The 144,179-nt window shown below is 36.7% G+C and overlaps 5 protein-coding genes across 5 annotated transcripts; 3 read left to right on the top strand and 2 right to left on the bottom strand.

The window, feature by feature from the left end:
* Window positions 1-50,120: 50,120 nt before the first annotated feature.
* On the top strand, window positions 50,121-72,852 carry PolE1 (DNA polymerase epsilon catalytic subunit 1). Its single transcript, XM_089641250.1, has 36 exons — window positions 50,121-50,335; window positions 50,419-50,542; window positions 50,634-50,852; window positions 50,931-51,160; window positions 51,239-51,565; window positions 51,669-51,769; window positions 53,051-53,192; window positions 53,283-53,415; window positions 53,484-53,597; window positions 53,715-53,889; window positions 55,243-55,620; window positions 55,706-55,824; window positions 55,917-56,056; window positions 56,146-56,328; window positions 56,407-56,644; window positions 56,729-57,484; window positions 57,560-57,724; window positions 57,833-58,003; window positions 58,919-59,006; window positions 61,098-61,243; window positions 61,327-61,559; window positions 61,643-61,768; window positions 61,856-61,949; window positions 62,039-62,220; window positions 62,316-62,512; window positions 62,637-62,787; window positions 68,113-68,268; window positions 68,372-68,580; window positions 68,666-68,810; window positions 68,891-69,075; window positions 69,155-69,279; window positions 69,373-69,617; window positions 69,700-69,865; window positions 70,068-70,246; window positions 71,830-71,962; window positions 72,670-72,852. The coding sequence occupies exons 1-36, from the start codon at window positions 50,253-50,255 to the stop codon at window positions 72,835-72,837; spliced, it is 6,726 nt and encodes a 2,241-aa protein (XP_089497376.1). The 5' UTR covers window positions 50,121-50,252; the 3' UTR covers window positions 72,838-72,852.
* Window positions 72,853-72,889: 37 nt separating this feature from the next.
* On the bottom strand, window positions 72,890-76,964 carry Sec13 (nuclear pore and COPII coat complex component secretory 13). Its single transcript, XM_089641252.1, has 2 exons — window positions 76,314-76,964; window positions 72,890-74,970 (listed from the first exon to the last, which is right to left on the bottom strand). Exons 1-2 carry the CDS (start codon window positions 76,881-76,883, stop codon window positions 74,608-74,610), a joined length of 933 nt encoding a protein of 310 aa, XP_089497378.1. The 5' UTR covers window positions 76,884-76,964; the 3' UTR covers window positions 72,890-74,607.
* Window positions 76,965-78,901: 1,937 nt separating this feature from the next.
* On the top strand, window positions 78,902-83,602 carry LOC149417138 (uncharacterized). Its single transcript, XM_089641380.1, has 8 exons — window positions 78,902-79,318; window positions 79,639-79,943; window positions 80,044-80,216; window positions 82,063-82,154; window positions 82,331-82,496; window positions 82,585-82,720; window positions 83,183-83,276; window positions 83,483-83,602. Exons 1-8 carry the CDS (start codon window positions 79,163-79,165, stop codon window positions 83,600-83,602), a joined length of 1,242 nt encoding a protein of 413 aa, XP_089497506.1. The 5' UTR covers window positions 78,902-79,162.
* A 43-nt stretch (window positions 83,603-83,645) lies between these two features.
* On the bottom strand, window positions 83,646-105,512 carry Klp3A (kinesin-like protein 3A). The gene is made up of 15 exons (XM_089640785.1): window positions 105,324-105,512; window positions 103,911-104,148; window positions 103,538-103,828; window positions 103,293-103,452; window positions 101,557-101,771; window positions 99,839-100,001; window positions 98,827-99,748; window positions 98,264-98,467; window positions 96,020-96,329; window positions 91,568-91,839; window positions 91,340-91,453; window positions 90,104-90,283; window positions 88,890-89,114; window positions 87,720-87,799; window positions 83,646-85,166 (listed from the first exon to the last, which is right to left on the bottom strand). Exons 2-15 carry the CDS (start codon window positions 104,146-104,148, stop codon window positions 85,067-85,069), a joined length of 3,474 nt encoding a protein of 1,157 aa, XP_089496911.1. The 5' UTR covers window positions 105,324-105,512; the 3' UTR covers window positions 83,646-85,066.
* A 3,539-nt stretch (window positions 105,513-109,051) lies between these two features.
* Window positions 109,052-129,321, top strand: LOC149417136 (uncharacterized). Its single transcript, XM_089640784.1, has 6 exons — window positions 109,052-109,275; window positions 111,197-111,220; window positions 119,976-120,184; window positions 122,400-122,511; window positions 124,299-124,454; window positions 127,371-129,321. Exons 1-6 carry the CDS (start codon window positions 109,218-109,220, stop codon window positions 127,751-127,753), a joined length of 942 nt encoding a protein of 313 aa, XP_089496910.1. The 5' UTR covers window positions 109,052-109,217; the 3' UTR covers window positions 127,754-129,321.
* The last annotated feature ends 14,858 nt before the right edge of the window (window positions 129,322-144,179 follow it).

Raw genomic sequence — 144,179 nt, 5'->3', positions numbered from 1 at the left:
TGTTTGAATTCGATATGGACTACAAATTTCATTTTCACAATTCCAAAATTTCAGCCCGTTTGGTCCCACAGAGCCTGAAAAAACTGCTGCCAAAGTTCGAACCCAAGTCTGAATTAAGCGTACATAAAAATCATGATTTTTCTAAAAATACAACTTTTTGGAGTTTTTGTGACTGAATTTTATTTAGACAACGACTCTTATCACTATTCCATATTTTCAGCCCGTTTAGTCCCATAGAGCCTGAAAAAACTGCTTCCAAAGTTCGAACCCAAGTCTGAAATTAGCGTCCATAAAAATCATGATTTTTCTAAAAATAAGACTTTATGGAGATTTTGTGACTGCATTCGATATGGTCTACAAATTTCATCTCAATTCCATAATTTCAGCCCGTTTGGTCCCAAAGAGCCTAAAAAAACTGCTTCCAAAGTTCGAACCCAAGTCTGAAATTAGCGTCCATAAAAATCATGATTTTTCTAAAAATACATTTTTATGAAGATTTTGTGAATGAATTCGATTAGGACTACAAATTTTATCACAATTCCGAAATTTCAGCCCGTTTGGTCCCATAGGGCCTGAAAAAACTGCTTCCAAAGTTCGAACCCAAGTCTGAAATTAGCGTCCATAAAAATCATGATTTTTCTAAAAATAAGACTTTATGGAGATTTTGTGACTGCATTCGATATGGTCTACAAATTTCATCTCAATTCCATAATTTCAGCCCGTTTGGTCCCAAAGAGCCTAAAAAAACTGCTTCCAAAGTTCGAACCCAAGTCTGAAATTAGCGTCCATAAAAATCATGATTTTTCTAAAAATAAGACTTAATGGAGGTATTGTTACTGAATTCGATATGGAAGACAATTTTCATCACAACTCCAAAATTTCAGCCCGTTTGGTCCCATGGAGCCTGAAAAAACTGCTTCCAAATTTCAAACCCAAGTCTGAAATTAGTGTCCATAAAAATCATGATTTTTCTAAAAATACATTTTTAAGAAGATTTTGTTTATGAATTCGATTAGGACTTCAAATTTTATCACAATTCCAAAATTTCAGCCCGTTTGGTCCCATAGGGCCTGAAAAAACTGCTTCCAAAGTTCGAACCCAAGTCTGAAATTAGCGTCCATAAAAATCATGATTTTTCTAAAAATAAGACTTAATGGAGGTATTGTTACTGAATTCGATATGGAAGACAATTTTCATCACAACTCCATAATTTCGGCCCGTTTGGTCCCATAGATCCTGAAAAAACTGCTTCTAAAGTTCGAACCCAAGTCTGAAATTAGCGTCCATAAAAATCATGATTTTTCTAAAAATACATTTTTATGAAGATTTTTTGATTGAATTCGATGTGGACTACAAATTTTATCACAATTCCGAAATTTCAGCTCGTTTGGTCCCATAGGGCCTGAAAAAACTGCTTCCAAAGTTCGAACCCAAGTCTGAAATTAGCGTCCATAAAAATCATGATTTTTCTAAAAATACAGTTTTATGGAGATTTTGTGACTGAATTCGATTAGGACTACAAATTTTATCACAATTCCAACGTTTCAGCCCGTTTGGTCCCATAGGGCCTGAAAAAACTGCTTCCAAAGTTCGAACCCAAGTCTGAAATTAGCGTCCATAAAAATCATGATTTTTCTAAAAATACATTTTTATGAAGATTTTGTGAATGAATTCGATAAGGACTACAAATTTTATCACAATTCCGAAATTTCAGCCCGTTTGGTCCCATAGGGCCTGAAAAAACTGCTTCCAAAGTTCGAACCCAAGTCTGAAATTAGCGTCCATAAAAATCATGATTTTTCTCAAAATAAGACTTAATGGAGGTATTGTTACTGAATTCGATATGGAAGACAATTTTCAACACAACTCCATAATTTCAGCCCGTTTGGTCCCATAGATCCTGAAAAAACTGCTTCTAAAGTTCGAACCCATGTCTGAAATTAGCGTCCATAAAAATCATGATTTTTCTAAAAATACATTTTTATGAAGATTTTGTGATTGAATTCGATGTGGACTACAAATTTTATCAGAAATATAGGGCCTGAAAAAACTGCTTCCAAAGTTCGAACCCAAGTCTGAAATTAGCGTCCATAAAAATCATGATTTTTCTAAAAATACAGTTTTATGGAGATTTTGTGACTGAATTCGATTAGGACTACAAATTTTATCACAATTCCAACATTTCAGCCCGTTTGGTCCCATAGGGCCTGAAAAAACTGCTTCCAAAGTTCGAACCCAAGTCTGAAATTAGCGTCCATAAAAATCGTGATTTTTCTAAAAATACAACTTTATGGAGATTTTGTGACTGCATTCGATATGGTCTACAAATTTCGTGTCAATTCCAAAATTTCACCCGTTTGGTGACATAGAGCCTGATAAAACTGCTTCCAAAGTTCGAACCCAAATCTGAAATTTACGTACATAAAAATCATGAGAATTCTTAAAATACAAATTTATGGAGATTTTGTGACTGAATTTTATTGAGACAACGACTCTTATCACTATTCCATATTTTCAGCCCGTTTAGTCCCATAGAGCCTGAAAAAACTGCTTCCAAAGTTCGAACCCAAGTCTGAAATTAGCGTCCATAATCATGATTTTTCTAAAAATAAGACTTTATGGAGATTTTGTGACTGCATTCGATATGGTCTACAAATATCATCTCAATTCCATAATTTCAGCCCGTTTGGTCCCAAAGAGCCTAAAAAAACTGCTTCCAAAGTTCGAACCCAAGTCTGAAATTAGCGTCCATAAAAATCATGATTTTTCTAAAAATACATTTTTATGAAGATTTTGTGAATGAATTCGATAAGGACTACAAATTTTATCACAATTCCAAAATTTCAGCCCGTTTGGTCCCATAGGGCCTGAAAAAAACTGCTTCCAAAGTTCGAACCCAAGTCTGAAATTAGCGTCCATAAAAATCATGATTTTTCTAAAAATAAGACTTTATGGAGATTTTGTGACTGCATTCGATATGGTCTACAAATTTCATCTCAATTCCATAATTTCAGCCCGTTTGGTCCCATAGATCCTGAAAAAACTGCTTCTAAAGTTCGAACCCAAGTCTGAAATTAGCGTCCATAAAAATCATGATTTTTCTAAAAATACATTTTTATGAAGATTTTGTGAATGAATTCGATTAGGACTACAAATTTTATCACAATTCCAAAATTTCAGCCCGTTTGGTCCCACAGAGCCTGAAAAAACTGCTGCCAAAGTTCGAACCCAAGTCTGAATTAAGCGTACATAAAAATCATGATTTTTCTAAAAATACAACTTTTGGAGTTTTTGTGACTGAATTTTATTTAGACAACGACTCTTATCACCATTCCATATTTTCAGCCCGTTTAGTCCCATAGAGCCTAAAAAAACTGCTTCCAAAGTTCGAACCCAAGTCTGAAATTAGCGTCCATAAAAATCATGATTTTTCTAAAAATACATTTTTATGAAGATTTTGTGAATGAATTCGATTAGGACTACAAATTTTATCACAATTCCAAAATTTCAGCCCGTTTGGTCCCATAGGGCCTGAAAAAACTGCTTCCAAAGTTCGAACCCAAGACTGAAATTAGCGTCCATAAAAATCATGTTTTTTTTTAAATACAACTTTTAGGAGATTTTGTGACTGAATTCGATTTGGACTACAAATTAAATCACAACTCCAAAATTTCAGCCCGTTTGGTCTCATAGAGCCTGAAAAAACTGCTTCCAAAGTTCGAACCCAAGTCTGAAATTAGCGTCCATAAAAATCATGATTTTTCTAAAAATACAACTTAATGGAGATTGTATGACTGCATTCGATATGGTCTACAAATTTCATCTCAATTCCATAATTTCAGCCCGTTTGGTCCCAAAGAGCCTAAAAAAACTGCTTCCAAAGTTCGAACCCAAGTCTGAAATTAGCGTCCATTAAAATCATGTTTTTTTTTAAATACAACTTTTAGGAGATTTTGTGACTGAATTCGATATGGACTACAAATTTCATCCCAATTCCAAAATTTCAGCCCGTTTGGTCCAAAGAGCCTGAAAAAACTGCTTCTAAAGTTCGAACCCAAGTCTGAAATTAGCGTCCATAAAAATCATGATTTTTCTAAAAATACAACTTTATGGAGATTTTGTGACTGAATTCGATATAGACTGCAAATTTAATCACAACTCCAAAATTTCAGCCCGTTTGGTCCCATAGAGCCTGAAAAAACTGCTTCCAAAGTTCGAACCCAAGTCTGAAATTAGCGTTCATAAAAATCATGATTTTTCTAAAAATACAATTTTATGGAGATTGTGTGACTGCATTCGATATGGTCTACAAATTTCATCTCAATTCCAAAATTTCACCCCGTTTGGTCACATAGAGCCTGATAAAACTGCTTCCAAAGTTCGAACCCAAGTCTGAAATAAGCGTCCATAAAAATCATGATTTTTCTAAAAATAAGACTTTATGGAGATTTTGTGACTTTATTCGATATGGTCTACAAATTTCATCTCAATTCCATAATTTCAGCCCGTTTGGTCCCAAAGAGCCTAAAAAAACTGCTTCCAAAGTTCGAACCCAAATCTGAAATTAGCGAACATAAAAATCATGAGATTTCTTAAAATACAACTTTCTTCAGATTTTGTGTTTGAATTCGATATGGACTACAAATTTCATTTTCACAATTCCAAAATTTCAGCCCGTTTGGTCCCACAGAGCCTGAAAAAACTGCTGCCAAAGTTCGAACCCAAGTCTGAATTAAGCGTACATAAAAATCATGATTTTTCTAAAAATACAACTTTTTGGAGTTTTTGTGACTGAATTTTATTTAGACAACGACTCTTATCACTATTCCATATTTTCAGCCCGTTTAGTCCCATAGAGCCTGAAAAAACTGCTTCCAAAGTTCGAACCCAAGTCTGAAATTAGCGTCCATAATCATGATTTTTCTAAAAATAAGACTTTATGGAGATTTTGTGACTGCATTCGATATGGTCTACAAATTTCATCTCAATTCCATAATTTCAGCCCGTTTGGTCCCATCGATCCTGAAAAAACTGCTTCTAAAGTTCGAACCCAAGTCTGAAATTAGCGTCCATAAAAATCATGATTTTTCTAAAAATACATTTTTATGAAGATTTTGTGATATAATTCGATGTGGACTACAAATTTTATCACAAAAATAGGGCCTGAAAAAAATGCTTCCAAAGTTCGAACCCAAGTCTGAAATTAGCGTCCATAAAAATCATGATTTTTCTAAAAATACAGTTTTATTGAGATTTTGTGTCTGAATTCGATTAGGACTACAAATTTTATCACAATTCCAACATTTCAGCCCGTTTGGTCCCATAGGGCCTGAAAAAACTGCTTCCAAAGTTCGAACCCAAGTCTGAAATTAGCGTCCATAAAAATCATGATTTTTCTAAAAATACAGTTTTATGGAGATTTTGTGACTGAATTCGATTAGGACTACAAATTTTATCACAATTCCGAAATTTCAGCCCGTTTGGTCCCATAGGGCCTGAAAAAACTGCTTCCAAAGTTCGAACCCAAGTCTGAAATTAGCGTCCATAAAAATCATGATTTTTCTCAAAATAAGACTTAATGGAGGTATTGTTACTGAATTCGATATGGAAGACAATTTTCATCACAACTCCATAATTTCAGCCCGTTTGGTCCCATAGATCCTGAAAAAACTGCTTCTAAAGTTCGAACCCAAGTCTGAAATTAGCGTCCATAAAAATCATGATTTTTCTAAAAATACATTTTTATGAAGATTTTTGGATTGAATTCGATGTGGACTACAAATTTTATCAGAAATATAGGGCCTGAAAAAACTGCTTCCAAAGTTCGAACCCAAGTCTGAAATTAGCGTCCATAAAAATCATGATTTTTCTAAAAATACAGTTTTATGGAGATTTTGTGACTGAATTCGATTAGGACTACAAATTTTATCACAATTCCAACATTTCAGCCCGTTTGGTCCCATAGGGCCTGAAAAAACTGCTTCCAAAGTTCGAACCCAAGTCTGAAATTAGCGTCCATAAAAATCGTGATTTTTCTAAAAATACAACTTTATGGAGATTTTGTGACTGCATTCGATATGGTCTACAAATTTCGTGTCAATTCCAAAATTTCACCCGTTTGGTGACATAGAGCCTGATAAAACTGCTTCCAAAGTTCGAACCCAAATCTGAAATTTGCGTACATAAAAATCATGAGATTTCTTAAAATACAAATTTATGGAGATTTTGTGACTGAATTTTATTTAGACAACGACTCTTATCACTATTCCATATTTTCAGCCCGTTTAGTCCCATAGAGCCTGAAAAAACTGCTTCCAAAGTTCGAACCCAAGTCTGAAATTAGCGTCCATAATCATGATTTTTCTAAAAATAAGACTTTATGGAGATTTTGTGACTGCATTCGATATGGTCTACAAATATCATCTCAATTCCATAATTTCAGCCCGTTTGGTCCCAAAGAGCCTAAAAAAACTGCTTCCAAAGTTCGAACCCAAGTCTGAAATTAGCGTCCATAAAAATCATGATTTTTCTAAAAATACATTTTTATGAAGATTTTGTGAATGAATTCGATAAGGACTACAAATTTTATCACAATTCCAAAATTTCAGCCCGTTTGGTCTCATAGGGCCTGAAAAAAACTGCTTCCAAAGTTCGAACCCAAGTCTGAAATTAGCGTCCATAAAAATCATGATTTTTCTAAAAATACATTTTTATGAAGATTTTGTGAATGAATTCGATTAGGACTACAAATTTTATCACAATTCCAAAATTTCAGCCCGTTTGGTCCCACAGAGCCTGAAAAAACTGCTGCCAAAGTTCGAACCCAAGTCTGAAATAAGCGTACATAAAAATCATGATTTTTCTAAAAATACAACTTTTTGGAGTTTTTGTGACTGAATTTTATTTAGACAACGACTCTTATCACCATTCCATATTTTTAGCCCGTTTAGTCCCATAGAGCCTAAAAAAACTGCTTCCAAAGTTCGAACCCAAGTCTGAAATTAGCGTCCATAAAAATCATGATTTTTCTAAAAATACATTTTTATGAAGATTTTGTGAATGAATTCGATTAGGACTACAAATTTTATCACAATTCCAAAATTTCAGCCCGTTTGGTCCCATAGGGCCTGAAAAAACTGCTTCCAAAGTTCGAACCCAAGACTGAAATTAGCGTCCATAAAAATCATGTTTTTTTTTTAAATACAACTTTTAGGAGATTTTGTGACTGAATTCGATTTGGACTACAAATTAAATCACAACTCCAAAATTTCAGCCCGTTTGGTCTCATAGAGCCTGAAAAAACTGCTTCCAAAGTTCGAACCCAAGTCTGAAATTAGCGTCCATAAAAATCATGATTTTTCTAAAAATACAACTTAATGGAGATTGTATGACTGCATTCGATATGGTCTACAAATTTCATCTCAATTCCATAATTTCAGCCCGTTTGGTCCCAAAGAGCCTAAAAAAACTGCTTCCAAAGTTCGAACCCAAGTCTGAAATTAGCGTCCATTAAAATCATGTTTTTTTTTAAATACAACTTTTAGGAGATTTTGTGACTGAATTCGATATGGACTACAAATTTCATCCCAATTCCAAAATTTCAGCCCGTTTGGTCCAAAGAGCCTGAAAAAACTGCTTCTAAAGTTCGAACCCAAGTCTGAAATTAGCGTCCATAAAAATCATGATTTTTCTAAAAATACAACTTTATGGAGATTTTGTGACTGAATTCGATATGGACTGCAAATTTAATCACAACTCCAAAATTTCAGCCCGTTTGGTCCCATAGAGCCTGAAAAAACTGCTTCCAAAGTTCGAACCCAAGTCTGAAATTAGCGTCCATAAAAATCATGATTTTTCTAAAAATACAATTTTATGGAGATTGTGTGACTGCATTCGATATGGTCTACAAATTTCATCTCAATTCCAAAATTTCACCCCGTTTGGTCACATAGAGCCTGATAAAACTGCTTCCAAAGTTCGAACCCAAGTCTGAAATAAGCGTCCATAAAAATCATGATATTTCTAAAAATAAGACTTTATGGAGATTTTGTGACTTTATTCGATATGGTCTACAAATTTCATCTCAATTCCATAATTTCAGCCCGTTTGGTCCCAAAGAGCCTAAAAAAACTGCTTCCAAAGTTCGAACCCAAATCTGAAATTAGCGAACATAAAAATCATGAGATTTCTTAAAATACAACTTTCTTCAGATTTTGTGTTTGAATTCGATATGGACTACAAATTTCATTTTCACAATTCCAAAATTTCAGCCCGTTTGGTCCCACAGAGCCTGAAAAAACTGCTGCAAAAGTTCGAACCCAAGTCTGAATTAAGCGTACATAAAAATCATGATTTTTCTAAAAATACAACTTTTTGGAGTTTCTGTGACTGAATTTTATTTAGACAACGACTCTTATCACTATTCCATATTTTCAGCCCGTTTAGTCCCATAGAGCCTGAAAAAACTGCTTCCAAAGTTCGAACCCAAGTCTGAAATTAGCGTCCATAATAATCATGATTTTTCTCAAAATAAGACTTTATGGAGATTTTGTGACTGCATTCGATATGGTCTACAAATTTCATCTCAATTCCATAATTTCAGCCCGTTTGGTCCCAAAGAGCCTAAAAAAACTGCTTCCAAAGTTCGAACCCAAGTCTGAAATTAGCGTCCATAAAAATCATGATTTTTCTAAAAATACATTTTTATGAAGATTTTGTGAATGAATTCGATTAGGACTACAAATTTTATCACAATTCCAAAATTTCAGCCCGTTTGGTCCCATCGATCCTGAAAACACTGCTTCTAAAGTTCGAACCCAAGTCTGAAATTAGCGTCCATAAAAATCATGATTTTTCTAAAAATACATTTTTATGAAGATTTTGTGATATAATTCGATGTGGACTACAAATTTTATCACAAATATAGGGCCTGAAAAAAATGCTTCCAAAGTTCGAACCCAAGTCTGAAATTAGCGTCCATAAAAATCATAATTTTTCTAAAAATACAGTTTTATGGAGATTTTGTGACTGAATTCGATTAGGACTTCAAATTTTATCACAATTCCAACATTTCAGCCCGTTTGGTCCCATAGGGCCTGAAAAAACTGCTTCCAAAGTTCGAACCCAAGTCTGAAATTAGCGTCCATAAAAATCATGATTTTTCTCAAAATAAGACTTAATGGAGGTATTGTTACTGAATTCGATATGGAAGACAATTTTCATCACAACTCCATAATTTCAGCCCGTTTGGTCCCATAGATCCTGAAAAAACTGCTTCTAAAGTTCGAACCCAAGTCTGAAATTAGCGTCCATAAAAATCATGATTTTTCTAAAAATACATTTTTATGAAGATTTTGTGATTGAATTCGATGTGGACTACAAATTTTATCAGAAATATAGGGCCTGAAAAAACTGCTTCCAAAGTTCGAACCCAAGTCTGAAATTAGCGTCCATAAAAATCATGATTTTTCTAAAAATACAGTTTTATGGAGATTTTGGGACTACAAATTTTATCACAATTCCAACATTTCAGCCCGTTTGGTCCCATAGGGCCTGTAAAAACTGCTTCCAAAGTTCGAACCCAAGTCTGAAATTAGCGTCCATAAAAATCGTGATTTTTCTAAAAATACAACTTTATGGAGATTTTGTGACTGCATTCGATATGGTCTACAAATTTCGTGTCAATTCCAAAATTTCACCCGTTTGGTGACATAGAGCCTGATAAAACTGCTTCCAAAGTTCGAACCCAAATCTGAAATTTGCGTACATAAAAATCATGAGATTTCTTAAAATACAAATTTATGGAGATTTTGTGACTGAATTTTATTTAGACAACGACTCTTATCACTATTCCATATTTTCAGCCCGTTTAGTCCCATAGAGCCTGAAAAAACTGCTTCCAAAGTTCGAACCCAAGTCTGAAATTAGCGTCCATAATCATGATTTTTCTAAAAATAAGACTTTATGGAGATTTTGTGACTGCATTCGATATGGTCTACAAATATCATCTCAATTCCATAATTTCAGCCCGTTTGGTCCCAAAGAGCCTAAAAAACTGCTTCCAAAGTTCGAACCCAAGTCTGAAATTAGCGTCCATAAAAATCATGATTTTTCTAAAAATACATTTTTATGAAGATTTTGTGAATGAATTCGATAAGGACTACAAATTTCATCTCAATTCCATAATTTCAGCCCGTTTGGTCCCACAGAGCCTGAAAAAACTGCTGCCAAAGTTCGAACCCAAGTCTGAATTAAGCGTACATAAAAATCATGATTTTTCTAAAAATACATTTTTATGAAGATTTTGTGAATGAATTCGATTAGGACTACAAATTTTATCACAATTCCAAAATTTCAGCCCGTTTGGTCCCACAGAGCCTGAAAAAACTGCTGCCAAAGTTCGAACCCAAGTCTGAATTAAGCGTACATAAAAATCATGATTTTTCTAAAAATACAACTTTTTGGAGTTTTTGTGACTGAATTTTATTTAGACAACGACTCTTATCACCATTCCATATTTTCAGCCCGTTTAGTCCCATAGAGCCTAAAAAAACTGCTTCCAAAGTTCGAACCCAAGTCTGAAATTAGCGTCCATAAAAATCATGATTTTTCTAAAAATACATTTTTATGAAGATTTTGTGAATGAATTCGATTAGGACTACAAATTTTATCACAATTCCAAAATTTCAGCCCGTTTGGTCCCAAAGAGCCTAAAAAAACTGCTTCCAAAGTTCGAACCCAAGTCTGAAATTAGCGTCCATTAAAATCATGTTTTTTTTTTAAATACAACTTTTAGGAGATTTTGTGACTAAATTCGATATGGACTACAAATTTCATCCCAATTTCAAAATTTCAGCCCGTTTGGTCCAAAGAGCCTGAAAAAACTGCTTCTAAAGTTCGAACCCAAGTCTGAAATTAGCGTCCATAAAAATCATGATTTTTCTAAAAATACAACTTTATGGAGATTTTGTGACTGAATTCGATATGGACTGCAAATTTAATCACAACTCCAAAATTTCAGCCCGTTTGGTCCCATAGAGCCTGAAAAAACTGCTTCCAAAGTTCGAACCCAAGTCTGAAATTAGCGTCCATAAAAATCATGATTTTTCTAAAAATACAATTTTATGGAGATTGTGTGACTGCATTCGATATGGTCTACAAATTTCATCCCAATTCCAAAATTTCACCCCGTTTGGTCACATAGAGCCTGATAAAACTGCTTCCAAAGTTCGAACCCAAGTCTGAAATAAGCGTCCATAAAAATCATGATTTTTCTAAAAATAAGACTTTATGGAGATTTTGTGACTTTATTCGATATGGTCTACAAATTTCATCTCAATTCCATAATTTCAGCCCGTTTGGTCCCAAAGAGCCTAAAAAAACTGCTTCCAAAGTTCGAACCCAAATCTGAAATTAGCGAACATAAAAATCATGAGATTTCTTAAAATACAACTTTCTTCAGATTTTGTGTTTGAATTCGATATGGACTACAAATTTCATTTTCACAATTCCAAAATTTCAGCCCGTTTGGTCCCACAGAGCCTGAAAAAACTGCTGCCGAAGTTCGAACCCAAGTCTGAATTAAGCGTACATAAAAATCATGATTTTTCTAAAAATACAACTTTTTGGAGTTTTTGTGACTGAATTTTATTTAGACAACGACTCTTATCACTATTCCATATTTTCAGCCCGTTTAGTCCCATAGAGCCTGAAAAAACTGCTTCCAAAGTTCGAACCCAAGTCTGAAATTAGCGTCCATAATAATCATGATTTTTCTCAAAATAAGACTTTATGGAGATTTTGTGACTGCATTCGATATGGTCTACAAATTTCATCTCAATTCCATAATTTCAGCCCGTTTGGTCCCAAAGAGCCTAAAAAAACTGCTTCCAAAGTTCGAACCCAAGTCTGAAATTAGCGTCCATAAAAATCATGATTTTTCTAAAAATACATTTTTATGATGATTTTGTGAATGAATTCGATTAGGACTACAAATTTTATCACAATTCCAAAATTTCAGCCCGTTTGGTCCCATAGGGCCTGAAAAAAACTGCTTCCAAAGTTCGAACCCAAGTCTGAAATTAGCGTCCATAAATATCATGATTTTTCTAAAAATAAGACTTTATGGAGATTTTGTGACTGCATTCGATATGGTCTACAAATTTCATCTCAATTCCATAATTTCAGCCCGTTTGGTCCCATCGATCCTGAAAAAACTGCTTCTAAAGTTCGAACCCAAGTCTGAAATTAGCGTCCATAAAAATCATGATTTTTCTAAAAATACATTTTTATGAAGATTTTGTGATATAATTCGATGTGGACTACAAATTTTATCACAAATATAGGGCCTGAAAAAAATGCTTCCAAAGTTCGAACCCAAGTCTGAAATTAGCGTCCATAAAAATCATGATTTTTCTAAAAATACAGTTTTATGGAGATTTTGTGACTGAATTCGATTAGGAATACAAATTTTATCACAATTCCAACATTTCAGCCCGTTTGGTCCCATAGGGCCTGAAAAAACTGCTTCCAAAGTTCGAACCCAAGTCTGAAATTAGCGTCCATAAAAATCATGATTTTTCTAAAAATACAACTTTATGGAGATTTTGTGACTGCATTCGATATGGTCTACAAATTTCGTGTCAATTCGAAAAATTTCACCCGTTTGGTGACATAGAGCCTGATAAAACTGCTTCCAAAGTTCGAACCCAAATCTGAAATTTGCGTACATAAAAATCATGAGATTTCTTAAAATACAAATTTATGCAGATTTTGTGACTGAATTTTATTTAGACAACGACTCTTATCACTATTCCATATTTTCAGCCCGTTTAGTCCCATAGAGCCTGAAAAAACTGCTTCCAAAGTTCGAACCCAAGTCTGAAATTAGCGTCCATAATCATGATTTTTCTAAAAATAAGACTTTATGGAGATTTTGTGACTGCATTCGATATGGTCTACAAATTTCATCTCAATTCCATAATTTCAGCCCGTTTGGTCCCATAGATCCTGAAAAAACTGCTTCTAAAGTTCGAACCCAAGTCTGAAATTAGCGTCCATAAAAATCATGATTTTTCAAAAAATACATTTTTATGAAGATTTTGTGATTGAATTCGATGTGGACTACAAATTTTATCAGAAATATAGGGCCTGAAAAAACTGCTTCCAAAGTTCGAACCCAAGTCTGAAATTAGCGTCCATAAAAATCATGATTTTTCTAAAAATACAGTTTTATGGAGATTTTGGGACTACAAATTTTATCACAATTCCAACATTTCAGCCCGTTTGGTCCCATAGGGCCTGAAAAAACTGCTTCCAAAGTTCGAACCCAAGTCTGAAATTAGCGTCCATAAAAATCATGATTTTTCTAAAAATACAACTTTATGGAGATTTTGTGACTGCATTCGATATGGTCTACAAATTTCGTGTCAATTCGAAAAATTTCACCCGTTTGGTGACATAGAGCCTGATAAAACTGCTTCCAAAGTTCGAACCCAAATCTGAAATTTGCGTACATAAAAATCATGAGATTTCTTAAAATACAAATTTATGCAGATTTTGTGACTGAATTTTATTTAGACAACGACTCTTATCACTATTCCATATTTTCAGCCCGTTTAGTCCCATAGAGCCTGAAAAAACTGCTTCCAAAGTTCGAACCCAAGTCTGAAATTAGCGTCCATAATCATGATTTTTCTAAAAATAAGACTTTATGGAGATTTTGTGACTGCATTCGATATGGTCTACAAATATCATCTCAATTCCATAATTTCAGCCCGTTTGGTCCTAAAGAGCCTAAAAAACTGCTTCCAAAGTTCGAACCCAAGTCTGAAATTAGCGTCCATAAAAATCATGATTTTTCTAAAAATACATTTTTATGAAGATTTTGTGAATGAATTCGATAAGGACTACAAATTTCATCTCAATTCCATAATTTCAGCCCGTTTGGTCCCATAGATCCTGAAAAAACTGCTTCTAAAGTTCGAACCCAAGTCTGAAATTAGCGTCCATAAAAATCATGATTTTTCTAAAAATACATTTTTATGAAGATTTTGTGAATGAATTCGATTAGGACTACAAATTTTATCACAATTCCAAAATTTCAGCCCGTTTGGTCCCACAGAGCCTGAAAAAACTGCTGCCAAAGTTCGAACCCAAGTCTGAATTAAGCGTACATAAAAATCATGATTTTTCTAAAAATACAACTTTTTGGAGTTTTTGTGACTGAATTTTATTTAGACAACGACTCTTATCACCATTCCATATTTTCAGCCCGTTTAGTCCCATAGAGCCTAAAAAAACTGCTTCCAAAGTTCGAACCCAAGTCTGAAATTAGCGTCCATAAAAATCATGATTTTTCTAAAAATACATTTTTATGAAGATTTTGTGAATGAATTCGATTAGGACTACAAATTTTATCACAATTCCAAAATTTCAGCCCGTTTGGTCCCAAAGAGCCTAAAAAAACTGCTTCCAAAGTTCGAACCCAAGTCTGAAATTAGCGTCCATTAAAATCATGTTTTTTTTTTAAATACAACTTTTAGGAGATTTTGTGACTGAATTCGATATGGACTACAAATTTCATCCCAATTTCAAAATTTCAGCCCGTTTGGTCCAAAGAGCCTGAAAAAACTGCTTCTAAAGTTCGAACCCAAGTCTGAAATTAGCGTCCATAAAAATCATGATTTTTCTAAAAATACAACTTTATGGAGATTTTGTGACTGAATTCGATATGGACTGCAAATTTAATCACAACTCCAAAATTTCAGCCCGTTTGGTCCCATAGAGCCTGAAAAAACTGCTTCCAAAGTTCGAACCCAAGTCTGAAATTAGCGTCCATAAAAATCATGATTTTTCTAAAAATACAATTTTATGGAGATTGTGTGACTGCATTCGATATGGTCTACAAATTTCATCCCAATTCCAAAATTTCACCCCGTTTGGTCACATAGAGCCTGATAAAACTGCTTCCAAAGTTCGAACCCAAGTCTGAAATAAGCGTCCATAAAAATCATGATTTTTCTAAAAATAAGACTTTATGGAGATTTTGTGACTTTATTCGATATGGTCTACAAATTTCATCTCAATTCCATAATTTCAGCCCGTTTGGTCCCAAAGAGCCTAAAAAAACTGCTTCCAAAGTTCGAACCCAAATCTGAAATTAGCGAACATAAAAATCATGAGATTTCTTAAAATACAACTTTCTTCAGATTTTGTGTTTGAATTCGATATGGACTACAAATTTCATTTTCACAATTCCAAAATTTCAGCCCGTTTGGTCCCACAGAGCCTGAAAAAACTGCTGCCGAAGTTCGAACCCAAGTCTGAATTAAGCGTACATAAAAATCATGATTTTTCTAAAAATACAACTTTTTGGAGTTTTTGTGACTGAATTTTATTTAGACAACGACTCTTATCACTATTCCATATTTTCAGCCCGTTTAGTCCCATAGAGCCTGAAAAAACTGCTTCCAAAGTTCGAACCCAAGTCTGAAATTAGCGTCCATAATAATCATGATTTTTCTCAAAATAAGACTTTATGGAGATTTTGTGACTGCATTCGATATGGTCTACAAATTTCATCTCAATTCCATAATTTCAGCCCGTTTGGTCCCAAAGAGCCTAAAAAAACTGTTTCCAAAGTTCGAACCCAAGTCTGAAATTAGCGTCCATAAAAATCATGATTTTTCTAAAAATACATTTTTATGATGATTTTGTGAATGAATTCGATTAGGACTACAAATTTTATCACAATTCCAAAATTTCAGCCCGTTTGGTCCCATAGGGCCTGAAAAAAACTGCTTCCAAAGTTCGAACCCAAGTCTGAAATTAGCGTCCATAAATATCATGATTTTTCTAAAAATAAGACTTTATGGAGATTTTGTGACTGCATTCGATATGGTCTACAAATTTCATCTCAATTCCATAATTTCAGCCCGTTTGGTCCCATCGATCCTGAAAAAACTGCTTCTAAAGTTCGAACCCAAGTCTGAAATTAGCGTCCATAAAAATCATGATTTTTCTAAAAATACATTTTTATGAAGATTTTGTGATATAATTCGATGTGGACTACAAATTTTATCACAAATATAGGGCCTGAAAAAAATGCTTCCAAAGTTCGAACCCAAGTCTGAAATTAGCGTCCATAAAAATCATGATTTTTCTAAAAATACAGTTTTATGGAGATTTTGTGACTGAATTCGATTAGGAATACAAATTTTATCACAATTCCAACATTTCAGCCCGTTTGGTCCCATAGGGCCTGAAAAAACTGCTTCCAAAGTTCGAACCCAAGTCTGAAATTAGCGTCCATAAAAATCATGATTTTTCTAAAAATACAACTTTATGGAGATTTTGTGACTGCATTCGATATGGTCTACAAATTTCGTGTCAATTCGAAAAATTTCACCCGTTTGGTGACATAGAGCCTGAAAAAACTGCTTCCAAAGTTCGAACCCAAGACTGAAATTAGCGTCCATAAAAATCATGTTTTTTTTTTAAATACAACTTTTAGGAGATTTTGTGACTGAATTCGATTTGGACTACAAATTAAATCACAACTCCAAAATTTCAGCCCGTTTGGTCTCATAGAGCCTGAAAAAACTGCTTCCAAAGTTCGAACCCAAGTCTGAAATTAGCGTCCATAAAAATCATGATTTTTCTAAAAATACAACTTAATGGAGATTGTATGACTGCATTCGATATGGTCTACAAATTTCATCTCAATTCCATAATTTCAGCCCGTTTGGTCCCAAAGAGCCTAAAAAAACTGCTTCCAAAGTTCGAACCCAAGTCTGAAATTAGCGTCCATTAAAATCATGTTTTTTTTTAAATACAACTTTTAGGAGATTTTGTGACTGAATTCGATATGGACTACAAATTTCATCCCAATTCCAAAATTTCAGCCCGTTTGGTCCAAAGAGCCTGAAAAAACTGCTTCTAAAGTTCGAACCCAAGTCTGAAATTAGCGTCCATAAAAATCATGATTTTTCTAAAAATACAACTTTATGAAGATTTTGTGACTGAATTCGATATGGACTGCAAATTTAATCACAACTCCAAAATTTCAGCCCGTTTGGTCCCATAGAGCCTGAAAAAACTGCTTCCAAAGTTCGAACCCAAGTCTGAAATTAGCGTCCATAAAAATCATGATTTTTCTAAAAATACAATTTTATGGAGATTGTGTGACTGCATTCGATATGGTCTACAAATTTCATCTCAATTCCAAAATTTCACCCCGTTTGGTCACATAGAGCCTGATAAAACTGCTTCCAAAGTTCGAACCCAAGTCTGAAATAAGCGTCCATAAAAATCATGATATTTCTAAAAATAAGACTTTATGGAGATTTTGTGACTTTATTCGATATGGTCTACAAATTTCATCTCAATTCCATAATTTCAGCCCGTTTGGTCCCAAAGAGCCTAAAAAAACTGCTTCCAAAGTTCGAACCCAAATCTGAAATTAGCGAACATAAAAATCATGAGATTTCTTAAAATACAACTTTCTTCAGATTTTGTGTTTGAATTCGATATGGACTACAAATTTCATTTTCACAATTCCAAAATTTCAGCCCGTTTGGTCCCACAGAGCCTGAAAAAACTGCTGCAAAAGTTCGAACCCAAGTCTGAATTAAGCGTACATAAAAATCATGATTTTTCTAAAAATACAACTTTTTGGAGTTTCTGTGACTGAATTTTATTTAGACAACGACTCTTATCACTATTCCATATTTTCAGCCCGTTTAGTCCCATAGAGCCTGAAAAAACTGCTTCCAAAGTTCGAACCCAAGTCTGAAATTAGCGTCCATAATAATCATGATTTTTCTCAAAATAAGACTTTATGGAGATTTTGTGACTGCATTCGATATGGTCTACAAATTTCATCTCAATTCCATAATTTCAGCCCGTTTGGTCCCAAAGAGCCTAAAAAAACTGCTTCCAAAGTTCGAACCCAAGTCTGAAATTAGCGTCCATAAAAATCATGATTTTTCTAAAAATACATTTTTATGAAGATTTTGTGAATGAATTCGATTAGGACTACAAATTTTATCACAATTCCAAAATTTCAGCCCGTTTGGTCCCATCGATCCTGAAAACACTGCTTCTAAAGTTCGAACCCAAGTCTGAAATTAGCGTCCATAAAAATCATGATTTTTCTAAAAATACATTTTTATGAAGATTTTGTGATATAATTCGATGTGGACTACAAATTTTATCACAAATATAGGGCCTGAAAAAAATGCTTCCAAAGTTCGAACCCAAGTCTGAAATTAGCGTCCATAAAAATCATAATTTTTCTAAAAATACAGTTTTATGGAGATTTTGTGACTGAATTCGATTAGGACTTCAAATTTTATCACAATTCCAACATTTCAGCCCGTTTGGTCCCATAGGGCCTGAAAAAACTGCTTCCAAAGTTCGAACCCAAGTCTGAAATTAGCGTCCATAAAAATCATGATTTTTCTCAAAATAAGACTTAATGGAGGTATTGTTACTGAATTCGATATGGAAGACAATTTTCATCACAACTCCATAATTTCAGCCCGTTTGGTCCCATAGATCCTGAAAAAACTGCTTCTAAAGTTCGAACCCAAGTCTGAAATTAGCGTCCATAAAAATCATGATTTTTCTAAAAATACATTTTTATGAAGATTTTGTGATTGAATTCGATGTGGACTACAAATTTTATCAGAAATATAGGGCCTGAAAAAACTGCTTCCAAAGTTCGAACCCAAGTCTGAAATTAGCGTCCATAAAAATCATGATTTTTCTAAAAATACAGTTTTATGGAGATTTTGGGACTACAAATTTTATCACAATTCCAACATTTCAGCCCGTTTGGTCCCATAGGGCCTGTAGTCCCAAGTCTGAAATTCCAAGTCCCCCCAAGTCTGAAACCCAAGTCTGAAATTAGCGTCCATAAAAATCGTGATTTTTCTAAAAATACAACTTTATGGAGATTTTGTGACTGCATTCGATATGGTCTACAAATTTCGTGTCAATTCCAAAATTTCACCCGTTTGGTGACATAGAGCCTGATAAAACTGCTTCCAAAGTTCGAACCCAAATCTGAAATTTGCGTACATAAAAATCATGAGATTTCTTAAAATACAAATTTATGGAGATTTTGTGACTGAATTTTATTTAGACAACGACTCTTATCACTATTCCATATTTTCAGCCCGTTTAGTCCCATAGAGCCTGAAAAAACTGCTTCCAAAGTTCGAACCCAAGTCTGAAATTAGCGTCCATAATCATGATTTTTCTAAAAATAAGACTTTATGGAGATTTTGTGACTGCATTCGATATGGTCTACAAATATCATCTCAATTCCATAATTTCAGCCCGTTTGGTCCCAAAGAGCCTAAAAAACTGCTTCCAAAGTTCGAACCCAAGTCTGAAATTAGCGTCCATAAAAATCATGATTTTTCTAAAAATACATTTTTATGAAGATTTTGTGAATGAATTCGATAAGGACTACAAATTTCATCTCAATTCCATAATTTCAGCCCGTTTGGTCCCACAGAGCCTGAAAAAACTGCTGCCAAAGTTCGAACCCAAGTCTGAATTAAGCGTACATAAAAATCATGATTTTTCTAAAAATACATTTTTATGAAGATTTTGTGAATGAATTCGATTAGGACTACAAATTTTATCACAATTCCAAAATTTCAGCCCGTTTGGTCCCACAGAGCCTGAAAAAACTGCTGCCAAAGTTCGAACCCAAGTCTGAATTAAGCGTACATAAAAATCATGATTTTTCTAAAAATACAACTTTTTGGAGTTTTTGTGACTGAATTTTATTTAGACAACGACTCTTATCACCATTCCATATTTTCAGCCCGTTTAGTCCCATAGAGCCTAAAAAAACTGCTTCCAAAGTTCGAACCCAAGTCTGAAATTAGCGTCCATAAAAATCATGATTTTTCTAAAAATACATTTTTATGAAGATTTTGTGAATGAATTCGATTAGGACTACAAATTTTATCACAATTCCAAAATTTCAGCCCGTTTGGTCCCAAAGAGCCTAAAAAAACTGCTTCCAAAGTTCGAACCCAAGTCTGAAATTAGCGTCCATTAAAATCATGTTTTTTTTTTAAATACAACTTTTAGGAGATTTTGTGACTGAATTCGATATGGACTACAAATTTCATCCCAATTTCAAAATTTCAGCCCGTTTGGTCCAAAGAGCCTGAAAAAACTGCTTCTAAAGTTCGAACCCAAGTCTGAAATTAGCGTCCATAAAAATCATGATTTTTCTAAAAATACAACTTTTTGGAGTTTTTGTGACTGAATTTTATTTAGACAACGACTCTTATCACTATTCCATATTTTCAGCCCGTTTAGTCCCATAGAGCCTGAAAAAACTGCTTCCAAAGTTCGAACCCAAGTCTGAAATTAGCGTCCATAATAATCATGATTTTTCTCAAAATAAGACTTTATGGAGATTTTGTGACTGCATTCGATATGGTCTACAAATTTCATCTCAATTCCATAATTTCAGCCCGTTTGGTCCCAAAGAGCCTAAAAAAACTGCTTCCAAAGTTCGAACCCAAGTCTGAAATTAGCGTCCATAAAAATCATGATTTTTCTAAAAATACATTTTTATGATGATTTTGTGAATGAATTCGATTAGGACTACAAATTTTATCACAATTCCAAAATTTCAGCCCGTTTGGTCCCATAGGGCCTGAAAAAAACTGCTTCCAAAGTTCGAACCCAAGTCTGAAATTAGCGTCCATAAATATCATGATTTTTCTAAAAATAAGACTTTATGGAGATTTTGTGACTGCATTCGATATGGTCTACAAATTTCATCTCAATTCCATAATTTCAGCCCGTTTGGTCCCATCGATCCTGAAAAAACTGCTTCTAAAGTTCGAACCCAAGTCTGAAATTAGCGTCCATAAAAATCATGATTTTTCTAAAAATACATTTTTATGAAGATTTTGTGATATAATTCGATGTGGACTACAAATTTTATCACAAATATAGGGCCTGAAAAAAATGCTTCCAAAGTTCGAACCCAAGTCTGAAATTAGCGTCCATAAAAATCATGATTTTTCTAAAAATACAGTTTTATGGAGATTTTGTGACTGAATTCGATTAGGAATACAAATTTTATCACAATTCCAACATTTCAGCCCGTTTGGTCCCATAGGGCCTGAAAAAACTGCTTCCAAAGTTCGAACCCAAGTCTGAAATTAGCGTCCATAAAAATCATGATTTTTCTAAAAATACAACTTTATGGAGATTTTGTGACTGCATTCGATATGGTCTACAAATTTCGTGTCAATTCGAAAAATTTCACCCGTTTGGTGACATAGAGCCTGATAAAACTGCTTCCAAAGTTCGAACCCAAATCTGAAATTTGCGTACATAAAAATCATGAGATTTCTTAAAATACAAATTTATGCAGATTTTGTGACTGAATTTTATTTAGACAACGACTCTTATCACTATTCCATATTTTCAGCCCGTTTAGTCCCATAGAGCCTGAAAAAACTGCTTCCAAAGTTCGAACCCAAGTCTGAAATTAGCGTCCATAATCATGATTTTTCTAAAAATAAGACTTTATGGAGATTTTGTGACTGCATTCGATATGGTCTACAAATTTCATCTCAATTCCATAATTTCAGCCCGTTTGGTCCCATAGATCCTGAAAAAACTGCTTCTAAAGTTCGAACCCAAGTCTGAAATTAGCGTCCATAAAAATCATGATTTTTCTAAAAATACATTTTTATGAAGATTTTGTGATTGAATTCGATGTGGACTACAAATTTTATCAGAAATATAGGGCCTGAAAAAACTGCTTCCAAAGTTCGAACCCAAGTCTGAAATTAGCGTCCATAAAAATCATGATTTTTCTAAAAATACAGTTTTATGGAGATTTTGGGACTACAAATTTTATCACAATTCCAACATTTCAGCCCGTTTGGTCCCATAGGGCCTGAAAAAACTGCTTCCAAAGTTCGAACCCAAGTCTGAAATTAGCGTCCATAAAAATCATGATTTTTCTAAAAATACAACTTTATGGAGATTTTGTGACTGCATTCGATATGGTCTACAAATTTCGTGTCAATTCGAAAAATTTCACCCGTTTGGTGACATAGAGCCTGATAAAACTGCTTCCAAAGTTCGAACCCAAATCTGAAATTTGCGTACATAAAAATCATGAGATTTCTTAAAATACAAATTTATGCAGATTTTGTGACTGAATTTTATTTAGACAACGACTCTTATCACTATTCCATATTTTCAGCCCGTTTAGTCCCATAGAGCCTGAAAAAACTGCTTCCAAAGTTCGAACCCAAGTCTGAAATTAGCGTCCATAATCATGATTTTTCTAAAAATAAGACTTTATGGAGATTTTGTGACTGCATTCGATATGGTCTACAAATATCATCTCAATTCCATAATTTCAGCCCGTTTGGTCCCAAAGAGCCTAAAAAACTGCTTCTAAAGTTCGAACCCAAGTCTGAAATTAGCGTCCATAAAAATCATGATTTTTCTAAAAATACATTTTTATGAAGATTTTGTGAATGAATTCGATAAGGACTACAAATTTCATCTCAATTCCATAATTTCAGCCCGTTTGGTCCCATAGATCCTGAAAAAACTGCTTCTAAAGTTCGAACCCAAGTCTGAAATTAGCGTCCATAAAAATCATGATTTTTCTAAAAATACATTTTTATGAAGATTTTGTGAATGAATTCGATTAGGACTACAAATTTTATCACAATTCCAAAATTTCAGCCCGTTTGGTCCCACAGAGCCTGAAAAAACTGCTGCCAAAGTTCGAACCCAAGTCTGAATTAAGCGTACATAAAAATCATGATTTTTCTAAAAATACAACTTTTTGGAGTTTTTGTGACTGAATTTTATTTAGACAACGACTCTTATCACCATTCCATATTTTCAGCCCGTTTAGTCCCATAGAGCCTAAAAAAACTGCTTCCAAAGTTCGAACCCAAGTCTGAAATTAGCGTCCATAAAAATCATGATTTTTCTAAAAATACATTTTTATGAAGATTTTGTGAATGAATTCGATTAGGACTACAAATTTTATCACAATTCCAAAATTTCAGCCCGTTTGGTCCCAAAGAGCCTAAAAAAACTGCTTCCAAAGTTCGAACCCAAGTCTGAAATTAGCGTCCATTAAAATCATGTTTTTTTTTTAAATACAACTTTTAGGAGATTTTGTGACTGAATTCGATATGGACTACAAATTTCATCCCAATTTCAAAATTTCAGCCCGTTTGGTCCAAAGAGCCTGAAAAAACTGCTTCTAAAGTTCGAACCCAAGTCTGAAATTAGCGTCCATAAAAATCATGATTTTTCTCAAAATACAACTTTATGGAGATTTTGTGACTGAATTCGATATGGACTGCAAATTTAATCACAACTCCAAAATTTCAGCCCGTTTGGTCCCATAGAGCCTGAAAAAACTGCTTCCAAAGTTCGAACCCAAGTCTGAAATTAGCGTCCATAAAAATCATGATTTTTCTAAAAATACAATTTTATGGAGATTGTGTGACTGCATTCGATATGGTCTACAAATTTCATCCCAATTCCAAAATTTCACCCCGTTTGGTCACATAGAGCCTGATAAAACTGCTTCCAAAGTTCGAACCCAAGTCTGAAATAAGCGTCCATAAAAATCATGATTTTTCTAAAAATAAGACTTTATGGAGATTTTGTGACTTTATTCGATATGGTCTACAAATTTCATCTCAATTCCATAATTTCAGCCCGTTTGGTCCCAAAGAGCCTAAAAAAACTGCTTCCAAAGTTCGAACCCAAATCTGAAATTAGCGAACATAAAAATCATGAGATTTCTTAAAATACAACTTTCTTCAGATTTTGTGTTTGAATTCGATATGGACTACAAATTTCATTTTCACAATTCCAAAATTTCAGCCCGTTTGGTCCCACAGAGCCTGAAAAAACTGCTGCCGAAGTTCGAACCCAAGTCTGAATTAAGCGTACATAAAAATCATGATTTTTCTAAAAATACAACTTTTTGGAGTTTTTGTGACTGAATTTTATTTAGACAACGACTCTTATCACTATTCCATATTTTCAGCCCGTTTAGTCCCATAGAGCCTGAAAAAACTGCTTCCAAAGTTCGAACCCAAGTCTGAAATTAGCGTCCATAATAATCATGATTTTTCTCAAAATAAGACTTTATGGAGATTTTGTGACTGCATTCGATATGGTCTACAAATTTCATCTCAATTCCATAATTTCAGCCCGTTTGGTCCCAAAGAGCCTAAAAAAACTGTTTCCAAAGTTCGAACCCAAGTCTGAAATTAGCGTCCATAAAAATCATGATTTTTCTAAAAATACATTTTTATGATGATTTTGTGAATGAATTCGATTAGGACTACAAATTTTATCACAATTCCAAAATTTCAGCCCGTTTGGTCCCATAGGGCCTGAAAAAAACTGCTTCCAAAGTTCGAACCCAAGTCTGAAATTAGCGTCCATAAATATCATGATTTTTCTAAAAATAAGACTTTATGGAGATTTTGTGACTGCATTCGATATGGTCTACAAATTTCATCTCAATTCCATAATTTCAGCCCGTTTGGTCCCATCGATCCTGAAAAAACTGCTTCTAAAGTTCGAACCCAAGTCTGAAATTAGCGTCCATAAAAATCATGATTTTTCTAAAAATACATTTTTATGAAGATTTTGTGATATAATTCGATGTGGACTACAAATTTTATCACAAATATAGGGCCTGAAAAAAATGCTTCCAAAGTTCGAACCCAAGTCTGAAATTAGCGTCCATAAAAATCATGATTTTTCTAAAAATACAGTTTTATGGAGATTTTGTGACTGAATTCGATTAGGAATACAAATTTTATCACAATTCCAACATTTCAGCCCGTTTGGTCCCATAGGGCCTGAAAAAACTGCTTCCAAAGTTCGAACCCAAGTCTGAAATTAGCGTCCATAAAAATCATGATTTTTCTAAAAATACAACTTTATGGAGATTTTGTGACTGCATTCGATATGGTCTACAAATTTCGTGTCAATTCGAAAAATTTCACCCGTTTGGTGACATAGAGCCTGATAAAACTGCTTCCAAAGTTCGAACCCAAATCTGAAATTTGCGTACATAAAAATCATGAGATTTCTTAAAATACAAATTTATGCAGATTTTGTGACTGAATTTTATTTAGACAACGACTCTTATCACTATTCCATATTTTCAGCCCGTTTAGTCCCATAGAGCCTGAAAAAACTGCTTCCAAAGTTCGAACCCAAGTCTGAAATTAGCGTCCATAATCATGATTTTTCTAAAAATAAGACTTTATGGAGATTTTGTGACTGCATTCGATATGGTCTACAAATTTCATCTCAATTCCATAATTTCAGCCCGTTTGGTCCCATAGATCCTGAAAAAACTGCTTCTAAAGTTCGAACCCAAGTCTGAAATTAGCGTCCATAAAAATCATGATTTTTCTAAAAATACATTTTTATGAAGATTTTGTGATTGAATTCGATGTGGACTACAAATTTTATCAGAAATATAGGGCCTGAAAAAACTGCTTCCAAAGTTCGAACCCAAGTCTGAAATTAGCGTCCATAAAAATCATGATTTTTCTAAAAATACAGTTTTATGGAGATTTTGGGACAACAAATTTTATCACAATTCCAACATTTCAGCCCGTTTGGTCCCATAGGGCCTGAAAAAACTGCTTCCAAAGTTCGAACCCAAGTCTGAAATTAGCGTCCATAAAAATCGTGATTTTTCTAAAAATACAACTTTAAGGAGATTTTGTGACTGCATTCGATATGGTCTACAAATTTCGTGTCAATTCCAAAATTTCACCCGTTTGGTGACATAGAGCCTGATAAAACTGCTTCCAAAGTTCGAACCCAAATCTGAAATTTGCGTACATAAAAATCATGAGATTTCTTAAAATACAAATTTATGGAGATTTTGTGACTGAATTTTATTTAGACAACGACTCTTATCACTATTCCATATTTTCAGCCCGTTTAGTCCCATAGAGCCTGAAAAAACTGCTTCCAAAGTTCGAACCCAAGTCTGAAATTAGCGTCCATAATCATGATTTTTCTAAAAATAAGACTTTATGGAGATTTTGTGACTGCATTCGATATGGTCTACAAATATCATCTCAATTCCATAATTTCAGCCCGTTTGGTCCCAAAGAGCCTAAAAAACTGCTTCCAAAGTTCGAACCCAAGTCTGAAATTAGCGTCCATAAAAATCATGATTTTTCTAAAAATACATTTTTATGAAGATTTTGTGAATGAATTCGATAAGGACTACAAATTTTATCACAATTCCAAAATTTCAGCCCGTTTGGTCCCATAGGGCCTGAAAAAAACTGCTTCCAAAGTTCGAACCCAAGTCTGAAATTAGCGTCCATAAAAATCATGATTTTTCTAAAAATAAGACTTTATGGAGATTTTGTGACTGCATTCGATATGGTCTACAAATTTCATCTCAATTCCATAATTTCAGCCCGTTTGGTCCCATAGATCCTGAAAAAACTGCTTCTAAAGTTCGAACCCAAGTCTGAAATTAGCGTCCATAAAAATCATGATTTTTCTAAAAATACATTTTTATGAAGATTTTGTGAATGAATTCGATTAGGACTACAAATTTTATCACAATTCCAAAATTTCAGCCCGTTTGGTCCCACAGAGCCTGAAAAAACTGCTGCCAAAGTTCGAACCCAAGTCTGAATTAAGCGTACAGAAAAATCATGATTTTTCTAAAAATACAACTTTTTGGAGTTTTTGTGACTGAATTTTATTAAGACAACGACTCTTATCACCATTCCATATTTTCAGCCCGTTTAGTCCCATAGAGCCTAAAAAAACTGCTTCCAAAGTTCGAACCCAAGTCTGAAATTAGCGTCCATAAAAATCATGATTTTTCTAAAAATACATTTTTATGAAGATTTTGTGAATGAATTCGATTAGGACTACAAATTTTATCACAATTCCAAAATTTCAGCCCGTTTGGTCCCATAGGGCCTGAAAAAACTGCTTCCAAAGTTCGAACCCAAGACTGAAATTAGCGTCCATAAAAATCATGTTTTTTTTTTAAATACAACTTTTAGGAGATTTTGTGACTGAATTCGATTTGGACTACAAATTAAATCACAACTCCAAAATTTCAGCCCGTTTGGTCTCATAGAGCCTGAAAAAACTGCTTCCAAAGTTCGAACCCAAGTCTGAAATTAGCGTCCATAAAAATCATGATTTTTCTAAAAATACAACTTAATGGAGATTGTATGACTGCATTCGATATGGTCTACAAATTTCATCTCAATTCCATAATTTCAGCCCGTTTGGTCCCAAAGAGCCTAAAAAAACTGCTTCCAAAGTTCGAACCCAAGTCTGAAATTAGCGTCCATAATCATGATTTTTCTAAAAATAAGACTTTATGGAGATTTTGTGACTGCATTCGATATGGTCTACAAATTTCATCTCAATTCCATAATTTCAGCCCGTTTGGTCCCATAGATCCTGAAAAAACTGCTTCTAAAGTTCGAACCCAAGTCTGAAATTAGCGTCCATAAAAATCATGATTTTTCTATAAATACATTTTTATGAAGATTTTGTGATTGAATTCGATGTGGACTACAAATTTTATCAGAAATATAGGGCCTGAAAAAACTGCTTCCAAAGTTCGAACCCAAGTCTGAAATTAGCGTCCATAAAAATCATGATTTTTCTAAAAATACAGTTTTATGGAGATTTTGGGACTACAAATTTTATCACAATTCCAACATTTCAGCCCGTTTGGTCCCATAGGGCCTGAAAAAACTGCTTCCAAAGTTCGAACCCAAGTCTGAAATTAGCGTCCATAAAAATCGTGATTTTTCTAAAAATACAACTTTATGGAGATTTTGTGACTGCATTCGATATGGTCTACAAATTTCGTGTCAATTCCAAAATTTCACCCGTTTGGTGACATAGAGCCTGATAAAACTGCTTCCAAAGTTCGAACCCAAATCTGAAATTTGCGTACATAAAAATCATGAGATTTCTTAAAATACAAATTTATGGAGATTTTGTGACTGAATTTTATTTAGACAACGACTCTTATCACTATTCCATATTTTCAGCCCGTTTAGTCCCATAGAGCCTGAAAAAACTGCTTCCAAAGTTCGAACCCAAGTCTGAAATTAGCGTCCATAATCATGATTTTTCTAAAAATAAGACTTTATGGAGATTTTGTGACTGCATTCGATATGGTCTACAAATATCATCTCAATTCCATAATTTCAGCCCGTTTGGTCCCAAAGAGCCTAAAAAACTGCTTCCAAAGTTCGAACCCAAGTCTGAAATTAGCGTCCATAAAAATCATGATTTTTCTAAAAATACATTTTTATGAAGATTTTGTGAATGAATTCGATAAGAACTACAAATTTTATCACAATTCCAAAATTTCAGCCCGTTTGGTCCCATAGGGCCTGAAAAAAACTGCTTCCAAAGTTCGAACCCAAGTCTGAAATTAGCGTCCATAAAAATCATGATTTTTCTAAAAATAAGACTTTATGGAGATTTTGTGACTGCATTCGATATGGTCTACAAATTTCATCTCAATTCCATAATTTCAGCCCGTTTGGTCCCATAGATCCTGAAAAAACTGCTTCTAAAGTTCGAACCCAAGTCTGAAATTAGCGTCCATAAAAATCATGATTTTTCTAAAAATACATTTTTATGAAGATTTTGTGAATGAATTCGATTAGGACTACAAATTTTATCACAATTCCAAAATTTCAGCCCGTTTGGTCCCACAGAGCCTGAAAAAACTGCTGCCAAAGTTCGAACCCAAGTCTGAATTAAGCGTACAGAAAAATCATGATTTTTCTAAAAATACAACTTTTTGGAGTTTTTGTGACTGAATTTTATTAAGACAACGACTCTTATCACCATTCCATATTTTCAGCCCGTTTAGTCCCATAGAGCCTAAAAAAACTGCTTCCAAAGTTCGAACCCAAGTCTGAAATTAGCGTCCATAAAAATCATGATTTTTCTAAAAATACATTTTTATGAAGATTTTGTGAATGAATTCGATTAGGACTACAAATTTTATCACAATTCCAAAATTTCAGCCCGTTTGGTCCCATAGGGCCTGAAAAAACTGCTTCCAAAGTTCGAACCCAAGACTGAAATTAGCGTCCATAAAAATCATGTTTTTTTTAAAATACAACTTTTAGGAGATTTTGTGACTGAATTCGATTTGGACTACAAATTAAATCACAACTCCAAAATTTCAGCCCGTTTGGTCTCATAGAGCCTGAAAAAACTGCTTCCAAAGTTCGAACCCAAGTCTGAAATTAGCGTCCATAAAAATCATGATTTTTCTAAAAATACAACTTAATGGAGATTGTATGACTGCATTCGATATGGTCTACAAATTTCATCTCAATTCCATAATTTCAGCCCGTTTGGTCCCAAAGAGCCTAAAAAAACTGCTTCCAAAGTTCGAACCCAAGTCTGAAATTAGCGTCCCTTAAAATCATGTTTTTTTTTTTAAATACAACTTTTAGGAGATTTTGTGACTGAATTCGATATGGACTACAAATTTCATCCCAATTCCAAAATTTCAGCCCGTTTGGTCCAAAGAGCCTGAAAAAACTGCTTCTAAAGTTCGAACCCAAGTCTGAAATTAGCGTCCATAAAAATCATGATTTTTCTAAAAATACAACTTTATGGAGATTTTGTGACTGAATTCGATATGGACTGCAAATTTAATCACAACTCCAAAATTTCAGCCCGTTTGGTCCCATGGAGCCTGAAAAAACTGCTTCCAAAGTTCGAACCCAAGTCTGAAATTAGCGTCCATAAAAATCATGATTTTTCTAAAAATACAATTTTATGGAGATTGTGTGACTGCATTCGATATGGTCTACAAATTTCATCCCAATTCCAAAATTTCACCCCGTTTGGTCACATAGAGCCTGATAAAACTGTTTCCAAAGTTCGAACCCAAGTCTGAAATAAGCGTCCATAAAAATCATGATTTTTCTAAAAATAAGACTTTATGGAGATTTTGTGACTTTATTCGATATGGTCTACAAATTTCATCTCAATTCCATAATTTCAGCCCGTTTGGTCCCAAAGAGCCTAAAAAAACTGCTTCCAAAGTTCGAACCCAAATCTGAAATTAGCGAACATAAAAATCATGAGATTTCTTAAAATACAACTTTCTTCAGATTTTGTGTTTGAATTCGATATGGACTACAAATTTCATTTTCACAATTCCAAAATTTCAGCCCGTTTGGTCCCACAGAGCCTGAAAAAACTGCTGCCAAAGTTCGAACCCAAGTCTGAATTAAGCGTACATAAAAATCATGATTTTTCTAAAAATACAACTTTTTGGAGTTTTTGTGACTGAATTTTATTTAGACAACGACTCTTATCACTATTCCATATTTTCAGCCCGTTTAGTCCCATAGAGCCTGAAAAAACTGCTTCCAAAGTTCGAACCCAAGTCTGAAATTAGCGTCCATAATAATCATGATTTTTCTCAAAATAAGACTTTATGGAGATTTTGTGACTGCATTCGATATGGTCTACAAATTTCATCTCAATTCCATAATTTCAGCCCGTTTGGTCCCAAAGAGCCTAAAAAAACTGCTTCCAAAGTTCGAACCCAAGTCTGAAATTAGCGTCCATAAAAATCATGATTTTTCTAAAAATACATTTTTATGATGATTTTGTGAATGAATTCGATTAGGACTACAAATTTTATCACAATTCCAAAATTTCAGCCCGTTTGGTCCCATAGGGCCTGAAAAAAACTGCTTCCAAAGTTCGAACCCAAGTCTGAAATTAGCGTCCATAAATATCATGATTTTTCTAAAAATAAGACTTTATGGAGATTTTGTGACTGCATTCGATATGGTCTACAAATTTCATCTCAATTCCATAATTTCAGCCCGTTTGGTCCCATCGATCCTGAAAAAACTGCTTCTAAAGTTCGAACCCAAGTCTGAAATTAGCGTCCATAAAAATCATGATTTTTCTAAAAATACATTTTTATGAAGATTTTGTGATATAATTCGATGTGGACTACAAATTTTATCACAAATATAGGGCCTGAAAAAAATGCTTCCAAAGTTTGAACCCAAGTCTGAAATTAGCGTCCATAAAAATCATGATTTTTCTAAAAATACAGTTTTATGGAGATTTTGTGACTGAATTCGATTAGGACTACAAATTTTATCACAATTCCAACATTTCAGCCCGTTTGGTCCCATAGGGCCTGAAAAAACTGCTTCCAAAGTTCGAACCCAAGTCTGAAATTAGCGTCCATAAAAATCATGATTTTTCTAAAAATACAACTTTATGGAGATTTTGTGACTGCATTCGATATGGTCTACAAATTTCGTGTCAATTCGAAAAATTTCACCCGTTTGGTGACATAGAGCCTGATAAAACTGCTTCCAAAGTTCGAACCCAAATCTGAAATTTGCGTACATAAAAATCATGAGATTTCTTAAAATACAAATTTATGCAGATTTTGTGACTGAATTTTATTTAAACAACGACTCTTATCACTATTCCATATTTTCAGCCCGTTTAGTCCCATAGAGCCTGAAAAAACTGCTTCCAAAGTTCGAACCCAAGTCTGAAATTAGCGTCCATAAAAATCATGATTTTTCTAAAAATACATTTTTATGAAGATTGTGTGACTGCATTCGATATGGTCTACAAATTTCATCTCAATTCCAAAATTTCACCCCGTTTGGTCACATAGAGCCTGATAAAACTGCTTCCAAAGTTCGAACCCAAGTCTGAAATAAGCGTCCATAAAAATCATGATTTTTCTAAAAATAAGACTTTATGGAGATTTTGTGACTTTATTCGATATGGTCTACAAATTTCATCTCAATTCCATAATTTCAGCCCGTTTGGTCCCAAAGAGCCTAAAAAAACTGCTTCCAAAGTTCGAACCCAAATCTGAAATTAGCGAACATAAAAATCATGAGATTTCTTAAAATACAACTTTCTTCAGATTTTGTGTTTGAATTCGATATGGACTACAAATTTCATTTTCACAATTCCAAAATTTCAGCCCGTTTGGTCCCACAGAGCCTGAAAAAACTGCTGCCAAAGTTCGAACCCAAGTCTGAATTAAGCGTACATAAAAATCATGATTTTTCTAAAAATACAACTTTTTGGAGTTTTTGTGACTGAATTTTATTTAGACAACGACTCTTATCACTATTCCATATTTTCAGCCCGTTTAGTCCCATAGAGCCTGAAAAAACTGCTTCCAAAGTTCGAACCCAAGTCTGAAATTAGCGTCCATAATAATCATGATTTTTCTCAAAATAAGACTTTATGGAGATTTTGTGACTGCATTCGATATGGTCTACAAATTTCATCTCAATTCCATAATTTCAGCCCGTTTGGTCCCAAAGAGCCTAAAAAAACTGCTTCCAAAGTTCGAACCCAAATCTGAAATTAGCGAACATAAAAATCATGAGATTTCTTAAAATACAACTTTCTTCAGATTTTGTGTTTGAATTCGATATGGACTACAAATTTCATTTTCACAATTCCAAAATTTCAGCCCGTTTGGTCCCACAGAGCCTGAAAAAACTGCTGCCAAAGTTCGAACCCAAGTCTGAATTAAGCGTACATAAAAATCATGATTTTTCTAAAAATACAACTTTTTGGAGTTTTTGTGACTGAATTTTATTTAGACAACGACTCTTATCACTATTCCATATTTTCAGCCCGTTTAGTCCCATAGAGCCTGAAAAAACTGCTTCCAAAGTTCGAACCCAAGTCTGAAATTAGCGTCCATAATAATCATGATTTTTCTCAAAATAAGACTTAATGGAGATTTTGTGACTGCATCCGATATGGTCTACAAATTTCATCTCAATTCCATAATTTCAGCCCGTTTGGTCCCATCGATCCTGAAAAAACTGCTTCTAAAGTTCGAACCCAAGTCTGAAATTAGCGTCCATAAAAATCATGATTTTTCTCAAAATAAGACTTTATGGAGATTTTGTGACTGCATTCGATATGGTCTACAAATTTCATCTCAATTCCATAATTTCAGCCCGTTTGGTCCCATCGATCCTGAAAAAACTGCTTCTAAAGTTCGAACCCAAGTCTGAAATTAGCGTCCATAAAAATCATGATTTTTCTAAAAATACATTTTTATGAAGATTTTGTGATATAATTCGATGTGGACTACAAATTTTATCACAAATATAGGGCCTGAAAAAAATGCTTCCAAAGTTCGAACCCAAGTCTGAAATTAGCATCCATAAAAATCATGATTTTTCTAAAAATACAGTTTTATGGAGATTTTGTGACTGGATTCGATAAGGACTACAAATTTTATCACAATTCCAACATTTCAGCCCGTTTGGTCCCATAGGGCCTGAAAAAACTGCTTCCAAAGTTCGAACCCAAGTCTGAAATTAGCGTCCATAAAAATCATGATTTTTCTAAAAATACAACTTTATGGAGATTTTGTGACTGCATTCGATATGGTCTACAAATTTCATGTCAATTCGAAAAATTTCACCCGTTTGGTGACATAGAGCCTGATAAAACTGCTTCCAAAGTTCTAACCCAAATCTGAAATTTGCGTACATAAAAATCATGAGATTTCTTAAAATACAAATTTATGCAGATTTTGTGACTGAATTTTATTTAGACAACGACTCTTATCACTATTCCATATTTTCAGCCCGTTTAGTCCCATAGAGCCTGAAAAAACTGCTTCCAAAGTTCGAACCCAAGTCTGAAATTAGCGTCCATAATCATGATTTTTCTAAAAATAAAATTTTATGGAGATTTTGTGACTGCATTCGATATGGTCTACAAATTTCATCTTAATTCCATAATTTCAGCCCGTTTGGTCCCATAGATCCTGAAAAAACTGCTTCTAAAGTTCGAACCCAAGTCTGAAATTAGCGTCCATAAAAATCATGATTTTTCTAAAAATACATTTTTATGAAGATTATGTGAATGAATTCGATTAGGACTACAAATTTTATCACAATTCCAAAATTTCAGCCCGTTTGGTCCCATAGGGCCTGAAAAAACTGCTTCCAAAGTTCGAACCCAAGACTGAAATTAGCGTCCATAAAAATCATGTTTTTTTTTTAAATACAAATTTTAGGAGATTTTGTGACTGAATTCGATTTGGACTACAAATTAAATCACAACTCCAAAATTTCAGCCCGTTTGGTCTCATAGAGCCTGAAAAAACTGCTTCCAAAGTTCGAACCCAAGTCTGAAATTAGCGTCCATAAAAATCATGATTTTTCTAAAAATACAACTTTATGGAGATTGTGTGACTGCATTCGATATGGTCTACAAATTTCATCTCAATTCCATAATTTCAGCCCGTTTGGTCCCAAAGAGCCTAAAAAAACTGCTTCCAAAGTTCGAACCCAAGTCTGAAATTAGCGTCCATTAAAATCATGTTTTTTTTTAAATACAACTTTTAGGAGATTTTTTTACTGAATTCGATATGGACTACAAATTTCATCCCAATTCCAAAATTTCAGCCCGTTTGGTCCAAAGAGCCTGAAAAAACTGCTTCTAAAGTTCGAACCCAAGTCTGAAATTAGCGTCCATAAAAAACATGATTTTTCTAAAAATACAACTTTATGGAGATTGTGTGACTGCATTCGATATGGTCTACAAATTTCATCTCAATTCCAAAATTTCACCCCGTTTGGTCACATAGAGCCTGATAAAACTGCTTCCAAAGTTCGAACCCAAGTCTGAAATTAGCGTCCATAAAAATCATGATTTTTCTAAAAATAAGACTTTATGGAGATTTTGTGACTGCATTCGATATGGTCTACAAATTTCATCTCAATTCCATAATTTCAGCCCGTTTGGTCCCAAAGAGCCTAAAAAAACTGCTTCCAAAGTTCGAACCAAAATCTGAAATTAGCGTACATAAAAATCATGAGATTTCTTAAAATACAACTTTATTCAGATTTTGTGTTTGAATTCGATATGGACTACAAATTTCATTTTCACAATTCCAAAATTTCAGCCCGTTTGGTCCCACAGAGCCTGAAAAAACTGCTGCCAAAGTTCGAACCCAAGTCTGAATTAAGCGTACATAAAAATCATGATTTTTCTAAAAATACAACTTTTTGGAGTTTTTGTGACTGAATTTTATTTAGACAACGACTCTTATCACCATTCCATATTTTCAGCCCGTTTAGTCCCATAGAGCCTGAAAAAACTGCTTCCAAAGTTCGAACCCAAGTCTGAAATTAGCGTCCATAATAATCATGATTTTTCTAAAAATAAGATTTTATAGAGATTTTGTGACTGCATTCGATATGGTCTACAAATTTCATCTCAATTCCATAATTTCAGCCCGTTTGGTCCCAAAGAGCCTAAAAAAACTGCTTCCAAAGTTCGAACCCAAGTCTGAAATTAGCGTCCATAAAAATCATGATTTTTCTAAAAATACATTTTTATGAAGATTTTGTGAATGAATTCGATTAGGACTACAAATTTTATCACAATTCCAAAATGTAAGCCCGTTTGGTCCCATAGGGCCTGAAAAAACTGCTTCCAAAGTTCGAACCCAAGTCTGAAATTAGCGTCCATAAAAATCATGATTTTTCTAAAAATAAGACTTTATGGAGATTTTGTGACTGCATTCGATATGGTCTACAAATTTCGATATGGTCTACAAATTAAATCTCAATTCCAAAATTTCAGCCCGTTTGGTCCCATAGGGCCTGAAAAAACTGCTTCCAAAGTTCGAACCCAAGTCTGAAATTAGCGTCCATAAAAATCATTATTTTTCTAAAAATAAGACTTAATGGAGGTATTGTTACTGAATTCGATATGGAAGACAATTTTCATCACAACTCCATAATTTCAGCCCGTTTGGTCCCATAGATCCTGAAAAAACTGCTTCTAAAGTTCGAACCCAAGTCTGAAATTAGCGTCCATAAAAATCATGATTTTTCTAAAAATACATTTTTATGAAGATTTTGTGATTGAATTCGATGTGGACTACAAATTTTATCACAAATATAGGGCCTGAAAAAACTGCTTCCAAAGTTCGAACCCAAGTCTGAAATTAGCGTCCATAAAAATCATGATTTTTCTAAAAATACAGTTTTATGGAGATTTTGTGACTGAATTCGATTAGGACTACAAATTTTATCACAATTCCAACATTTCAGCCCGTTTGGTCCCATAGGGCCTGAAAAAACTGCTTCCAAAGTTCGAACCCAAGTCTGAAATTGGCGTCCATAAAAATCATGATTTTTCTAAAAATACAGTTTTATGGAGATTTTGTGACTGAATTCGATTAGGACTACAAATTTTATCACAATTCCAACATTTCAGCCCGTTTGGTGACATAGAGCCTGATAAAACTGCTTCCAAAGTTCGAACCCAAATCTGAAATTTGCGTACATAAAAATCATGAGATTTCTTAAAATACAAATTTATGGAGATTTTGTGACTGAATTTTATCTAGACAACGACTCTAATCACTATTCCATATTTTCAGCCCGTTTAGTCCCATAGAGCCTGAAAAAACTGCTTCCAAAGTTCGAACCCAAGTCTGAAATTAGCGTCCATAATCATGATTTTTCTAAAAATAAGACTTTATGGAGATTTTGTGACTGCATTCGATATGGTCTACAAATTTCATCTCAATTCCATAATTTCAGCCCGTTTGGTCCCAAAGAGCCTAAAAAAACTGCTTCCAAAGTTCGAACCCAAGTCTGAAATTAGCGTCCATAAAAATCATGATTTTTCTAAAAATACATTTTTATGAAGATTTTGTGAATGAATTCGATAAGGACTACAAATTTTATCACAATTCCAAAATTTCAGCCCGTTTGGTCCCATAGGGCCTGAAAAAAACTGCTTCCAAAGTTCGAACCCAAGTCTGAAATTAGCGTCCATAATCATGATTTTTCTAAAAATAAGACTTTATGGAGATTTTGTGACTGCATTCGATATGGTCTACAAATTTCATCTCAATTCCATAATTTCAGCCCGTTTGGTCCCAAAGAGCCTAAAAAAACTGCTTCCAAAGTTCGAACCCAAGTCTGAAATTAGCGTCCATAAAAATCATGATTTTTCTAAAAATACATTTTTATGAAGATTTTGTGAATGAATTCGATTAGGACTACAAATTTTATCACAATTCCAAAATTTCAGCCCGTTTGGTCCCATAGGGCCTGAAAAAAACTGCTTCCAAAGTTCGAACCCAAGTCTGAAATTAGCGTCCATAAATATCATAATTTTTCTAAAAATAAGACTTTATGGAGATTTTGTGACTGCATTCGATATGGTCTACAAATTTCATCTCAATTCCATAATTTCAGCCCGTTTGGTCCCTTCGATCCTGAAAAAACTGCTTCTAAAGTTCGAACCCAAGTCTGAAATTAGCGTCCATAAAAATCATGATTTTTCTAAAAATACATTTTTATGAAGATTTTGTGAATGAATTCGATTAGGACTACAAATTTTATCACAATTCCAAAATTTCAGCCCGTTTGGTCCCATAGGGCCTGAAAAAACTGCTTCCAAAGTTCGAACCCAAGACTGAAATTAGCGTCCATAAAAATCATGTTTTTTTTTAAATACAACTTTTAGGAGATTTTGTGACTGAATTCGATTTGGACTACAAATTAAATCACAACTCCAAAATTTCAGCCCGTTTGGTCTCATAGAGCCTGAAAAAACTGCTTCCAAAGTTCGAACCCAAGTCTGAAATTAGCGTCCATAAAAATCATGATTTTTCTAAAAATACAACTTAATGGAGATTGTATGACTGCATTCGATATGGTCTACAAATTTCATCTCAATTCCATAATTTCAGCCCGTTTGGTCCCAAAGAGCCTAAAAAAACTGCTTCCAAAGTTCGAACCCAAGTCTGAAATTAGCGTCCATTAAAATCATGTTTTTTTTTAAATACAACTTTTAGGAGATTTTGTGACTGAATTCGATATGGACTACAAATTTCATCCCAATTACAAAATTTCAGCCCGTTTGGTCCAAAGAGCCTGAAAAAACTGCTTCTAAAGTTCGAACCCAAGTCTGAAATTAGCGTCCATAAAAATCATGATTTTTCTAAAAATACAACTTTATGGAGATTTTGTGACTGAATTCGATATGGACTGCAAATTTAATCACAACTCCAAAATTTCAGCCCGTTTGGTCCCATAGAGCCTGAAAAAACTGCTTCCAAAGTTCGAACCCAAGTCTGAAATTAGCGTCCATAAAAATCATGATTTTTCTAAAAATACAATTTTATGGAGATTGTGTGACTGCATTCGATATGGTCTACAAATTTCATCTCAATTCCAAAATTTCACCCCGTTTGGTCACATAGAGCCTGATAAAACTGCTTCCAAAGTTCGAACCCAAGTCTGAAATAAGCGTCCATAAAAATCATGATTTTTCTAAAAATATGGAGATTTTGTGACTTTATTCGATATGGTCTACAAATTTCATCTCAATTCCATAATTTCAGCCCGTTTGGTCCCAAAGAGCCTAAAAAAACTGCTTCCAAAGTTCGAACCCAAATCTGAAATTAGCGTACATAAAAATCATGAGATTTCTTAAAATACAACTTTCTTCAGATTTTGTGTTTGAATTCGATATGGACTACAAATTTCATTTTCACAATTCCAAAATTTCAGCCCGTTTGGTCCCACAGAGCCTGAAAAAACTGCTGCCAAAGTTCGAACCCAAGTCTGAATTAAGCGTACATAAAAATCATGATTTTTCTAAAAATACAACTTTTTGGAGTTTTTGTGACTGAATTTTATTTAGACAACGACTCTTATCACTATTCCATATTCCATAGAAAAAACTGCTTCCAAAGTTCGAACCCAAGTCTGAAATTAGCGTCCATAAAAATCATGATTTTTCTTAAAATACAATTTTATGGAGATTGTGTGACTGCATTCGATATGGTCTACAAATTTCATCTCAATTCCAAAATTTCACCCCGTTTGGTCACATAGAGCCTGATAAAACTGCTTCCAAAGTTCGAACCCAAGTCTGAAATTAGCGTCCATAAAAATCATGATTTTTCTAAAAATAAGACTTTATGGAGATTTTGTGACTGCATTCGATATGGTCTACAAATTTCATCTCAATTCCATAATTTCAGCCCGTTTGGTCCCAAAGAGCCAAAAAAACTGCTTCCAAAGTTCGAACCCAAATCTGAAATTAGCGTACATAAAAATCATGAGATTTCTTAAAATACAACTTTATTCAGATTTTGTGTTTGAATTCGATATGGACTACAAATTTCATTTTCACAATTCCAAAATTTCAGCCCGTTTGGTCCCACAGAGCCTGAAAAAACTGCTGCCAAAGTTCGAACTCAAGTCTGAATTAAGCGTACATAAAAATCATGATTTTTCTCAAAATAAGACTTTATGGAGATTTTGTGACTGCATTCGATATGGTCTACAAATTTCATCTCAATTCCATAATTTCAGCCCGTTTGGTCCCAAAGAGCCTAAAAAAACTGCTTCCAAAGTTCGAACCCAAGTCTGAAATTAGCGTCCATAAAAATCATGATTTTTCTAAAAATACATTTTTATGAAGATTTTGTGATTGAATTCGATGTGGACTACAAATTTTATCACAAATATAGGGCCTGAAAAAACTGCTTCCAAAGTTCGAACCCAAGTCTGAAATTAGCGTCCATAAAAATCATGATTGTTCTAAAAATACAGTTTTATGGAGATTTTGTGACTGAATTCGATTAGGACTACAAATTTTATCACAATTCCAACATTTCAGCCCGTTTGGTCCCATAGGGCCTGAAAAAACTGCTTCCAAAGTTCGAACCCAAGTCTGAAATTAGCGTCCCTAAAAATCATGATTTTTCTAAAAATACAACTTTATGGAGATTTTGTGACTGCATTCGATCTGGTCTACAAATTTCGTGTCAATTCCAAAATTTCACCCGTTTGGTGACATAGAGCCTGATAAAACTGCTTCCAAAGTTCGAACCCAAATCTGAAATTTGCGTACATAAAAATCATGAGATTTCTTAAAATACAAATTTATGGAGATTTTGTGACTGAATTTTATTTAGACAACGACTCTTATCACTATTCCATATTTTCAGCCCGTTTAGTCCCATAGAGCCTGAAAAAACTGCTTCCAAAGTTCGAACCCAAGTCTGAAATTAGCGTCCATAATCATGATTTTTCTAAAAATAAGACTTTATGGAGATTTTGTGACTGCATTCGATATGGTCTACAAATTTCATCTCAATTCCATAATTTCAGCCCGTTTGGTCCCAAAGAGCCTAAAAAAACTGCTTCCAAAGTTCGAACCCAAAACTGAAATTAGCGTCCATAAAAATCATGATTTTTCTAAAAATACACTTTTATGAAGATTTTGTGAATGAATTCGATTAGGACTATCAATTTTATCACAATTCCAAAATTTCAGCCCGTTTGGTCCCATAGGGCCTGAAAAAACTGCTTCCAAAGTTCGAACCCAAGACTGAAATTAGCGTCCATAAAAATCATGTTTTTTTTTTTAAATACAACTTTTAGGAGATTTTATGACTGAATTCGATTCCGACTACAAATTAAATCACAACTCCAAAATTTCAGCCCGTTTGGTCTCATAGAGCCTGAAAAAACTGCTTCCAAAGTTCGAACCTTAGTCTGAAATTAGCGTCCATAAAAATCATGATTTTTCTAAAAATACAACTTTATGGAGATTGTGTGACTGCATTCGATATGGTCTACAAATTTCATCTCAATTCCATAATTTCAGCCCGTTTGGTCCCAAAGAGCCTATAAAAACTGCTTCCAAAGTTCGAACCCAAGTCTGAAATTAGCGTCCATTAAAATCATGTTTTTTTTTAAATACAACTTTTAGGAGATTTTGTGACTGAATTCGATATGGACTACAAATTTCATCCCAATTCCAAAATTTCAGCCCGTTTGGTCCAAAGAGCCTGAAAAAACTGCTTCTAAAGTTCGAACCCAAGTCTGAAATTAGCGTCCATAAAAATCATGATTTTTCTAAAAATACAACTTTATGGAGATTTTGTGATTGAATTCGATGTGGACTACAAATTTTATCACAAATATAGGGCCTGAAAAAACTGCTTCCAAAGTTCGAACCCAAGTCTGAAATTAGCGTCCATAAAAATCATGATTTTTCTAAAAATACAGTTTTATGGAGATTTTGTGACTGAATTCTATTAGGACTACAAATTTTATCACAATTCCAACATTTCAGCCCGTTTGGTCCCATAGGGCCTAAAAAAACTGCTTCCAAAGTTCGAACCCAAGTCTGAAATTAGCGTCCATAAAAATCATGATTTTTCTAAAAATACAACTTTATGGAGATTTTGTGACTGCATTCGATCTGGTCTACAAATTTCGTGTCAATTCCAAAATTTCACCCGTTCGGTGACATAGAGCCTGATAAAACTGCTTCCAAAGTTCGAACCCAAATCTGAAATTTGCGTACATAAAAATCATGAGATTTCTTAAAATACAAATTTATGGAGATTTTGTGACTGAATTTTATTTAGACAACGACTCTTATCACTATTCCATATTTTCAGCCCGTTTAGTCCCATAGAGCCTGAAAAAACTGCTTCCAAAGTTCGAACCCAAGTCTGAAATTAGCGTCCATAATCATGATTTTTCTAAAAATAAGACTTTATGGAGATTTTGTGACTGCATTCGATATGGTCTACAAATTTCATCTCAATTCCATAATTTCAGCCCGTTTGGTCCCAAAGAGCCTAAAAATACTGCTTCCAAAGTTCGAACCCAAGTCTGAAATTAGCGTCCATAAAAATCATGATTTTTCTAAAAATACATTTTTATGAAGATTTTGTGAATGAATTCGATTAGGACTACAAATTTTATCACAATTCCAAAATTTCAGCCCGTTTGGTCCCATAGGGCCTGAAAAAAACTGCTTCCAAAGTTCGAACCCAAGTCTGAAATTAGCGTCCATAAAAATCATGATTTTTCTAAAAATAAGACTTTATGGAGATTTTGTGACTGCATTCGATATGGTCTACAAATTTCATCTCAATTCCATAATTTCAGCCCGTTTGGTCCCATAGATCCTGAAAAAACTGCTTCTAAAGTTCGAACCCAAGTCTGAAATTAGCGTCCATAAAAATCATGATTTTTCTAAAAATACATTTTTATGAAGATTTTGTGAATGAATTCGATTAGGACTACAAATTTTATCACAATTCCAAAATTTCAGCCCGTTTGGTCCCATGGGGCCTGAAAAAACTGCTTCCAAAGTTCGAACCCAAGACTGAAATTAGCGTCCATAAAAATCATGTTTTTTTTTTAAATACAACTTTTAGGAGATTTTATGACTGAATTCGATTTGGACTACAAATTAAATCACAACTCCAAAATTTCAGCCCGTTTGGTCTCATAGAGCCTGAAAAAACTGCTTCCAAAGTTCGAACCCAAGTCTGAAATTAGCGTCCATAAAAATCATGATTTTTCTAAAAATACAACTTTATGGAGATTGTGTGACTGCATTCGATATGGTCTACAAATTTCATCTCAATTCCATAATTTCAGCCCGTTTGGTCCCAAAGAGCCTAAAAAAACTGCTTCCAAAGTTCGAACCCAAGTCTGAAATTAGCGTCCATTAAAATCGTGTTTTTTTTTAAATACAACTTTTAGGAGATTTTTTTACTGAATTCGATATGGACTACAAATTTCATCCCAATTCCAAAATTTCAGCCCGTTTGGTCCAAAGAGCCTGAAAAAACTGCTTCTAAAGTTCGAACCCAAGTCTGAAATTAGCGTCCATAAAAAACATGATTTTTCTAAAAATACAACTTTATGGAGATTTTGTGACTGCATTCGATCTGGTCTACAAATTTCGTGTCAATTCCAAAATTTCACCCGTTTGGTGACATAGAGCCTGATAAAACTGCTTCCAAAGTTCGAACCCAAATCTGAAATTTGCGTACATAAAAATCATGAGATTTCTTAAAATACAAATTAATGGAGATTTTGTGACTGAATTTTATTTAGACAACGACTCTTATCACTATTCCATATTTTCAGCCCGTTTAGTCCCATAGAGCCTGAAAAAACTGCTTCCAAAGTTCGAACCCAAGTCTGAAATTAGCGTCCATAAAAATCATGATTTTTCTAAAAATACAACTTTATGGAGATTGTGTGACTGCATTCGATATGGTCTACAAATTTCATCTCAATTCCATAATTTCAGCCCGTTTGGTCCCAAAGAGCCTATAAAAACTGCTTCCAAAGTTCGAACCCAAGTCTGAAATTAGCGTCCATTAAAATCATGTTTTTTTTTAAATACAACTTTTAGGAGATTTTGTGACTGAATTCGATATGGACTACAAATTTCATCCCAATTCCAAAATTTCAGCCCGTTTGGTCCAAAGAGCCTGAAAAAACTGCTTCTAAAGTTCGAACCCAAGTCTGAAATTAGCGTCCATAAAAATCATGATTTTTCTAAAAATACAATTTTATGGAGATTTTGTGACTGAATTCGATATGGACTGCAAATTTAATCACAACTCCAAAATTTCAGCCCGTTTGGTCCCATAGAGCCTGAAAAAACTGCTTCCAAAGTTCGAACCCAAGTCTGAAATTAGCGTCCATAAAAATCATGATTTTTCTAAAAATACAATTTTATGGAGATTGTGTGACTGCATTCGATATGGTCTACAAATTTCATCTCAATTCCAAAATTTCACCCCGTTTGGTCACATTAGAGCCTGATAAAACTGCTTCCAAAGTTCGAACCCAAGTCTGAAATTAGCGTCCATAAAAATCATGATTTTTCTAAAAATAAGACTTTATGGAAATTTTGTGACTGCATTCGATATGGTCTACAAATTTCATCTCAATTCCATAATTTCAGCCCGTTTGGTCCCAAAGAGCCTAAAAAAACTGCTTCCAAAGTTCGAACCCAAATCTGAAATTAGCGTACATAAAAATCATGAGATTTCTTAAAATACAACTTTATTCAGATTTTGTGTTTGAATTCGATATGGACTACAAATTTCATTTTCACAATTCCAAAATTTCAGCCCGTTTGGTCCCACAGAGCCTGAAAAAACTGCTGCCAAAGTTCGAACCCAAGTCTGAATTAAGCGTACATAAAAATCATGATTTTTCTAAAAATACAACTTTTTGGAGTTTTTGTGACTGAATTTTATTTAGACAACGACTCTTTTCACTATTCCATATTTTCAGCCCGTTTAGTCCAATAGAGCCTGAAAAAACTGCTTCCAAAATTCGAACCCAAGTCTTAAATTAGCGTCCATAAAAATCCTGATTTTTCTAAAAATAAGAATTTATGGAGATTTTGTGACTGCATTCGATATGGTCTACAAATTTCATCTCAATTCCATAATTTCAGCCCGTTTGGTCCCAAAGAGCCTAAAAAAACTGCTTCCAAAGTTCGAACCCAAGTCTAAAAATTAGCGCCCATAAAAATATGATTTTTCTATAAATTAAACTTTTTGCCGATTTTATGACTGATTTCGGTTTGGACCAAGATTCTGATCATGATTCTATCATTTCCGCCCATTTGGTACCATAGAGCCAGAAAAAATGGTTTTTAAAGGCCGAACCCAAGTCTCAAATAAGCGCTCATAAAAAGATGATTTTTTTAAAAATGCAACTTTTTGCCAATTTTGTGACTGATTTCGATTTGTACCAAGATTTTGATTATGATCCCAACATTTCAGCCCGTCTGTTACCTTAGAGCTTGAAAAAATGGCTTTTAAATTTCGAACCCAAGTCTTAAATTAGCGCCCATAAAAAAGATGATTTTTCCAGAAATGCAACTTTTTTCCGATTTTGTGACTGATTTTGGTTTTGTAGTTCTTTGATAAAATCGAATCAGCTTTGTAGTTCTTGAGAAAACGGTTTTAAAAGTTCGAACCCAAGTCGTACATTTAGGCCCGTAAGTATTGTGATGATATTTTCACAAATGATTTTTTCTGCAGAATTGTAAATGATTCTACTTTAGACCATGATTCTGAGTACGTATCCTAAATTCCAATCCGATCATTTTTGCAGTTCTTGAGGAAAAGGCTTTTAATGTTCGAACCCAAGTTGTACATTTAGGCCCGTAGGAGTGACGATTTTTTCTCAAATGCATTTTTCTTCAGATTTTAAAATTGATTCAACTTCAGACCATGATTCTGATTACGTATCAAAATTCCAATCCATTCAGCTTTGTAATTCTTGGAAAATGGCTTTTAATGTTCGAACCCAAGTCGTACGTTAGTGCTCGTAAGATAATGCCTTTTTCTGCAGATTTTAAAATTGATTTCAATTTAGACCATGATTCTGAGTACGTATACGTAAATCTAGTCCAATCAGTTTTGTAGTTATTTTGAAACGACTTTTAAAATTCGAACCCAAGTCTTACATTTGTGCCCGTAAGAGTGATGATATTTTCCCAAATGCTTTTTTCTGCAGATTTTAAAATTGATTCTACTTTAGACCGTGATTCTGAGTACGTATCAAAATTTCCATGCCATTCGCTTTGCAGTTCTTGAGAAAACGGTTTTTAAAGTTCGAACCTAAGTCTTACATTTGTGCCTGCAAGAGTGTTGATATTTTCACAAATGCTTTTTTGTGCCGATTTTAGAATATATTCTTATTTAGACCATGATTTTTTGTACGTATACGTAAATCTAGTCCAATCAGTTTTGTAGTTCTTTAGATAACAGCTTTCAAAGTTCGAAGCCAAGATTTGCTATTGTGCCCGTAAGACAGAATATTTTTTCAAAAATGCCTTTTTTCGGAGATATTATTTTTTAATCCATTTCAAACCACAATTCGTAGAACGTATGCAAAATTTCAGTCCTATCTTCATCATAGAGTTTGAGAAAATTGCATCCGAAATTCGAACCCAAGTCATTTGTGCCCCTATAACTGAACTTTTTTTACAAAATGCAACGTTACTGAGATATTGTTTTTGATTCTACTTCCAACCCAAATCACAGTACGTGTGCAAAACTTCGGTAGTTTATGCATCATATGTAGAGCCTGGTAAAATGGCATCGAAAGTTCGAACCCAAGTCATTTGGGCCCGGAAAACTGTTTTTTTTTTTCGAAAATGCTTTTTTTTTCAGATATATTGTTTTTGATTCTACTTCAGACCACAATTCATATAACGTGTATAAATTTCAGTCAGATCTTCATCATAGAGCCTGAGAAAATTGCATCCAAAGTTCGAACCCATGTGCACGTTAATGAATAATGAACACGGGCCAGCGGTTCTCAAACTTTTCTAAAAGAGTTTTTTTTTTTACTTGTAAAATAATTTCTTTTTCCAAATCATTTTTTCTAAATAAGCATTAAAGTTTATAAAAAATAAATACACATATTAGAAAAAACGATAAAATAACTAATTTTGGTCTATTCTATGTAATTGCAGTTTTGTTTTTTTTTTGTTACCGAATTTTAAAATATATATATTTTTTTTTGTGTATTGTCATTCCGGGCTACCTATTACAAATAATTTACTCTTAATATTTATTTTCTCACCATTTTTATTTTCCAGATTATCATAACATAATATGTTCCTCCCAATTATGCAAAAAAGGTCCAAAACCAAATAATATAATTTATCTTACAGCCTTGTATTTTTATAAACTATGTCATGAATTTTAGAAATAAGTGCTCATTGTAAATTTATGTTTAAGTGTTTAAGTTTCGTTCGCATTGACCAGTAAGCTTATCTATCTACGTACTGTCCGAAGCCCTTGGATATAATTGTTTGTGTTAAAATCTTCCAAAATCTATTGCATTCAGCTTTAAAAAAGAAAGTGTCCGACTTTAAAATAGAACCGCAGTATACTAATAATTCACGAGTATTGTTGTTTGAGAACAAGTTAGTGATTTATTTTTTAATCTTGAATCCAAGGCTCCCACAATCCTTTGAAAGAGATCTCGTTTTTATATCTACATACTACACTATAACACGCTACACTACAGGCAGGAAAACGGCAGTTAGTCAGTTTTATTTTTATAAAATATAAACACCAATATTACTAACTATCAACCGCAGCTGAAGCTTACTGGTAGGTACCAGATTAAGGGTCTAATTTCCCGTAATCAGTAGTGGTTTTCCACTTCCTACAACCTCTGACAGACGAACTTCACAGACTACTCTCAGAGCCTGAGTCTCACACACTCACCGTGCGAGACTCACTGTCACTGCAGCTGAAGCTTACTGGTAGGTACCAGATTAAGGGTCTAATTTCCCGTAATCAGTAGTGGTTTTCCACTTCCTACAACCTCTGACAGACGAACTTCACAGACTACTCTCAGAGCCTGAGTCTCACACACTCACCGTGCGAGACTCACTGTCACTGCAGCTGAAGCTTACTGGTAGGTACCAGATTAAGGGTCTAATTTCCCGTAATCAGTAGTGGTTTTCCACTTCCTACAACCTCTGACAGACGAACTTCACAGACTACTCTCAGAGCCTGAGTCTCACACACTCACCGTGCGAGACTCACTGTCACTGCAGCTGAAGCTTACTGGTAGGTACCAGATTACGGGTCTACCACTTCTGACTGTCCAAGACTGACTCTCAATACTGGGGGTATCTGCTCTTTTAAATTAAAACTACAAGTACACACCACATTCAAAAGTTGACCTTACTTAGGCTATTTTTACTTACTTCGCCAACCGATACATTTTTCTTAGCATTGTAAATATATTTACAGTATTTATCTTTACCTCTATTGTTCCTCATCTACATAAACGAACTATGTGACATTGAAATTGAATGTAAAATCGTGACCTTTGCTGACGACACAGTACTTCTCTGTCAAGCAGCCACATGGAAAGATGTATTTATAATTGCCGAAAAAAGTCTATCTGTTGTCAAAAAATGGCTAAACTGGAATACTCTTACCGTTAATACAATAAAAATAAAATTCATCACACATAGTATTACACAAAGAGGTCAACCTCCACCTTACATAAACCTGTTTCTACATGACTGTGAACAAACTTCACCCAATTGCCAATGCGAGCGTATAGAAAGGTTAAACCAAACAAAATACCTAGGGGTCATTATTGATTCACACTTACGCTGGACTGACCACATAACTTTCATTACTAATAAACTAAAAAGAGTCGTGCACCTAATAAAGTCAATTAAAAACATTTTCCCACATTCAATACTTAGATCAATATATTTCGCACTCTGTCAATCGATTGTTACATATGGCATATTGGCTTGGGGAAGCGCCACAAACACTGCAATCGACCCAATACAAAAAAATTCAAAAGGCAATAATTAAAATCATCTTGCAAGTACCATTCTACACAAATTCAAGCGAAATTTTCAAAACATTAGACGTCATGTCAATAAGACAACTTTATGCCAAATCTGCACTACTAAATTTCCTCCAACAGAAACTACACATTCCAATGCCACCTCAAACAACAATAAAAACAAGGTCGTGAACAAACAATACCCTGAACATACCGATAACATACACCACACACGGACAAAGACACTTCCAGTATTACGCTACACAACTTTTTAATTGTATGCCCAGCACTCTGAAACTACTACTAATGGGAAATACATACACAAACATTCACAAAAAACTGATCACAGCCTGGATCAAAAAACAAGATATCCACTTTATACAAAACATTATAACACCAAACCAAACATAATCATGGATGAATCGATGAATGTGAATGTATGTATGTATACATATTTTTATTTATATGTGTGTATGCATGCATATTTGTGTATATACGTATATATGTGTATACATGGGTGTATGTATATATGTGCATATAAATAAATATTTTTTTCCTTTTTCTTTAAAATAACATTGTACAATAACCATTAAAAAATATTTAAAATCCAAACTTACACTTATATAAGAAAATTTAACAAATACACATACACACATGTATCATTTAATCATAACCACGTAAACACCTCAGCACAGGTTCTCCCAGTGAGGTGTTCACGAAACATATAACACTACCCACCACAGTGTCACCTACTCAAACCTACCTCACACCCAGCATTAAAAAAATAATAAAAAAACACCATATTAACAACAGTTCTAAAATTATGTATTATATACAAATGTAAATATTTGGTAGACACTATAATGTATGTATAGAAATAAATAAAGTATCTTAGGAATGCATTTGCAATCTATTATTTTATTTTGGGTTTACAATAATAGTGTGAACTTGGTCAGAGGCACCTTTGCAATTATTACAACCCAGTAGGCAATAAAGTCGGACCTTCTCTTTGGAGCTGAGTGCAATAAAATTTGGGAGATTTTAAACTAAACAAACAATATTTCGCAAGTAACAATGCTTTGGAAAGTAAGTACTTAAAAGTATTGGTCAATGCACACGAAACGACACTTAAACATACATTTTATAGAGAGAAACGATTTTTATCCTAGAAGGACATAGCATACAAAATACAAGGCTGTTAAATTATTTTATTTGGGATTTTACATTGCAGATGTGGGAAAGAAATATTATGTTGTGATAAAGTTAATATTTAAAATGGTGGGAAAATTAATCATATGTCTAAATAATTTGCAATTTCATTCTGGAATGAACTTATAATAACTTAACTTATTATGACTTATAATAACTTAATAAAAATAAATTGATAATTTTTATGGCGCCGTTTTGTATTGTATTTTAAGGTTATGTATGTGGGTATGTAATTGTTTTGAAAAATCCAATGAGCCCGATATATTAATTTTATATTTGGTTTTCGTTTAATACGGGGTTACGTCCGTGGGGATGAAATATTGTAATATTTCTTCTATTAAAGAATGACTTCACGGAAGTATAAGCATTCAAATTCGTGGTCAAAGAAAATGGACGTAAAGAGTGGTAAAGAGTAAACAATAAACATTTCATTGCCAGTATGAAAGTGAAAATAATGCTAGCCTCTGTCCGCAGCTACTGTTTCCGCTGAATTCCGAGATATTAATCATAGATTCTTTTGATGTTTCGATCATGTAAATGTTTCGATCCTACCCATCACTAATCCTCTAGAGGAGTCAATGTAAACATATTTTTATCTGTGACATTCGAATTGGCGCTTAAATTTGACATTTGACGTTTTTTGGTTGTTAGTTTTTGTGTAAAGTCATAACGATCGTTCAAAATTTAAAGTTTCGCTCATCGAAAACTCAGGTCTGCAATTATTAGCGTGAATTTGTTTGCATAATAATGGTTTGGAAACAAAATACTGGGAAATATCGTTCCGATAAAGGTGAATCGTCCAAAGGTGATGGATTTTCTTCTGCGTATCGGTGAGTATATTTACAATTAGAAATGTCACTTTACTTATCCAACTTAACGATAATAACTTATAAAAAGGGAATTAAATTTACAGGGAGGATACTTCGGAATCAAGAATAAGAATATCAATTGAAAACGATAAAATAGATGCCAAATATGGCTTCGAGAGATTACGAGACCATCGCGAAAGGACTGGCTTTCTGCTCAACATGCACACGGTAAATCATTGTGAAGAGTTAAGTTAAATATAATGACGTATTGGTTGATGACTCGAATTGCAATTGAATTATTGTTTACTTATTGATATAGACGGAGATCCTCGATGAAGACAGAAGGCTGATTGCAGCCATTGATTACTTCTTCATCGAAATGGATGGGTCCCGCTTCAAGGTATCCCTGGCCTTCCAGCCATACTTCCTCATCAACGCCAGGAAGCAATGCGAACAAGAAGTCATCATGTTCCTCACTAAGAAGTTTGCCGGAGTTATTGCCAAAATAGAAACAGTTGAGAAGGAAGACTTGGACTTGGTAAGCTTTACTTCTGGTGCCGTACCCATTCTTACTTATCCATGGGAATCTCTAACACATATTGTGTTTGCGTTTTAGGCCAATCATCTGTCCGGGCTAAAGCAAACTTATATCAAACTCACCTTTGTGTCCACCAACGACATGACCAAGGTTCGAAAAGAAATTCTCACCGCTGTTAACAAAAACAAAGTTAGAGAAAAGACAGACACCATCTATGCTGAAATGTTGACCAATGCACTGACCAGTGCTGCGGCTCTGGAACATGCCAAGAAGACCACGGATCACATGGAGAACATCTTGGACATCAGGTCAGTCCTGTCCCTTGAATGCTACAAGTTGCGTGCAATACCTTTGGTACCACCTGATGTATTCTGTTACTGTTTCAGAGAACACGACGTGCCCTACCACGTGAGGGTGGCTATCGACCTGAAGGTGTGCTGCGGCACGTGGTACACAGTGAAGCCGCGAGGCGGGAGCACGGAGATGCCGCTTATCACCAAGCGGGAAGACCTGCTGGAGAGGCCGGACCCCATCGTGCTGGCCTTCGACATTGAGACCACCAAGTTGCCGCTTAAGTTCCCCGACTCCCAGACTGACCAGATCATGATGATCTCGTACATGGTGGACGGTCAGGGGTACCTGATTACCAACAGGGAAATCATATCCACCGATGTACAAGACTTTGAATATACGCCCAAGCCAGAGTTTGAAGGGTGAGTAAAAAAGAAGTATTACTTTCACCTAACATTGTTATATGAATTATCTTCATCAACAATGAGAGTATCTCTATAAATTGTGTACTGTTATTGTTTTCAGATTGTTTATAATCTTCAACGAGCCCAATGAGATGGCTTTACTGCAAAAGTTCTTTGACCATATTCTAGATGTGAAACCTCACATATTTGTAACATATAACGGTGAGCTTGTGGAATTTTATTTTATTAAGTTAAACGTATATTATATTTTGTACAAAAACAAATGTAATTCTGTGGAACCCAGAAAACACAACAAGCCTTCCAATAAAAATACTTTATTGAAAACATTGCACCAAAAATTCATAAAGCATAAAAATTAGTTCAAAATTTTAATAAAGAGCTACATATAGTCCAGTAACCATGTACATCAGGATCTGGAGTTCTGATTTTTGCCGAGTTGTTTATGATGTTGGCCCAATAAAGAATCCAAGTTTCCGACCTCGAGCACCGAACGCAACATTGTCAAAAATCAAAAAAAACCACTAATTTTCTATCTTCAGTTTTTGGGGATTTTAACACTGAATGACTACAACTAAGATTATAAATATATCTTACATTATTATTTTTTTAATGATAAACTAATGTTTATACGACAAGGTTTTATGCATAGCACAAAGGATAACAAATTATCATGAGCAATAATTAGTAAAAAAAATAAATGCCGCCGACGGAAAATTTCCGTCGAAGTTTCGTATGGGATATTTTCAATTTGTATTGATATTTCAAGCGACTAATTATTGCTTATAATAATTTATATCTTACGTTTTTAAAGAAGAATAAATTTTCTACAATTTGAGTACAGAACCGTCTCTGTAGACCCAATCGTTTTTCAAAATACTGCTTTTCAAAATGTATGAATTTTTTCTAACTGCAATACTTTGTTTTTTTTTTGGGAATTTCGACCCTGTAGGCCTTTTTTCTTCAGGAAATGCCCCCTCCCATATTCCAACGGATGCTGAAGAGGTTTGAGGGTACCTACAGATGAACCACTCCAGTTGCAGCCTGTTCCTTGTATTACTTTATCGAAGCCTTGTCTGAATGTTTCAGGACCATAAACCCCCTCCCTTCCTCTCCATTCAAATCAAAAATTCTGAAATGGACTCTATTTATCAAGTAATATAGTTGAAGAAAATGAGAATAATTATTGATTTCAATTTCAAAACATTTATTAAAAATTAACTGAAACTCAAAATTACGTTAATTATAATAATAATGAATAACAGAAGTAGATCCATATTATTTAAGTAGATTTTCCTTTTTGAAAAGGCCCAGTGAGCATCGTCGGTTTATAAACTGGAAACACCTGCAGCAGGATCGTCAATGTCTTCTGTGAGATCTGATTATATGGCGAGCGGTATGCTGAAATAGGCCAAGCCATGATGCTTATACCGTAATCTGTCAGCCCCATCACATCTATTTTTACAATACGTATTTATTTTCTAGGTGACTTCTTCGATTGGCCCTTTGTGGAGGCTCGCGCTGAAATCCACGGACTGAATATGAAAAAGGAAATAGGGTTTTCGAAGCAAAATTCCCGAGAAGGATCTTACCTCTGCCGGCCGGCGATGCACATGGATTGTTTCTGGTAACTCTATTGGCTCCACAGTGTGTGTGTGTGTGTGTGTGTATGTGTGTGTGCTGATGATGACTGATGACTGGCCCGACTGTGTTTCAGCTGGGTGAAGAGAGATTCGTACCTGCCCGTGGGGTCACAAGGCCTGAAGGCGGTGGCTAAAGCCAAGCTGCGCTACGATCCCGTGGAACTGGACCCCGAGGAGATGTGTCGCATGGCCGTCGAGCAACCGCAGGTATAATTGTATAATAAATCTTGTTTACATATTTAACTTGTGATTTTAACTCCCTTTCTCTTGTGCAGGTGTTATCCAACTACTCCGTGTCTGATGCAGTGGCCACCTACTACCTGTACATGAAGTATGTGCACCCATTCATCTTCGCTCTCTGCACTATTATTCCCCAAGAACCTGATGAGGTAAGCACAATTCTATTTACAGTTATGCAGACTGTTTACCATAAGAGCTTGAGATACACATTCCATAAAAAGCATTTACATATGTTGTGGCATGACTTTAAAGATCTTCTGTTGTAGGTGTTGAGGAAAGGTTCGGGAACTCTGTGCGAGTCGCTGCTGATGGTGGAAGCCTTCCACGCCAACATTGTGTTTCCTAACAAGCAGCTAGAGGAGCTCAACAAGCTCACCCCTGACGGCCACCTGCTGGAGCACGAGACCTATGTGGGCGGACACGTGGAGGCGCTGGAGTCAGGTATATCACTACTAATGTATACACATATCTAACAAGCAGCTAGAGGAGCTCAACAAGCTCACCTCCGACGGCCACCTGCTGGAGCACGAGACCTATGTGGGCGGACACGTGGAGGCGCTGGAGTCAGGTATATCACTACTAATGTATACACATATCTAACAAGCAGCTAGAGGAGCTCAACAAGCTCACCCCCGACGGCCACCTGCTGGAGCACGAGACCTATGTGGGCGGACACATGGAGGCGCTGGAGTCAGGTATATCACTACTAATGTATACACATATCTAACAAGCAGCTAGAGGAGCTCAACAAGCTCACCCCCGACGGCCACCTGCTGGAGCACGAGACCTATGTGGGCGGACACGTGGAGGCGCTGGAGTCAGGTATATCACTACTAATGTATACACATATCTAACAAGCAGCTAGAGGAGCTCAACAAGCTCACCCCCGACGGCCACCTGCTGGAGCACGAGACCTATGTGGGCGGACACGTGGAGGCGCTGGAGTCAGGTATATCACTACTAATGTATACACATATCTAACAAGCAGCTAGAGGAGCTCAACAAGCTCACCCCCGACGGCCACCTGCTGGAGCACGAGACCTATGTGGGCGGACACGTGGAGGCGCTGGAGTCAGGTATATCACTACTAATGTATGCACATATCTAACAAGCAGCCTGAGGAGCTCGACAAGCTCACCCCTGACGGCCACCTGCTGGAGCACGAGACCTATGTGGGCGGACACGTGGAGGCGCTGGAGTCAGGTATATCACTACTAATGTTTACACATATCTAACAAGCAGCCTGAGGAGCTCGACAAGCTCACCCCTGACGGCCACATGCTGGATCAAGGAACTTTACTAAATTGCACAACAAATCGCCGCCCGCAGGGAACAAATCCATTTTAACTGCTAGTTATTCTAGTATTATAAATTTATTTTCAATGTTAGTCGTTTAATTATTTTATAAGCAATAATTATTAGCCTGAAACACTCATCCACATTAAAAAATCTCCTGATAAAAGATACATGACGCCAACGGGACTTGAACCCGTGTCCTTTCGATTTCCGGTCGACAGCTCTGACCACTGAGCTATGGCGGCTTATCTCTTATCCGCGAAATAATTCAATATATACTAGTGTTTCATTGAACAATTACTGCTTGTTACATTTTTTCACCTGAAACAACCAACTTTATTTTATATGAGAAAGGCATTGTAAGTGCTAACTCTCTCACTAGATGGCGTCGAGAAATGTATTGTCGTTTACTTGAAATTTGCTGCCCGATAGGGGACATAATATATCCATTTCCCGATAGTATTTTAATAAATTCTTGATTTCTCTCATGCTTTCTAGGTGTTTTTCGAGCAGACATACCTTGTAGATTCAAGCTGGTGCCAGAAATGTTTGACAAATTAATGGAATCCATTCCTAAAGTGATGAAACACGCCATCGAAGTGGAAGAGAATGTGCCTTTGGAGTTGGTGACCAACTTTGAAGAAATCTGCAGTCAGATTAAAGAGAAACTACAAACTCTCAGAGATCATCCGAACCGGCTGGAGAACCCAATCATATACCACTTGGATGTGGGCGCTATGTACCCAAACATCATCTTGACTAACAGGTTGCAGCCATCGGCCATGGTGAACTCCAGCGTGTGCGCCGTATGTGACCTCAACCGCCCCGGAGCCACCTGCCAGCGGGACATGGAGTGGGTGTGGAGGGGAGACTATTGTAAGACACTACGCAGTTCATAGCATGATCCCTATCTACTCTATGTACCGTTACAGTATGTACAGTTGAGTGGTCTGACTTGCAGCTCCTGCCAGTCGCAGCGAGTACCAAAGGATCCAGCAGCAGTTGGAGACGGAGAAGTTCCCAGCCCTGTTCCCTGGGGGGCCTCCACGCGCATTCCACGCCCTGCCCAAAGAGGACCAGGTCTCACTTCTTCCTTCTTCCTTGTTCTACCCTACGTTCTACATAAGGGCAAACTATATAATTTACAAAATACATATTAATTTATATTTCAGGCCGCTTATGAAAAGAAACGCTTAGCTGATTATTGCCGGATCGCTTACAGGAAAACTAAGATCACCAGAGAAGAAGTCAAAACTACTACCATTTGTCAAAAGGAAAACTCTTTCTATGTGGACACTGTCAGAGCATTCAGGTATTTACACATTACACACAGGGCGTACCCGATAGACTTTAATCAACGATTCCTGAGCTTATTATTAATATGAAGATGTCGATGTACAGGGACCGACGCTACGAGTACAAGGCACTGAACAAGCAGGCCAAGCAGAAAGTGGGGGAAGCGCTGGCTACGGGAGATGCAGGCGAGATTAAGCTGGCCAAGAGCTGCGAGGTGCTATACGACTCCCTGCAGCTGGCGCACAAGTGTATCCTCAACTCTTTCTACGGATACGTCATGAGGAGAGGGTGAGTTTGTCTTTTACTAAACATATCCTTCCCTCCGTGTGATAATGACGTAATGACGAGGATGTATCCCTGTTGTAGGGCGCGCTGGCACAGCATGGAGATGGCGGGCATCGTGTGCTACACGGGGGCACACATCATCATGAAGGCGCGGGAGATCATCGAGCAGGTGGGACGGCCGCTGGAGCTGGACACAGACGGCATCTGGTGTGTGCTCCCCGCCTCCTTCCCCGAGACATTCGCCGTCACCACCACCCACGCCAAGAAGAAGAAGATCATCATCTCTTACCCTAATGCTGTCTTGAATTCCATGGTCAAGGTAATTCACATTTTATTTGCGAATACTGAAAAGGGTGGTTTATGCATATTGTTAAGACTTTATTGAATTGTGTATTTGTTGTAGGACTCCTTTACTAATGATCAATATCACGAGCTCGACGACCCGGTCACCATGACATATTCTCAAAGAGCTGAAAATTCTATTTTCTTCGAAGTTGACGGGCCTTATTTGGGAATGGTTCTACCCGCTTCTAAGGAAGAGGGCAAAAGGCTTAAGAAGCGATACGCCGTATTCAACTTCGACGGGACTCTGGCGGAGCTGAAGGGCTTTGAAGTGAAACGCAGAGGTGAACTTCAGCTCATCAAGATATTCCAATCGTCCGTGTTTGACGCTTTCCTCAAGGGAGATTCTCTGGAGACTTGCTACGCAGCCGTGGCCAAAATCGCAGACTACTGGCTGGACGTGCTGTACAGCAAGGGTACCAACATGCCCGACTCGGAGTTGTTCGAATTGATTTCTGAAAATCGCTCCATGTCCAAGAAGTTGGAAGAGTACGGCGGTCAAAAGTCTACATCGATTTCTACTGCCAAACGGTTGGCAGAGTTTCTGGGAGATCAGATGGTGAAGGACGCCGGCCTGGCCTGCAAGTTCATCATCTCGCGGAAACCTGACGGCGCTCCCGTCACCGAGAGGGCTATCCCTCTGGCCATCTTCCAGACCGGCGCCAGCGTGAAGAGACACCACCTGCGGCGCTGGATGAAGGACAACTCCATATCCGACGACATCGACATCCGGGACGTGCTGGACTGGGGCTACTACATCGAGCGGTTGAGCGGAACCATACAGAAGATCATCACCATACCGGCCGCCATGCAGGGGGTACGTCTCGCTTCCATTTAACTGTTGCCTTTATTTGTAATTATTTCCCAATAATGTGTTTGTTTGTTTGCTTAGCTCCCCAACCCGGTGGAGAGGGTGAAGCACCCCGACTGGCTGCACAGGAAGATGCTGGAGAAGAATGACGTGTTCAAGCAGAGGAAGATTAACGAAATGTTTATCACTAATGCTCTGGCATCCTTCCCGCAGCCTTCCAGTTCTCAAATGCCCGACAATGACTCGGTATGTTTTTATTAAATTTCCTCTATGTCAAAACATGTCAATTAGTAACGTTTCTCACAATGCAAATTCTTGTAAAGACAATACAAATTAACCAATTGTTCATTTTAGACGGGGGATATTGAGGACATTGGTACAGCCAAGAAGCTGACGACCGGAATGATAAAGCCAATGGTGACCATAATGAAGAGGAAGAGAGAGACAAGTGCGCAAGAGGAGATCAGCAGGCATTCCTCTTGGAGAGATGCCCTAGGGCCACCACCACCTTTTGGAAACACTAAGGTACGTAATAACTTACAGCTTGAGCACTTTTTCGATGGTGGGGACCGACATTTTTTACATGTGTGTGAACTGTGAACTGAAATCTCACTACCCGGAGAATATAATGTAAAAATTTTTCAAACATAAATATTTTTTATTTTTTTTATTTATTAAATGAAAAAGTACATGTAAGTAATAAGGTTTACAATTTACAATGACAATATTTAAAACTAATCTTCCAGAGAAGCATTCGCTTGTGGTTCATTATTCATGGACAAGTCATGCGCCTAATGCAATGTGTAAACACAAAATAAATTAAAACTAACTAAACCATGTAACTTTCTTGAACTAAACAAATGGTTCAGTATTATTTTCGGCATTTAATTAATTTCGGGATTTAATGAACTGTCCGAGAATTGCTTACGATCTAGAAACACAAAGAATGTAACGAAACGCCTTAAGGAACATCTCTGATTATCCTTGCCTGCGCTCTGGTTTCTGCACACTGAGAAATACATGAAAGGACCATTCGCGCGCAGGTCGGCTGGTCGCTAGTTCTAGTTAGTAAGCTTCAAAACGTGGTGCGTGCCTGTCACTTGAAAATAATCCCGAATAAATGTTAATATTATATTTCTTCAAATTTTAATTGCTTTTATATTTGTAGAATTCATTTACTTTAGTGTAGACAAAGCATCACCTGTTTTTTTTCTTCAGCATGATTTGGGAATATCTGGCGGGTTCTGTCCCCACTGCTCCCTGTGAAGAACTGCCACTGGATAACGCTCCCACAGCACTTTTTATGATGCCATTTTAAAACCACTGTAATAATTTTGTTAAAAATCGTTTCAGTACCTTTTTAGTATCCATTTTGTGCAATGCTTTTTTAAATATTCAAAAAAACCTTTTAATATTAATTTGTTGTTGTTTTAATAACAGAAAGAACGAATCGCCTGGATTGTCTTCCAGAAGAAGAAGTGGGCCTGGCAAGCGGCCCAGAGAGGAGTCGGCTCCAGAAGGAAGAAAGGTCAGTCACACGACCATCTCACAATAATCTTTCCAAGGGACCGGACCAAAAAAACTTAAGTAACTTGTTAGCTAAATAATACGTCACTTTGTGACAGGTTGTGGACCCCGCAAATCAACTTTGACTCCCGTCCAGGGGAGTCTTGGACGCCAAACTCTGACTAAATCAGAGTATGTTAAAATGCGGAGAGCACGAATACCCAGTCTCAGAGCATGGGCAATTGATTAACATGACATTTCTGTAAAGGTTTCGATCAGGGTTTCTCTACAAATAAAAACCAGAGGTAGGTAGATAATTTTTAATATTCTATTGTGCTGATAAATATTTATACAAATTAATAAGGTAGGACTCACCCCGGGACCATTAGTACACTTTCCCTACTCTAAACTAACTATGAATCATCCACGGCGGTAAATCTGCAGTGGAAGAGGCCCATCTCGCCTCCTCGTGGTGATTTTGACGCCTTGTCCTCCGCGGCATCAAGATAATGCGTCCTCCGTGACGACCAGCTGGTGGGAAGGGACCCTTAGACCTTCTGTGTGCGTGATGATCATCCAGACTTCCAGCCGTTATGATTGTGAGCCCCGTATCGTGTTTGCGGCGCATCCGTTTTAAATATATTCCCGACGGGAAATCCCTTGCTGCAGTTATCTAAACTCGCGGGCGTAACGCCTACTAAGTAGAACGATTCTTTTGATTAATCCGGAACATTATATTAAACATACGAGCCGGGCCGGCACTGTCCTCGTGTTTTAAATCCCAGTCCAAAAATCTCGCTTATTACGCGGATGAATACAGATATACTTTTTAATTAACAACTTGACATTTTCTTCGCCCGAATGTCGTCAATTCCGAACTTCTTATTACATTAGCACATTTGCAATTTTAAATTCTGTGACTGTTGTTTTAACAGCGGGCTGCACAAATCCGCTGTCAAAACCAGAGTGAGGAAACGGAAAACCAAAACCACGCTCGCGCCCAAAAAAATTAACCAGTACCGCCAACATATACGACTAATACATTGAAATAGTACCTAACTACTTTAAAATCGCTTCATAACAAACTTTAAACTTTAAAACTTTTTGTAGGATCCAAATTTTGCATTTTTTTAAATTAAATTTATCCTAGTATTGTGCAAATAGTTTATTAGTATTACGTAATATACACATATCCACAAGAATCCACAATTAAAATTAATTAAATATTTTTATTGTTTCTGGCTACAGCAACATAGTAAGGGTGGGTAAATATGGGAAACGAAAAAAACCAATTTCCTGTCTTACAATAAATATATCTGTCCAATATCTCTATTTCGCGCATTAAGGGATAGGACTTAAATGCAATTTGCATGCTTAATTACGCGACTTAAAATTTTTCATATTTTAATTTATTTATTACTAATAATGTCTAATACATACTAGTAAAATCCAGTAAAAAAAACAGCAGTAAAATAACAACTCCTATATGAACAATTGAATACCTAAATGATGACATATAACATATGGCATCTTTGTTTGAAAAAATCTCAATTGTTAAAATACACTATGTAGGTAGATCATTGTGTATACGACCCGTGACGTCTCTTGTAAATTATTATGTAGTAGTTATTTGTATAGCATTATTCAGTTTGTCTTTTTGTATTGCTTTAGATCTAATTATCTAAGTACCTACCATATTGTAGTCATTTTTATTATTGTGATTCATTCAGCCCTTGCGTTTTTGAAATAGAGTTGGTTTACCTCCTTTCAAAGTCTCACATAATATGCTTTAGCAAAGTCTTACATTTTATGACTGTTGAGTAAAAGGTTCATTTCAGGTACCTGGGTGTTTTGACTTTTGACACTATTTGTCCATTTACAATGCACTTGTATCATAAACTACATATTTTAAAAACAAAAGAAGAAACATAAAATACATATTTTATGTTTCTTCTTTTGGGTAATGAATGGCATTTACATGCCCCTTTAATCCTTCAAGGATACTGTTCAAAATGTGTCCCTTTTCTTAATCTTGTCACAATTAAATGGGTTAACCTCTCTTCCAAATATGTGGCACGGTTTAGAAGTAGTGTATGTAATGAATGTATTGCAGGTAAGAAGGGTATCTGCATCAGCAGGTCGGACGAGTCTGAGGAGTGCCTGGCGCCGGTGCGAGCCGTGGGCCCGGCGGCCACGCTCGGGGGCTTCCTGAAGAGGGCCCAGCGCACTCTGCTGGACACTCCCTGGCAGATTATACAGGTATATCATCTCTTTGTTTACCATATCTCACCGCCATACCTCCCAGAGACATTTCAAGTAATGTGTATTTTTATGATACTCAGCTGTACGAAACGAGTGAGCCAGGACTGTTCAAGTTGTGGGCGTTGGTGGGCGCCGAGCTGCACCAGGTGAAGCTGCGAGTCCCGCGCGTGTTCTACGTCAACCAGCGCACCTCCCGCCCCCAGGACAGTGGGGACCTCTGGCGTCGATGCAACCGCGTGCTGCCGCGCGCCCGCCCCGTGCACCACCTCTACCAGTACACCGTGGCCGAGGAGCTCTTCCGCCAGCACCAAGAGTGAGTACTATCATACTACCCCAACTGTCTCGCAGGAGCCTTGTGACTTATAACCGTCTTGTTCTATATGTATTGTGTTACAGGGAGTTGATGGCGGAACTGTCTGCTCCGGAGATCGAAGGCATCTACGAGACCCAGGTCAGTTTGGACTTCCGAGCCCTGGTACATCTGGGATGTATTTGCACGGTGGATAAAAGTGAGGCAAGAAAGTAAGTAATCTAATTACATTGTATAAATATTTAATATAAGTTAATTCATTAACCAATTAAACCTTTTGTTTGCATCCATCTTTGCAGGTTGATTTCCAACGGGTTTACCAATATGGAGAATTTCACTCTGAATCAGCTTCAGTTCAAGAGTGTTGCGTATCAGCCCTATCTGCCGAAGACTGTAAGTTTTCTTTAATCAATAATACCTGGAATATGTTCCTAATTACCTTTTCATAACTTACTATAATCTGTTTAACTGTACCTTTGCAGAATTCGGTGGCCCCCCTACGACACGTGTTCCTATACCAGCACCACTGTGGTGCTTCATCCCGCGCCATGTGGGCGCTCTGCCTCGGGCCCACGCGGCGCGCACATATCTTCGTCCTCGACTCCGTACGCTCCAACCAGATGCCCAATATGAAAACCCTTTACAAGGCTGAGCGCCAGGCCAAGTGACTACACATATACTACCTTCCTAGAATCCACAGTAGCCTATATATAGCCCCCTTTACATGCATACATCACAGTAAGTTAATGATTATTTCAGAATTACCAGCGGCACTGATGAAAGCCAACTGCCACCCGCCGATATGACATTCGAGGTGCATTGCGAGATGGAGTTGAAGGTTGTGTACCGGCTGATCCAGCGCGCGCTGCAGGACTACCGCGACGAGAACAAGGGGCCCACGCTGTGCGCCGTGCAGTCGGCCCTGCCGCTCCCCGCTTTGCAGAGCCTCATGCCGGGTGAGTCATGCTACCCTCATTACCATTACCTATTATCAGGTGTAGCTGAAGCACTGCCGTGTTTATCGTCCGTGAGGCATATATTTAGAATGACTTTAATAGTTGTCACGGTGGTTTGTTTCAGGACTGTGCGAGTTCCCGCTGGTTCCCATCCACGTGCGCGACGTGGAGACACTGTACGGCGCACTGGACTGGCAGCGGCTCGGTGCGCGGTCCATGGTGCGCCACTACCTCAACGTCGACGCCTTCATCGAGCTCTCCACCGAGCAGTGCAGGTAGAATGCTGTTACTTTTGTATGATCTGCCATCCTGGTAACTAACTAACTAACTAACTAACCATCACGCCGTTTCCCCGCAGGGGTAGGCAGAGAGGACGGACCGCCAAACAACTCGGTCTTGGCACACACTCCTTGCCTCATTCACATTCATACATCGTCTGTAATAACATGTAGGGGGGAAAATTTGACCAAAAGGAGAATGTGCAATATGAATGAGTATTTTCCAATATATTTACTTATTTATTACACGCCTAGTGGGCTTTTACACAATAATTTACAAGCTATTTGTATTAATGTAAATACTTAATTTATTTATTAAATAAAACAATACATCCACCTCCATAGATCTATTTGTATATAGAAAAATAAAAGTGATTGAATAAACAACATTTATATTGACTAGTTTTAGATAAAATATATCTCCCAGATATATTTATTTCCGAGACGGTGAAGTTTCAGAATCGGGGAATTTTGATAAGCCAGTGTCCAAATAAAAGGATAATACATTTCGGCAACATTTCTTGGCAACATTATTGAAGCTGTTGACGGAACTATTAATCTTCCTTTAACATTGTCCTTGCATTTTCCCATCCCATTTTTACCTATCATTATCTGACTTTACCCACGTGTTTGTGTGATATTTTACAACAGTAAAAGTGACTGCCAAAGCAGTTGATTGATGGAGTCTGTTTGATGAACATCTATTTGTGATCAGTGCTGTTAATAAAATCAACTCAGGGTAGAAGGCCTGTGCAGTGAACATATTCGGTTCCCCCAGTGTGTTTCGTATCCAACCTGGATGTTATGGAAGCTTGTGCTTGAAACAAATCATATCTCCTGTGAGTGAAACCAACCACCTTCCTTACTCCATGTTCACCATCTCCAACCATAGTTGTGTCAACTTCAAAGTTCACAATTAATATTTTACAGTTCACTCTTGATTTGCCTATTGCGATCACAGAAGCAATTCAGGAGAGTCAATTATCTAATGCAGTATTTTATGTAATATTATTAAATCTGTTCTTATTCTTCTTTCTGAAAATTTCCATAGACACATTTTATCCATGAGGTAATTGTAATCAATATTTTGTACAGGAATATGCAATTTATAGTTTATATACCTGACGAACTTATGTTGGATATTTTCAATATTGTCTGAATGAATATTAAAAAAGGGAGACCATAACGTAGAGTTATACTCTAGATGGCATCTGACAAGGGTTTTATATACATAATATGATAACTGTGCCTAAATTATTGAAGTCTTTTGCAGCTCTCAAAACAAAGCCAAGAGGCTTAAGGGCCTTGTTTATAATATTATTAATTTGATATACAAAAGTTAGTTTGCGATCAAATATAATACCTAGGTCAATAATTTCACTAACGCAATTTAATTTTTTTTCATTTAATGCGTATTGAAAAAATATAGGATTATTTCTTCTTAAACAAAATGAATGAACTGACATTTATTAATGTTCACAATGCTAGTTTATTGATATCTCGAGTTATTTTTTAATGTAATGCAATCATGAATGTGATCTTTTTATATAGTTTTACGTCATCGGCAAACAGTAGCATGTTTACGTCAGTAAACACGTGGACAATAGCGTTTATTAATATTAACATTATAAAATGGGACCTAGTCTTAATTAAAGTTATCACAAAAAAACCTTACAGATTCTCGACAATACAGTTATTTAAAGACTTCACCGTACTGAACATACAGCAACTATACATAAAAATTATAACTTTATATTACCAAAAAGACAAACTTAACCATCATACTATACAACACAATTACGAAACAAGAAACAGATATCAACACATGACCCCGAAGATAAATACCACCTATGGACAAAGACATTTTCATAATCTGGCCCCAAAAATTTTCAATTTAATGGAAAAAGATATTAAAGACCTGGCAACAAGTGTAAATATAAGACACAAAATCCACACATGGATAGTCAACAAAGGCATTGTATACTGCGGACAGATAACATCTACAATACTATAAATTATAACACACTCCACACGCCTGTATTTTTCTCTTTTGTTCTCATTCATTTATTTGTATTTTCATTTTTTCTTATGTTTTTTTTATTTATCTATCTAATTATTTATCTTTTTTTATTTATCTTTTTTATTTATCTTTTTTATATATCCTTTTATTTATATCTCTGATTCTATGTAAATTCTCACTATCTAAAATTAGATTAAACTCCTGCCACCTCAGAACAAGCTCAGCCTAGTGAGGAGGATTATACCAGAAAAATATATGTTAATTTATTGGTTAGTAAATAATTTTTAAAAATTTAAAAAAGATAGGAGCCTTGCGGCTCTCCACTTGAAGCTATAAATTCGTATTAATTTGCGATATTTATTTTCACTCTAAGACTTCTTTCTAACAAACAATTTTAGTAAATTAGCCTAAACTACAAATTTGGCCAATTTATTAATTAATATTTTGTGGCACGCCTTGTCAAAGGCCTTGCTAAAGTCAGTATATATTATTTTTACTCCTTTCTTGACAATCTGGTTCACTTGTCATTTTTATGAGCTACTTTTTTTATTATATGTTAAAGTGATCAATTCGGGACTAAACCAGTTTGAAAAATGAAAATTTTTATTATGGCACAATGTTTACAATAGCATCATTTAGAATATCATTAAATTTATTTACATTGTTATTAATATGGGCGTTTTCCAGAAAGGACCAGTCTTAAGTTATCAGTACTCTTTGGAGAATTTGCTTTATTTAAGTTGTAACATTTATTTATTTATTGTTTCTTTACATTGTATCCTTTTATGCGTTCGAATTTTTAACCTCACTAGGACAAGCCTATGTAGAGGTTAATAATTTTACAAAATAATAAAATAAAAATAGCACAAAGATTATGTATAGGGTTTTCCAATAAGAGGGGTTATTTTATTATGTCTATAAATTAAATTTTTATTTATTTTATATACAAAAACACACACTTGCCACAAACTACACATCACTTCTTATCACTTATCACTTTCTTATCACTTCTTTTATTTTATTATGTATATAAATTAAAAATGACAGCTTCAAAAGTAACATCTACCGAAATAGCGGGCTATTCAAAATAACACCTCTTATTGGAAAACCCTATACATATTACGAGAACAATATTGTTACATTAACGTTTCTACGAATTGGGTACCTATTAATCTATTTCCAGCCAATTCATTACAGTATAATATAGTAAACATGTAGGGTGACCATGATATACATTGATATTAAATTGCATGAAAAAATATAATAAACTATTATTTTTAAAAGGAGAGAAGAAAGAAAGAGAAAAAAAAAACATTATGAAAGGAAAAGGATAAAAAATATACATGTACAAAATGTTATGCCACAATTTAAAAAGACAAAGATGAAAGAATATGTTGGAAATCCTCGGCTAGCACAAATAATATAACATTCAACATTAACATATTAATAACATACAATATAACATCAAATGTACACAAGGAATTTGACGACTTAATATGATCTGGAAGGTTATTACATAGAAGTAGAGCCTGGTATGTATAAATAATGTTTTTGTCCAAATGAGTATTTAGGGTGAATTGCCATAAAGTTCAGACCAGAGCCAATTCTTGTATTACGAATTTGCCGAGTTCTTTTCGCAAAACTAATATTGTTAAAAAATCTGCACAACGTGTGATAAATAGTTGTTTTAAATTCATGATATTACATTCCTTATAAAGTAACTGTGTAGGATATCTAAAAAATTTCTTGTACATAACTTTGTGAATCAGTTTTTGGTTTTATTACAGTCTTCAGGCAGGAACCCCAGCACACTATAATATACGATAGTAGACACTGAATTATAGCAAAATAAACTGTTTTTGATTTTTCCTTGTCTAGTACATGTCTGAGATCTTTAAAAATATAGATAAGTCTCCTAATTTTATTTACCAACATTTCGACATGATCATTGCACCTCAAAAATTTATCAATTTTTACCCCCAGGTATTTGACGCTGTCACTTTCTAATGGGTTGCAGTTATACTTTTGCACACAATTATGAATAGTCAACTTATGAGAGGTATGGCTGACTTTTATAAAAAATGCTAAAAGTGATGTATTTGGTTTTTTTGTGTATTTAAAGTAAGAATATTATTACTCAGATATCACATTTATCACCTGTATCACATTTTTCAAAAGTTTTACTCCAATTTTTACCCTCAAATATTAAGGCAGTTACCTGTAATTTTTAGACTGCATAAATCGTTTATATAAATCAGAAATAATATTGGCCCGAGCACACTACCTTGTGGGACTCCAAATAAGATTGATTTACTATTGCTTAACATTTTATTTATTTCTACTTGCTGTGTTCTATCACTAAGGTAAGATCTGAACCAACCCATTGCTGTATTATTAATGCCTAAAGATAATAATTTCTTAAGAAGCAGCTCGTGGGAAAGAAATCAAAGTCTGTAATTATTAACATTTTCATGATCTCCACCTTTGAAAAGAGGTATAATCTTTTCATTTTTACAGTGAGAAGGAAATATGCCATTCTTAAAACTATGATTAACAATATGAGTTATAGGACCAGCCAACTCATAAACAATCTGTTTATACACCATGATACTTGCCATCGATACCACAGGAAAAAGACATTTTTAATTCATTTATAACTATTAGTCTCTAACTTCATAAATGCTAGTAGTTTTAAATTCAAAACTATCTCCTGTAACTTGAGTACCAGGTATAAAATTGTTAACAAGACACATTTCGTTGGTTTTATTTGCACTGCACAAGTTTTTTGCACATGGTTTGACATTTTTAGGATATTTGTCATTAACAAAGGGGATGGTAAACGTCGGCAGCAGGTTCACTGCAAAAGACTAAATCAAGCACACAAGATTGTTTGCTTTGGCGAAAGTGGAAAAGAAATCAAAGGCCAGATTGTCAGATTGGTAGAATTGAAGTAATTGGACATACCCAGAATCTGTCTCTCACTAGGATTAGTAGTAGACATATTAACACCAGATGATTCAGGGTCATCGTGGTTCCAAGATATGTTAGGCAGGTTGTAGTCACCTACATATTACAATAATTTTGGCACTGGGATAATAAACATTAAAATTTCCACATATTCATTCTAGCACAAGGAACACCAGAACATTTTGCAATTGAATAGGTATTGTGCTGACCCGGGTATTCACAATGTGTAATTGAATATTGGATAATGGTATGGAGCATTTAATCTCCGCATAGGAAACACTTTTTGCAATGGATTATGTTTAAGTGTTAAATGTCAAGCACTTAATTGATTTCAGATACTTCCACTTACCTTTGGGAAACATGCCGGCGGACCCCACCTTGTTTGGAGCAGATCTGTTCTTCGCTCGCAATCTTGTGAAGCACAACTTTGTGCTGTGGTGCTCCAACATGGACAGGCCGGATCTCGGTGGCAGGGAAACCGATGATAATATGTACGTTATTCTGCACTTACAGACAATACGCTATAAATAATATCATAATGAGTGCGGAACCAAAGTGAAAAATGTCCATTTGTATTTTTACCGTCTGCCGTAGGCTGGTGAGTGAGAGTGAGGAGTTGGGCGCCTGCAGCCAGAGCAGCCCGGGAGCCTACCCAGGCGTGTGCGTGGAGCTGGAGACCGAGTCGCTGGCCGTGTGCGCCCTTCTGCAGGCGGCGCAAGTGTTGCACGCCGAAGGCACCAGCGTGGCCACCAGCTTCGGGGCCCAGCCGCAGGCCCTCATCCAGGATGCCATCGCTCTCTCGGGTCAGTATCGTGCACTCTGCAGTCTGTAGTCTGTCTCTTCTCCAAGTTGGGCCATAGTAATAACATAACCATTCTGTTTCTTCAGGACCCGGAGCGGCAACGAGCTACGATGAGTCTTCTCAGTGCAGCGCAGCCTTCAAGGTCCTGCGCTCCATGGTCACCTCCTGGCTACGAGACATCTCCGCCTACAAGAATGTCTTTGCTGACTTCCAAATATCACACTTCTACAGGTATTCCTTCTGTACTTGGACTTGGACGGGATGATTACATGTTATATTGTTTCCTAAGTAAAGTTGGTTGCGTGTTCCAGGTGGCTGCGAACCCCCACTTGTCTGCTGTATGACCCGGCGCTGCGGAGAACTCTGCACAACCTCATGAAGAAGCTGTTCCTGCAGCTCATCGCCGAGTTCAAGAGGCTCGGATCTCAGATTGTGTTTGCTAACTTCAATAAGATCATACTGTGGACCAAAAAGCATACTATCGCTGATGCCATCGGTACATTTATTTAATATATTGTATATTGCATTATATACATATTTTGCAAAGCATATTATAATACCTTTGTTTGTTTCAGGCTATGTTGAGTTTGTTGTGCAAAGTATACGAAACCGGGAGTTGTTTCACGGCATCGAGATATCATACAAGCAGTGCTGGAACTACATGCTGTGGCTCGACCTCGCTAACCACGCCGGCATTAAGGTATATTAATATGTATAAATTACTCGTGGTATGTTTCAGTTCAGAGTTCCATCCCAGTGAACGACATATGTAATAAATAATTGTGTATTGCAGGGTCAGCTGCCCAAAGGCCTCACAGAAGTGGGCGAGGCTCGACCACCAGAGTTGCTGCAAGAAGACATGGATGCAGATGAGGAAGAGGAATCCATCGAGATGAATTGGAACCTGATGGAGTACCTGGTGGAGGCGGTGCGTGACCCCTTTGCGGCCGCCGTGGCCGGGTTTATCAGCGCCGCGCATACGCAGCACCACCAACTGCCCGGCCTGCTGCGCGGGGAGATGTCACAGAAACTGTTCCAGTAAGGCAATCACTGAAACCGCAAAGCTTTTTAGAAGCTATCGGAGAGACCGGCCAACTAAAACATCATCTTCTAATTACAGAATAACTGAGAAGATCCACAACAAGATGCCCTCCTTTAAGTGGGGAAATGATGGCAGCTTGATGAGTGTGTACTACGATGGACAAGATGGCAAGAGAAATCCCGCCCTGGAATTTGTGAATGCAATTTGCAAAGTTTTTGAACTAGATTCAACTATGGAAGAAGAGGTATTCAATCGATTACTTGAAAACAGTTCTGTAGAAATTTAATTTTTTAAATATGGATTAAAAAAACCCATCAGTCAATGTACAAAAAGATTAAAAAAAAACAAAATAATCGTGGAAAGTAAATAAGTAATAAGCACAAAATTGACTGATAACTGCTGGCTACTATGCCTCAATTGAAATCTTTTTTATTTGTGTTCCTCAGGTGAATCTGCTACGCCGCAATCTGCTACGGTTGATCGGCGTGGGGGAGTTTAGCGCGCTGGCCGTATGGCGGGACCCCTGCTCCTCCTTCACTCTGTGCGAGGTCATCTGCAAGGTGTGCAATCACTGCCGGGACATTGACATGTGCAAAGACAACCACCGCAATGTGGACAAAGATTGGTGAGTTAAATTCACAAAACTAACAACATTGATTGATGCCAGCGCTGGCCGTGTGGCGGAACCGCTGCTCCTCCTTCACGCTGTGTGAGGTCATCTGCAAGGTGTGGTCTACTTCAGGGCAAGATTACATTCTCTGACCCGTACCAGCACATTAAATTCCTGCAGGATTCTCCTCTATGTTCTATCCAGCCAATAGTGTACCGCTCTTGAAGGGAGAGAATTGAGATGCTCATTGATTCTGCTTTTACCTGTGGATCCCACCTAGGAAGGCATAACTAGATAATGTGGTGTGGCATAAAACTTTGCGGAGCACTTTGTGGTTTATAAAAACCTGACCTCAAAGCTGCTGGAAACGAAACATGAAACAGAACAGAAATATAAAATGATAAAGAATTTGTCAAATTCAGAATTAACAATATCATCTTCCAACTAATTTTTCCCATATTTTCGGCATCTACCTTTTTATACATCTATATATCTAGGTTACACACCAATTTCATTAGGAAAATATGGGAAAAATTAGTTGAAAGATGATACTATTAATTCTGAATTTGGAATATGAGATGGACAAATATGACGCTTAGTAAATAGGTCCCAATGGTTGATTGGTTTAAGAACCCTGTCCCGGAAAGACAAGAGATCCTGGGTTCGATTCCTAGTTGTGACCGTTATCTTTTTATTTGTGTGTATTCCATATCTGTATTATTGGCTTTTTTTAAATTTAAATTAAACAGTTAAATGACCTAGTTACAATGGTAGCCATGTTCAATGATGTTGTAAGAAGTATGCGAGTGGTAGCCTAGAAACCGGACAAGCAAATCTTGCAATACATACTTATTTATTGTTATCAAGTTTAAGTTTTGTAGAACTCCATTAAAAAAAAGAATTCTTTTATATATTTAATAATATTATTAAATTTACAATAAAACAGTTTATAAACAAGTAATAATTATTACTACGTGAGACATATAAATTAATTATATCATTAATGAATATATAAAAGAAAAACAAAAAATTGCAATACTTAGTTTTAATATAATTCATAACTTTATTGCTAGCCCATTCCTCTTGGATTGCTATGACATGCCTGAAAACTTCAGCCGTAGTCATTGCCACTTCAAGATACCACATGGCAGAATAGATGTTCTAGCGCACCATAGCATGACGATAGGAATGGTGCTATTTAACCCCATGAGACGGATGAAATAGAGATTAATAGAGACACTTCTACAGTGTCAACTTTTTTAGTTTAATTTTCATTGACAATAATCCAAAACATTTAAAAGTTAGTTTTACACACTGCACACTGCACACTGCAGTGCACCTCAACGTAGTCATCATTTCATTGGACTGCAAATGTAGCCAGCCACTTAAAGGGGTTAATGAAATTTCGTGGATATAATTTAATTGTTCTTAATCTTAAACTTTTTTTGAAAAAGTCTTTCCAAATATTAAGAATGTCAAAATAAGAAATGTTGTAACTTTAATTGGATGATATATATATATATATTTTTAAATAAGTATAACTTGGAATAGTTAGTCTGGCTAATAGAGACGCTTAATTATAGAATTATTTGTTGCAGTCCCGTGTGCCAGTGTCCCATCTGCGGAAGTGCGTATGAGAATGCAGAGTTGGAATGGAGGCTGTTGGAAGCTCTAAACAAGAAAGCTATGTCCTACTCCCTCCAGGATCTCATATGTGTGCGTTGTCGGCAGGTCTGTAATACATATCTTTACTTCTGTGCATTATTTGACCACGCAGTCTTGCTTTTTAACCTTTAATGGCAGGTAATCTCGAAAGTTGAAAGTAAATGGCGTTGGTGTAGTTGGATATCATTTGCATGATATGACAGCTAAGTTGCTCGGTTTAAAAGATTTATTTAAATTGTTGATAAATAATATGGCTGGAGTTACTAAAATATCAATTGGATAAATGCAAAAGTAATTGCCAAAAGGGAAGACTTGGTTGGTTTATATAATTGCAACATATTTCAGATTGTTTTCCTATGAAAGTATATATCTAGGTACCCATTTTTTTAACAGAATAAGTTTTCTAGAAGGTGGCTTGCGACAGAAATAATAATAATTTTCCCCACTAAAATGTTGAAAAGTGAGGTTAACAAAGTTTTGAAATGGTGCTCATTTATATTTAGAAAAGCTTTTTCTTCAAATTAGACTGTACTTACGATTATAATAGATTACAGAGGAATCACATAGTCTGATAAAACAAAATGTTTATTGCAAACACAACAATTTTATGTATTTTTAAATCACAATCCACTTTTAATCCACCACTTGGAAACCTATGTTCAGGCGTTCTCGTGGAGCATAAAGACATAATACAACATTGAGACATTTTAATTACTATTAAAGTTGGCCATTGCTAGGAATATATCCAACTACATGTGTTCTCTCTCCGGCAGGTGAAGAGAGACAACCTGGCCACGGTGTGTACCTGCGCCGGGGACTTCAAGCTGATGTTATCCAAGAAAGACATTATTACCAACTTGAGAACTTTCAAGTTAATCGGAGAATACTTCAAGATGCCTCTATTGAAAGAAGCCGTCGCCTTTCATCTACAGAACACGTGAAATGTGATTACATTAATTATTCAATAAGTTTTTGCAAGTATTTTATTAATTTCCATAAAATATACATATTATAATCAGGCACTAACATTGTGTCAAAATAAAAAGAAATTTATGATACTTTTTATATCTGTGGTCTTGAGTCAAAATATGACAAGTGCAAAAATGGCAATTCTCCTTACAAACTTTAATTTGTCCCTGTTAATCGAAAAATAATATATTTCTCTGATTTCTTTAATTTCATATAAAAGAGTTATCGTAGTTGCATCAAAATGAAAGTGCACAAACTTCATGAAATGACACGTACTTAACACAGAATTACCGTGTTCGCACTTATCATTTACATAGATATTGACCTAAGACCATGGATATTATCAAAAACATTAACATTGTATTTACAAAATATGAAAAAACCAAAACATTCAAAATGTAACGTTGGTACGTTTTTGCTGAATCTCATCTGTATCATTTATCAACAGCCTATTCTCTTAAAGATCAGGGTTATTGTGTGCCGATACCACGCTTCACATTTAAGGTAATGTCAGACACGCCTTATACAATAATACCTCCGTTGTTTAATGTTTTTGTAGAAATCCTTTTCTTTTTTTTTTTTAACTTAATCACCATCAACCATTTTTAAAGGCCTGCCAGAGTTTTTTTTTTATATGAGACAACTGTTTCGTCCACATTTCAAAAGAAATTATTACATCATATTCATATACAGGGTGTCCTGTTAAGTAGTGGAAAGTGGATGGGCCCAATTTCATGTTTAGTTTTTAGTCCAACAGTTTTCATTAATTAATTGGACTTTTAGAAATTTTCTGAAACCCTTGCTATTTGGTGCCAGTTATAAATGCAGGAATTTTCAGTCTGTCTGTTTTTGAAATAGTTTTGTTGAATAGTAGTCCTATCAGAAGTGGGTACTATAATTGTGTCGCTGCTTTTGGTTTTTTTTATTTCTGAAATGTCTTGACTTTAAATTTGTGTTTTGACCCAATTATGTAACTCGAAAACCGTAGGACTTTTACTAAACGATTTTCCATTTTCGGAACAGCCACCCATTCCCCATCCACAGTTGAAAGGTTATCCACTAGTTACCGGACACCCTGTATACCCTGCAAAGAAGAAAGTCAGAATTTTACAAAGCATCCATACTGGAGTAGGTCCGAGAGCTTGATTATTTGTAAGCATCCTCACTGAACAGCCGCCCGGACTTACATTACACCCAAAGCTGCATGGTGCGAAGACGCATGAAACCAGTATTCAACTTTCAGTAGTTAGTCTCGATGACTACAATCTTAATGTGTTTTGTTATTAGTACACTTAGATTGTATTTTTATGTTGTGTTATTCACCCATATTTATTAAGAATAAACAAAAACAATTAAACTCCTCGCTTATCGACCAATTCGCTTAATGACCTAGTCTAATGGTTTAAGTGAGCAGTGCCAATACTTATTCACAAAATAAGGTCCGTCCTTTCTTCAATATCTGAATTCTTACATTTATTCACAATCTGATAACTTGAAATGTTGAAACTTATTCATTTTGTTGAAGACGGTATTATTGTTTTAGATCCAGATTATTCGTTGTTGAATTTCATTCATAACTTTTCATACACAATACGTATTCATTACATTGCTGTTAATGTGGCACAAATGAAAACCTCCGAAACGCGGCCACACATGTTGTATTTAAAATAAACAATGCGAGATGATGAAATTCAGTTGTTTTATTTGAATCCCCCCGACAGTTGTTAGAAACCTAAATAAAACTAGTCATCTGAGTTGGGCGAGTGTCCGATACCCCTTGCCACCTCGCTGATGCAGGCCCACTGGCCCTCGTTGGTCTCGCGCCACAAGCTGACCTTATTGTCCCCGCCCGACACGGCCAGGATGTTGCCCGTCAACGACCAGCTCACGCTCCACACTACGTCCTCGAAGGTGTGCAGGATGGAGGAGGTCCAGGAGTAGTTGTCGTCGCTGCTCCAGATGACCACGCGCTTGTCTTGAGAGCAGGAGGCGATGACGGAGCGTGGCAGCCCCACCGAGGGTGCCCACGCCACGTCTCGGATCCAGTCTGTGTGGATCTCCAGCCGCGTCTCTTCCGTCCACTGGTCGCCCTTTTCTATCCAAATCTACAACACACAGTTCGTGTTATTATTGCATACAACAAAGAGACCGTACACAATAGCAATGGGTCTTGACTCATTTTATTAATAGTGGGAGCCACGGTACCAGCTCAATATTAACAGTGGGAGCCACGGTACCAGCTCAATATTAACAGTGGGAGCCACGGTACCAGCTCAATATTAACAGTGGGAGCCACGGTACCAGCTCAATATTAACAGTGGGAGCCACGGTACCAGCTCAATATTAACAGTGGGAGCCACGGTACCAGCTCAATATTAACAGTGGGAGCCACGGTACCAGCTCAATATTAACAGTGGGAGCCACGGTACCAGCTTAATATTAACAGTGGGAGCCGCGGGTACCAGCTCAATATTAACAGTGGGAGCCACGCTACCAGCTCAATATTTTTGTACGGCTCAAAGAGTCGACTCAATTGAATGGCAGCCGTGAGCTTAAAGCCTGTGAGCAATAAGAATACTGAGCTCGCCTGATACGGCTCCCCTGGGCTGTCAGGCTTCGTTCATGTCTCTGAGTACATAATAACAATTAATACTTGGATAATTTTGATGGCGCTATTTTTCTACAATATCTCCTAATAAAGTACCCTTTACCACGGAACCCCGTGGTACGGTTTACTGAGTCTTACGAATACAGCTCATCAAAAAGAGCTAGCTTCATTGTGCGGCTTGTTTATGAATGACACATCGCTATTTCACAACACTGCGGCGCGATGACGCATAACATGAACGAATGCGTTGTGCGTTGTACCGCAGTGTTGTGTATAATGAGTGACTGATATGTATTACTTCAACAAAAAGATCACAAGGAAATTGAAAACCTTACGAAATAGAACTAAGGGCATTGCAAATAATAGTACTGTCCTGCATTTTCACTTTATAGTATTTTATTTCTTATTTTCAGTTTGCATTAAAAAATTTACCATAAACGCTGCCGAAATATTTGATATAATTCTACAAGCATTTGAGAATTAGTTAATTTTTATTCTCTTTAGCATTTGATAAATATTTGTCATGGTTTGCAAATTGCGGGAAATTGAGTCTAATTATAATATTAAAATATAATATTCAAAATGAGAAATTTTACTTTTTTACACTATTTTCAACTATTTATTTAGGAAGAGGTACACAAAAAACTTGAGTGGAACTGGGGTTCTGCCAATACCGAGAGCGGCTGTTTAGGATTGCCGAAAAGTTTGGGGACCGCTGCCCTAAAACACGAAACATTCTTCTTGAAAAGGTTAATCAGCTAAGAAACAGAAACTACATCAAATTCTAGCTCAGCCCACCCAAGAAAAAATCCAGGGGGAGATAGTAGGTACACTACTCACCTTGACGAGGTTATCGCAGCCCCCGGACACGAGGCGCTTGACGGAGCTCCGGTTGCCCAGAGAGTCCAGGCTGGGGTCTGCCGAGATGGCGGGGCACCAGCTCACCGTGTTGCAGCCGATGGCGTGAGCTCCTGGGATCTTGCGCGCCTCCCAGTTACCGCCTTCGTGATTGTACGCCACGATGGATATAGACCCATCGGAGCTCCCGCACGCCAGGATAAGCCCATACTCGGCCGGAGCCCAAGCGACAGAGTTCACGGATGACTCGTGGTTGCTATACTCGTATAGTTTGCTCCATTCCCCCGCTTCCTTCCAAATGATAACTTTTCTGTCGTAAGAACACGAAGCTAGAAGGTTCCCGAACTTGGGGTGGGCCCAGGTCACCTGCCAGACCGGACCGAAGTGCCCCTTTAAGTCGGCCGCCAGTGTTTGGGTCCCGCTTTTGATATCGTACACTTTCACAGAATTATCTGAGGAACATGTAGCGAGCTTCAGGCCGTAATAATCGAGTTCGGCATCGTGGATCATGTCTTCATGACCGGTATCGATCGTGTTTAACACTGATACCATTTTTATAGAATTAATTTAACGAAAACACGAAAATTGGTATATTTTGACTGATGTTGCCCAAACGTCAAACGCCGCGTTCAAAACGAGCAGACGTGGAAAACAATTACTATAAGCAAACCAGAGACTTCGATACAAACCAGCAAAAATAACCTATATGTAGCCGTGCATAAGGATTATTTCAGTACGATTCATTTGTGATAGAAATCTTTTTACCGAATTAGTCCTTATAATACATAAAAATAGAGAACATATTTCGATATCAATGTGTACGGTTCCGAGTATATATCCCGCTTTTACAATGCACTTCTTGTTTATGGAAGACAATAGAGATTTTTTAGTTTTACTATATTCGACAACTGAACCACAAACAAAATTATAAAGGAACATGAAGCTGACATATTTATGCAAATACATTTTTTTAAGTTTTTGATTCCAGATTCCAGCAGAATAGAAAGGCGTCGAATCTGATAAAATAACCATCGAGTGATTTTTGACAAATTATGCAGAGTTTGGCAAAACTTCTTGAGTGATCGCACGCTCATAATGTGCCATTTTTAACTAGCAGAATTCACGCATTTAGGTTTTTTTTTTATAAATCTTAAAAATATTAGATAAACGGTGAAATATAGGTAAATTTATTGGCTATATAGCACTATAATCAGTTTATATGTCTTCGTATTAAAATTAAGAGGCATTATTTTTTTTAAATGAGGGCGAGAAATTTTCAACTCGAACGCCAATCACTCGACTCGTTTTCCAGTTAGTTACGCGAGCGCTCGAGTGGATAAGTGACCTGTAAATAATATATGCATGCGTCCAGGCAGGGCCGGTCTTGTACAGGCGCAATTGGAGCAGTCCGCTGATAATACCTAATATTGCGTATACACGTACGAACTAAAGCGCGAACCGAGCTACGATTTTGCACGAAACGCCGCTTGTGGCTGCTTTCCTTTCCTATAAGTCATGGCTCAGCTCGCGCTCTGGTTCGTAAGCGTATACGCAACATAACACAGTGCCCCTCAGGTTAATATTGAAGGTATTCGCTCACAACACACGATGACAGCGCGACCGCGACTAAAATCACCTACTCCCAAAATTAACGTTTTTGTAAAAAATTATAAGTAGAAACTCATTTCAAATTTACGTAAGAGCGATGGTTTAACCCCGCTGGCGAGTACACCTCAAACTGCAGTAACGTTTTAGCCTGTGAGCTATTTGGGTATAATGATAAAACAACTGTGTGAGCCCCAATGTTCCGAGATTTGTTTGGCGCGAATATCAAATTCTAACGTTAAAAATGAATTTTTGATATTCAAAAAATACCCTTAATTTATTTAGACGGTTAACATTACTGGAATTCCTTAATGAAGAATAAAGAAAATCTCCATACAAAACCTATCCTGAAGCACCCACGGTAGTCGTACAAACATATATGACATCATGCAGTCATCTACCTCTTATCGCTCAGGTTATGGTCATTTTGGCGGGCTTAAAAAAATTCAAACTTGGAGAATCAATTTAACTATGAAAACGGCCTTTGAATGTAATATTTTCATGGAACTGGACTTTTTTTCATGAAAAATGGACTCAAATTACCTTTATTCTTGTGTATGTATGACTTTTAAAAACCTGGAGTATTCTTCGTTTTATCACATCTTTTTCACACATTTTGGTATTAGACAAAAATATCAATGTAGGTAGGTTCCTACTTCAAATTTGAAAAAATAACATTCTTTCATTATTATTATAGGGGATGTTGGATTCAGTTGGTTTCTCACAATTACACAATCTCGGTGCACCCAAAATAAATATTTAAAATGTCTGAAATAACTCTTATTGAATCATCTGACAGTAAAGAAGGTGTTGAAATTAAGCAAAGACAGGAACTACTTGAATTCCTCAACTTAAGAAAAGAAACAGTAAAAGAGCCAGTGTTGAAATTCATTTTTGATTTTTACCCAGAGGAACCGGCCAAGCTGTTTGAACAATTTCAATATGAGTATTTAAATTATGATAAATTAAATAGAATTGTCAAGGACTTTGAAAGTCAATGGGAAAAAATTAAATCACAACTACAGGAATATGAAAGAGCAATAGAAGATTTAGAAAAATCACAAACTGAAGTAATTCAGGATATTGACAAATGCATAGTAGAAGAGAACAAAAAAAATGAAGAAGCACAGGCTTTTATTGCATCAAAATTACTTATTTTGGGAGACTTAGAAGGTGAAGAGATACAAGAAGCAGTGCAGAATTTAAACACGGTATTTACCGAGTACATGGGCGTCCTACAGTCCAAGAGAGATGCCATAGCTGATCGGCCCGAAGAGCTATTTGTGGAAGTGGTGATGGTAGAAACCAACCAGTACATGGAGTGGCTCCTGAAACAACACCAAGAAGCTGATGTTTTGTTAAAGAAGATTATTGAAACTCATGTTAGTTCATTGATGTATTATATTTAGATGAGACATGAAGTGAAAAAATAGGTTCGGCTTTTTTACCTCCAACTCTCCCAACGCCCTAACTAAAACTATTGAATCAGGCCTACGCACACCCCTTCTTGTGTTCTAATACTGCAACAAGTTTCAACGTGATATTATGTGTTATTTCACTTTATTTCCTTATATTGTCATTACTTATATATACTTGAAAATAAGTATTTTCTTTCGTGTCTGAGATGTGCTTCAATTTGTATTTAAAAAAAATTATTTGTTATATTTTTGTTGAATGTTTATATGAAAATTATTTCTCGTAGATTTCCACCCTTGTCAATGACACAGCTGCAGATATGACTAATATGTGCAAAAAAATCAATGAAAAAATTATTGAGTTGGAAGAGAAATTGAGGATAAAGAGACTGGAGATGGTAGAATTGAAATTCCGCGAATTGAAAGCAAAGCTTTCTGCAGAAATAGAGACATTGAGAAGCAGGAAGAGCTATCTAGATCTTCAGCTGCGAACGCTGTTAGATCTGGACCAATCTCTCAAGGAACTAACCCAAGAGCTGCGCCAGGAAGTGGAGAGCATGGAGGATACGGAGGACTTCTTTAAAAATGAGATGTAGGTTTTAGTTTCATAATTTATACAAACATTGCAAATGAACCCCCCCCCTCTACGCCCTTGGTTATGTGCCTATAATGACTATGCATTTTCTTTCCAGACAAAGGGCAATGACGGATTACACAATGAATAGCGAAGATCAAATCAAACATATTCAGAAAATAAAAGATGCGTATGAGAAAGCCATGCTCGAACACCGACTAAAAGTTAGGAAAATTGAAGAAGAAAGAGAAGTTATCAAGAAAGCACTCTTAGATGAGTTTGAACAAACCAGTGAGTCGGCATGTATAATTTAATGTATTATAGTCACACCCATTGATGGTCAATTATTTGTCAGTTAGCAAGATGCTTGATTCCTCTGACATCGATACTGAAGGATTTGGACCATTTCTATCTGAAACATGAACTTAATTTCCAAAGCATAAAATTTCCAATAGAAAAAGGTTAAGCCATCTCAGGGTCCACTTCATTTCATTTGAGCTTTTAACAAATTTATTGAACTCATTGAATTACATTTATTTGTTTATTTATACTTAGAGTTTTTAGAAATGTTATCACATAGTTGAGAATGATCCAGTTATAAAAAACTCAGTTAAAATGCAAATAGGTACATAAAATTACAAAAATACGACTCGCACAAAGAATACATAATAGATAATATAACAAAATTATACAAAAACTCACTCGAATGAAAAATAATACAAAAGAGAGGCAAGAGACAAAGAGTCGTAATATAATTAGTAATAGTAAAACATTTTTTCTGAATCCGAATAAATCATCAACGAAAATGTCTACTTGTGCACACAATGTCTTATAATATAGTGGACACATTTGGGTCAGACGGCTAAAATAGAAGATATTATTTGTAAATGTATTCACATGAAACATGCTATCATCACTGTCAAAAACACATACCTACATGGGCAAAAAAATGGCTAATTCAATGAAAAAAATTCAGTCATCTGATGCTACTAAAAGAACATGTACAATACATTTGAACTGCTCCAAAAGAATCACAGTAGCTTCTTTCCTGGCAATAGAGATCTATCAGAGTACATCTTGATCATAGTATCCCACGAGCAGGTTAAATCATTAAATAATTCCAAAAAATCTGTCAAAACTTCACATTCATTAGTCATGCCCGGCATTTTATTTATTTTTATCCATTAAATGTATGCTCAGAAACAACCATGCACAATAGCTCCCTAGGCAGGCTGAGTAAAGTTGGTTCAACCTCACAACCACAGACGATCCAACTTGATTGGGCGGTTGGGTGGTTGGATGCTCTGGCGGTAAAAACATTCAACTCCCTTATTGCATACATCACATCTCCACACGGTTCAGCTCAACAAGATTGATACAGGATACAACCACTCAACCAAATTGAATGGTCTGTAGGGCACATTAGCATTTTCTTTCCAACTGATTCTACAATGTCCGGTGACACACTTCCACACACTTTTCCACAAATGATCATCTAGTCAATCCACGCTATGCAAGTGCATTATATAAGCATAATAAATACAAAACAATACAAGAACAACACGTCAACTCACCAGAGATCAAATGGGAAAATAATTCACCGACTCCACATATTTTCATATCAGAGGGTTCGGCTCTGTAGAACTTCTAACAGGGCCTATAAATCCTACTGATTCCTCAACATAAATATTTAAAAAATCTTTCGTTATCCTACATGTATTCAAAATGACCGACTTTTGCATCTTTATATATAATTTTTTTGATAGATCTAATACGCATAAATTTTGAATGAGAGAGCTAGGTATAATGCCAGTAGCCGAAATAACAAATGGTAATATTTTTATAGTTTGAGAATGCCAAATTCTTTTTATCTCATTTTAATAGTGTAGGAAAAATCCTTTGTAATTCTATTTCAAATTTAAAGAATGTAAAAACTTTGTTTCAATTATTTGTTTGTGGGTGGACCTGGTTTCACCTGGAGAATCTTCTGCCTGGTCCGACCCGTCTCTCCGCCACTTGGAATAGTTACTTCTTCCACCCACACAGCTACACAATGTATACATTGAGGTTTCCCACCTTTTAAAACTCTGGTTTCTTCTCTGCACAGAAACAATCATTTATTTCACTATTTTTGCAGTGCGTAAAAAGAAAGTTTACTTTGTAGACGAAGAAGGTAGGTATTTCTTGGATGAAGATGGCAATAAGATCTATGAGGAGGAAGACGTATGGGTAAGAACTTTTCTTTTCTAACAATTTGTATAAATATACAGGTGTCCTGCTGCTGAGAGCTCAGTTGTAACCTCTCATTCTGTTACACGTGTTGTTTGAAAGAGAGAGGTTACGCCGCAGCGCAGTTACCAGTGGTATGCCTTTAGCAATGTTCTGCATTAACCAATGTGTGACAGGGCTATCCAGAGGACTCCGAGTTTGATTTTGATGAGTTTGGGAGGTATTTCATCGACCACTTGGGCCGTAGAATTTATAAAGAGGATGAAGAATCAGGCGCATACTTCAGAGACGAATTTGGGAATTTCGTGGAAGCCTACAGCCCGAGGATGACAGGCTTCAAACGTAAGTTGCGTATTGCTTTAATGTTTTAGTTCTGAATTTCGCCCTCAATTTAAAGTACTAATTAATATGCTTTCTTTTCAAAAAACAGCTCAAATAAAACAAAAAGACTGCGATTACTTGAAGACAGTTCTCGGAGAGCCCCTGACCAAAGCCCTGGGACAGGTGGTTTTGTATCAACCCTCTGACCCCATCTTGTATTTGGCGCACTGGCTGCTGAAGTACAGGTACAATTCGCAGTAACTAGATATATTTCAATTTGTATTGCAGGTATGGGTACCGCAACCCCGGGTACCATTCATTAGATGACCAACAGCTCTGCCATAGGTCACCTTAAGTGGTTCGCTACGTTTGGTGACTTAGCAGAGGTTCAGGTTTGTCCAGGTCTTAGCAGCGGATGTGTATGCACCTACTGCGTGGCGGGCTGGATCCGGAGAGGCCGGTTGTGGGAAACCTTTTGACTCTCCAGCCGGACAATCTTGACCCATCGCCTTGCAGGTTTGATACATACATCCGTCACTCCTGGACATACTGACTACCCAGATTTCTAACCACCCCTCACACCTATTTCCTTCCCAGAACATTCACACAGCATCCCCAAAGACGACACTTCCACAAAAGGAGGCCCCGAGGGAAATTATTTTAATTTAGGAATTCGCCAAACAGATACAATATAATTCTCATTCCAGGAAGAATATAGATGCTTGCCAGCGGAGAGAAGAGGAAAGAACAAACCTGGAAATGGAGAGAGAACGCATTGCTTTCGAAAATAAGACCCATTCTGTAAGATTTATGAAACATTTGTATAATTATTGTATCGGGATAACTTTCATAAATATCTTGATGACCAAATTCTCACATTTCAAGTTCCTAATTTAATATCAAAGTATTCCCAATTGGTTCGTCCCAAGTTGTCATTGCTGTAACAAACATTGTTTGTAATCTTCCTTTATGCCCTTCCCTGGTACACAATCTGTTGTCTCCGGCAGAGTGCATCTCAGAAGAGGGAGACCTCTCCGCGACTCCGAGACCAGCTGCTTTGGACCGGCGGAGAGAGTCATCTGGATTTCAACCTCATGTCTTACAATACGCCCGGCATGTACAATTAAACTCACAACTTGTAAATAAAACCAAATGCAACCATTACTCGTTTAAAGATTTATTTACATAAATAACATTAATTAGTACATTTCATTTAGACCATAGAATAGATTAACACAAGAAGTGGCTTGTGGGCGTGTTTCGTGATCCAAATATTTGTCTAATCGAGGCTTAAATTTCAAATACAAAACTATGTTTACGAAATTCAATGGAATGAAGATCTACAATTTCAGGAGAGTGAGACAAAGCGCTGGGCTATTAGGCTAAATAGAAAGTTTGTTTCCATTCAAATTTGTACTGAAGGCACTTCTAGTGTTATTCTTTATTCCATGATTAAAATTATCTTTTGTTGTATTTATAAGACAAAATGCAGCACAACATGGCCTACTGTAAACTGACCACAATCTTAAGACTTTTGGGGATTATCAATGCAATACTCATATATTATACAGTCTAGGCGCTGAGAGCTCCGTTGTAACCTATCTCTCCATTATAAATACATCAATTATGAGAATAGGAGAGAGGTTACTTATTAAGGAAGTCATCAGAGGTTTGTCTTTTGCGGGTCATAAGAACTTTGAAGTTAAAAAACGTTCACTAATATAACAAAAGAAAAAAAAACTAACATATTTTAATTAATTTGTTTTTAAATGTAATAAATTTAGTAGCAAGTTTTAGAAATTTTAAAAATAAATAAAATATGTATGTACAATAATAATAAACCCGTCAATAATAATGTTGATGATAAATGAATAATTATAGCAGGAAGCCGTGCACAAATGGACATGAAATTATAATAATAAAACACTTTGTTTTAATATCTCGACATGTTTGGGGATCAATGGTACAATATACTGAGGAAGTTGTATCCAAAACATGTTGAGATATATTCATTTTAAAACAAAGTGTTTTATTATTATTTATTACAATAAAATAACAATTGTTGAAAAAATTTAATTAAGTAAGCAAAAAGATCTGCAAAAAGAGAATCACAGGAATGTTAAAGTAAAAGTTCATAATTATATAAATGTAAAGTGTATTGGTGATGTATCAATATAATGATCAGTCTTAACAGGGCTAATACTAAACTAGATGGATACCATCATTGTGTTCTGCCCATATTAGGCTGATATAGTTGGGAACTTTCAATTATATTTGCACCTCCGTTCCTACACCGAGTCAAATAATGTAGTCACCAAGGCCTTGTGAAGATGCTCCTCCCTTCATAATGATGGGGGTGAAGTCAGGCAGGGGTAAAGCCACGAAGTAGGTGATGAAGTCCCGTAGTTTTCAGATATTACTCTTCCCCTCATAAAGAAGTACAAAGACAAGGCGGGGTGAAGAGACGCGAAGGTGGAGGTGAAGTCCTGTAGTTCTCAGTTGTCACTCTTCCCCTCATAATAAAGTACAAAGGCAGGGGTGAAGTCAGGCGGGGGTGAAGTCGCGAAGGTGGAGGTGAAGTCCTGTAGTTCTCAGAGTTCACTCCTCCCCTCACCGTAAAAGAAACTTCTGTTCCTTTTTTTGCTTGCAAGGGTTAGATCTGTTTTGTCACTCTCCTCACTATCAACTCGCCTGCAAAATAAATAAATGCATTCATTACTTTATAGAGAGTAACACATATTACTATAGTTAAAATTTGTTGATGAAAGAATGAGTTTAAGTTTTAAGCATTTCAAGGGTTCTCATCATTCAAGCAAATAGCGAGCTTATGTTCTCCAATAGATGGTGAAACTATAGGTGCTGATACAAATAATGAATGTCGATATGAAATATCCAATGTAGGGCATGTTTGTTAGATTTGTTATCTTGTAAAACACATGTTCCTATATACATATCTATATGAACAAGCACAGACGATTAAGACAAACCATCGGCAGGCAGCAGTCTGCAGACTTAATACAAGACATGATAATAATTATTACAACATTTAGTATTAAGTTTTCAGTTTGCCGTAGACCTAGGAATGGTACCTTACAACTTTCAGAAATTGTAAAACAAGAAGAGAAAAAGTACTTGCGCCGTAAATTGATATTAAATTTTGTTATGCCAAATATATTACAAAGAATTTTTTGTAAATAAATTTCACCCGTAAGAATGCATCAGTAACAGATTCTAAACAAACGAGCTATTTGCCATCACATTGCTATGAATTACCACCACTAGGTATAATGTATTATTATCCAAAGAGAACATTAAACTTTGTTAAATAATTACATACCTACGTATAATTAAAAAAAAAAATCAATTTGGATAATGACGCTTTTTAAATATAATGAATTAATGTATTCTTTCATAGCGACGAGCTGTTAGAGCTCAATTCAGGACCCGGTAGTCAAAGAAACATCTCATTTCAAGGATTTTACAGGAGATTTTTTTTTTTTTAGGAGAACAAGTAGTTATGTAATTTTCTGTTTTCCTGTACACATGTTCTAAAACGTTACTTGTATATTCTAGCTGCCAGTTTACTTACTAGCGGCCAGATTATTTCACTTTTAGATTGATGATGGCTTTCGAAACAGCTGTCACAATAATAAATATTTTATCAAATAAGATTCACTTTAATAAAAAAAAAAAAAATGGAGTTCTCGAATTACACAGAATAATAATAAAATAAAAAAAGTTACTATTATTTTCCAATTTTCAAAACTCAGGGCAATGTATTTATTTACAGGAAAGACTTAAATGATTTTTATTTTTATTGTAAAAAATGCTTATTTGGCTGGAAAATATAATAAAACTCAAGAATATTTTCATATGTCTTCATTATATTTTTTTATAACAGAGTAAAAAAAACACTTTTCTAGTAACTTCTATCCTGGGAAAAATCACACAAAGGTGTTATATTTATAATATACAATTTTTATAAATATAAAAATACGATATCAGATAAGGTGGTACTTATGTATAATTTAAAAAACATAATTTTTTTAAACAAGTAAATTATTAAGAAAATATGTTTATCTTTGTGCACTAAAATAAAAGTCTTGATTTATTCAGTTGGTGCGTTTATTTAAGAATGCACAAATAGCAATTACTACACACAATAACGCGTTTATTTTATGGGTTAAAATACAAGGAGGCACTATAATATTTAGCGTGGAATGCGAGCGATATCTGCATCAAGGTTACGAGCGAGTTGAGTGAATACTGAATACTCGCTGCGTCAGGCCTATTTATATAGCCCAACCGATGGCGGTAGTAAGTACGCGAGACTGCCGGTAAACTGGAGACAACTCGCTCATTCTGGGTACTTCTGGTACTTTCGTTAGCGCTGGGATTATGCCTAGGCAATAGGCTAGAACCTTCTAGCGAATGCGCATAATGCACTAGTCCAACTCGCAAAGTATGTCGTAGGTAGCTCTAGACGTCGCGAGTAGGTAGCTCGTAGACAAGTAGCTTGTATTGTTTACCTTGCGCAATTAATTGTGCCTATCAAAGTGTCTCGAAATTTCGTAGCCCATTCATTTTAAACCGGTCGTCTTTCTGGAAAACTCTAGCAGTATCGATCGCTACAAAAATATAGTCAGCCGGCGTACGGCTTGGGCGAAAGGTGTTTTACCCCTGGCACACATGGTCACGGGGAGATATATTTTAGACAGATTATATTTTTGAACTTATTATTTTCTCTGGAAAAGGTTAAACAAATCGATAAATGAGATGCGTTTCTTTGACCCCACAGATTCAAATTTAAGGAGTACAGGTAAAATAAATAATATTATGAATACGCTTATAAATTTAAAAAAAAAGACTAAAGTACGTACTGTGTCTACCAACAGAGTTGAATGTAATATGTACATAGTGCCTACCTGATGCGCCCTTTCACAGCCACCATCGCCTCAGCTTATGGTCGTCCTGTAACCTCATGCCATGCATACAGAGAGGAATTATTATAGTAAATCAACTAACTACTACATACATACATATTATAGAGATAGAGTATAAAGAGATTATTATTATTTATATGGGAATTGTTATGATGATATGTACCAGGTGTTCAGAAACAAAGACGGCCTTGTCAAGCAAACTGAAAACTCAACTTTCCTGACATTGCTGTTTTTATTTGTACACCCCTCAGATATAATATTATTTATAAAGGATGATAATGAGAAAGTAATATGAACTCACCTAAACGTTGGGATTTTACTCAAGGGCTCGTCATCAAGTTCCGTGACACTGTCAAGTGACAGCGTGTTGGCACCGCTCGACTGGAAACACATGACACATGGTTACATCACATGACATTTAAATAACAAATGCAAATGTGGTTGCCTTTACTTAGAACTTAATCAAGTTCATACTTGGGTATTTGTTGTGTTCGTACAAACAGGTCTCCAACTCGTCTTGGAAGGAGTTAATAAATAAGTGGTTCTTTTAGATTAATCAGGGATTTATTAATATGTACTCTGCGTATTATGAAGGTGACTAGATAGTCGACCTAACTAGTAGCTGGCTAATTGGAATCTGAAACAGTAAGTTTCTCTGAGAGCCTTCTCGCTGGCCCTGGCGACTACTGGCCCTGGTGACTACTGGCCACTGGCTCCATCTTGCGGACACGCAAGCTTTATGCACTGCCATCTGTGCGTGCATCTATGAAGCTCTTACTTCCCAACAGTATTATTATTCATAGTATTTTAAAGTGGAAAAAACATAATTATCACTACGCTAAACAAACATATAAAATCCATACATGTACTTCTTTAGGCAACTTTCTTAACATGAAATCAACTCAATTCTCATACCTTTTACCTTCCTTTCCTGTGTGGAGGAACTCTCAACAATTTACTATGCTAATCTTTCGAGAACACTATTATAGGCTGGGGAGGAAACACTGCCAACATCTGATCTTTAAAACTCAGATACTAATTATGAGCAGTTTGGACAAAATCTTTAGGAAAATTTGTGTTTTGGACATTAGGCAAATTTATGCCAAAAACATACCAACATACCTCTTCAAACACAGAACTGTCCAAACTGCTTGTGATACTATATAGTACCTAAGCTATATTATGCACTTCGACTGACCATCAGAGACAGAACACTAATTATTTGAAATATAAATTAGACACCAAGTCTAGGATCATCAGCTAACTCAGATCAAACATCAACAATTTAACTTTATTTATTTGTAAACTGGTTGTGTTATAAGTGCGCCTGCTGTCAACAAAAGATTTCCTAGTGAGACAGGCACAGTACATCACCAATATAATTTAACTAATAGTCACCTGATACATATGTGTACATGAATGTATGTTTGTTTGTTTGTTTAGTAGAAGGAAGAAGCAAAGTGTTTGTTACCTGATTCTCGGCATCCGAGTTATCCTTGTTGACGCATGTGTGACTGCACTTGCAGCGGCTCCCGCAGGCCAAGCCCAGCTTCCTGCAGCTGCACTGCTTGGTGCTGCAGCTGCCCTTGCACGTGCACTTGGTCTGGCCGTCGCTGGTGCGTTTCAACCCACCCGGCGGTGGCAGTGCCTTCAACGCTCCCAGCGGTGCCTTCACCTCCTTGAGGATACTGCGCGTCTGCAAACACACGTACATAACAATACACACATAAACAAATGAAGCACCTTTGAAGAGGAATGGAGGACACCACTCCGATGTAAAGCACTTTTGTAGGTTGTTTATTTTTAGTATTTTATGTTTAGTAATAGAATATGTAAGTATTCATAGGTTTGTGTTTCTGGTCAAATTTTATTATTTTGTGTTATATTATTAACCTCTCAAGCCGACAGATTGGAAATGTAACACAAACCGACCAGAACAAGATAAACTTACAACCATTTGTTACCTTACGTGAGTAACCGAATTCGTACTGAGAAAATTAGAACAAGTAAGATAATCATGTCAATTCATGATGTTGCAGTTATTTAACAAATACTTGATTGGCACAAATACGGCACAATCTGAAGGTGGAGGTGAAGATGGTTGAATTTCAGAATTTTTCCAAGGTATTATAAATGTTCTATATACAGACTATAAAATTCAGAATTCATTTTTGAGAATTTATGTGTAGTTCTGTTTCTCAATAAAAAACTAATTAAAAGGAGAAATTTGAACACAGAAATTTTATTTTAAATGAATATGGAGTTTTGTGAACAAACCGCTACTACCCACGGTGGCTTCTCGTGACTTTTGAGTGTGATAGAGTGGTTAAGTTTGAAAAAATCATAATTTACGATGTTGTTTAGCCCAAAACGATTTTTTTTTTTCGAAAATTCAATTTTTTGTATGAAAATTTTCAGGAAATATCAGCTTGGCCGTGTGCCGCACGGATTTTCTGAAAATATTCGTACAAAAAACAGAATTTTCGAAAAAAAATGAAAAGACCTTTTCGACTACAACATCAATTATGGCATTTTTTGTAATTCTAGTACACCCAAAAGTCACGAGCCGCCACTGATTACCAGTAGAGTCAATTTGTTTAATAATATTAATTTGGACAGAATATGCCGGAGGGGAATTGAGATAATATGTATTGTTATGTGAAAGCAGTGAGCAGTGAGGGGTACCTTGATGACGCGGGGAGTGGCGATCCAGTCAGGGTCTTCGTCTGAATCCTCGTAGTCCTCATTGTCTGAGAAGAAGGAGGCACTCCGCCTTTCTGAACTCTTCACCGTGAACTTGGCCTTCTTCACCTTCTTCGCCTTCAGCTGCATGTTCAACTCCTCGTTCTCTTTCTCCAGTTCATTCTGTTGGAAAGTACAAAGTAGCAATACACTACCAATGGGAATGTGTGGCGAGCTATAAGCTGAAATAGGCCAAGCCACGAGAATGTAGTGCGCTTATAGCGTGCTCTGTCACAGCCATAAATATTATCAATTAACTAGAATAAGTAGAAATACAACATATTCTCGGATATGCAGATTTTACTTTGGACGGGTTGTATCGCAGAATTTGAATAATTCATCAAATTTTAACGCTAATATATTTTCAAGTTCTGTTAAAGTCATTTTCAAGTTCTGTTAAAGTCCTATTCAAGTTCTTTTATTAACAAAGTACTGTGTGTAGTATCCTGTAGGTTCACATAAAAGGAGCTTGGATTCAGGGTTGGTTACAATACGTAAGGCTGGTTAAATATTTACAGAGATCGTTTATTGATTGTTATCTGTGAGACTACAGAATACCGAATGACAATACAGACTACCGCTGAGGTGCTCCCCCACTCCTCGCGGTCCGTAGGTAGGTACAGAGTACCACACTGTGAAACAACTGGACCATGATGAAATAATAACAGAACTTGAATTTTAACTCTGAAATTTGACAAATTTTTAGATTTCTGCGAAACAACCAGTGCTTAATAATACCTCTAGATGATATATATTTATTTTTGGGAAAGTTGACAGCAAATCTTAAAATTAACATCCATAATAATAAAAATAGTTAACTTGCCAATTATGAACTGTTGATAGTGAATAACAGGTATGTGATAATTTAAGCTGTTTTTATTTTTTATTTTAATTACAGTATATGTTGAGGAGAAGGTTGGGGAGAGGAACATAGGATGAGGATAAAGGTGGGAAGAACAGGAGTAGATGGGAAGAGAGACTGAGTGATGGAGTTTGAGTCGTGTTGTGTAATTAATTTTCGATTTTTAGTTGAATTAAAAATATCAATGTGGTAATAATCTGAGTTAAATTAATTTGTGGATCTGTATAGATAAAGATATATTTAATGTCAAGTTTTAATGTATGTTAATGGAATCAATGTTTTTATTAGTACTCAATAAAGAAGAGTTAGTTACCAACCTTGGCTTTAATTGCTCTTTCACTAATTTCTTCTAGAATATTTATTCTTTCCATCAGTTGGTCATTTGGTGTTGAAATATCCGTTCCATTTAACTGACGTAGGAGCGTGCAAATCTGCAACAGAAATATTAATTCAAATCAACATAATGTAAAATCATCCTCCCTCTTGGTCATTACAAAAGCTATCGAGTCACCTAATTAATAGAATGAAACGGCCGAATAACATACCCGCTCTTCATTTTGCCTCTCAGCCTCCGAGAGTCCCTTCTTGTGTTCCACGTTGAGTTCCAACACCTTGCATTCCAGTTCATTCAACTTCTTGACAGTTTCCTCGTGAACTGTCAGAAGCTCCTCAAACTTGTTGTCTTCCTGTATGGTCTTGTATCTGTATCCCTGCGCCTCTCGCTTGGTCTCTACCGCTACATCAAACAAGTACTTCAGCGCATTCTTGGCCTCCGCCATGCTTTGCAACGAATCCCATCTGGACTTAACTTTATTGTCTGCAACAAAAAAATATTATTTATCTTTGTAGCGCAGGACATCACGTGTCGACGCGTTTGCCTCTTACGCGGTCTAAATTTATCTCGAGATATTATTTTTTTATCCAAGGATTTAAAGCCAAGGAGACAGTATTTCCTCTTCAGTTGATTTGAATCCGCGCGTCGGTACGAACAGTTACAAATTGTGCGCAGTCGCAGTACAACACACAAAGGCACCTTAATACGAATGTGCGCCGATTGTTTTATTTGTGTATTTTTATTATCATTTACATTGAATTGTTAAAATAAAAATATACTTTTCCCTCACTAATAAACTGATAAACAACCATTTACAATACATTAATGGTTGTGTAAAATTCAAAACTCGTTTATTAGTAAGCTCCTTTATATTATAGTTCTGTAAACTAAACAATATTTCGTAGCTCTTTTAAGATTTAGTCATGTGTAACTCAATAAAACTTATTATATAATTGTTGCAAATAAAAACATAATTTTCAAAATGTAAAGATGTTGATGATTAATGAAATTTTTGAGAGAAATCTAGATTTGGAATTGGACATAGAGTTGAATAGTGATTCTGAATCAATTTTATTTGATAAAATGCATAAAAAACCGAATTGGTTTTTTTTTTAATATTAAATCCACACAGTAGCCCCTGAAGAAAATAATATCCCTCAGGGCCTATGTCATCTTTGGGGATGCTGTGTGGAGGGTCTTTTTGTGGAGAGGAAGGAGTGAACATGGGTCTTGAAGAGTCCCAAGTTGTAGGAGGGAGGAAACATAGAGGCCGGCGGTTCGTTCCACGTCGAGCTGTTGAACCTAAGAACGAATCGTAGAAGCGACCCGTTCTCATGTGACAAACGTCAACCGTGTACAAATGTTGGGCGCGCGTTTGGCGTGTATCCCGACTACGCACCGGTGCCGAAGGGATCAATGACGCTAGTTCCTCAGAGCATCTTCCATTGTAATACAAATAGAACAAGGTTGATAAACTTCAACATGAGGATGCGCATAATATTTACAAATAACAATGCTTACTAAAATTCTTCATATTATTATGACAGGAAAACAGTTTCTAAGTTCCGATATTATCGGCACACAATGTCCTTTGTTATCGGAGAAGCAGCTAATGGCATACTCGGACCGACATAAGTACCTTGCACTGTAAAGGTAATGTTCACGTCTGACTTTTGTTGAATAATTTGTTATGGAAGACGCAGCTAATAGCATACTCGGACCGACATAAGTACCTCGCACTGTAAACGTAATACTGTAATGTTCACGTCTGACTTTTGTTGAATTATTTGTCATGGAAGACGCAGCTAATGACAGACTCAGACTGACTATGTTCCTAAACAACATTCAGCATTCTAATGAATAATTAAAGCGTGAACGAGTATATTGATATGAATTCAAATCAAAGAACAAACATTTACAATATGTCTAATGATAGTTTTGAAAATTAATATAATGATAATATAAATGAAATATTAAAAGCGCCAAGACACACTTTGACGAAGCCCGAAAGAAGATTGCCAAGGAAGAAGTCCAAATCCTGACTCAACCAATGCAATGACCTCTTTACTAATATGATTTGATGGTTAAATGACAATACTATTTCAATTTTATTTAATATCATCCATTCATAAGATCATTCTACACACACAGTTCAAACAGTAAACAAACCATTCATGTTAGCATCCAAGATGGCAATGCGCCATACAATCCATACAGACACAGTAAGTTCAGAGCCGAGTTGTCAAGCAGGCCTTCCTGGCATACCGGCTACACGCAGACTTCAGGCTACACGCAGACTTCAGGCTACACGCAGACTTCAGGCTCCACCATCGCTAGCAGCACGAGCAGGATGGTTGGATAACTGTCCGAAGAGAGCGGTGTTGGGGAAAAGTGGGGTCTATTAGTGAAGAGAAGCAGAACACAGGTTTGCAGAGGAGAAGCTGTCGGCAAACAAAGCATGGAATTTAGTTCACAGGTTTTAAAGCAACTTTGGTTGATAAATGGCAGAATGAATGATGTTCATGTTGATGTCCACAATCTATTACTTCGCTTTGTCACCTCAGCCCCTCCCCATCATTTTTATTAGAACTTCAGAAAAAGGGTACAAAAATATTTCAGACACAGAAGCCCAACTGTTATGAAAAATAATCTGATCATTTTAACAGCGAGGTTAGTGTGGAAAATTACCTCAAGGGTGCCGTGGCTCACAATAAACAATCCTAAGCTTACATAATTTTATTCTATGGTATTTTATTTTTGTTTTGTAATTACATAATACGTGTACATATTTATATATTTTTTTCCGACTTTATGTCCGGGTTAAATCTTCCCCACAGGAATGACTAAACCCTTCCACACACTTTTCCACAAATGATCATCTAGTCAATCCACGCTATGCAAGTGCATTATATAAGCATAATAAATACAAAACAATACAAGAACAAGACGTCAACTCTCCAGAGATCAAATGGGAAAATAATTCACCGACTCCAGATATTTTCATATCAGAGAGTTCGGCTCGGTAGAACTTAAATATACATTTACATACATTTTAAATTTATTTATTGGTTTCTATTTAAGCAAAGTTTGTACATGATTATGACTATTGTCTGCATCAGACCACGCTGTACTCTCGTGGCTTGGCCTATTTCAGCATATCACTGCAGCATATATTCGCAATGGAAATGTATTTTGAGCGATATGCTGAAATAGGCCAAGCCATAGAGTTTAGCCCAATTGTGTCAGCCCCATTAAGTGGTAATTACAGTAAGTTATATATCGATAGAACTAATAATATCACAATAATAAAATGTTTTAAAACTTTTTCCACTATATTTTATTTTTGACCGTAACCGGTTTCAGCCCGTTACGGCCATCTTCAGACTGGTACAAATGTTTCTTAAGCTATGGCTTATATAATAAGTGAAGCCATCCGTCGTTTAAGAATGAGTATTTTGTAGTCTTTTCAGTTTCGCTGTGTTTGCAGTTTTAAAAATTTCTATTTTTGATACTGACAAAAACATTAAAATTTTGACACACATTTGTGTTATTGGTTGAAAAAGTATTTACCTAATAAAGAAATCCTGATGGTGTTGCCGTTGCGTAAAGGGCCTCTCCTCGGATGGGATGTTGCAGACCCCTGTTGAGCACCGGTCGCAGTACGGTCAGGATGTGCGTGATGCTGCGCCATCGTTTCCAAGGGAAGTTCTCCCAAGTAACGAAGTGAGAGTACTCTCTCAACACACGTTCTGCTGCTGCTAGGATCTCCTCGCAGGGCTCCTCCATTTTGGGGTTGATTTTGTTGTTGTTTTTTTTTGTGATAGTAAATAACTTTTTTAACCACTTTTTTAGTTTCATTATCTCTTTTTTTTTTTAAATTGTCTTTTTTATACATTTGAATTTTTTTTTTTAACCATCCATTTTTATTTTTTTTTTTAAATTTTCTTTTTCTTAGTTTTTTTTTCACTTTTTTTAAAAATACTCCATTCTTATTATTTTTTTTTAAAGAAAGACAGACATTCCTGGGATATTTATAACGAGGAAATATTTGAATTCTCGCTGCTCCCATAATAGTTCCATAAATTTTATCAAGAGCTATGGTGATCCTGAGCAACAAAAGGTGTTACAGGCATCCGGAGTGGAGGAGCCTGCTTCATCAATTGATTCAGAATTTGGTTGACTGCCTGCGCACCAATGCCTGCTACCCTCTGGAGCAGACGGGCCTCTGTGGGCTTGTTGGGAGCGCCTGATAATGCACGGAGCCTGGTGATTGGGCCCCGCGGTTAAGGGAGTCTAATACCATGCGGATGTTGTCAGGTATTTCGGAGTCTACTGCTGCCAGTTTAAGTTTATGCTCTAAACCGACTGGTCTGTCTTTTCTCTTGGTCTATCATCAGGCTTACTTGCTGAATGTGAATGATGGTTCACTTAGAGCTGCAACTTTTAGGAATTAGTCAGTTCCCACTTGTAGTTCTATCACTTCACTGTTCAGTGTCACCTCGTGTCCCGTGGTCCAGCACTTTGCACACATTTGACGTCACGTCACGTCACTGCTCACCATTAATGCCCATTGTAAAACCCAACCCGTTACTACGCTAGGATTACTATTGGTCATAAAAAGTGAGTCTCCTGGCCACCCGGTATTGCCTACTGACGTACTCACCCTGATCCCCGGTGAGGATCTTCTCCTGCAGCTCGGAGATTTGCGCCGAGCGCTGGGCCACCTCCTCCTGCAGGCGCGGGATGTCCGGGTGGCAGGGGCTGGCGGCCTGGGCCTGCTTGAGCTGGCTGTTGAAGGCCTGGCGGTCCTCCATGAGTCCCTCCAGGTGGCGCTCCGCAGCCACCACCCACTTGACCACCTCCAGCTCCTGCTCCACCCACTGTAGCACCCCCTCGGGGCTGCCCTTGCCTGAGTCTGTCCGGCTCGGCACTGAGCGCTGCTTCTGGGCCGTCTTCTGTCTGTCCAGCACCTCCTGGAACACACATCACATCGTGTTATTATATATTATGTGGGAGGTATTCTTTACAAGTCCACAGGTCGAAGGTCATTTGAAAAAAAAATATGTGCTACTAATTTTTATGTTATTTTTTTGAATAACTTAATGAATAAAATCTCAAATTGTAATATTTAATTATTGAAGAAAATATAAAATTTTCGTTTGAAAATAGCTAATATTATGTTCATAATTTATCATTAGCTATATTCATTTGTAAGTACAACACGAATTCGAGAGTCAAATTACATTCATTTTATGGATTGTTTCACGAGACAAGCGAGGAATTTGCAAAACCAACCTGTCTTTGTCTAACCATCTCTTTCAAACACATAATATTCATCTGTCTTCCTCACGGCAATGACCCAAGCTGTCTTCAGCATGAGAGAGCATTTTTACATAATACCATCTCGTTTATTGTAGGCGCATAAAGAGACAGAAGATATCATAGCTGGTCATTTGATAAATTGACCAAGTCAACAATGGGGGCGTGGGAAAGGGAGTTTCCATTTGAGAGGTTAGATGTCACTACTGCCGCTACCGCTGCCCGCTATCTCTTGGCACATTTCAAAATAAATGAGAATAAGGCCAGGTGAAGTTTATAGTTATCTTATATTAGGGTATTTTTTTTATTTTCGAATTAATTACTATTGTTGACGAATAAATCTTCTTAATATATAAAAGTTCAGCCTGCGTATTGTTATGAAAATAATTACTTTTGTTTTATAAATAATTATTTTCCTAACTAAAGTTAGTAATGTTTCATATTACCCCGGGTAGATTGCAATAAGTTCATTGTAATTGACTGGCTATCAACAGTTCCCACTTTCTCCGGGAAGAGTTTAAAATTTGAACTACAGAGGGTTATTGATCGTTCGGGTCACTTCTTGAGAACGAGCCGACAGGCAACGGCTCGTTAACGACTGGTCACCAAAATGTGGATTATTTATTAATAAATTGTAACGGATCAGTGTGCTATTTAACAGTATCATGTTATCGTTAAGTTTACAGCCGGTCGTGGTGAACGAAGATACGGTAGTGCGATGTGTCGTTTATTCAGCCGCTGTGCAGCTCAAACGTAGTCGGATGACTCTAATATCCAGCAGATATAAATGTTACATGGACGGTATCACCGCCCGCCATTATAACAGGAATTTTGAACTTGAATTATCACAATAAAATCAGCGCGGTCGCACCACGACCGGCTGTAAACTTAACGATCACATAATACTGTTATAGCACACCGATCCATTACAATTTATTAATAAATAATCCACGAACAACCAATAACCCTCTGTAGTTCAAATTTTAAACTATTCCCGGAGAAAGTGGGAACTGTTGACAGCCAGTCAATTACAATGAACTGACTGCAATCTACCCGAGTGAGTGTTTAGACAGTGGTTTTAATGGTACAAGTCTCCACTGGAATGATATACGGAGTCGAATTAAAGTAGCAAGTAACGTAATGTAGTGTTTTTACAGTAACATTGTGGTATACAGTAGTGAATGGTGGAAGAAGACGGAGACGCCCGAGAAAGACATTAGCAATAATGAAGCATTGCGGGATCCATTCGTTTTCGATAACGATTTAAAATGATCAATTTTTGATTTTCGCCAAAACAGCATGTTGGTTTTTATTTGTAAATTCAGAGGCATTGACATCACGCCAGATGGTGTTAGTGATAGCTGTTTTGTTAGGCATAATGCAGAGAGTTGGAACCGTTTCAGAATGTGTGGTTTGAGAATGTTTTTGAAATCAATAATTGTGAATGAAAATATTAAAAATACATATTATTAGTATGATAATCAGAATCAGAAAATAAACTAAATCTTCCTCACTTTTTAACAGTATTCATAGTTAGTGAAAATAGCCATTTACGCCACTGGTTGTTTGTAAGTTTTTGGGGACCAACCTTGAGTCGCTTGTTGATGGCCACAGCCTCCTCCATCTTCCTCTTGAGCACATTCTGAGTCTTGACGTGTTTGATCTCCATCTTGACCATGGCGTTCTGCCTCTTGCGGTCCTGGTCGCACAGTTTGGCCATCTTCCTTTCGGACTGCACCTTCCACGATCGGAAGCGGGTGTTCTCTTGTTGCATCGTTTTAATTAATTTCACCTAAAATAAATACCATTTAAATTAATATAATTTCATTTTATGTGTAATATGTATATCACTGAAGAAGAAGTCTCGGTCCCAATGGTCGAGTGGTTAGAGGCATTGTTCTGATAAGACAGAGATCCTGGGTTAGATTCCCAGTTGAGACCGTTACCTTTTTATTTTTCTATGTCTTGTTCTGTTTTATGTTTTGTTTAGACTTAATAGTATTATCTTCTTCTCCAATGTATATAATTTCACTATGGAATCTCTCACAACAGGTTTGGAAGCCGCTAACCATACCTGTGGTTATGAATGAAAGAAAGACTGCTATAAATGAAAGAAATAGTGTAATAATTTGGCAATATTGGTTGGTTTACCTTGTTAGCCTTCATTTGAATGATCTCCTTGTTGAGGGAGACAATCTTCAGATCGTTCTTCTCTTTCATCTTGATAAAGCTGGCTTGCTGCGTGCACTTCTTCTTAAGGTTGGAGATCTCGGCCTCTAGACTCTGGATGCGGCCTCTCCGCTCCTCGGCGCCCTTTGAGTCCAGTTTGGGCTTGAGGTGGTTGACCTTCAGCTGTCCCACCAGCTTCTCACGTTCCTCCTCTAGCTCTGTGATGCGCATCTCATAGTCCCTAACATTCTGGTTGTGGGTGCTCAGATCCAGGTTGTTGGCAGACAGCTTCTCTGCCAGGCTTATCTTCAGGGCTAAGGACTTGACAAGGTCTTGGAGCTGGTGGTTTCTGGAAACCTGTTCCAGAGCGTGGGCTTCTTCCTTCTCGTTGATTTCACTCTCATTCAGATCTGGGGTTCCCTCCACAAAGTCCTCACTGTCTCCCCCATCCCCCTTGCTGTCATGCTCATCCACAATCATCTGTTGGATGAGCTGGCCGCACTGCCTTTGCTCCGAGTGGAGATCTGTTATCTGCCGTCTCATTTGGCACATAGATTGGATGACCTCTTCCCGGGAACTGCTTTCCACTCCGTCTCCCTTTTGCAGATTATCAATAGTCTGATTGCACTTTTCAGATATCTCCGTTAGCTTCAGGTCAACCTTTTCCTTAGCGGCTTCCGCCAGGATAATCTTCTCGAAGATATTGGCATTTTCAGTAAGGGCATCTTGAAGCATTCGGTTGAGATTCTTATTTTTTTCCAAAACAATTTCATGTTTATCCATAAGTTGAGCATACTTCATCTTCTCCTTCTTCAGTTCTTCCGACAGTCGACCGGTATCTTCAGAAAAGCCGCCTCCACCATTCAGAAGCTGCAAGCGCAGTTGCTGCACCATCTTGTTGAGCCTGCACATACGTAATCAAGTCATATAATAAGAGTGTGACCGTATACATAGTAGGGTGGTGTGTTACACCTTATAACGCAACTAGACTCACCTGATGATCTCGGCGCCCTTAGCGTCCTGGTTGATGATGGGCTTGTTGCGTATCTGCTTGGCCCGGTCTGCGTATTTCAGAGTGCTGATGGTCTCATCCAAGTTATAGTCCGCAGGGCTCACGCACGCTATCATCAGTGTTATGGAGTTCCCGCCCAAGGAATCTAAGATATTTACAAAATGAGCACTTGTTGTTGAGGAACAGACAACCTTCACTTATTTCTACTCCAGATCTATCTACATATATAAAGGCCTCAAATACTTTATTTGTCCTACAAAGTCAAATCGATAAAAAAAAATGTTTTCGTATCAAACTATAATTTATTTATTAATTGTCATTTATTTATTAATTATCGTCTTGATGGGCTTTTACAAAGATATTTATTTTATAAGATTTACTGCATGGACAGTGACAACAGAAGTTTTTTTAATTATGATTAATAACAACAAAAACATAAAAAATTATGGTACATATAATTTTCCATTTAAATGTACATAATATAAGAAAAGAAAAAAGAAGATAAAAAAGAATAATCCAATTTTAAAAGTGCAGATGGCATATAAATAATAGCACAGGTTGATAATACGTAATTTATAATACTACACTCCAACGCCATTCTCCTAAATAATAATATAATGCTACATAAAAATAGCATGTACACGTAAGTATGTCTTATATAATGGTAAACTAATATTAAATATGTCGGTATTTAAGGTGAATTTGTTTCCAAGCGTATGAAGGCGAGAAATAGGCGCGTGTGTGTGGTAGTACCCGGTTGCTCGGTTTGGTACTTAAAAGTCGACGAGAAGCGGGAGGAGTTCACAACAGTCGGTTGGAATGATGTAATTTTATAAAAAAAGTTAAGTCATTTATTTTTCTGTAAACTTTTTTGTAAATAAACCGTAAAAATTTGTGCTGCAGACATTCAATATTTCTTACATCAATTTGGTAGTATTGTATGGAGACCACACTATTGAATTGTATTGTAACAAGCTGAGTACTAGCGACAAGTATACGGTTTATTACAAATTTCAATGAATCAAAGTCTTTGATATTGAGGAATTAAAAATCACAACGCCTCGGTGGGGACCAGACGCGATGCCAACTCAACCACTGGCCGACTCGCATATGTACATACTTCTAACCTATTTTCTGCTTGTTTACATTTTTAATTTGTAATGTTTACACAAAATAAGTATATTATATTGGTCACCATTAAACAGGCAGCCGCCTAAGTATGGTGATTCTTGTAATCGTTTGTTAATGTCTCCATTAAATAAATAAATAATTAAAAATATCTATCCTCCCTTCAAAAGAATGATGGAGAATAGAAAATAATGTATGAAATACAGTCAGATATTATTTGAGATTTTCACATGGGTTATTTTTGGGGTTAATCAATACCCGATAATATATAATGTGTAGCTACTTTTTTTAGCCGACGTTTCGGACAGCGTTACATGTAATGCTACGTATACATATGCGAGCCGAACTGCCCAACTGAACCTCAACTTATGGGAAAGGAACAAAGCAACTGCAAATGGCGTGAAACGGCAATTGCAGTGTCTTTGTTCCTTTCCCGTAATTCGAGGCTCCACGGCTATACGTACCATTACATAGATTACACATTTGCCCTGATGATGGCTTAAGAAGGAGGTAGTGCAACACCTGAAAATAAACCAGAATCATAATAAAACAGTGTTGGAAACAGCAGTCACCTTGCAGTAAGCGCGTCAGCTTGCTCTCCCTGTAGCAAATGAAACCACCTCGGGTGGAAGCTTCTCCCAGAGCCGAGATGACATTCCCCAGGGCCAGCAGCCCTTGGTTGATCTTCACTCCTTCCTTGAACCTGTTCCCGGTGGCCTTGGTCTTCTTGGATCTCTCCGAGCCTGCCAGGTCCACAAGGTGGAACTTGGAAGTGGTGATTTGGTTTCTGAAATCAGTGTGCCACGGGATATAGAATACGACATGTATGTATTTATGTCTTCAGCCAATTCAACGTTGTTCTCTACTAATGACATACTAAAACAATTTTAAACGTTTTTCACTTAGTTTGTGGTCCTCTACATTCTACAGGTGGCCGGCCATCTGTGTGCGTGATTTTGTGAATGTTAGATATCGAGGTGGTTCGCCTTAATTAGTTGAAACTATTAGTGAGTGTATGATTTCAAATTGTGAAAATTAATATACTAAGTCATTTTGAAGATAAATAAATTCAGGTTCCTGTAAAGGCCGTTTTACATGACAACTTTTTCATCCAGTTTGTCTAATCCGGATGAAAAAAGAGACGTGTTCTGTTTTGGTAGTTGGTACCGTGAGAGACGTTTGTTGGTATTACTGATTTTTGTTCAAAATATTATTTCTTCTACAATGGCAAATATGTATATGAAATTGCAGGTGTGAAAATAATCATCAAGTAAAGCGAAAAATTTTCATGTGGGGTCCGGATTTGGTGATCAGTACGAAAAGAGTATGGTGTAAAGCAGTCATAACCCAGACCAGATGGTTAGATTTTCAATGTAATTTTACTCTCTTATCTCATGAATATTTCCTACTAAGTATGGGTTGTTTCATAGAATTTGAATTTCGATGTTTATTCGCAAGTTCTGTGATTGTCATATTCAAGTTTTGTTATTATATCATTATGGGCCAGTTACTTGACAAAACTGAAACAATTACAGAACTTGAAAATTAACTTAAAACAACCTGTCCTTATTCTATTGTAGGGATATATTATACGGTCAGTAGCTGAGTTGGCATTGCGTTTGGGTCCCAACCCAGGCATCGCACATTCAATTCCTCGGCTGGCTAAGTCCTCCATCACAACACAAGCAACATTTTCCACTTACTGTGGTGGTAGTAGGAGATTTTCAAATACTGTCAGGTTATTTGTAACTCGGGAATGTCTTTCTTTTAAAAAAAGTAGAAAAAAATTTACCACTACATTACTTAGTTAAATAAAGTACGACTAAATGAAAGAAGTATGGTTTTATAACTCATTTTGTTAATTATTGTATGTACATTAAATTTGTTGAAAACATCCATGGGTTTTACCCGAACACCCAGTGGGTTTTATCTGAAATAATCCAGGGAAAATCATGCCAACCCCCTTTGAATGTAAAATACTTCAAACAAACCAAGAAAATCTAATCAAATATGAAAAAATTGTAAGTAAATATTTGTAAGGTCTTAAAGACTGCAAGGGAAAGAATGAAACTAACTTAACGCGGAGTATAATTGACATCAGATTTCGTTCGACCAATAATGGAGCGTATACATATCAGAGCTTTTAAATATTTTTCAACAACGAATTCTGAGTAAAAATATAGAAATATATTCAGAATCGGTGGATTTTTATCTACATAAAAATATTTTTTAAAAGTCTAAATATTTTTAATTCCTTATTCCATGCGACAGGATATTCTTAGGAAGTAAAGGAAAGTCAGTCACTCACTTATCCAGCTTGCTCTCCTTGACTATCTGCACGGTGAAGATGGCGTGGCTGCGACTGGAGGTGGCATTCATGGCAGTGGCTCCCGTGGCGCGCCCGGCTGAGCCCCGCACCAGGCAGGCCATGGTCTCCTCTGCCGTGCTCACCTGCTCCTCCGTCAACCCTGCAATACCATTATTAGTAAACATATAGGTATACAGCATTTACGGATTCTTTAACTTATCGGAAAATAAAAGTCATATATTAACCTGGCAAAACAATTTCTTTGTTGTCTTCTCTGATTTCTATAGCAGTCTGTTCTCTCGGCTTGGTGGAGAGAAGGTCGAAGAGTTGTTCCTGGTAAAGTTCCATGAAGGAAACTGTGATTTTGAAGTCAAACTCCTCACTGTTGGAATCTACGTAGTCGAATATATCCCAAACTGCCTGTGGGATGACGCCGGCATCGTATGAATCCGCGGGGCCGCCCGAGTAGCACGTGCCCATGGAGTACGTCTTGCCGGAGCCCGTCTGTCCATAGGCCAAGATGGTCACGTTGTAGCCTGCAATAGTTCACATTCATTACTAAGTCTTCCTCCCTTCAATTATTACTTATTCTTGGGGGTTATAGAGCGAGGGGGTTACCTTTAAACAACTTGGTGACCATGCCTGCCACGGCAGTGCTGTAGAAGGTCCGCTGGCCGACCTCGGGCGGGAACACGTAGTTGAAGGTGAAGGGCCGCCCCTTGACCTGCACCTGCTGTTGCTCGCGAAAGGTCTGCAGACACGTGTCGCAGCCGCGCGTCACCTCCGACTCTACCAGAGGCCTGATGCGCAGCGCCACCTGCACCGTGTCGGGCGCTGTCTCGATGCCATTAGTCATCTGGTTAGGAGAAACAGACTATATTAGGATATGATCATTCAATTTAATTTTATTCACTTTAAGTTAGAGACTAAAGAAAAAGTATTCCATAATAATAATAATAATAAAAATTGGATGACTTGTATAGCTCCGTTTTTGTGAAAAATCACCTCCAAGTGCGCTGTACAAATTTATAATACATTTCTACAGTGATCTATGTCATTACTAACTATTTATGGATATAATATACAGTACAATACTTACCTGGTAGGTCACTTGAGATTAACACTTAATTAAAATTATCTAATCGTTTATTAGCGAAATTTAGATATAGGATTTAGGACATAATAAGAAAATTTGATATAACTGGACTTTCTCTCAGGAAAGGTATATTTAATTTGGTAATTTTTGGATAGGGCCTGACACGCTTATTACGAATATTTTTTAGAAAAAAACTTTATATTCGCCTTAATTACTATAAAAGAAAACTTTTTGCATTTCGGGCGGCGGAAAATTATGAATTTAAATTTTCAATTGCGTTAGCCAAAATTCACTTCGCGAATCGATGCGAGTTTTTTTCTAAAAATTATTCGTAATAAGCGTGTCAGGCCCTATCCAAAATTTACCTTTAATTTAATGGTATGACAACTTAAAAAGGTAAGTTTTTAGTTTAGACCTGAATTCTGTAGGACTTGTTATGGATCTTAGTTCCGGAGGGAGTTTATTCCAAGCCTTCGGCCCAGAAACTCCGAAAGCGCGATCACCAAACTTAGTATTTGGCTTGCGCTTAGGTTCTATCAGTCTGCCTACAGCTGATGATGTTGCTGATCTAAGAGTTGACTGCCTCAGACTAGTGTTTCCTGATAACCTCAAACTTTTTCAATACTGATGACATTTTTCTCTCGAAATCTTATGATTAGTATAATAAATAATCTTACTGGTTGATTAATTCAATCAAATACAGTTAAACAAACTAATAAAGCATTATTAATCATAATATTATTTCTATCAACAAATTTTTGGTTGGTATATTGTGTTGTGAAAAATAAGAAAATATAAAATAACTCTGCTATTATTTGCAAAACAATGCCAGCTTCCGGATTCCTGTATTTCATTTGAAACAATTAGAAACCGCAAACATTAATTTCTATCCAACGACCGATACAAATAAACAAGGAGTATGTGCAGTAACTTACCGTAATATTTTGATAAGTTCCACAAAACTACGAGAATAATAATAAACTCTTGTATTCTTAGACTAGTATATTTTATATGCAAATAAATTTACTTTAGTGACAGTTTACGCATAACAAACAAACAAGTCAAGAAAGGAAGAAAGTCACAAGAAAACACTGAACGACTGAACTGTTCAAAATTCAAATGATTAGTAATTTGAAACTCAACGAACATACGCGCACGCGTCACTTTAAAGACATAGACAATATGACCTGATATGACCATAGATTGCCATAGACTAATATCAGTGTTGCCAACTCGATTTTTATAGCCAGATGTCACCTGAAAAAGAGCTAATGCTGCATTCAGACGTTTCAGTCTTAGTTTTTTTTGTATATTTTGAAACATACACATGGGAATTTATTTTAAATTTAATATGTTGAGTATAAAATAAACCAGTTTACAGCTACAGGTTGGGAAGAAAGTATATATTTCATGTTATAAGTGAAAGAAAAAAATATGAAAAGGATAAATGAACACTAAAAAAGAAATGCTTTGGTTTAGATACATTGTTAGGTTATTTTACTACAAAAAAATTAAGGGTACAGTGGAAAATATCAATGTCTTTTAGGGAATTGTAAATTTTGCTTAGTAAAGTTTTGGGCGTATTTTGATTATATGTATTCGATCTGGTAATGCTTGCATCAAATGCAATCTTTTCTAATAGAGCTGGGGAGTCAATAAACGCAGTTCACGATCTTATATAGAAACAGTATGGCATTACATTTGTTTATGTTTGCAAATAATTTATTTTCTATTTAATATTCATAAATTTTATTAATGCCTTTTTTATTTTTTACAATCATCTACTAAGCTTATACATTTGTATATTTTCAAATCTTCAGCGTAAAGAATAAAACCAGAATGACTGATGACAGGTTTGATGTCATTGAAGCACAAAATAAAGAGCAGGGGCCCTAAATGGGAACCTTGAGATACCGCAAAAGTTTAAGAAGCTCCCTCTGGGGAGGAAGGTTCAATCCTCGGTCAAACCAAAATAGTTGGGAAGGTACATAATTACATACGCCAAATTCAAAAGTCATTGAAGAGTGGGTCGAAGTATTCTGTGTTCGAGTGGAATGACTTTATCGAGAATCAAGGCCCAGGACCGTGAATTTCAGCGCTGATTTCGAGGATCACCAGGGTCTGATAACGAGCGATTTGCCTTACTCGTCGTTCGGGCGGCAAAACATTTTGGATTCAAACCAAGGTTTACGAAACAAGAAAGTTCAAAGACACTCAAATAGTTTGAATTTTGTATTCACCGGAAAAGGTACTAAGGGGACAATATCACTAGGTTAATTGTTTGCAGCTGTTTAATTACACTGTTGGCAAGCGCCTAATATAGGATTAGAAAGTTTCTTGGAATATTGGCCGGGCTGGATTTGAAAACAAAGGCAAGGGCGAAATTCTTTGAACTGGCGAGTTTGTACACAAAGCACTGGGATTTGGAAAAAAACGGTAATTTCGAAACGTCGAGTAATAACCACTAATGAGATGTTCATGTAGAACTGATTTTTGACTTTTTGAAATAATGGCATACAGAGCTCCAGGACAAAAGGCCCCCTTCCCTTTCAACATGATTTAAATTAATAGGTTGTTGAAAAATAGATTGGGGTATTTGGTGATTTGGGTTTTGCGAAAAATTATTTGCAATGAAACATGGCTGCAATATGGGAAAATTATTTGTTTACTTAGGATTTGTTTTGGTTATTTATAAAGGGTTTTTATATAAGGGCGATGCAATTAATAGACCCTAATGGTGGGGATACCCGCATAATAGTCTGGGTGAATTTGGGCTGAGGAAACCCTCATCCCATCCTTATACATTTGGATGCTTCCAGGGCAATACGTGTTGCTTTATTTTGGAAAGTTAGGAGTCTTTTCAAATGCGACTCTGAAGCGTGGGCCCAGATAGGAGTTGCATAACTAAGTTTTTGCCTTATTATGGTTATATATTAAGATATATGGTTTATATATTAAGAGTTTGTTTTTGATTGATATTTTTTGATTTTTTTTACATAGCATGTGAGTGCTGATAAGTTTTTATTGGCTGAGGATAGGATTTCATCATTGTATTTTTCCAGGTTAATTTACTGTCGATGGTTACTCCGAAGTATTTAATACTTTTTTCCACGGGATGTTTTCTACAAATAGGTGGATGTTGGGAGGCCTTATTGGGCGTCTTCGTGAAAAAAACACAGCGGCGCTTTTTGAGGGATTCATGCTAATTCAACATTGTTTGATAAAAGTTTATAATTCTGAAGCGTGGGTTTCGTGAACGCGACAAGTAGTTGTTATTTCACTTACTGAGGTTGACATAATTTCGGTATCGTCAGCAAATTTGAATATTTTCGTTGTTTTTGTGCGATGGTTGTAGATACTCGGGAGGGGGATATCGCTTAAATAGATATTGAAGAGAGCTGGCGAGAAAATAGAGCCTTGAGGGATACCGGCTCTTAGCAATCTCACTGTGGAAAAAGTTCCATCTAATTTGATTCTGCATTTACGGTCTTTAATATAGTTGGCTATGCGTTGATAATTGATGGGGGATACCTAGGAGGGACATTTTATAAATGAGTGCCAGAGTTTATGGAACGCTTTGCAGACGTTTAGGGAGAGGCCCACCGTGTGTTGGCGGCTATTGAATGCATTTGTAATTTCTTTGACCACCCGCAAGAGTTGGTGGAGGGTAGAGTGGCCTGATCGAAAGCCGTGTTGAATGTCGGGGATGACTTTGAGTTCGTCAACTGATTTTTTGAGTCTTGCGAGGATGAGTTTTTCTAGTATTTTGCCTGTTCAAGGCAGAAGGCATATTGCTCTGTGGTTGTGCTGGGAGGAGGTTTTTTTACGGGTTTTGGAATATGCACGACGTCAGAGATTTTATAGTCTTGTGGGAATATACGCAGTCTAAAGGACACGAAAGGTGGAAGGGGAAGGGAGGCATTTTAAAATTTTATTTGAGATTGAGTCAGGACCGAGGGGTTTATTTGTTATGAGCAATTTTATAATTTTATTGATTTCCTGATTGGGTGTGAAAGGAATTGGATTATCTGAGGGGATTTCGGTCATGATGGTTGAAACTTTGGAGTCTACGATGGAAATGAATTTAGGGTCGTCATAGATCGTGGTTGGGGAAAATTGTTCTTTCTCAAAAGTGTCGGCTTTGTCTCTGGAGTTTTGGGAAACTGTGCCTTTTGGACCCGTGGGGGAACTTATTGTGGTAGAGGATTTTAAAGTTTCCAGAAGGCTGTTTTGTCGTCATCAAGAGTGGAGATGAAGTCGAGCCATTGTTCGTCTCTGAATTTTTGGAGTTCGGTTTTTATCTGGTGGGTGAGGCGGTTCATGCGGATGCGATCGACCGGGTTTGAGAATTTTGTATACTTTTGATAAAGTAAAAGTATTTTTATTATTGTTGTTGAATTGAGTCTGTACGTTGGTGAGGCGTATTATAATATTCAACATAATATAAGCACACAGCCAAGGTAGGGATTTTCAGAAAGGTGCTTATCCAGTCACACACAGGTAATAATTAAATACCTATACCCACAATAAAATACCTTTCGGTTCGGCCCTGCTGTTACCTACAGGACTCTCAGCGGCTAATCGTCCGCTCCTGATCTGCCTTCATTTATCTGAATAATAAGATGTAATGTCTGAATGGAGAATCGAGGGCACGAGGAGTGTACGTGAATTAATAGCGTCCCGGCAGTGGCAGTTCCAGTATTGTGACGGGAGGTCACGGTTTACAGAGTAGGTATCTACCTACAGGCACTGGAGTGTGGAGTCAGGAGTGGCAGTCGTCCTGACAGAGGGACTAGAGAAGAGGCCAGGTACAGTAGGTACCGAGAAACATGAAGTTCTTCGTTGCCCTCGCGGTGGGGGTTGGATTTCTGGTGTGCGCAACTAATGGTCAGTTTTATTATCTTTTCATCTTATTATTCATCAATCTTCACTGCGAATCCGTTTACATTCTGAATAACAAAAAAAAGCTTTTCCTTTTGTTTCGGTTGGGTAAAATTAAAATATAATTATTAAATACTATAACAATATAAGCGTAAACTACTAATTGTTATAAGCCCTAGCTAGTTAGAGGATTACGAAAGAATCCATAAAATCAAAAAAAAAAAAGTATTTTTTAAATAAAAAAATTATGAACGCACGCAAGAAACCACTTTATAAAAATATTATTTAATGCCTAAAATTATTAATTACTGATGGTTTGCATTGATTACCTTTTTTCTTTTTAGTAAAATTATTCACACAATAAATAAAAAATAAGAGCAAAAGTGGTGCTCGATATTTTTAGACTCCCTTTTACCAAGCGATTGTTATGTCGATTGCCAATTTATATTCATAGTGATATAAATCACCCTGACAATGGAATATATTTTGTATAGGTACATCTATTTGAATTTGGAATGAATTGAATGAATGACTGAAAATCTTGGACCTAACCCAACCCACTTCCCGAGATCCGATCGAGCTGAAACTCTGCAGATAGTCTCGTTGTCGATGACAATGCAATTAATGGCAATCACACATACACACTAGAACATATACGCATTTCTCTGAAATTGGATGACATTACGTATTGATGAGACGAAAAAATTGAATCTGCTTTTTTATCTCCAACTGACCTTCAACTCTCCCTATAACCAACTAAAACTACCGAATCCGGTCTACGCGCACCGCTTATCGCGTTCTAATGGTGGAACAAGTTTCGACGAGATATTAGTACGCAGAAGCGCCTCTAACATTGCTCTATGCATTACGGCAAATAAAAAAATATAATGTCGGTCCCACCCGTTCAGGATTTGGCTGAGCTGTTAGCGCGGTTAAATCCAATCCCTGTGGGGAAAGGTTCAGTCCTCTTTCAAAAAAAAAAAATGAAATACATCCATGTTTTAATACAAATTAATAGACGTATTTAATACAAAGAGTTTGTTTTTACGGGTTGATTTTTGACTGGTGTTTTCCTCTTGGCTATTTTTCTCCCTGAAGGACTATGTCATCTTTGGGGATGTTATTTATATATATATATATTATATATTGTTGTGGAAGATTTACAGGTTATTTTATCACGATGACGTTATTATTTATAAAAGCAGCTATGGAAAATGCGTAAGTAGTGTTAACAATCCTGTTAAAAATTTTCATGTTTATGGTTTATCTAGCATTAGGTATATACGCCAAAAATAACAAAAAATGCAAAGATAAATAAAATATAAAGCATAATAAAAATGTAGAAAGAGAATAAAACGTAGTTGAAATTAGAATATTAAAATTTATAATAACACCACTTCGTAATAATAATCTAATACTTCACCATGACCTTCCTTGTTGGTTGGCAGTTGGAAAATATGCGAGATATCTATTTAATAGCTTTGTACAAAAACTGTGGAAAGGAATAGGCTCTGCCACACGCACACTTAGTACCCTTTGACCTCTCCAGCCGGACTCCCTCTATTCATCCTCTCTTTCCCTTCGTCAAAAAGACCCGGAAGTTTTGTAGTAAGTAACCTCAGAGAAACATGCAAGAAACGAGTTACACAATATTATAAAGATTATTTTGTTTATTTAGAAAACAGATGAAATCGAGGGTGACCGGGTATATCATCAAGATGACAGTTCAAAACACCTTCAAAAAATGATATAAAGTTATGCAAATTGATGAAACCAAAACTAGGTTAAATAGTTACCTATGTAACCTATTTTAACCACTTTTAATGATACTATATCACCTTTTAAAGGTGTGTTTAACTGTTATTTTGATGAAATATCATTAAACCGAAATCGAGAACCAATTTTAATCTGTGCAATTTTTTTTCAGGTATTCGACTTGGTGGCTTCAGAGGTAAGTCATTTTTTTAAATTAACATTTCTTGTTTAATACGCTTTCGAAAATCTAAAGACGCACTTTGTTCTCGATACACAGAAGACTCCTGTTTTTAAAAAATAACCTGTAGAAAATCGGAAACAAACCTTTTACGAAAAGTTAATTTTTTACTATATACACGGGAATTTAATATATTATTTGTTTTGGCCGTATAACCTGTCATTTACACCGTCACACAGTGGAGGATTTTGATGACTCAGCGTTCAACCATTTAATGGGTTTTTTATTAATTGAAATGTTTTTATTATTGAATGTAATACCTCAAACACACATAATAAAAATGCCAAATAAATGGACAAATGATATTTGAAAAATAATAATATTAAACTAAATACAGAACGTTATTTATATATATCTCATTAGGGAAAATTCACTAAGCCGTTAACATTAATTTACAATAATAAAGAATTTCTAATGATTTTGGAAAGTCACAAATTGAAAGAGAATCCCAAATAATAAACATCAGACTATTAATAAATGTACAAGGCATTTAATCTTTTCCAGACAGTGGGGAATAACAGATTAATAAAGGGGGTAATTTCACACAATGGGGTACTTAATAATCCTTTTCAATTAATTATTATTTCAAAGTTTTACATTACTAACGTGAAAATAATGTGTTGAATATGTGACTCACAACCAACTAATTTAAATACCGGCTAACAAAATTCTACAACTATAATTTTAGACTCGAGATTTGGTACAAGTTTTGGTACAGCGTGAGTGTGAATACTGAAACTGAGTAATGTGGTGGCATTTCTTTGAGGGTAGTCTCGGCAAACCGGCTAAAGGACCGGGTGCTCGGGCTCGTTGTCTCGGCTGCTCGTCGCGCTCATTCTCGTCGGGACTGCCCCGTGATAGTGGGGTAAACTGTCCTCGTTACGCGGCTTGTATATTTTCTTGTTTTAATCATACTTATACCTGTAAATATTGTTTTATTTCTTTATTATTTCACTTTAGATGCTAATCCATCAGGCGAACACATCTCTGATCTGTCCTTATTTTGAGTTACTATGAATAAACTATTATTTCACGTCCCTCACTCAAAAACTAACTTCAGAAAGACATGTATAAAATACAATAATATATTTGCAGGCGCTGATATTTTCCATTTGTCCTTGGTTCAGTTTACTAAATGCATATTGGAGAAAATTAAATCAAATTGTTAGTTTAGTTTTTTAAATTTTATTTATTTTATAGATTTTATAAATATTAAATATTTTAACTACCATACTAGGCTAATGCCCGTGTTATGGTAGCTATACTAATTAATTATTAATTCCTCTTCCCCTGCTGTGTATAAGGCATTTAATGCTATGTATACATACGCGATCCGAACTACTGATCTGAACCTCAACTTATGGGAAAGGAACAACGCAACCGCAAATGGCGCGAAACGCCGCTTGCAGTTGCTTCGTTCATTTTCCGTAATTTGTGGCTCGGTTCGCGTTTAGGTTCGCAAATGTATACGTGCCATCAGATATCTCATTTATTTTCATTAACCCTTAAATGCATGACTTTTTTATTTAAAAAAATATATATTTTTGCATTCTTTTTATAAATTAAAAATAGGGAAAAATAATTTAAAAAATATTTATCCATAAATTCTGTTTATTTTGAGAAAAACTTTATTATATCAAATGTGAAACACTATGCATCCATGTCTTAAAAAATGCTCTTACCTAATGTTACAAAAATAATAATCAGTGAATAAAGCGAACTTATTAATGACTTATAAAATGAAGACAAATAAAAACAGGGGAAAGTATTAATTTAAATGAAATGCCGTAAAACAGTTTTTGTTCTTATTAAAAAATAGAGGGACTTTATACTTTTGGCAGTGGCAGTACGTCAGACCATTGCAGATAGATGCACAATAATATTTCCACAGGCTCCCAAGTCTGGTTCACTTTCAAGTCTTGGCAAGCAATTCTCTTGTCCAGAATAAAATTCAAAATTATAAGCGTAACCAGATACGCCACTCAATACAAAAAGTTTAGAACCCCATTTGTGGAGTTTCATGGGCATGTACCGTTTCATATAACTTCTTGCTTTAGTTGAACACATTTGTTCATCAACGCAAATATATTTTTCAATTGGAATTGATGCAAATCTTTGATTTAAGTCCGTGAGTAGAGGTCTGATTTTAAAAAGACGATTATGACCTGGATTTTCTCTCGGTAAGTGTTTTGTCCTTGAAATGGATAAATTGACGTATTTTATCAAATCGGTTGACAGTCATTGTTGATGCTATTGGTTCAAAATACAAATCACTGGACCAGTGGGACCGAATATTTAGTCCACGCATCAAAGAGGAATAAATACATATTCCGATAAATCTATGCAAATCAGTCGTAGTAATATTTGCAGGTCTTGAAACATCTTTTTGCAGAGCGTAGAGATTTGACTGTTCTAGTATTTTATTGATAATAGCATCTGTAAAAAAATATTTAAAAAAATCGAATGGGGTTTCCAATTCCATCAAATCCAAGGGCAATTGCCTGTTTCCTGTAAATTCCATGTCGGAGTCTTCAAGCTGCAGGTTTTTTTCTCCACAAAATTGACGATTTCAAAACTTTTGAAGTAGACGAAACGGGCGTTGTCGTTGTAATATAAGTTTGGCCACCAGATAAAACATTATGTACATTATCACCGTCAACATTATTTTGTAGATGATTCTCAACGTCTCCATCTCCCAAGTGGATATCTTCAGGTTCACTTTGATCACCTGAATCGTAATTTTCTACGGCGCAATAATTTTCATCAGCTATACTGTCATCATCCGTGAAATCCATTCCATCGTCACTGTCAGATAAGCGATTAATTATTTCGTCCAACTCCTTTTCGGATAAACCCCTCTTTGCCATTTTGAAACTACGTCATGCTATAATTAGTAATGACTAAATACAAATGTCAAAATATGGTCTTAGTGCATAGTGTTACATATATGATATAATAACGTTTTGTCAAATTTAGACTGTCAAAATACATAATACACATAAAATTTATATTTAAAACACAGAAACGTACCTTATTATTTGTGAAATAATATAATTACGATCCAACACGTCGAAAAAACACTATATTTTGATATAATACTGGACATCAAAATGCACACAATCTGTAACCTCCAACTCTCAAATTTAAAATCAAAATTTCAAATTATTGTGTGTAATCTATTGTAATTTTTCGACAACATTATTATGCAGAAATAATGTAAAAACAATACTGTAATACCAAAACCCACCAACAGATGTCAAAATGAAAAAAAAATAAAAAAAGCTAATTATATCAGATGTGTTACACTATGCAGTTAAGGGTTAACGTATTTTTATGTTTTCTGTAATTCAATGGGGAAACTTCACTAGTGTAACATGTCTCAAAAATTCGAAAACGTCTCAAAAATTTTCGAAAAGGTAGCCAAAAAGCAAATACAAAATTTTATTGGAATTAATAATATATTGAGTGACCAACAATTTGGATTACGCGCAAAAATAACCACGCAGGATTCAATCATAGATTCAACAAAAAAAATATATGAAGCACTGGACAAAGGCAAAAAATCTCTTGCAATTTTCATAGACCTAAGGAAAGCCTTTGACAGCATAAGTCACAAAAAATTACTATACAAGCTTAACGAAATCGGAATTATTGATAACGCTAACACGTGGATTAAAAGTTTCCTGAACTCTAGAAATCAATATGTAAAAATTAAAAATATTCTTAGTGAACCGGGCACAAGCGACTTTGGAATACCACAAGGCACGATTTTGGGCCCTCTTCTATTCATCTTATATGTTAATAATATCTTTGAATTACCAATAACAGGAAAACTTATTTCATATGCAGATGATACTGCAATTATATTCCAAGCAAATTCATGGAATGAACTTGAAACAACTGCTAATCATGATATCAATACCTTAAAAGAATGGTTTGACAAAAATGTATTAACATTAAACATTGAAAAAACCTATTATATACTTTTTAGTATAAATAACAAAAAAATACCTCCTATCGCCTTAAATATTAAAATTCATTCAAGAAAATGCGCCACTAAAATATTAACATGCCAAAATAATGATTGTCTATGCATAGCAAATAAAAAAGAAATAAAATATTTGGGTGTAATAATAGATAATAACCTTAAGTGGAAGACTCAAATAACCAATATTATAAATCGAAAACTCATATACATATTTATTAATTTAAGAAATATACTTAACTTAAAAATTCTTAAAAATATATACTACGCACTAGCCCATTCAATAATACAATACGGTATCGTTGCGTGGGGAGGAGCTTACAAAACCTCAATTTTGCCACTGGAAATTACCCAAAGACTAATAATAAAAATTATTACTAGGAAACCATCAGATTATTCAACCTCTCAACTTTTTCAAGACTTTCAAGTCCCGCCTTTAAAAAATACATAGGTATATAAAAAAATACGCTGCTTCAAATACACAAAGATTCTAAGAAGTCACACCACGCCATGGTACGCGTAGAGAGCAATAGACATAACACAGTGGGTCGCTTAAGTACGCCATTAATGCATACCAGTTTTGCACAACACTTCTACACATACAATGGAGTGATGTGGTTTAATCAATTGGGAATGGAACTGAGGTTGGAACCTGACTATAATAAATTCAAAAATAGACTAAACAATGATATCTTAAATAGTTTGGCTACCTAGAATCGCATTGGCAATTGATTAAGAATACTTAATTGACAGTTTCTTTTTTAAAATTTATTTTTTATTATATATATTTATAAATATTATTATTTTTTATCTATGCACGTATATATTGTGTTATAATTTTTAACTTTTAATTTTAATTTTTAATAAACTTCTCTATGTTCCCGCCTTTACACACGAATAATTTAACTCTCGTAAAGGTTATATATTGTATACATATATGTGTTTTTACAGTTTTTTTAATCAATGTTGCAGGCTTAATTACTCACGGTTAAAAACTAATAAAAAAATTTTAAAAAATAAAAATGTAAAATGTCATTATTTAGGTATATAAAATTCTAAAACTGTTTGTTTCCCCAATACACTAAAATAAACAAAAATAAAATATAAGTAAGCATACATTATTTCGTAATAATAACAATTATGCATGCAGGGACATTGGAGGGTCTAGAATCGTTTCAAAAATAAATGTATGTTTATAAAAAAAATTGAGTCCTGACGTGTGCGGCTAAGGAGGTTAAACAATCAGTGTCCTCATACAGCCTTTGGGAAATGATGGCTTTAAAATCTAAATACAGAAATCGTTTATAATTATAACTTGAAAATAATTTGCGTATGTGGGTATTTACTTAACTTACTTTCTATACGATCTACGTATAGAAAACCTTTTATGAGAAAAACAAACTCAACCGCCACGTTCGTAATGCATCAACACATCTTTATTAATAAGTTTATTGTGAAGTGTGTACGTGTAACACTTGATTATAACTTCAAATTTATTATTTTATATAATAATTTTTCATAAACGTTACATATTTTTTGACAGATTGGGACTTGCGACCAATTTAACCTGTGCGATTATATCCTTATAGGGTCGCGACCTCCAGGTCGAGAAATGGTGGTAAACTAACTAACTAACTAACCATCACGCCATTTCCCCGAAAGGGTAGGCAGAGAGGACGGACCCCCAAACTACTCGGTCTTGGCACACACTTCTTACCTCATTAACATCCATACAACGTCTCATACATACTCTTCTATTATTCCGACTCTTGACACTCTCGACTCGAGTATCTGATTCGTTGGATCGCGCCATGCCTTCCTCGAGCGTCCCCGACTTCTGCTACCATTTTTATTCGCATCATATATTCTCCTTACACTCATTTCTTCGCTCATTCGCTCTATATGTCCAAACCATCTAAGCGTCCCTTTCTTAATCTTACTCATTACGCTTGACATCAGTCATGCACTCTTTGTGGATCTTCACATTTCTCACACGATCATACATGGTTTTATCACACATACGCCTCAGGGATCTCATTTCAACAGCATTAAGTCTACTTTCATACTTTCTCTGCCAGTTCCATGCCTCACTTTCATACATCAGGGTAGGAACAAGCATTCCATTGTGGACTTCTAAGTTCGCTTCTTTAGACAATGTTTTGTTAGCGCCAACTGCGTTTAGTCCTCCATTAATGGAGTTACCTGCATTTACCCTTCTTTCAATATCTCTGTCAGCCTTCCCATCTCTCTAGAACATACTTCCTAAATACACAAACTCATCCACCTGCTCCATGTATTCCCCATTCACAACTATATTGCACACTGTTTTCGTACCCTCTCTTTCAAACACCATGACTTTAGACTTAGGTACTTACATTCATCATTAACTCATTCTTCATAGTTCATCTTAGACACGGGAGACTGTAGATCTTCCATACTGTTAGCAATCAGCACCGCATCATCAGCACACAACAGGCTACATACTTTCAGATTACTCAAATTCGCGCCCAATCCCACCTCTTTCAATTTAAAAAAAAAATTAATATGGGTACGAAGATGAGTAGTACTTACTTATCCAATAATTCGTTGAATCTATTCACTATCGCATTAATACTGGCAGCAACTCAATAATGTACTTAATGTCTCAGTTCAGGAAAAATATATCTGTCATACATTTAGCTCTTTGTGTCTGTTAAGCTAACGTTTCAATGTAAATCAAATGACGTCCGACGCCATTCATAATAATAATAACAACTAGTAACAACTCGGCCACTTACCACATAAGGTGGACTATAATCACTACCTAACCTAACTCGTATAATACAAGACACGCGACGTCAACCATTGCTTATTAGGGCAAGCTTTATTATCCATTAGAAGATCTTGGAACTTACTCAAGTACTTATCTATCAGTGACATATAGTCCACAAAGGATGAAATGCTGTGCCACAAAAACAAAAATAAATATTAAAAGTTCATAAAATATTTTAAAATTTCCAAGAAATAGGTAAGATACTTGTAGACTCATTTATTCCGTTGGCAACAATAATCATCGAAATATGACGTCTATAAAATATAAAAAAATAGATTAACCCTCCCAATCTCATACCTAATTTCCACCTAAAAATAACACCACTTCCGATGCCTCGCTTCGGAAGCCGGATATAAATGCAAGTTCCCTACAATATAAAAGAGAGCATAACGATGTCCCTCAAATTCCATTATTTAAATTGTTTATTTATTGACCAATAGCCATCCTGAAAAGCATCGCGTAATGGGTCTTGTACACGTTCGCCCAATACATTGGACCAACGTGTGAACGCCGTCGCCAAAGTTGGGCCCAACGTTGGGGCAAATGTTGGCAGGTTAAAAGGGTCATGTCGTTTAGGCGTCAACTCTCAAATGGCGCATTTTAAATGGTTACAGAAAATTTATTCGTCAACATAAAAATAAAATAAATATACCTTCACTATCGTAATTTGTTTAGAGAATAAAAAAAAACAATAAAAACCCTATTCAGGGGCCAATGAGACTACGGGATCTTCTTTTCAATGTTTATAGAAAACCTACATTTGCTGATACGCTAATTAATAGTACTTCAAACCATCACATTTCCTGTAAACATTCTTCCTTCCATTCTTTAGTCCACAGACTTATCACTATTCCTCTACATAACATTAACTTTATTGAAGAACTCTCTGTAATCAAAGCTATTGTAACAAATGACGGATACAACACCTTAATTGATAGATCCTTGCAAAAACTACGATTCATATCTACTAATGTATCAAGAGAGCTGAGTCAATCAAAACCATGGTTGGCGTATCTTATTCATTTATTTATTTTTCATCCTCAAGAAATAGACTCTTCCTATACTAATAACAACCTGGCTAAACCTTTGATCAATTCCTTTGAATCCCAAATGTCAAAACAAAGAAAATTACTTGAGCCATTTTGAAAAAATGTTAAAACGAGGGTGGTTGAACAGTGTAGGTTTTTTAGAATTTGCAACACAGAACTATTTTCATTTATTTTCAGGTATAGATATACTGTATAGAAATGGGATTTGGGTGAGTCTGAATAACCTAGAAGCTTTTGAAATTAATAAAGCCTTAGAAATAAATAAAACCAATTTATTAAATAAACAATTAGATTTATCAAATAGCTCAATTTTAAACCTTTTCCCCAAACCTACACCAATGTTCATGTTCTCTCTACCTCTTGTATGTTACATGTAAACTGGAACTCTGTAATTAATTTGGTATGTTTTATAAAACCACGATAAAGGATCAGGTCGAACCGAAACCGGTTGATTTAAATATTTTACTCAAATAAAGTGGCATTCAAACTAAGTTATTTTATTAAAATTTACTCGCCCTGTTTAAATAATACTTGGTCGATGTGAGATGATAATAAAAGTGCCATTTTCAAATTTTCAATGTACAATTCGTAACCGAACTTACTACACACCCGAAAAACTATACGCAGCCTTCCTTTGGTCAGTTGGTCAGTGTAGTAAATGTATATTACACAGTACCTACCTGCGCAGTAAAAACTGCAAATAAATGATTTTATTATGCTCTGGGTAGGTAGGTACCGTAAATAGGAACCTACTTCTTTGGTTAGAGAATTATGTATGAGTAGAGAATTCGTTCATTCAAACACGTGTCGTTCAGGGTCAAGGAATGTCAATGGACGATCTCATGGTTTATTATTAATTAATTACAGTAAAGCACGCGTGGTCCGGAGCTTTAAAGAACAAAGAGAACTTCTTCGACATCCCCCGCAATGCACTGGACGCGGAGGCTGCGGGCTTCAGGGAGGTGGAGAGACCCACTGACATGGGGCTGGAGGTCTGCATGCGCTGCCTCGAGGGGGACGTCAGGGTGTGTCCACTGTACGACAAGGAGGGCTGGATCGCCGGACTACAGATTGCGGTGAGCTGGTTACGGGGGTGACACGGGCTGGAGGTCTGCATGCGCTGCCTCGAGGAGGACGTCAGGGTGTGTTCGCTGTACGACAAGGAGGGCTGGATCGCCGGACTACAGATTGCGGTGAGCTGGTTACGGGGGTGACACGGGCTGGAGGTCTGCATGCGCTGCCTCGAGGGGGACGTCAGGGTGTGTCCGCTGTACGACAAGGAGGGCTGGATCGCCGGACTACAGATTGCGGTGAGCTGGTTACGGGGGTGACACGGGCTGGAGGTCTGCATGCGCTGCCTCGAGGGGGACGTCAGGGTGTGTCCGCTGTACGACAAGGAGGGCTGGATCGCCGGACTACAGATTGCGGTGAGCTGGTTACGGGGGTGACACGGGCTGGAGGTCTGCATGCGCTACCTCGAGGGGGACGTCAGGGTGTGTTCGCTGTACGACAAGGAGGGCTGGATCGCCGGACTACAGAATGCGGTGAGCTGATTACGGGGGTGACACGGGCTGGAGGTCTGCATGCGCTGTCTCGAGGGGGACGTCAGGGTGTGTCCGCTGTACGACAAGGAGGGCTGGATCGCCGGACTACAGATTGCGGTGAGCTGGTTACGGGGGTGACACGGGCTGGAGGTCTGCACGCGCTGCCTCGAGGGGGACGTCAGGGTGTGTCCGCTGTACGACAAGGAGGGCTGGATCGCCGGACTACAGATTGCGGTGAGCTGGTTACGGGGGTGACACGGGCTGGAGGTCTGCATGCGCTGCCTCGAGGGGGACGTCAGGGTGTGTCCGCTGTACGACAAGGAGGGCTGGATCGCCGGACTACAGATTGCGGTGAGCTGGTTACGGGGGTGACACGGGCTGGAGGTCTGCATGCGCTACCTCGAGGGGGACGTCAGGGTGTGTTCGCTGTACGACAAGGAGGGCTGGATCGCCGGACTACAGAATGCGGTGAGCTGATTACGGGGGTGACACGGGCTGGAGGTCTGCATGCGCTGTCTCGAGGGGGACGTCAGGGTGTGTCCGCTGTTCGACAAGGAGGGCTGGATCGCCGGACTACAGATTGCGGTGAGCTGGTTACGGGGGTGACACGGGCTGGAGGTCTGCATGCGCTGCCTCGAGGGGGACGTCAGGGTGTGTTCGCTGTACGACAAGGAGGGCTGGATCGCCGGACTACAGATTGCGGTGAGCTGGTTACGGGGGTGACACGGGCTGGAGGTCTACATGCGCTGCCTCGAGGGGGACGTCAGGGTGTGTCCGCTGTACGACAAGGAGGGCTGGATCGCCGGACTACAGATTGCGGTGAGCTGGTTACGGGGGTGACACGGGCTGGAGGTCTGCATGCGCTGCCTCGAGGGGGACGTCAGGGTGTGTCCGCTGTACGACAAGGAGGGCTGGATCGCCGGACTACAGATTGCGGTGAGCTGGTTACGGGGGTGACACGGGCTGGAGGTCTGCATGCGCTGCCTCGAGGGGGACGTCAGGGTGTGTCCGCTGTACGACAAGGAGGGCTGGATCGCCGGACTACAGATTGCGGTGAGCTGGTTACGGGGGTGACACGGGCTGGAGGTCTGCATGCGCTGCCTCGAGGGGGACGTCAGGGTGTGTTCGCTGTACGACAAGGAGGGCTGGATCGCCGGACTACAGATTGCGGTGAGCTGGTTACGGGGGTGACACGGGCTGGAGGTCTGCATGCGCTGCCTCGAGAGGGAAGTCAGAGTGTGTTCGCTGTACGACAAGGAGGGCTGGATCGCCGGACTACAGAATGCGGTGAGCTGATTACGGGGGTGACACGGGCTGGAGGTCTGCATGCGCTGTCTCGAGGGGGACGTCAGGGTGTGTCCGCTGTACGACAAGGAGGGCTGGATCGCCGGACTACAGATTGCGGTGAGCTGGTTACGGGGGTGACACGGGCTGGAGGTCTGCATGCGCTGCCTCGAGGGGGACGTCAGGGTGTGTTCGCTGTACGACAAGGAGGGCTGGATCGCCGGACTACAGATTGCGGTGAGCTGGTTACGGGGGTGACACGGGCTGGAGGTCTACATGCGCTGCCTCGAGGGGGACGTCAGGGTGTGTCCGCTGTACGACAAGGAGGGCTGGATCGCCGGACTACAGATTGCGGTGAGCTGGTTACGGAGGTGACACGGGCTGGGGGTTCCTAAGGATGTTTTATTTGACCACTTCGTGTGATATATATTTATATAGTGTATAAAAAGATGTCTCTGTCCAGATCCCGGTACAGGATCTGCAGGACCTGCCGTACGAGGTGGACAAGAAGATGATTAAGAAGACAATCCTCGGCGAGAGCTACTGGACCACAACGCACTACGTCGTCTCTCCAGGTAAGCTTACAGCCTGATTACTTCCTCCTGGAAGGTCACGATCATCCATCCACCATCTTGAGTCGAGCCATATCAAGAATCAAAATAACAGAAGGGTGTGCGAGACGATGTATGAAGCAAGAAGTGTGTGCCAAGACAGAGTTGTTTGGCCGTCTATCCTCTCTGCCTGTCCCTGATGAGAAACGGCGTGATGGTTAGTTTGTTATAGAAAGTCATGAATAGTGATGAAATAATTACTAATTATTGAAGACAATATTAACAATTCTTAAACGAAAAATCAGATAAAGATTCGGCCGCATTTTGGACTTGAACCCTGGACCCTTGCCTTGTCGGGGCGCATAATAGAATATATTTATCTGGATTATATTATATTTTTATGTCTAGATTGCATTTAGTTCGAGTTGAATCTTTCGATCATACATAAAGACAGCAGCAAAGAAAATGTTGGTAGTTCTTATTCGAAGTATGGTACAGTTTAATATGACCGAAGAATCGCTAATGTTGTCTTTAATTTCAGTGGTTCAGAGTGGTTTCAGTTTCAGTCTGTAATTGGTGTCAGTATAGTCTAAAATTGAACACTAAAGCGAAGGCAACCGAATACAAAGTTGAGCCTTAGTGTGTCAAGACATCCACAGCTGATGCGAGTCGATTTTATGGTATTTTAATCCTTAAAATGCTCCTCTAGCCTTCAATTTTTTTTAATCGCTTGGCAAGGTAATATTGTATCTTAATATTATTCTATCTTGTCGTTTCGCTACTTACAAATATGTTTTTTATCTGTGAAAAAGCGCGTCACAAAATTTAATGTAAACTATTTAAAAAAATGTTTTTGAGAGTCCATAGAAAGTACTGTATTTATTAACGAGAAAGCCTCATATGACTTCTGGTTTATTGTGAAGAAAGTTTATTTAGCAGAAAAATATAATAAATCTCCAGAATATTTTCGTACGACTTCATTACAATATATTAAAAACATTTCTCTGAATATAAGTAGCCATCCCGGGGAAACTATACAGGATAGATATAAACACATTATCTGGTAAGAATTTACAATTTACAAAAACATGATTTTGCATTAAACAAGTAATAACTTACTAAAATAGTTTCAACTAGTGTACGGCGGGCAATTGGCATTTCCCCGGCATTCTAAGGCTGATTTTAGTGTCACGCTCACCGTCAGCGCTCATAGCTCAGCGCGTAGTTCGTCAGCGCTGAGGCTCAGCGTGGCTCGTTTCAGTGTCGTACTGACCGCCTTACTGTACAGTCGAAGACCAAAATGCGGAGTGTATTAGTTATTGCTGCTTTGTACTACCTATCCCAAAAAAATAAAAACCGGCGACGACGAAGACTCCATGTTCATCCATTGATTGAGCAGAGAGCCGTTGCTGGAGACTTTGTCTTGTTATATGGCGAACCTCATCGATAACTCGACCTGTATCCACTTCTCGATTCGCCATGACTGTACAAGCGATTACGTCAGCTCCGCTTGACACTAGAACGCTTGCTGAAAGCAGAGGCGCTCGTGCGATCGTCAGCGCCGACAGCTACGCGGCGCTGACGCGCGACGCGTACGGCCGCGTAGCTATCAGCGCTGACCACCTTGCGCGCTGATAGCTACGCGTCATTCAAAAACGCTTCCTAGAAGTTCATATATCTCGACCATCAGCGCCGACGGTGCGCGTGCGGTCGGCGTGACACTAAAATCAGCCTAAGGGTTGAGGAACTGCGGACGGGAGCGAGTAGGTACTACATTATATAATTTTAGTTTTAATGACATACTTTTGCAGATACCATCAAGCTCGGAGGGCGGCGAGGACCCATCGGAGAGACGATTGAAGGCATCTGGGTGCAGAACGGGAATGGGCTGATGCAGATCCCGCTGGGGGAGAGCGAGCTGGCGACGCAGACACTCTTCAAGAAACAGAACTGCATTCCGAATATGGGTACCTACCATTCTTCATACATTTCTTTATCTAGAAGGAATGGGTACATTTCAGAAACAGAATTAAGTACCTGCCGAACTTATAACATATTTTGATTTCCGAGTTTATAGTATATTTGAAGATTTTATTTATTTATTTCACATTTGATACAGACTCGACTATAGCCTAGTCAACGTTAGTTTTTAACAAGGCAGATGGTTGATAAACAAAACTAAGTATGCAGTAATGTTGTGATTTTTAATGGTTTTGTATGTTGGTTTATTAGGTAAATATAATAATTATACAGGGAAAAAGAAACCTCTTTGTCATCCCCATTATTCTTTCTGAAACACCTCACTGTAACGACCTTTAGTCAAATTAAAATAAATAATGTGGAATATGAATGACAAACTATGCATAATTCCCGACAATTTACTCGGAAATCATTAAAGGCATTGGTAATGAAAATAAAAGCTATTTGATTTTCATTGTATATTTAACAATGCCTTCGGAAGGCGGAATAGCTTTCACGCATAATAGCAATTACAAAGCAGAACTTCTTTATAAATTAACTGCCACAAAGTGGCTAGTGCTAAGTGTTAAAATGTTGTAACTATAAAATGGTAAGAGCTGGTAAATTCCAAAAAAAAACAGTTTCTTTATAAGTTTCTGGGGATGAAGAAGTTTGAGGTAGTATTCTCTTTTGTTTACTATTTATATAATAGATAATATAAGCAATTTTTAAACGAAAATTTGAAAAAGAAAAGATACAAGAAAAAAGAAAACAAAATGTCGCATCTAAGACTTGAACCCAGAACCTTCGCCTCGCTGGGGCGCTGCTCTACCAACTGAGCTAATGGGACATTAAACTGTTGCATTTTCGAATAACTACTAACATTATCTTCATTTGAAATTTACACTTCGTTGACTGGCCTAAAACAGGATCCATTCCTAGTTGGCTAGTCAAAGTTTCCGCATGTTTTATTGTATGATTTTTATGTGAAATTTATTATTATTATTATTTTCCGACCGCACATTTTTATTGGCTGCTATCTTTATGTACGCTTGCAAGATGTGATGCAAAATGATGTAACTTCAAATTATGTTTTGTAGATACAACATTTTAATATCAGGCCATTGGAATTATTTAATCCAGAGTTTCTCAAAATAATTTGGCCAGCCGCTCATTTTCTAAGAAATAATTATGGCTATTCGATATTGAATGACAACTGATTTTTTTTTAATTGTTTTTTTAATCCTTTCCAATTTAGCCTCCCCCGATACCACCCACCAATTTTTAGTTTTAGTTTTAGTAACGGGGTAACTATATTTCTTTAACGGTCTTTTTTAATTATAATTTTTATTGATAAATTAGCAGTATTTTTTATAAAACATTATTTGGTAATGTAAGCATCGCAGGTTGCTTTCCCGTGTTGGGACCCCTCATTATACAATTTTATTAGAAAAATATGTATTTAAATAAATAGGACCCTATTGAAACTAAGTTAAACTTAACGAACTTAAATTAAATATTAAGAAATTTAATAAATAATAAATTAATAAAAATAAAATCTTAAATAAGTAATAAAAATTGGCATTAAGAATGTATTTTTTTGATACACAACCGTACCGTACGCGAAGAAAACTTACTGATATAAAATATTGCTCATTTATTAAAAATCTGTTCAAATAACTCGTATTCCTGTTAAAAACGGGACTGCAGGCATTTAGCGAATGAATTGGTAGGTTTCCTAAAAAACTTTCGGTTGAACACGAATATGTTATTAGGATGTCGTAACTCGTATTCATAAAAATTCTAATATTGTAACATTTCGTCATTATATGCAGCGAAACGACACCTGAATGAACATGTGTTCCGATATATTCTGAATAGACTAATATTTTACTAAGAAATGGATTGCAATCACGTCTTTGACAGAATTTAAATAAATCAGCAATACTCATATGTGTAGTACCTACCTAGCTTTGAATATTTTTTTATTCTTTTAAGATAATTTTTTTGTCACATCGCCGTTTTTTCTCTTTAATCCGTATTTTTGATAGTGAAATGTTTTTTTGTGTCGAATAAGATCGTTGATAGATCTGGTATGTTTGGTGTCTTTGTCCAAAGCATGTGCTTATCGACGGAGCCGTTATGTTTTGTATGTACGCTCGTCTAACTGGTCTATTAATGTTAGTTTGTGGTTGTTGAAATTTGGTTTTTTGCTTTTGAAATGCGTCGAAGCGTAACCTGGCATCAAACGTTTTTTAAACTCTATAGTTCCTGAAAGAAAAAAATAAAAATGCTCCGATTGAAAAAAATAAATTATGTTATACTTGTGTGTATGTTAACCCTTTCACACCCACATTATTGTTTCCACATATATAAAATATGTAATGCTTGATAATACCTCAGAAATTTTTTGTTATCTTATTGATATCTCACCTTAAATGAAGTAATCAATGACGGCATAAATTCGATGAAACTCACAAACAGCATATGTCAAAATATTTATCGTTTTTGAGGCGGGAATTGGGATTTCAACTGCGCGCAAAAATAGACCCCACAGAAAAGATTACTAGCTATAAGAAAACAAAAATATGGCTTTTCTAAATCGCTACCGTTACGGTAAAAAAAATCACAAAGATCGTGTTAATTTGAATTAACATTGAGGGTGAAAGGGTTAACCAGTTTCCCGAGGTACCAGGAGTTTCCGTAGACCGTGTAGGTGTGTATAAAATATATCATAATTTATAGTAGGAGTGTTGTGACGAGGTAAGAGTCGGGTATTTCTACACAATCCGTTTCCACTTCCTTCAGTCTCACATTTCACAAATAGCGAAACGCCGCAATAGCGAGGGAGCCCAAACTAAAATATTCTGTATGCGTTGCTTATATAAAGCAATCGGAGTAATGTGTGCGTTACTTTGTGTCAGGGAGCCACTACTACTACAACATGACGGCGGAGCTGAACTGCCAGCAGCTGTTCCCGTACTTCGTGCTGGTGAAGCATCAGCGCGCCATCGGCATCGGCTGGCACCTCGTGGGGCGCACGCCAGAGCGGGGCCGCCACTGGTTCGAGTCGGCGTGCGCCCGGGGCGTGGAGATCACCATCCCCTCGGCCCCCGCCTGCCTGGGCGACTGGGTGCGCCAGCACGGCGCCGTGGGGCTGCACATCTACTACCTGGAGCAGCCGTGGGAGGTGCGCTGCCAGGACGGGGACAGTCTGCAGCCCATGTCCGTCGTCAACAAGTTCCTGCTCACCTCCGCCAGGTACTCCGGCAAGGTAGTGGATGAGATCAAGAAGCTCTTTGGTTAAACAGGCACCGTTTACCAGCACTTCCAGTTTCCATTAGTTCATAGCAAAAGATTCGTACATGCATAACTCGTATTGACTGGAAAAATGTGATCAACCAAAAGTCTACATACAACAAAGGTAACCACAAATTGTCATGAACTGACCGTTTAAAGCTCATGATAAGAATGCCCACTAGGTACAGGTAAAATACATAAATGGGGGTGTGATAAATAACATATTCGTGCATTCATTAATCTTTGGACATACTTGGCCGATTGTTAGTGAAAATAAAAGCTACATTTTACATAATTTTTAAATGATCATTTTACGTTAGTGAGTAAAGTTGTGATAAAATAAAGAACTGTAATATCTCTAAATGAGCTGAGTTAGCAACACTGATGCTGTTCGAGATAAAGTTCTTTGGCGGCTCCAATACAAAAGACAAGTCAAGTAATGACGTTAAAATACTACACCCTGCCATACTTTTGTACTGCCAAGCAATGACGTTACAATACTGCATCCCGCCATATTATATTTATACTGCCAAGCAATGAAGTTACAATATGCATCCCGCCATAAATCTATACTGCTAAGCAATGACGTTACAATACTACATCCTGTGATGCGTTTATACTGTCAAGCAATGTCGTTACAATAATACATCCTGTCATATATTTATACTGCCAAGCAATGACGTTACAATACTGCATCCCGCCATATTATATTTATACTGCCAAGCAATGAAGTTACAATATGCATCCCGCCATAAATCTATACTGCTAAGCAATGACGTTACAATACTACAGCCTGTCATATATTTATACTGCCAAGCAATGACTTTACAATACTACATCCTGTCAAATAGAATGTATGAATAAAGTTACAAGAATGCATTATTTTGTCATTAATTTTGTGCATTTTTGTACTATTTTACATGTAACAGCTTATGAGACTTGCAAAACATTACTACTTGACATAATATTCATATATTTTTTAAAATTGTTGAATATAATTATGTATCATCATCATAAACAAACATACCATTTTTTCGGGTATGGGTCTGTTTGTGAGTGATTGTAACGCTGGTTAAACTCTATTCTAATTAAGTGTCATTTTAGAATTTGAAACTTATTGTGTCAAGATTCTGATAAGCTAAAGTACCTACCTAAGAGTACATAATATTTTAACAGAAAATTATTATAATTTTTGATCATTTTTAAATTGGAACTGATGTGTTAAGAATTCAGACATAATTAGATATAACTAATATATAGTTTTATCCTTGTTTTAATGTATTATTGACATGAACGTTCATCTTCACAAATACTACAATTGCAATTCATATGATTTTTCCACAGACCTGCCAATAGAATTGATGTCAAAGTTAGTAATTCTTAAACTGAAATATAAGATCGATCAAAATGACCGAATTTAATTACGTCTCTCAATTGGTAGAGTGTTAGCCCGGTCTTATTATTTAAAATTTCATTGAGAGTTGTTAATATTGTTGGAATTATTTTAGATGGAGATACTTGGAATTATATTGTTATTATTTTTGTCAGGCAAATAAAAATGAGTGTTTTACCACCCACTTTTGTTGATTTCCCTTTCCACCTGAAAACATGTATTATTCTTCTAATCTAAATAGTATAAAACAAAGTCATTTTCCGCGTCTGTCTGTTTGTGCACTTAGTTTTTCTAAACTATGCAACGGAGTTTGATGGGGTTTTCACTATCATTTAGGAAATTTCTTCCGAAAGGTTTATGTATATAAAACATAAATATTATATTTATTGAAGGAAGAGAAAAGTCGAGTAACACCGGGTACTCGTCAGCCAGTTCTTCTATATAAGTGACATATAAACTCACAAATACTACACCGATTTCACTGAAAACTTCGACGTCGGAGGAACGAAGAGAGATCTGTAAGGAGAATGTATGACATGAAAAAGAATGGTAAAAGAAATCGAGGAGGTCCGAGCAAGGCATGGCATGATCAAGTAAAACAAATACATACGTATAAAGGGGTGTAAGGAAAGTAAGCCTATGACGTGGAAATTAATGTAGAAATCGAGGAGGTCCGAGCAAGGCATGGCATGATCAAGTAAAACAAATACATACGTATAAAGGGGTGTAAGGAAAGTAAGCCTATGACGTGGAAATTAATGTAGAAATCGAGGAGGTCCGAGCAAGGCATGGCATGATCAAGTAAAACAAATACATACGTATAAAGGGGTGTAAGGAAAGTAAGCCTATGACGTGGAAATTAATGTAGAAATCGAGGAGGTCCGAGCAAGGCATGGCATGATCAAGTAAAACAAATACATACGTATAAAGGGGTGTAAGGAAAGTAAGCCTATGACGTGGAAATTAATGTAGAAATCGAGGAGGTCCGAGCAAGGCATGGCATGATCAAGTAAAACAAATACATACGTATAAAGGGGTGTAAGGAAAGTAAGCCTATGACGTGGAAATTAATGTAGAAATCGAGGAGGTCCGAGCAAGGCATGGCATGATCAAGTAAAACAAATACATACGTATAAAGGGGTGTAAGGAAAGTAAGCCTATGACGTGGAAATTAATGTAGAAATCGAGGAGGTCCGAGCAAGGCATGGCATGATCAAGTAAAACAAATACATACGTATAAAGGGGTGTAAGGAAAGTAAGCCTATGACGTGGAAATTAATGTAGAAATCGAGGAGGTCCGAGCAAGGCATGGCATGATCAAGTAAAACAAATACATACGTATAAAGGGGTGTAAGGAAAGTAAGCCTATGACGTGGAAATTAATGTAGAAATCGAGGAGGTCCGAGCAAGGCATGGCATGATCAAGTAAAACAAATACATACGTATAAAGGGGTGTAAGGAAAGTAAGCCTATGACGTGGAAATTAATGTAGAAATCGAGGAGGTCCGAGCAAGGCATGGCATGATCAAGTAAAACAAATACATACGTATAAAGGGGTGTAAGGAAAGTAAGCCTATGACGTGGAAATTAATGTAGAAATCGAGGAGGTCCGAGCAAGGCATGGCATGATCAAGTAAAACAAATACATACGTATAAAGGGGTGTAAGGAAAGTAAGCCTATGACGTGGAAATTAATGTAGAAATCGAGGAGGTCCGAGCAAGGCATGGCATGATCAAGTAAAACAAATACATACGTATAAAGGGGTGTAAGGAAAGTAAGCCTATGACGTGGAAATTAATGTAGAAATCGAGGAGGTCCGAGCAAGGCATGGCATGATCAAGTAAAACAAATACATACGTATAAAGGGGTGTAAGGAAAGTAAGCCTATGACGTGGAAATTAATGTAGAAATCGAGGAGGTCCGAGCAAGGCATGGCATGATCAAGTAAAACAAATACATACGTATAAAGGGGTGTAAGGAAAGTAAGCCTATGACGTGGAAATTAATGTAGAAATCGAGGAGGTCCGAGCAAGGCATGGCATGATCAAGTAAAACAAATACATACGTATAAAGGGGTGTAAGGAAAGTAAGCCTATGACGTGGAAATTAATGTAGAAATCGAGGAGGTCCGAGCAAGGCATGGCATGATCAAGTAAAACAAATACATACGTATAAAGGGGTGTAAGGAAAGTAAGCCTATGACGTGGAAATTAATGTAGAAATCGAGGAGGTCCGAGCAAGGCATGGCATGATCAAGTAAAACAAATACATACGTATAAAGGGGTGTAAGGAAAGTAAGCCTATGACGTGGAAATTAATGTAGAAATCGAGGAGGTCCGAGCAAGGCATGGCATGATCAAGTAAAACAAATACATACGTATAAAGGGGTGTAAGGAAAGTAAGCCTATGACGTGGAAATTAATGTAGAAATCGAGGAGGTCCGAGCAAGGCATGGCATGATCAAGTAAAACAAATACATACGTATAAAGGGGTGTAAGGAAAGTAAGCCTATGACGTGGAAATTAATGTAGAAATCGAGGAGGTCCGAGCAAGGCATGGCATGATCAAGTAAAACAAATACATACGTATAAAGGGGTGTAAGGAAAGTAAGCCTATGACGTGGAAATTAATGTAGAAATCGAGGAGGCCCGAGCAAGGCATGGCATGATCAAGTAAAACAAATACATACGTATAAAGGGGTGTAAGGAAAGTAAGCCTATGACGTGGAAATTAATGTAGAAATCGAGGAGGTCCGAGCAAGGCATGGCATGATCAAGTAAAACAAATACATACGTATAAAGGGGTGTAAGGAAAGTAAGCCTATGACGTGGAAATTAATGTAGAAATCGAGGAGGCCCGAGCAAGGCATGGCATGATCAAGTAAAACAAATACATACGTATAAAGGGGTGTAAGGAAAGTAAGCCTATGACGTGGAAATTAATGTAGAAATCGAGGAGATCCGAGCAAGGCATGGCATGATCAAGTAAAACAAATACATACGTATAAAGGGGTGTAAGGAAAGTAAGCCTATGACGTGGAAATTAATGTAGAAATCGAGGAGGTCCGAGCAAGGCATGGCATGATCAAGTAAAACAAATACATACGTATAAAGGGGTGTAAGGAAAGTAAGCCTATGACGTGGAAATTAATGTAGAAATCGAGGAGATCCGAGCAAGGCATGGCATGATCAAGTAAAACAAATACATACGTATAAAGGGGTGTAAGGAAAGTAAGCCTATGACGTGGAAATTAATGTAGAAATCGAGGAGGTCCGAGCAAGGCATGGCATGATCAAGTAAAACAAATACATACGTATAAAGGGGTGTAAGGAAAGTAAGCCTATGACGTGGAAATTAATGTAGAAATCGAGGAGGTCCGAGCAAGGCATGGCATGATCAAGTAAAACAAATACATACGTATAAAGGGGTGTAAGGAAAGTAAGCCTATGACGTGGAAATTAATGTAGAAATCGAGGAGGCCCGAGCAAGGCATGGCATGATCAAGTAAAACAAATACATACGTATAAAGGGGTGTAAGGAAAGTAAGCCTATGACGTGGAAATTAATGTAGAAATCGAGGAGGTCCGAGCAAGGCATGGCATGATCAAGTAAAACAAATACATACGTATAAAGGGGTGTAAGGAAAGTAAGCCTATGACGTGGAAATTAATGTAGAAATCGAGGAGGCCCGAGCAAGGCATGGCATGATCAAGTAAAACAAATACATACGTATAAAGGGGTGTAAGGAAAGTAAGCCTATGACGTGGAAATTAATGTAGAAATCGAGGAGGTCCGAGCAAGGCATGGCATGATCAAGTAAAACAAATACATACGTATAAAGGGGTGTAAGGAAAGTAAGCCTATGACGTGGAAATTAATGTAGAAATCGAGGAGGCCCGAGCAAGGCATGGCATGATCAAGTAAAACAAATACATACGTATAAAGGGGTGTAAGGAAAGTAAGCCTATGACGTGGAAATTAATGTAGAAATCGAGGAGGTCCGAGCAAGGCATGGCATGATCAAGTAAAACAAATACATACGTATAAAGGGGTGTAAGGAAAGTAAGCCTATGACGTGGAAATTATTGTAGAAATCGAGGAGGTCCGAGCAAGGCATGGCATGATCAAGTAAAACAAATACATACGTATAAAGGGGTGTAAGGAAAGTAAGCCTATGACGTGGAAATTAATGTAGAAATCGAGGGAGTCCGAGCAAGGCATGGCATGATCAAGTAAAACAAATACATACGTATAAAGGGGTGTAAGGAAAGTAAGCCTATGACGTGGAAATTAATGTAGAAATCGAGGAGATCCGAGCAAGGCATGGCATGATCAAGTAAAACAAATACATACGTATAAAGGGGTGTAAGGAAAGTAAGCCTATGACGTGGAAATTAATGTAGAAATCGAGGAGGTCCGAGCAAGGCATGGCATGATCAAGTAAAACAAATACATACGTATAAAGGGGTGTAAGGAAAGTAAGCCTATGACGTGGAAATTAATGTAGAAATCGAGGAGGCCCGAGCAAGGCATGGCATGATCAAGTAAAACAAATACATACGTATAAAGGGGTGTAAGGAAAGTAAGCCTATGACGTGGAAATTAATGTAGAAATCGAGGAGGCCCGAGCAAGGCATGGCATGATCAAGTAAAACAAATACATACGTATAAAGGGGTGTAAGGAAAGTAAGCCTATGACGTGGAAATTATTGTAGAAATCGAGGAGGTCCGAGCAAGGCATGGCATGATCAAGTAAAACAAATACATACGTATAAAGGGGTGTAAGGAAAGTAAGCCTATGACGTGGAAATTAATGTAGAAATCGAGGAGGTCCGAGCAAGGCATGGCATGATCAAGTAAAACAAATACATACGTATAAAGGGGTGTAAGGAAAGTAAGCCTATGACGTGGAAATTAATGTAGAAATCGAGGAGGTCCGAGCAAGGCATGGCATGATCAAGTAAAACAAATACATACGTATAAAGGGGTGTAAGGAAAGTAAGCCTATGACGTGGAAATTAATGTAGAAATCGAGGAGGCCCGAGCAAGGCATGGCATGATCAAGTAAAACAAATACATACGTATAAAGGGGTGTAAGGAAAGTAAGCCTATGACGTGGAAATTAATGTAGAAATCGAGGAGGTCCGAGCAAGGCATGGCATGATCAAGTAAAACAAATACATACGTATAAAGGGGTGTAAGGAAAGTAAGCCTATGACGTGGAAATTATTGTAGAAATCGAGGAGGTCCGAGCAAGGCATGGCATGATCAAGTAAAACAAATACATACGTATAAAGGGGTGTAAGGAAAGTAAGCCTATGACGTGGAAATTAATGTAGAAATCGAGGGAGTCCGAGCAAGGCATGGCATGATCAAGTAAAACAAATACATACGTATAAAGGGGTGTAAGGAAAGTAAGCCTATGACGTGGAAATTAATGTAGAAATCGAGGAGATCCGAGCAAGGCATGGCATGATCAAGTAAAACAAATACATACGTATAAAGGGGTGTAAGGAAAGTAAGCCTATGACGTGGAAATTAATGTAGAAATCGAGGAGGTCCGAGCAAGGCATGGCATGATCAAGTAAAACAAATACATACGTATAAAGGGGTGTAAGGAAAGTAAGCCTATGACGTGGAAATTAATGTAGAAATCGAGGAGGCCCGAGCAAGGCATGGCATGATCAAGTAAAACAAATACATACGTATAAAGGGGTGTAAGGAAAGTAAGCCTATGACGTGGAAATTAATGTAGAAATCGAGGAGGTCCGAGCAAGGCATGGCATGATCAAGTAAAACAAATACATACGTATAAAGGGGTGTAAGGAAAGTAAGCCTATGACGTGGAAATTATTGTAGAAATCGAGGAGGTCCGAGCAAGGCATGGCATGATCAAGTAAAACAAATACATACGTATAAAGGGGTGTAAGGAAAGTAAGCCTATGACGTGGAAATTAATGTAGAAATCGAGGAGGTCCGAGCAAGGCATGGCATGATCAAGTAAAACAAATACATACGTATAAAGGGGTGTAAGGAAAGTAAGCCTATGACGTGGAAATTAATGTAGAAATCGAGGAGGCCCGAGCAAGGCATGGCATGATCAAGTAAAACAAATACATACGTATAAAGGGGTGTAAGGAAAGTAAGCCTATGACGTGGAAATTAATGTAGAAATCGAGGAGGCCCGAGCAAGGCATGGCATGATCAAGTAAAACAAATACATACGTATAAAGGGGTGTAAGGAAAGTAAGCCTATGACGTGGAAATTAATGTAGAAATCGAGGAGGCCCGAGCAAGGCATGGCATGATCAAGTAAAACAAATACATACGTATAAAGGGGTGTAAGGAAAGTAAGCCTATGACGTGGAAATTAATGTAGAAATCGAGGAGGCCCGAGCAAGGCATGGCATGATCAAGTAAAACAAATACATACGTATAAAGGGGTGTAAGGAAAGTAAGCCTATGACGTGGAAATTAATGTAGAAATCGAGGAGGTCCGAGCAAGGCATGGCATGATCAAGTAAAACAAATACATACGTATAAAGGGGTGTAAGGAAAGTAAGCCTATGACGTGGAAATTAATGTAGAAATCGAGGAGGTCCGAGCAAGGCATGGCATGATCAAGTAAAACAAATACATACGTATAAAGGGGTGTAAGGAAAGTAAGCCTATGACGTGGAAATTAATGTAGAAATCGAGGAGGTCCGAGCAAGGCATGGCATGATCAAGTAAAACAAATACATACGTATAAAGGGGTGTAAGGAAAGTAAGCCTATGACGTGGAAATTAATGTAGAAATCGAGGAGGTCCGAGCAAGGCATGGCATGATCAAGTAAAACAAATACATACGTATAAAGGGGTGTAAGGAAAGTAAGCCTATGACGTGGAAATTAATGTAGAAATCGAGGAGGTCCGAGCAAGGCATGGCATGATCAAGTAAAACAAATACATACGTATAAAGGGGTGTAAGGAAAGTAAGCCTATGACGTGGAAATTAATGTAGAAATCGAGGAGGTCCGAGCAAGGCATGGCATGATCAAGTAAAACAAATACATACGTATAAAGGGGTGTAAGGAAAGTAAGCCTATGACGTGGAAATTAATGTAGAAATCGAGGAGGTCCGAGCAAGGCATGGCATGATCAAGTAAAACAAATACATACGTATAAAGGGGTGTAAGGAAAGTAAGCCTATGACGTGGAAATTAATGTAGAAATCGAGGAGGCCCGAGCAAGGCATGGCATGATCAAGTAAAACAAATACATACGTATAAAGGGGTGTAAGGAAAGTAAGCCTATGACGTGGAAATTAATGTAGAAATCGAGGAGGCCCGAGCAAGGCATGGCATGATCAAGTAAAACAAATACATACGTATAAAGGGGTGTAAGGAAAGTAAGCCTATGACGTGGAAATTAATGTAGAAATCGAGGAGGCCCGAGCAAGGCATGGCATGATCAAGTAAAACAAATACATACGTATAAAGGGGTGTAAGGAAAGTAAGCCTATGACGTGGAAATTAATGTAGAAATCGAGGAGGCCCGAGCAAGGCATGGCATGATCAAGTAAAACAAATACATACGTATAAAGGGGTGTAAGGAAAGTAAGCCTATGACGTGGAAATTAATGTAGAAATCGAGGAGGTCCGAGCAAGGCATGGCATGATCAAGTAAAACAAATACATACGTATAAAGGGGTGTAAGGAAAGTAAGCCTATGACGTGGAAATTAATGTAGAAATCGAGGAGGTCTGAGCAAGGCATGGCATGATCAAGTAAAACAAATACATACGTATAAAGGGGTGTAAGGAAAGTAAGCCTATGACGTGGAAATTAATGTAGAAATCGAGGAGGCCCGAGCAAGGCATGGCATGATCAAGTAAAACAAATACATACGTATAAAGGGGTGTAAGGAAAGTAAGCCTATGACGTGGAAATTAATGTAGAAATCGAGGAGGTCCGAGCAAGGCATGGCATGATCAAGTAAAACAAATACATACGTATAAAGGGGTGTAAGGAAAGTAAGCCTATGACGTGGAAATTAATGTAGAAATCGAGGAGGTCCGAGCAAGGCATGGCATGATCAAGTAAAACAAATACATACGTATAAAAGGGTGTAAGGAAAGTAAGCCTATGACGTGGAAATTAATGTAGAAATCGAGGAGGTCCGAGCAAGGCATGGCATGATCAAGTAAAACAAATACATACGTATAAAGGGGTGTAAGGAAAGTAAGCCTATGACGTGGAAATTAATGTAGAAATCGAGGAAGTCCGAGCAAGGCATGGCATGATCAAGTAAAACAAATACATACGTATAAAGGGGTGTAAGGAAAGTAAGCCTATGACGTGGAAATTAATGTAGAAATCGAGGAGGTCCGAGCAAGGCATGGCATGATCAAGTAAAACAAATACATACGTATAAAGGGGTGTAAGGAAAGTAAGCCTATGACGTGGAAATTAATGTAGAAATCGAGGAGGTCCGAGCAAGGCATGGCATGATCAAGTAAAACAAATACATACGTATAAAGGGGTGTAAGGAAAGTAAGCCTATGACGTGGAAATTAATGTAGAAATCGAGGAGGTCCGAGCAAGGCATGGCATGATCAAGTAAAACAAATACATACGTATAAAGGGGTGTAAGGAAAGTAAGCCTATGACGTGGAAATTAATGTAGAAATCGAGGAGGCCCGAGCAAGGCATGGCATGATCAAGTAAAACAAATACATACGTATAAAGGGGTGTAAGGAAAGTAAGCCTATGACGTGGAAATTAATGTAGAAATCGAGGAGGTCCGAGCAAGGCATGGCATGATCAAGTAAAACAAATACATACGTATAAAGGGGTGTAAGGAAAGTAAGCCTATGACGTGGAAATTAATGTAGAAATCGAGGAGGTCCGAGCAAGGCATGGCATGATCAAGTAAAACAAATACATACGTATAAAGGGGTGTAAGGAAAGTAAGCCTATGACGTGGAAATTAATGTAGAAATCGAGGAGGCCCGAGCAAGGCATGGCATGATCAAGTAAAACAAATACATACGTATAAAGGGGTGTAAGGAAAGTAAGCCTATGACGTGGAAATTAATGTAGAAATCGAGGAGGTCCGAGCAAGGCATGGCATGATCAAGTAAAACAAATACATACGTATAAAGGGGTGTAAGGAAAGTAAGCCTATGACGTGGAAATTAATGTAGAAATCGAGGAGGTCCGAGCAAGGCATGGCATGATCAAGTAAAACAAATACATACGTATAAAGGGGTGTAAGGAAAGTAAGCCTATGACGTGGAAATTAATGTAGAAATCGAGGAGGTCCGAGCAAGGCATGGCATGATCAAGTAAAACAAATACATACGTATAAAGGGGTGTAAGGAAAGTAAGCCTATGACGTGGAAATTAATGTAGAAATCGAGGAGGCCCGAGCAAGGCATGGCATGATCAAGTAAAACAAATACATACGTATAAAGGGGTGTAAGGAAAGTAAGCCTATGACGTGGAAATTAATGTAGAAATCGAGGAGGTCCGAGCAAGGCATGGCATGATCAAGTAAAACAAATACATACGTATAAAGGGGTGTAAGGAAAGTAAGCCTATGACGTGGAAATTAATGTAGAAATCGAGGAGGTCCGAGCAAGGCATGGCATGATCAAGTAAAACAAATACATACGTATAAAGGGGTGTAAGGAAAGTAAGCCTATGACGTGGAAATTAATGTAGAAATCGAGGAGGCCCGAGCAAGGCATGGCATGATCAAGTAAAACAAATACATACGTATAAAGGGGTGTAAGGAAAGTAAGCCTATGACGTGGAAATTAATGTAGAAATCGAGGAGGTCCGAGCAAGGCATGGCATGATCAAGTAAAACAAATACATACGTATAAAGGGGTGTAAGGAAAGTAAGCCTATGACGTGGAAATTAATGTAGAAATCGAGGAGGCCCGAGCAAGGCATGGCATGATCAAGTAAAACAAATACATACGTATAAAAGGGTGTAAGGAAAGTAAGCCTATGACGTGGAAATTAATGTAGAAATCGAGGAGGTCCGAGCAAGGCATGGCATGATCAAGTAAAACAAATACATACGTATAAAGGGGTGTAAGGAAAGTAAGCCTATGACGTGGAAATTAATGTAGAAATCGAGGAGGCCCGAGCAAGGCATGGCATGATCAAGTAAAACAAATACATACGTATAAAGGGGTGTAAGGAAAGTAAGCCTATGACGTGGAAATTAATGTAGAAATCGAGGAGGTCCGAGCAAGGCATGGCATGATCAAGTAAAACAAATACATACGTATAAAGGGGTGTAAGGAAAGTAAGCCTATGACGTGGAAATTAATGTAGAAATCGAGGAGGTCCGAGCAAGGCATGGCATGATCAAGTAAAACAAATACATACGTATAAAGGGGTGTAAGGAAAGTAAGCCTATGACGTGGAAATTAATGTAGAAATCGAGGAGGTCCGAGCAAGGCATGGCATGATCAAGTAAAACAAATACATACGTATAAAGGGGTGTAAGGAAAGTAAGCCTATGACGTGGAAATTAATGTAGAAATCGAGGACGTCCGAGGAAGGCATGGCATGATCAAGTAAAATTTTCAATTCTTTACAATAATTTTATTCTGCCCCCAGTTTTCAGGTGCACTAGAATTCACAACCTCAAAACTTTACACCAAACCATTTATAACCCCGAACAACGTCGGGTACACGTGAGTGTATGAAAAAGTTTTGATTACCCTGTTGTATATATTAATATTATTTATATATTATATATTATACTATATATTATTTAATAAATGTTTACATGTTACATTTTTTGACATTTTTTTAACTAACATACTAGGCTAATGCCCGAGTTGTGGAAGTTATGCATGAAATAATAATAAGAATAACATAAGATAACTAAAAAATACTATTTTATAGAAACATAAGTATGCAAGTATGGATCATAGATTAAATAATAATAAAAATAACATAAAAGAACTAAAAAACACTATTTTATAGAAAAATAAGTATGCAAGTATGAATCATACATGAAATAATAATAAAAATAACTTAAAAGAACTAAAAATTACTATTTTATAGAAACATAAGTATGCAAGTATGAATCATAGATACATGAAATAAAACTAAAAACAAATATATTAAAATTAATAGTAAACTGAAAAAATAATATTATAATTTACATAAATATATGCACATTCATAAAATTCACACAATACATTTAAAAAATATTTTATTTGCCATTAAGAAGATTTCTACCAATAGGTTAAAGAATTTGTCATCCGGTAGATATCTGGTTTATTTGTATTAATATTGCAATCGGCTTTATAGAGAATATAGTGTTACATTTATTTATTAGATGCTAAAAAATACAATTACAGAATAATGAATATTTGACCGCCTAACTGGGAACGTTTCCCATTTCAGGACAATCAAATTGATAGGTTTAGTACAAATACAAATACATCACAATAAATTCATATCATTGGCGAAAATACTTTGTACATATTATTTATTTTTCCGACTTTATTTCCGTGTTAAATATTCCCCATAGGAAAAACTAAACCCTTCCACACACTTTTCCACAAATGATCATCTAGTCAATCAACATTATGTAAGTGCATTATATAAGCAAAATAAATACAAAACAATACAAGAACAACACATCAAATCACCAGAGATCAAATGGGAAAATAATTCACCGACTCCAGATATTTTCATATCAGAGGGTTCGGCTTGGTAGAACTCTTAACAGGGCCTATAAATCCTACTGATCCTTCAACATAAATATTTAAAAAATCTTGCGTAATCCTACATGTATTTAAAATGAATGATTTTTGCATATATGTTTTGTATTTATTTTGCTCATATAATGCACTTGCATAATGTTGATTGACTAGATCAGGGGTCTCCAAACTTTTCAGCCGGAGGGCCACATTGACTACTCCAGTGAGTTCAGAGGGCCAAAACCGTTTTAATTTCTAGACACCCATATTTTCTGTCCTAGGGTGGGGGGGGGGGTAGACAATAGAATTTTCAGGGATGAAAATATAGCTTTAGATAACGTAGCTTTGAAGATAATTTTTGATACTCGTTTCTCAGACCTTGATATCATTGCGAATCAAATAAAGATTTTTCAAAAAAATCCTCTCGATATATTCGCGCGATACTTGTGGACGCAATGTATTGGTGCCAAGTACCTCGCCAACGAGCATATTTATTTATTCGCACGAAAAAAATCGCGGAGTTTTCGCCCCTTCTGAGCAAGGTCTTAGCCATTAGCTGTCGCGGGTCCTTGATGACACTGGTCATAAGATGTCGCGGGCCGGATGGAAGACACTGGCGGGCCGGATACGGCCCGCGGGCCGTAGTTTGGAGACCCCTGGACTAGATGATCATTTGTGTAAAAGTGTGTGGAAGGGTTTAGTTTTTCCTATGGGGAAGATTTAACCCGGACATAAAGTCGGAAATTAAAAAAAAAAAAACATTTATTTGCCAATAGATAAATTTAACATAAATTCTATAAACGTACTAAAAATGTGTTGTTTGCCTGTAAGTTAGCATATGTTCGCTCTCGACTCTCCCTAAGTCCAGAACCCAATTGTTAATCGATTTACGCAGAACGCGTGCACTTTTCGGTTTCCATGTATCGGGTATGAGGTTAAACATTTTTGGCCCTAAGTAACAGTATTGTTTTTTAACAAGGGATGTCTTAGTGGAACTACTGGATTCCTCCTTGCATGACGGGTGTCGTGAAGATGGTCGATGGAAAGGTAATGGTATGTAATATAAGGGATGTCTTAATGGAACTACTGGATTCCTCCCTGCATGACGGGTGTCGTGAATATGGTCGGTGGAAAGGTAATGATATGTACCTAATATAATTTTTCTTATGTATGCATTAAACAACAACTCGTATCTCTTAGAATGATACATCACTGGGGTACCTAAATGGTTTTTTTAAAGATGACCCTTAGAGCTTTTGCTAAGTGATCTAGTATTATTTTGGTACATCCGCCCCAGCCTAAGGGATACATATTCAAGTAAATAGTTACACATGGCAAAGTATATTTGTTTATATCTTTTATGCAGACAATATTTCTAATAGCCATGAATAGATGAGTAAGTAAGGTCGATTTTTGTGGATGTTTGGTCTATATGATCGTCCCAACTCAAAAATATGTCTACGATTAGATATTTTATAATATCAACTCATTCTAGGGTATTACACTTACAAGTAGTTCATTTATATTTATATGTTTCATATGCGTTTCCCCATATTTCAATCGAGTGGTTTAAATGTTAATGTAGGAGGCTATAATATAGACCTTCATCTATTTCAATATGATAACCTGCTAAATACGCCAATTAAGGGGTGATTTTATCTTTAATATCTTGAATATTATGCTGTTGGTGTTAAATGTTAAGTGTTTATCAATGAACAGCCCAAGATATTTCTATGAATCAGGATTTGCAGGTTATTATATTCAATTTTTAAGGGTACGTTGATGTCAAATGATCGTCTAGACAAGATTTACACATGCCCTGTTGCCCTGTTCTCGAGTAGGGCTGTTAATTGTCTGAAGGATCCTATTTTCAGTAAGCAGATATAAATAATAGATGGTGATTTTCAGGAATAACATTAATTTTGATATGGCCTATGATGATTGTCAATTCTAATTTTGATTTGATTTGATCTGTTGATGATCTGATTGTAGTGCATTAAAAAAAGTGTCAATGGAAAAAGGGTGATCACGTTATTATTCAATACGATTTTCAGACAGTTTTCTTGTGATAGTAAAATTTCATCAACTTGCGCATGAAGTCCGTCTCTGATGCTAACTATAATCCCACTGGATTTATTTCAATTTATGTTTGTGTACTATTCAGAGTAATTGTGAATCACTTTGGAGGTTTACTATTTATTGTATTTATACTGCATTCAAATAAAATTATAACTTCGAATGAGTAGTTAAATTGATCAAGAAAAATTAGAAAACAGACAATTTTTAAAATACAATTTATAATTTTTAGACTGTAAGAGCCCCATTTGTAGTTGTTTAGTTTAGATTAAATAATCTAATTTAAATAAATTCAGATAAATTGATCTAATTAAATTACTACCTGTTACGCATATCCAGACATTGTCTCAATAATTGAGGAGTGTTTTCACAAAGAGAAATATCTACCCCAAACGGTTTTTTAATTTTTATTCTTATATTATTCTCTCATCTAGGAGGAGACGAGTATAGGAGTAGGGGAGTAATGGATTAGAGGAGTAGAGAAGTAGAGAAGAAGAGGAGTAAAGGAGGTGAGGAGTATTCAAATCATTATTAATATTTAAGTAACAATGTATACCGGAATGGTTACCAATACCACAAGGTAATTATTTATTTATTACATCTCACTATACCACATATCTTGTTGTTCTCATAAAAATCAATCTCTTTATTATATTATATATTTACTTATGAGAGAGTCAAGTAGATATCACTAATTCTAGATCTAAGCCCTTTAGGGATTTGTAACGAAGTAAGTACTTATTTGAATAATGTAATAACAAAGGAAGGACAAATGACACATGTTTCACAGGATGATGACTCGGTCAGCCGATTTAATCATAGCGACTAATTAATATGGTATCTAAACTATATAAATATGCAAGCAAGTTGACAAGCAATTAAACAGTAGGTACTTGCCATGTTTCCTTATGTCCATTATCGAGATCAGGACCGCTTGGAGGAGTATATTATAGGCACCTGAGGGCAATAATGACATGGTTCACTAGTAAAACATGTAGGTTTATAGTTCTGGTATCATTGTACCGGCATCCATCCTGTTTATAACTTCATGTGAAATGAATACCACATAAGTGAATCTACATTGTGATATTATTATAATCAGTCGTGAAAACCGCGGAATCAAGAACATGTTGATGCAGCGTTTAATTCGAGAGGCCGCCCTTTGGATTGACCGCCCGTGTGCAACGCACACAATTCACAAAAGATGCAGCGACTCTGGGCATTTAATAAATAATAAAATAAAGGAA

Source organism: Hesperophylax consimilis, chromosome 16, assembly GCF_061612785.1.
Source record: "Hesperophylax consimilis isolate HC1 chromosome 16, BYU_Hcon_1.0, whole genome shotgun sequence".
Taxonomy (NCBI): Eukaryota; Metazoa; Arthropoda; class Insecta; order Trichoptera; family Limnephilidae; genus Hesperophylax; species Hesperophylax consimilis.
The sequence above is the reverse complement of the archived record's forward strand: the minus strand, read 5'-3'. Positions and strand labels throughout refer to the sequence as shown.

Excerpts from the sequence above, each read along its gene's own strand:
- PolE1 (XM_089641250.1), top strand. The coding sequence starts at position 50,253 with ATGGTTTGGAAACAAAATACTGGGAAATATCGTTCCGATAAAGGTGAA. Across the intron at positions 51,161-51,238 it reads GAGAACATCTTGGACATCAG|AGAACACGACGTGCCCTACC; the intron begins GTCAGTCCTGTC and ends TTACTGTTTCAG. Across the intron at positions 56,057-56,145 it reads GACACTGTCAGAGCATTCAG|GGACCGACGCTACGAGTACA; the intron begins GTATTTACACAT and ends GTCGATGTACAG.
- Sec13 (XM_089641252.1), bottom strand. The coding sequence starts at position 76,883 with ATGGTATCAGTGTTAAACACGATCGATACCGGTCATGAAGACATGATC. Across the intron at positions 74,971-76,313 it reads GCTGCGATAACCTCGTCAAG|ATTTGGATAGAAAAGGGCGA; the intron begins GTGAGTAGTGTA and ends TGTGTGTTGTAG.
- LOC149417138 (XM_089641380.1), top strand. The coding sequence starts at position 79,163 with ATGGGCGTCCTACAGTCCAAGAGAGATGCCATAGCTGATCGGCCCGAA. Across the intron at positions 80,217-82,062 it reads AGATGAGTTTGAACAAACCA|TGCGTAAAAAGAAAGTTTAC; the intron begins GTGAGTCGGCAT and ends CTATTTTTGCAG. Across the intron at positions 83,277-83,482 it reads TCGAAAATAAGACCCATTCT|AGTGCATCTCAGAAGAGGGA; the intron begins GTAAGATTTATG and ends TGTCTCCGGCAG.
- Klp3A (XM_089640785.1), bottom strand. The coding sequence starts at position 104,148 with ATGACTAATGGCATCGAGACAGCGCCCGACACGGTGCAGGTGGCGCTG. Across the intron at positions 103,829-103,910 it reads GGTCACCAAGTTGTTTAAAG|GCTACAACGTGACCATCTTG; the intron begins GTAACCCCCTCG and ends GAACTATTGCAG. Across the intron at positions 101,772-103,292 it reads AAGGAGAGCAAGCTGGATAA|AAACCAAATCACCACTTCCA; the intron begins GTGAGTGACTGA and ends CACTGATTTCAG.
- LOC149417136 (XM_089640784.1), top strand. The coding sequence starts at position 109,218 with ATGAAGTTCTTCGTTGCCCTCGCGGTGGGGGTTGGATTTCTGGTGTGC. Across the intron at positions 109,276-111,196 it reads TCTGGTGTGCGCAACTAATG|GTATTCGACTTGGTGGCTTC; the intron begins GTCAGTTTTATT and ends ATTTTTTTTCAG. Across the intron at positions 122,512-124,298 it reads GCACTACGTCGTCTCTCCAG|ATACCATCAAGCTCGGAGGG; the intron begins GTAAGCTTACAG and ends ATACTTTTGCAG.